Raw genomic sequence first — 120,407 nt, forward strand, 5'->3', positions numbered from 1 at the left:
AACGTTGTCTACAGGATTCCACTTTCGTGCGGAAAGTCATACGTGGGACAAACAGGGCTCTGTGTGAACGACCGGCTGCGGGAGCATTGGCTAAACTGCAGGAGTGGGTGGCTAGCGGAACACTGCAGGGTGTGTGGGTGTGAACCTGTGGTAACCCAGTGTGTATTCATCGGAAGGAATCCAGACAAAACAGCTAGAGAAATTATAGAGGCCCAAACAATTAAGGATTTGGGTCAGGCCTGTATCAGTGTTCCTCCCATTGCTTTATCTGATAGGGAGCTGACGTACCTCGACACGTGTAAAAGTAGAAAGAACCGGCAGGTGGCCAGGAGCGTTTAAGCAGCTGATACGACAAGTTTCATTGAAGTGTTGGAAGTTAGCGCATGAGGTGTGTTCCTTCTTAAGGCCTCGTCTTTATAGCGCTCAGCAGCAATATGGTTTCAAGACCGAGCCGTGATTTTAAAACACGCGTGAGTCGCGTGAATCATTTTAGCAGTAACTTTGCCCGAAGGCAAAAGTTTTTCTGTGCCATTTCGACATAGTCAGCAATAATTGCTCTCGGCTGGGACACACGAATGATGACAGTGTTACAAATTGATCAGAAAAATTACTTTCTTGCACGTGTTAAAGTACCAGCCGGACATCGAGAACACTGTGCATGCCATCTCCTTTTTCTATTCTTGCTTCTAAAACGACGGCCTTCAGGCGATTATTCGTAGCATACTGTCCAGATTTTCTGACAGTGACTCTGGTCCAGGAAACCGGTTCGTCCCCGTCCACGGGAGGAGGCGACTTATATTATATTCAGCGTAGCTCCCAGAACTCCGGTGGCCCATGTTGGTCAAAGTGAAATAGGAGGACGGTTTTAGCGCCAGTCTTCTTCAGAGGTTTGTGCACATGTCGTGGTCGTGCCGAGACGAACACTGGCTATCACGGAACGCGCTTGACTAACCTTGGGCCTTGCAATATGGACCAGGTCCACCTGATTACCGTAAGCATTTTCTTTTTGACTGTTACCAGCTACATTTCATTGTGAACTATAGGGCTGTGATATGTGATTGTTGCTTTCTATACAGGCCCGTTTACTCATATTCATCGTGATGGCGGTAACCAATACCTCACAGATGGCTTCACCTTTCTACGAGGTTAGTTAAAGCCTTCTATCGAAGATTTCACGTTTTGTAGTGTTTGGGGGCCAATGCATTATACCAGCTCGTGTCACAATGCATGGCCAACTGACAAACTACCACGGCAAATGCAAATATAATGCTGATACAGTTTCATGGTTTGACAGTAGGTAACTAATTATCGACGTTTCAAACTCTTATGCAGGGCTTGTTACACCCCCGGTTCATGGGCACTACAATGAACAAAAACACAGCCCCACTTCAAGGATGTGGCGGTCATTTTCGAGTGATTGCGGAGGCCATTGCTCTGGTACGTAAAAATTCCTGGTCACTTCATGTGATTGTGTCGTGGTCCCATTGGTTCGCTTCATCCATCCACTTTTTCTACTTTCTCACTCTGTTTTGGGCAGCAAGACTTCAGCTATCCCAACATAACAAGAAACATTCATTCATAAAAAAATTCTATAAAACGCCACCTTTCTTAATAAATTCGAGATTGCACTAAAGTGGTCCCTGTCTAATCCTAGGCGCCAGCCAGCCTTTCTCACCGCCTAAACAACTTGGATATTCACCGTACGCAGCAGTAATGCCCGCACAAGGTAGGGGCAATTTTAGAAAATGAGGGGTAGAAAATGTACTACCACATTTGCTATTCGCGTGTGATAATCGACTCCTGCTGGCCATATAGTACAACGACGGCAACTTCACATCACTGTTAAGCTGACTCTTATCTCTCCCGCTAGTTGGTCCACTACCCACAACGAATCACGAAGGCAATGCAGGTCACACAGTTTAAACTACTATTGAAGCTCAAGTATCAGTTGCAGGTATGCGTCAGTCAGCGATTATAATTTATGCTCATTGTTGTCTTGAAAAACGTTTACATGCTTTCAGTTATCAGACGCTATACCGCGAGATACATGTAGTACATGTTACGCAGTCGTCGATTAATAGTTTTCGGAACGTACGAAACAAATACGACCTGTGCAATGATAGTTAACGTAGTGTTTGACCTTCCCCATTTGTCATTCAGACCATTGGTCAACCATTAGTAAGCCATTTGGTCAACTCCTGGGACTGTTGCAGATCTACGTGATTAGGGACCAGCCCTCTCCAAAATCATATATGAAACCTTGCTTATGTTAGTTGCTGAAGAAGCTAAAGGCGCTGTAATCCAATAAAATGTTCTGCGCAACAAATGTCTATGTTTCTGTGACTTCCACGTTTGCATATATACAATCGGCAATGCATGTTCACTGCACGGGTATACCGAAAACCCGGCAAAAGTACGTAACCTATAATTATGGCATAATCGTACCCTATATATTCAGGATACCCCTCGTACCTAATATCTAGCGAACCTTTTCAGCAGAGTACATCATAAGAGGCGTACCTGATATTCTGCGCACCTGATACAACGCGTACCTGATATTTCACATACCTTCTAAGACATGTACCTGATATTCGCTGTACCTTTTAAACTACGTACCTCATAAAAGGGACACCTTATATATATAGTACCTTCTGAATTGTGAACATTGTAGCCTGATGTACCTTATAAAATCCCCCTCCTATTGTCTAAGCTAAACGGGGGGGGGGGATATGTTTATTAAGAAAAAAAGAAAGGAAGGAAGGAAAGAAGCGGCAAAACGGCTTATGGGACAACGCAGCGCGTACCGTATAAAATATAGGGTACATTATTGCAAAAATGTACCTTACAAACCCGGATTTTAGAAGGTACAGAGTTTAGAGTGTACGTCTATTTCTTTTGCAGTTTTATCGTGCAAATTAGCCGCTGGACGTTTGAACGCTCGAAAAGACATGCTTTCAACGAAATTGTTCACTGAGGCGTCATGGTAGCAACGTGTCAGAACTTGCAGTGTTTCTGTAGGTGCTGTGACTTTTCCGATTTGCATTTCTTTTTGCTGTGTGTGGTGGTCGATACTGGACACTTCGATACTAACGGCAAAGCCGGCTTGAATTCGAATTTGGCCGTATGTAGTATTTAACTCTTTGTACCTGTTTCGTGTATCTATGGCTAATAAATGTTGTGGGGGGACGTTATCGCCGGCACGTGGATGTGACAACCGCTGTGGGACTTATCTCGCTTGTCTTGTTTACGTGTGGTGGCAAGGTGCGCCACCGGTTCCTATTGGAGGTGTGGCCTCCGGTGAACTTAATAAAAGCGGAGGGATCCATTTGGCCGGGGCTGTTTTGCCGTGGGGGCTCAGGCTGAGCGGTTCGTCTGGCAGTCGGTAAGATGTAATAAACCTTGCTGTCTTCTGGTAAGCTGGGCTTTGTTGAGGGTCTCCCTCGTACACTGGACATCTGTCCCACAATTGGCGCCCAACCGGCTCGGCTGTCTGGTTGCGAGGAAGACCCAGTAGGTTTCCAAAAAGTTTAAAAAGGTATTTCTGGTGGTCTCATTTGATTTTTGGATTGGCATGACGGGGTGGTTGGATAGCGGCAGCGCTGCGGAATTCCAGCTCGCTTCCTTTCCCCTTTTCGCAAATTGCTGCATGTTAATAAGGTATAAAAAAGGGTGGTCGTACCTTCGTCCTGTTCTTATTTTGAATGTTGTTTACGCTGATTGGATGGGCGCGGAGGGTTGGTGTTTGGTAGCAGTTATACCGCGGGTTTCCGGTGTGCTCCCTTTTTTTCCCTCATCCGTTCGTTCCTTGCGTGTTTTGCGTCTAATAGCGGGCCTTGAGAGCGTGACCGTGGGTAGGTTTTCTTCTTTGACGCTTTCATTTTCTGCTAAATTCGGTTGCGGTCCTTTTTGTATTCTAGTTCCCGCCACGGATCTAATCACCCGCTTCAGCCCCCAACCTCCGCCCCCCAGGGTAGAGGAGATACACCGCTTAGCGTGTAGTTCACGTGGTGCAGCGCCGTTGACGCCCAGCAGGTGCACGGTTCAGACCCGTGAAAAGTAGAGCTGACTGCGCACTTGCAGTGCCGCGATCTGCTACCACCGTACGACAGAGCGCTTGTCAAGTGTGGCGTCGTCGGGGGGAAAGTGCCTTGACGTAGGTTTGGCATCGCCACCGCAAACGCAGGCGCCACTGCGACATTACGTGCATGTGCCTTTGCAAGTACTTTGTACGAATGGATCGCAGCCTTGCATGATCAGCAGCCTGCCTTATCAGGCGACAACGGAAATATCAGACGAGATTGAAATCAGGTGCGCCGTGCCGGTGCCTTCGTTTGATTTCGCTAGTTGCGTGCTTCCGCTATATCATGCAGATTTGCACCAGTTCCAATTTCGAACCAGGTTGCATACGCTGTAGCTCACGCCCTTGCAGACGTAGCTCAGTGGCATTGACTATCTCGGTCTTTAGTGCATACTGCATACGACTTAGTCTTTTCCGTGCGTTTCCCGTCTTCACGGTTACTCACGATGCATTCGGGGTTTAGTCAGACCCTAGCCGCCAGGAGATTCCTTCTGACCATTTGTACTGTTTCACTGTTTTATTGTTTTTAAAAGGAATGACACCGAGGCACCAAGCAGTGGGGCGCAGCTCCTCCCACCGCCAACTTCATGGAAGGCGTAATCAGTTTTCTGCTCCTGATGTCAACACGGTTGCCCGACGAGCATCGCATTCCGTGGCCACGTGGACTGTCGTCGAAAGCGGCCGCCCTGTGTCGTGGGCGTCGAGATCCCGTTGGAGTTCCCAACCTAGACCGTTGAGGGGAATGGACCCGAACCAGATCCCGCATCCCTTCCGAGGCCTGACCCTGGAGGTTCGTCACTCCGCCGACCCTCTTCTGCCCATGACGGACGAGGAAAGGCGTATCCTATGCCCTTTGTGTGGCGCCCCTGAGCTTCACCGTACCGCCCACCGTCGGGGAAATCTTCACCATGCTCGCACGGAGGCCCAGAGGTCCGCTTCGAGTTCAGTGGAGTCAAACATTGCTGCTGCCCTGGCTCTGCTCCGACGTCATTGCCCGGACCTCCTGAGAGGACCTGTCCCGCCTACACTCGACCGACCTGGTGCAGCTCCAGTTCTGGTTCCCGAAGACCCGGAAGATATCATGCTGGACGCAGATGATCTCCTCCTGTGAGATTGAGGAGGGGGGAGTGTGGGGGGACGTTATCGCCGGCACGTGGATGTGACACCCGCTGTGGGACTTATCTCGCTTATCTTGTTTACGTGTGGTGGCAAGGTGCGCCACCGGTTCCTATTGGAGGTGTGGCCTCCGGTGAACTTAATAAAAGCGGAGGGATCCATTTGGCCGGGGCTGTTTTGCCGTGGGGGCTCAGGCTGAGCGGTTGGTCTGGCAGTCGGTAAGATGTAATAAACCTTGCTGTCTTCTGGTAAGCTGGGCTTTGTTGAGTGTCTCCCTCGTACACTGGACAGACGGACTACGACCCCGAGTGATGGGATGGCGAGCATTGATCCCACAATGTGTGTAACAGTTCACATCCGTACTTATGTGGTGCCAAACTGAGGTGTTGCACTTCTCTCGTTCGGTATTTCACTCCTCGTTTGGTATATCATGTGGGCTACAAAACTCCATCGAAGGAGTATATCTGCTACAGCCCAGAAGGAGTACATGCTTACTCCTTCTAGAAGTGGTAAAAAAAAAGTCCTCTATAGGGATCCGCTATGGGACTAGCCGTTCACTCCTCTTCTGGAGTTAATGTCTACCTTTTTGGATAACAGTGTAGTAATATGGTATTTTTTATTTGTTGTGCCGAATCGCTACACTTTCAAAGACATAAGTTGCTGAAAAACTTCAATTAAATTCACATCTAAATAACTGCACATTTTTCTTTCTTTTTTTTTGTGCTGCATTTGCTCACATCTGATATGCTTTCAGTTTCAGCAATTCACCCTTCTCTTCATGATCACTTCTTCTCTGAGTCGTGCTTTTAATGAAATGCTCATTTCCAGATGCGTTCAAGGTCAACATCGAAAAGTCCTACCTAGAGTCACTAAATAAGCTACTGTTACATATAGCTACGCACTAAATAAGCGTAGCTTATTTAGTGACTCTAGTCCTACCCTGACTGACCCGAAAACTGGAAGAAACGCCTCGCGCTTGTCCATTTCTCTGTATTCCGTCGTCCACAAACTCAAGGAAATGCTATCATCAACAATGAATAAGCACCTGGCCTCACAACCTCAAGGGCATCAAAGTAATGCATGAGGACGAGTCAAGTCCGAGCCTGCCACTGAACACTGAAAATTTGTGGTTTTGCTTCTAGGGGTATTTTTTTTATTATAATATTCATGTGATCATGACACATCCTACTCCAAGAGTGCAAATTGCATTTGAGTGGTGAATTGGGTGTTGATTGGTCCTGGAGGTCAAGACTGTGATCCAGGAAAGCTTTATGTGCAATAGAATTAAGGAGTCTCAAGACAGAATTATATATGACTTGTTAATTAATTGCTACTGGTAACAAAAACTGTGATACATCGATACGTTTCCTAGTGATAAAGAAATATCGTGAGTATTTTATTCAAAGCACTTGTGTGTGGTGTAGTTATCTCGCGAAGAACTTGCATGCACAAGCGTACAATGTGCATATATGCACGCGTGTACACGTACCTGAGTGTAGTATACGCAAGCCTACGGATATATTCACACATATCTGCATATGCGCGTACGTATATACGCATCTGCGCACAATATACGCGAGCTTATCGATATATACATACATATGCATGCATATGCATGTATACGCACCTGCGTACAGTACACGCATGCATATGCGTACGTATGTGATTAGAGGCTCGTATGCCATAATTGCCTATCATCATATAACGCATATGATTTTTTTAAAAATAGGGTAGTGACTCAAAAATTATTGACTTATCGATATGCAAGCTTTTTGGACGCATGGTGAAAGCATAAATATGCTAAGGGTACATCATCATAGTCCGAAACGCCATTAGTTATTGACGTCTGTATATTTACAGTCGAGCTAGGCACGCTACCATCTTCTCGAGCTAGACACTGACACTAAATGAAGGAGCGATCTAGAGAAGGTAAGAAAAACATCCAGTGGGCCTCTTTGGGCACTGAACCAACTCAAAAAGATGATACTGAAATGCTATTTGTAACCGGCCGTCGGCATTTGTCTTATCAGGGCCCCTAGAAAGCAGGTTACACCAGCTTTGCGACTGGATAAAAACATCAAGTCATTGGTCGAACATTGCGACTTCTTCCATTCTACGGGCAACAGTACAATTATTACCCTATACACTCTAAAGTCCGTACCTTATAACGTACCTTCTATACCACTGTACCCTGTAAGTATAGGGTACAACACCTCTCTACTTATAAGGTACGCTTTCATACAATGGTTACGCCTTCTTTTTTGAAAGGCACGCAGTGTTTTATACGATACGCTGCTATTTCATAAGGTACAGGAAGGGTTCCGACACGCGTACCTTATGGTATGTACCTTATAAACAACCTCACCATTGTCCGTCACAAGGATAAACTCGGAGGGTCCTTCTCTCACATGCCATAGCTCTCATTGTGCAGAGTTTTGCGATATGCCGACGTGAAGGCCAGCTGTTATCTATGTGTGATATGAATACCTGTCTTACTTAGTGTAACTTACCACGCTAAGAAATTGGCATGAGGGGTACGTGTATCCATGTTTGCCATATTGAAAAGCCTCATAAGCTTTCCGTCGGGCGTGTATTTTAATGAACCAAACATAGCCATAGTCGTCATAATAATAATAATAATTAGAAAAAAGAAAACGTGAACATGGCAATAGAACAGAAAAGTGCAGACTGACGGACAACACGGTGCAAAGCAGGGCTGGGCACTATTATAATACTTTGTGTTATAATAGTATTACTGTCATACATTTTTGTATTAGTATTACGTATTAAAATATAAATTTTAAAAATATATTTGTATTAGTATTATAATACGCAGAAACGCGTATTACAAGTATTATAATACCCCAGTAATACTTCTCGGATTTCGATGTGTTCGTTCACCCCGAATGCGCTATCAGCATGGTGACAATCCGGTCAGTTGGGTCAGCACACCACACGTTTTTGGTCGTCATCTCTTTGAACATGTATTCTTTCGGGGATTAGTCAGTGTACATTCTCTGGTCATAAAATCCCCCAGGAAGAAAGGAACAATCGGAAGTGTTTCTAGTTCTGTGTCCAAGGTTAATGTACGCACTAGGGCAGGCTTCTACTTCTGGTACAAGGGAAATCTTCGCCCCCCCCCCCTCCCAGCGTGGGAGGCGGGGGGCGGCAGCTCAGGAGGGAGAGTTGCCCTCAACCCTGGCTAGGCTGAGAAGGGATATGTCTTAGACGTCTTGTGGCATATTCAATATGCCACAAGACGTTCTTTTCTTCGACCATACATCAGGAAAGCACTCGAAGCGGGGGCGGATCCAGACTCTCGGTTTGAGGAGGGGGTGGGGTTCTTTGTCGTGGCGCGTAGTAGGGGAGGGGAGAGAGGGAAATCCAATGTGTAAACTGAGTGTTTTCCCCCAACCCAGGATCCACCACTGACTCAAAGATTGAATTTTTGAGAAAATGTTATTAAAGCCAAATAATCAGTAATGCATCTATTGTTTCATACAACAGGCACTGTAAATCGTGTAATAAATGTTGTGTACGCCCTGGGCTTTTCAAAAAGTTATGTATTCCTTTATTACCATAATGTATTATAATGCAGTATTAGTATTATGTATTATAATACACATTCTTTAAAAGTATTTGTATTAGTATTAGAATGCGTGTTTTCGTGGTGTATTACGTATTAGTATTATAATACGAAAAGATAGTATTACTGCCCACCCTTGGTGCAAAGAGTACAAAATATACTCAGTCATGACGGGTGGCGGTGAGGTAATCAACGATGTGTGGGCTGCTGCACTGAGAACCAATGCCAATCTTCTCTCTCCTTTTATATTCCACCATTTCGCTGTTTATTTGCATCCCTTATCGCTGAACATAAAAGGAGTAGCGGTGCCTAAAATAGAAAAAAAAGAAAAAAAGAAAACACACACGCGCGCGCAAAAAAATAAAAAAAGAAAAGAAAGATGGGTGGGTGGCATCAGAGACGCCACCGACAGTGATTTTCGCGAGGCTTCTTTTCCCGGCTGGTGAGAATAGCCCCGGATTCGATGGCGCGCGCGGACAGTTGGGCCCCATCTCGCTACCCAGGGTCACGACTGATGGGCTGAATGACCCATCTACCTGCATTGGGGCTGCACCCGACTCGGCAGGCTCAATTCGCGGCCGCAACGACCGGCTTGATCCCACAGTAATCGTGTGCGGCTGCCAGCGCTGCTTATTTCCACCATAACTCTTCAGGGAACAGAAGTTTCTGTTCTTCTTTGGCACGTGTATAGGCATCGACGTGTTGTACCGAGCGCCACCACTCCCGACAGGAGCAGTGCGCGCAGAAACAGCACCGAATTTTCTATTTTTAGCCCAAACTACAACGTGTGTCACGCGGCACTGGTGCCGTCGAACTGCATGAATCATACGTCCTTGAGTAATGACTTATTTGCTCTACACAGCGATATCAAAATTAATCGTGCATGACACGCACTTACAGAGCTATGAGCGTTAGAAGGGCGACATGTTTTCGTTGCATGCGGTTTTAGAATGTGTACCCCCATACCCAAATCAAAGACGTTTCACGTAAAAAAAACAACAAAAAAACAGTGCGTCAAGTCATTGCCTTATCCCTGTCTGTTGCTCACCACTATTTCTGAAACTGTGACACACAGCACCTGTGTTGTCGCAATGCGTGATTCTCATCCACTCTCCACGACATAGCATATGATATTAATCGTACTGCTCCCTTTCCTCCGACGCATGCGTCTAGCTGAACTGGCTACCGTTCTCCGGTCGTGAAAAGTTTTTTTTTTTTTTTTTCGGCCAACCAGAAGGGCGGGAAGGGTTTGCGAAGACTGCAAAGCGGTATTATGTCCTGGCTTAGCTCTGACCTGGACAAAACATAAAAACACAAAAAGAAAAGAAAAAGAAAGCAGGTAGCAAGGGTCATCAACATTCGTCCGTGTTGTCAAAGTCTTCTTTAACACCATTTTTGAAGACAACATGTACTAATGCAATATTAGCACATTGACAATAGATAGCATTTGCCAGTGGGACATGAGTTGTGGCTAGGATAGCCCCAGTAGTGATTCAGTTACTGCATAAGTGGTTTTATTCGCGAGGAAAATATTTTCGCGTTTTCAAGGATTCCTGTGTTCGCTGACACTTAAATTCGCGAAGACAGGGTTAAAGCTGCTCTTTGCGCATAGTGAACTGACAGTTTTGCGGGAACTTCAATTCGCGAGCTGCTTTGGAAACGCGAAAAATCGTTCCACGTAAAAAAAAAAATAATAATAATAACTTATACAGTATTCAGACCGGCGAAGGTGGAGACGCCACAACAGCCTTGCGACGCGTGGTGTTTGGAGCCGTTAACTCCCGAATGGATGCCCCTCGCGAACAAGACCAAACGGAGTAGTTAGATAGTTGTGAATTCACGTTCGCCAAACAAGATCATGAGCGTCGCCGCTGTGATCGGTCTATGGATTCTTTTCGGCTAACTGAGCGTGCTTTTTCGGCAAATTGCTGCGTGTGGAAAATGCCACGCAGAGGACACGTATAGTGACGCAAATTGCCTTGATAATTTTTTGCTAGTCTGGTATTTCACTGACGGTAAACTCAATTTGGACTGACTATCTTTAAAGGTAGGTTTCAACTCCACTGGCAAGCATTGAAGATGTCGACCGCATAAGCCAGCGACGCCCCATAGTAAACATTAAAATACCGTAGTCAGCGGTTTTACCTTGGACAAATCCTCACCTCATCGTCATTCATTTATCGTAGAAGTAGTCGTTACCTTGGGCGGAATAATCCACGTCATCGACATATTCACAAACGCATTTCTTATTTCGGATCGTAGGGGAAGAATTTACTTCGAGTGGAATGTCTCTTCACGTACGGTTTCCCTCACGCACTTTCCCACTTTGACAAAATAACCTACGGGATAAATCCGACCAGTGTGGGTTAGAGCAATGCACAAGCCGTGGCGTCCCTGAGAGTCAAAGCCCGCCCCGTGTTGCAGGGTGGAGTCTTGTTATTGTTGGAAGCGCGGTCAGCCTGCAGTGCTGCGGCCTGTGGCATCTGGATGGGTACAGTGTTTTGATGTGGCAAAAGCAACGCATATGCAACCTGTTCTGTTATTGCTGTGAAGAATATTCCACGAAGTGTACAACATTAACTGCAAAAGTGCGCTATGCAACTATATTTTCTATTCCGCCATTCCGTTGGGCTGCAGCCGACGGAGACGGGGCTCTTTCCCAGCGATGCACTGCACCTAAGGGCCGTTTTTTCTGGAACCATGCGAGGAGCGCACGAGAGGAACGGTTCTCGGCGGGCACTGCCCTGACTAAGAGGGTTCGAATCGCAACTGAGGACATAAATTTGGCTCGTGTAGTGCCCTATGTGCCCACGCAATTACCTTTTTACTTTTCCAAATCGAATTTTCGCACTATTCACATCCGGGCGGTCTACACAGAGGTCGCTCACTCTCAAGCCTTGGTGCGACGCATTCCAACCTAAAGTTGGAAGGTTTGATTTAAATAACATATCACGAATCTAACAAAAAATAATGGTCCAATCCTCTATGGCCTTCAAGAGTAGTTCAAGTAATCATGAGCCGTGACGACTATGCCGTGTGCAGTTTGTGTGGCTCATTTCCGCAGTGCCTATGTCCGGCTATATTTAACATATGCTATCGGTGCCCTGCCGACATAGATTTTTTTTCTCAGATAATTTGGAAACGCTCAGGATAATAGCATGCACCAAACTATCCAAGAGCGAAAAAGTTTGTCTCGCAGGTTTGAGCCAGTCGTCGAGAACATTGTCTTCTCTTTCTTTCTTTTTTTCTTTTTCGGTGCCATTCAACCACTGGCCTTTGTCATAAGCAGAACGACCTTCAGGACACACATGTGGCATCTGTCTAGTTCGGACAGTTGCCTTGTTACAAAGAACCGGTTCGTCCCCCATTCACTGGGGTTAGCGACTTGCATTCAGTGAAGTTCCCAGAAATCCCCGGGACCCATGTGGGTCAAAGTATAACAGGAGGACAGTTTTAGCTGCAGTCTTCTCCAGTAGCTTCTGCACGGCACGTGTCGCAGATGTGCTGAGGCCTCTGCAATTACTACGAAAAAACGTTGTAATTACCCGGGGCCTAGCAGTATGGACGAGGATCCGCGTGATTACCGTGAGTATTCCCCTTGTGACTGTCACCACGAGAATGAGGTTTCATTATCAGGTACTTGATTGTGAATCGTTATTCTTTATTTGTTACAGGTGCCTTTCCCGCTACCCATCGTTCCGACGGTGAGAATTGCCAGACAGGAAGCATCACATCTCCTCCAGGTTGTTACAGTTTTCTGTGGAAGGCTATCTTTTCTAGTGTATCGGTATAATGTACTAGCTCGTGTTACAGCGGATGGCTAACTGCCACGACCGTAAGCAGATTTAACATACCTCGGAAGGCTGGGACTGCAGACACGGAAATCAGCAAGAACTCTTTCGTGTCTTCTGTTCCAGCTTTTAATACACAATGTGCCACCCTGTCTATGCACTTTCCCTTCCGTCGTACAGGGACGTCCATGACCAACCCAAACACAAGCCTGATGCAGTTTCTTCTCATAGCTTGATGTCACGAAACTAATTGGCCATGTTCCAAATTGTTACGTAGGATTTCGTTCTACCCCCGTCCATCGGCACTATGTTGAACCGCGACACAGCAACCCACCAGGGATGTGGCAGCCATATTTTACGGATTACGATGGCCATTATGCTGGTAGGTAACCCGTTGTAGCTTGTTACTGCGCCACGGCCACCATTAAGGCTTCTGTTACCGCAACAGTGATGGATGAATATCTGCAGGGGCAGAGAATATACTAAAGTGTACCCTGTCTAATTCTAGGCACCAATCGACCTTACCCTCCACCTTATAAACATGTGTCTGCACCATAGAGAACAGAAGCGCCCGCACGAGGTGAGATGTTGATCGAATTCCTACAAAATGAGAAGCCCTCACGCATGCATGTTAGATATTACCGTCGTAGCTGTTGAGGCGGTAGATATAGACTCAAATGGTTCCTACGTAATCCTATAGGTACCACTCAGCCTTGTGCACCACCCCACCAACCTCGTTATGTGCTATACGGACCAGCATCAGCCGCACAAGGTGAGATGTTATCTAAATCTTTACAACGTGGCGATAGTAACTGTGCCGCTAGAATAAATATTCATTCTACACTACTATTTTGCAACATAACGTAGCAACGATACAAGGCATTTCTAACTCCTATGCCCTACAACATGTGATCTCACTACAGATCTTGGAGAAGGCGGAGGTCACATGCTTGAAAGTCATGCCGAAGACCCAGTGCAAGTCGCAGGTATGTGTCTTTCATCAATGAGACACTATAGTTTACTGCCCTTATTCTCTTGCACACCACTTATGCGCCTTACATTAATAGATTAAGGATCAGTACGGTGCAGACTGCTTGCTATAGTGCCATTTTATTTCGCGCCCCCTTACCACACTAGAAAAATGAACGAGACATCTCCTCTCCCCCATTTTTCGCCAATTGACGACACCACGTATATTTGTGCCCCCTATTTTTCGCAAATTTGACTTGAATACCACGCAACTGTCATTTATTGTGAAATTTTTCGTGCCCTTTATATTGCCAAAAATTAGGCGCAGGCCATAGTAAAATGTTTTACAATATATTGTTAGTAGCCGACTTGGTAGTCAGCATGTCGGCTTTCCAGTGTCAAGGTCGCGGGTTAGATCCCGGCCGAGAAGGCTAGCTATTCGGTGGCGGGTACGGATTGCTTACGCACGCCGTCCCTGGAAGGGACGTTAAAGGTACTGTAAAGCAGTAGACAAGCATGATATTCCGGTGATGTGACTAGAGACTTTGTTGCTTCTAAATACCATATGCGGAACCATACGACCGACAACGCGCTATAAATATTTTGAATTTGCCATGAAAAATGCGGCGTAGTGGAGCGGTGCGACGCTTGGTGTCAAACACCCAATGTACAGCGGGCAACACTGAAATTTGGTATTACATACTATTACATCAGAAATTCGTTATTTTAGTAACCATATTATTAGTTTCCCTGTTTGCCTATGCATTCTGAAATCCTGTTAATAGTGTTTTTTGCGAAGTAACCCAGCGCTGGCCGCTGTTCGATGGAGGCTCTCCCTACTTCTCTCTACTGCGCGTGCGGGCTCCTTCTGTTCGCGGCCTCTTTCGAACGAACAAACTCTCTGTGAACCTCTGTGAACAAACAAGTCTCGACGCTGTCTGGCTTGTTGAACGTCTGACATATTGTTTTCAACGGCTCACCAATTCACTTCAGTTCGCTTATCTGTTTATCCTCAGATGTGGATCGTTGTGCGGATTGCAGGGGCGGATTTTATGGTGGATTGTGGTGGATTGTTATGTGGGGCCCAGTATTATACGCATACAATGTGGTTGCCGCCGTATGTGGCAGGAGTACGGATTCATTTTGAATATACAGTGTTGCCCGTAATCTTTAATTGTAATTTTCCAATTAATTGCACCGTCAATTGGAATGAAACCTGCGCAGGTTTTCTCCTCGTGGCTTGGACTATCGAATAGCCCAACTAAATGACATTTGGTCGGTGCTGCTTTACAGTATCTTTAAGCCGCGTGCCCATGTGTGAGAGATTTCACGCACTTAGAGGACCCTCATGTGGGCAAAATTAATCCACAGACCGACCACAGTTGCGTCGCACATGATCGTAGTTGTCTCGCGACGTAAATCCCGAATTATTATATTGTTAGTGACCGGAGGTATGCGGCGGTCCGTTAGGTTGGGAGCAAATGTGGTTGGTCACAAACCTGCGCAGTGACCAGAAAAGAAAAAACACTGTGTGACATTCGTATTTCTATTTCAGACACTTCGCTCGAAGTACAGGCACCCAGCAACGTCGCCCTAAGAGGACGACAGCCTACGGAAATACGATTCCGTGCCACTACGTCCACCGTGCTCTTACATCCAAAAACGAGTCGTTACATCCACCGTGCTCTTACATGCAAACGACCGTTACATCCAACGAGACTTTACGTCAATTTCTGGCCGATACCATCCATAGTCAGTAGATACCATCCATAGTCAGTAGATACAAAGAGCCGTTACATCCAACAGAAAACCATACACAACGAGCTGTTACGTCCATTGCGCCATTACATCCACAGACGTAGGAAAGTGTGGGACAGTGGTTCCAATGCCAGCGCAGAGAACGCAGGTGTCGCTGAATATAGACGCCTGTGCTAACATAGATGCCAACGCGGTACCTCACGGGTACTTCTTTGAATAGGAAAAAAATAACTAAATAAAAAGAAGTGATCTGTAATACGGATTGACATTGATTGGTTCATAGACAGCTGCTATATTGGTACAACCACAAAACCAAGGTCGTTAGGTTATGAGGCATGTTACTGAGTTCCCTATTTCTCCCTATTATTTTTCTCGTCAACATCAACATCAATGGAGTTCTAAGCGATGCGCATGTGTGGAGCAACACGCATATTAATAAAATGTTAGGTGTACAGCAGGTGTTTTTTTTTTGTATTGTCGAAAGACAGCACTTTGAAAATAGAAAAAATCGCAATGCTGCGTCTGCATTCCGGGAAGTTATCTTTGTCGCTGCTTTGTTGTCACTTTTATCATTGGTTGCCTTCGCGCCATTCGTTGTCGTAAAGCCGTGTTGGTGCTTTCTTACTTATGCCCAGTCCGGCCGTGCTGCCAGGACGCTTTGCGTGGGTTTTCCCCGACGATCACATGCTGGTACGGTTTCCTTGGAAGTCGGCCTAGGACGCGCGCTGTTGCGTTGGTCGTGACGAGTGGCCCGGCCTCAGCGAGGCCAACTACGTACGGCAAGCAGAATATGACACACACGACCAGCAGCTTTTTTACCTAATGCGCTTTTACCTTTTTTACCGAATACTATATTATTTCGTGAATATTTTGAGATTTGGGGATTTCAACTTGTGGACCAACCTCGTAATTTAGAACCTGACCTAATTTATTCTCTCACGACAGCAACTCTGTCCGTAACTTGTGAACATATCAAATCATAAAACATCGTAAGTTGACGGACTCTCACGAAAACCAAAATCATCATCTCTGTTTTTCATCATCTCATCATGTGTTTGTGTAAGAGTACTGGGGTAGCCAGTTCGACGTCGTCGAAACTCACATCTCCATTTTTTTTCTTTATCACATCACATAACATCATGAAAACAAACAAACAAAAACATTCCGAGGATACGCCGCGAAATATGTGTTATGGAGTGGCTGATTCCAAAATTACATCGATGCCATATTAGTTCACGACCGACATATCCTGAAGCCGCTTATCTATCGAGCATTTACATCCAAAAGATCACCAAGTCAACCGTGCGGTTACATCCATCGTGTCGGTACATCCATACCTTGCCGTTACAGCCAACGAGCCGTTGCATCCAATGCGCCGTTACGTCCACCGATGGATGTAACGGCGCGTTTGATGTAACGTCTCGTTGGACGTAGCGTCCCCAGACCCTGAAATATCAAGAGAGATGGTAGGACTACACTATTGTCCTCAGTGCAGCTTTGGCACGAAAAGGTTCTGTGCGTTTTCTGACCACATGAGGCGGTATCACCCATATCACAGATGTTATTCATGCAGCAGATGTGGTATGAGATTCACATATGTAAGCGGGTATCGGACGCACTATCGTACGTGTTCCGGATTCCCGTCAGATGACGAGCAGACCACATTCTCTTCGATAGTTGAAGAGTCATCTCCCGATAACCCGTCCATTTCCGTAGAGGACAGCGGCAACGAGTTGAAGGCCTATATGGAACAGTTATGTCGCGACCTAGACGGCAGGCACAGAGTGACAAAGACAGCAATTGATTCTGTGGTTCAGTCTCTAACTGTCATGCTTGAAAGCCAAGGAGTCCCAACAGATTTCGCTGCATTTAAAAGCAATGCGTCTCGCCTAAACTCCTATAAGGACAGCGGTCTTTACCTCGAGCCAACGAAAGTTAAAATTGGTCACGAGAGTGAGGCCTATGCTATTTCATTGAAGGGAGTATTATCACATCTAATGATGCATCCGGACTTCTACGAGGCATTTTCAAGTGAGACTCACTTGTCTAGCCCCGGCATCCTCTCAGATTTTCAAGATGGGATTCGTGCGCGTAAGCACCAGTCAAAGTCACTCTCTCAAAAGAACGTAGTGCGCATGCTGCTCTACTGTGATGATATAGAGCTGGCAAACGCACTGGGAGTGAAACGAGGGAAGAAGGGGAAACTGAGTGTCTTTTACGTTTCCTTTTTGAGCCTGCCATTGAGACATCGTTCACATTTGCGCAACATATTTCTCCTCGGTGTGGGCCATGCGTGCGCGTTGAAGAGCGTTGGTGCAAAAAAGGCTTTGCTCAGGGAAGCCTTCACAACTATCAATACCCTTTCGACATCTGGCATGCAGTTTTCCACCAAGTGTGGTACCGAGAGGTTTCACGGCTATTTAGTTGACTTCGCAAGTGACGCGTTAGCCTGCCACAACGTGCTCGGCTTCCAGGAGTGCTTTAGTCCCTTAACTAGACGGCCGTGTGCTGTTTGTTTTGAGGAGCAGAGCAATTTTCCTTTCCTCTTCTTCCATGGCGAGTGTGCCCTAAGAACTGATCAGCAAATTGCAGAACATGCACAAGCAGTGAATGCCGCGGTAACCGCAGCAGAAAAGCGAAAAGCGAAAGCTGTCTTCCACAACTGGCATAAAATGCGAGTCGCTCTTCACCGACGTCCTACACTTTTCTGTTACAAAAGACGTCTTGCTTGACCCCATGCATATTTTACTTGAGGGAATCGTCCCGCGGGAAATCAAGCTTTTCCTAAAACATGCCATACACGAAGAACATTGGTTCACACGTGAACAACTGAATGCTTCCATTGCCTCCTTCCAGTTCCACGCCAATATTAGCAGCAGTGACTACCCCCGGCATTTTGAGCAAGATTTAAATGTGGTAACGTCAGCTAGCTCTTCATGGATACTCGTTTTGCACCTCCCTTTGATCCTCAAGGAGCATCTACCAGAAGAAGCGCCTGTTGTGCGTTGCTTGATAAAGTTGATAACACTGTGCCAGGTTATTTTGTCCCCTGTCCTGACAGTCGAGTCGCTCGCGCGTCTGGAGGAAATTATTGCTGAGCACCAACGCCCCTTCTGCTCATGTTATGGAGAGGAGTCATTCTTTCCGAAGCTCCACATGTTAATACATATTGTTGAGCAGATTAAGCAGCACGGGCCATCGAGGCACCACTGGGTAATGCGTTTCGAAGGCAAGAATGCAGTCCCAAAATCAAAAAAGTTTTTCAACTTCCGGAATGTACCTCGCGCAGTGTCTGAGTACATGCAACTTCAGACATCTTTCTTCATGTGGAACTCGACTAATGACCCAAAACGTTTCCACAATTGTGAAGTAAACTTCAAGCCGAAGTGCGTTGGGAGCGTGACGTTGACATCTGCCTATGTTAGTGCTGGAGTGCAAGTGCATGAGGTCGGAAGCCCGTCGCACATCATGTCATGCGGCAAGGTTGCGTAGTTAAACCAGGTGCGATTTTAGTATTCGGACGGGCAATCGATCCTCTACGATTTGTGATGATAAAAATAATTGTTGATGATCGAGAAGTTACTTACATTGAGTGCACACCAATGAACGTCATTCGCTACGAGAAAGCTATGAACAGCTTCGTTGTGAAAGATAGCGTGCACACGGTTGTACTTGTTGAGAGCGATGTATTGTTACCGTGGCCCGTGTTTTCATATGAATTTCCAGACGGACTCATGTGCGTACCAAAATGCATTCATGTTATTGCCGACTGATGAAATCTCACCTCAGCACTTGATGTCCTCCGCGCAGCCTCGTGTTTAACTATTATTCATAAATGATCAGAAACTGAACAGTATTTGTTCTCGTATTTCAACTGGCAGGATCCCTGTATTTATGTATATATATGTATGATGGTACATAGTCAATAAATGAGCGGGTGCGACAGTAGCTCGGTTTCATATGTTTCTCGGACGTTCGTCACTCACTGCATAACGGTATTACTTCTGTTAGAGAATATATGGCTGATACACCACGACTGCAAGGAATGTTTCGGCCTCACATCGCGTAGACATGCAAGCATGTAAGGCATTGCCGCTAGGGGCGCAGCGAGGGGGGGGGGGCTTTGGGGCTTCAAACCCCCTTCTCCGAAATCGTACCTTTGGTAGTGCATTTGGGAAAGGGAAGAGAGCGGGAAATCCTCCTCTCCCATATAATCCTTAACGTTAATAAACGTTAATAACTAAAATAAACTTAGTTAATTTAAAGGGACCCCTTGGGTTAGATAACACATTGCACCGACTTGGATGGTGCTGACTGTTGGGAAGTCAGGAACAGGCCACGTGTGATTATTAATTTAGACAGCCGCCATGCCACCTGCGGGCACAATATGACAGTTGTGATCGGAGCTGCTTATACATGCCTATTATGCCTGTCATGCATGTAGTGTCGCCGACAGTCTATCGATTTATCTGAAGTTAACTGTGTTTACACTGCTGCAGTGTCACAGCTCCTGCGGAATAATAGTACACGTTTTGTTTTTTCCTACAGGGGTCAAAACGGAAATGCGTCTGGACGTGGGGTCTCCCTGAGTTCGCCACTTCCTTTCGCCCCCTTCTGGAGGGGCTCCCCATGGAACCAAATGAGGAGTTGAAGCTCAGGCGGTTGCTGCAAGACGATATTATTAGATACCTCGAGTGAGTAGCAATCTTAAAAAGAGCTGCTACACCCCAGGCTAGGTGGTAAACCGGTGTTAAGAGAGGCAACAAACGCAGAAACCCTGTGCTTCGTGTTGTAGGCAGTTAGTTTGACCAGTTGGTGCCACATTACTGAGGAAGAGGCCATGGGACTAAAGGAGACACACGGTGACTGATAATTTGCGACGTTCGTTCTGGTCTTCCTTTGTCTCATGGTTGTTTCCTCAGCTTTTATCTGTGTTTTTCTTCATAAATGTGGCTCATATGGCGGTGCCAATCTGCAAATTTCAGCACAAACGATTTGATAAATGTGGGGACAACGGCCAAACGGAGGTGGTTGTACAACGCCTTTGGTGAGGCCCTCGCGGAAGAGTACCCAGACATACCGTTTCCGGAAGGAACACCGGGTACGAAGATTGCTGAATTGTCCAAGTACCCGTGGGTAAGACGTAACTGAGGAACATGCTTTCCTAGAACTTTTTTTTTGTGCTAGAGCTGTGTTTACTTTTCACACGATGCATTGTACACTGTATATACTTTTCAGGGTGTCTTCATGCATCGCCTGGCACGCAAATTGAGAAGGCTGCGCACCAGAAAGAGGGCGGAGAGGCGGGAGGCTCCAGCTCCTGTGGAACATGCCACGTCGCCTGTCTGTGACGTCGGCGGATCTGTGGCACTTGAAGAAGCACAAAGCGAACTTCAGGTAGATAGTTTTGTCGCAAATGCTGACACGCCTTGTTACCAAACATTTGCTTTGTATTTCGAGTGCCGTTGACGACACTCTTAACGTATCTATTCTTAGATGCTGGACACGACTCCAGGGCTCGACATTGACACCGGGAGGCTGCGAGCGCTTTTGGCGGCAACAGTAAATGCGAGACAAGCCGGCGTGCAAAAAATGCCGGCATATCTGTCCCAGGGAGCATATGTAAGTCACAGCGGGTCGACCTCGTGTCAGCTTTGTGTTTTCACGCTTGTATGGTTCTTCACGTTCATTTTTGTTCCCACAGCTTGAAGTTGAGTTCGAGGTAAGGTGTGGCATCACGTTTCAGGAGGGACTCGACCGTATGCGAAGGATCCTGAGCGTATTTCAAAGCATGTCCCTCGAGCCCGACCTGACCTTTGATGACCTGGATAAGTTTCTGCGTCCGCGGAACTCGAAATACGAGCTGGTATCTATGGTGAGCACAATGCTTTATTTCCCTTCCTACTGCTTTGTTCACCTCGCAAATGAAAATGCAGTATTCGTTTTTCGCTTAGTGTGATTTTCATCCAGGAAGCCGCACTTCCCGATCTCGTGTATCGCTGTCCACGTGTTGCTGTTCGTCTCCCGCTGTGTGTGTTGTTACACACGCGTTTCGGAGACAAAAATACTATTATTATCCTATTTCTCCTCCAGGACGTGCCGGAAGCAATGGTTTCCCCTGGCCCAAAAGTGTTTCTCGGCGTCGAGCGCCAGTTGTGGTGCGGAAACGGCCCCAGACAACAAAACGTCATCCCACAAACGGCCCAGGGATATTCCTTTATGGATATTCAATATCCCCCCTGCATTCCAGAAATGTCCGTGGGTTGGCATATGCATGTCCCAGTGGTAGCCCTTTGGACATTCCCAGGAATATCCCACGAATGTGTCATGTGGGTGTTAATGGCCCTTAATGTACCTACCGTTATTTGATGTGTCCGCACTACCAGACAGTGCTCCAAAACTTTACATATATACTGTACGGTGCACAAGTCCCAGGCGTTTCGTACATTTCGCTGCATTTCTCGATCGCCACGCAGACTTGCACACACATGAGGACAAATGATGAGTGTAATAAAAAAGTGCCAGCCGAATCGAGTCAGTGTGTAGTGCTCTGGCAAATTTTATTTACTACGTCCAACTTTCAGTTACACTCAGTTTGCGTGCCGGAGGTATGAGTGGATGACACTCTCTACCTCGAAAGCGTTTACTTCTCACAGCCTTCTGTTTCCCCTCACCGCATCTGAGATATGAAAAGAAAAAAAAATTAAAGCATGTAAATTAACACAGGCATTAAAGCGACGCTTAAATGCTTGTGCGCTCCAAGCTGGAGCATTCATTCTTTGGACTCAGTTGTGTTCAGAGAGCTATCACTCTTGTGTTTTGCTACCAAGTAGTCTAATAAACCGTTCGCTGTTTATTCGACGACTCGCCGACCCATTTCGCTTCGTGACAATATCTTTGTGGATCCTACCGGAAATGCCGTCTTCGGCAATCTTCAAACATTCTTTGGATATATCTTTGCGAGCCTTCACATGGAATGCCGGCTTGGGCAATCTCTGGATATTGTTTGGACATATAAATTTTGTCGTGGTTGTCTGGGGCGACACCGTTCCATTGGAAGAGGAAGTGACCACAGAGACGGCGCTGATATATTGCCTCACAGTGTATTATGTGAAGCAGCTGACGTATCCTGCCGCATTTGGCCAGCTTCTGGGCCTGCTCCAACTATACGTAGTTAGGGACCAGTCGTTTCCAAAATCGTACATGAAGCCTCGTTTGTGTGACCTGCTAAAGAAGCTGAAAGTGTTATAATTCAATAAAGTATTCTACACAGCACGCACTGTTTGCTTTTGTAAATTTCTCGTCTGCATGTATGACTAGCAATATTGATTCAACGTGCAGGCGCACAGAAAAACACCGAAATTGTGCGACCTATAACTATGGTGGAATCGTACCCTATATTCACGATTGCCCTGGTACCTGATGCACTACGTACCAGATAGGTAGTGAACCCTTTAAGTACCGTACCTGATATTCTACATACCTTATACACTGTTAAAAAAGACCGTAAATTTACGGAACGCCGCCCACGGAACCAGAGCTTCTCTTTTTCATTGCTGCTCCAATTCCGTAGCGGCACATGAACCGTTGCTATCCCGTCGTCTTTTCCAGGAATGAGTAGAGCAATATCGCTGAAAATGAAATATTTTGTTCAGACCACGTCACGATTATACTAGCAGAAATATGGAAGACGATACATGTCTTCAGCGAAGCACATATTTGCCGTTTTTAAACGATCCAACAGTGATATCGCAATATTCGGGCCTAACTTTTTGCTCGGACGAATGTGGCAGGCTCAAGGACGCCGGCGTCTCGCCGTCAGCGAGTGCGCAGCGCGGAGCAATACAGCATTGTCACCTGAGCCGCTAACTGGAAGCCCGCGAAATTCTTTCCTCGTAAGCGCATGAGACGCTCCGTGAAGTTTTAAGTGTTTGGAAGTGCATCTAGTGTTTGGTCTTTGGCCGACTGTACCCCCGCAAAGCAAAGGTGAGTTCAAAACCTGTTTCGTTGTTCCACCACTATACCAAGTCAAATACGAGCACCAGTTGTAAGCATGGTTGCAAAAATTGTTTCGTGCATACGCGTCTCAGCAACGGTGTGCAACAGCAGGAAAGCAGTGTCTGTGTGTGTCACTGTATGTAGATCATGAGCAGAAACGTAAAGAGTTGCCCAACGTTCAGTCGTGCAGGGGGAGGCTACTGCAATAATTTGTGTTTTGCTGTGACCTCGCACAAAAAATTGGTAAATGTTGTGACTCTATTTCCCCCCCTTGGGGCTGGAGTAAACGGAATTCCTCTGTTGTGGAATGTTCACCTGAAAGTGTACCAATCTCCAAAGTGGATACATCATTCCGATATTGCCTGTTATACTTTCCATTGAAATCTGTTGCAGATATTGCACGCTGAAAACATCACCTCATCACAGATGCATCGTGCACTGTGAGTTGACAGTCCCTTCTTGTGTGCTTCGACAATCACTATTCTTGGCACTCAACATACAACAGGACACTATCTTGTGGTATCCAGAGACGAGTACAACCTGCGCTATGGGAAACCGGTACACATCTTTGTGGAAACTGGCCCTGAGGTGATGCCAATTTTTCTTTTTCGCATAACACCATCAAGCTTTCTACCAGACCTCAGGCTATACCATCTTGAAACTCAGAGACAAGTGTATATTGTTGTGTGCGACCCTCAGAGTTAATGGACAGTCATCCATATTCAGCTTATGAAGTAATAAACTCTGTTGTTGTCTCCCTCAGAATATCGCTGCTCAGCCATGATTATGGAGGTATATACAGTCTGTTTAACCAAATCTTTGCAAAATATATACGCTACTTCCGGTTTTGCTTAATAACTTCGTTTTCTGACACAGAAAGTTCCATATGAGAGGTACATATCTTTCCCTGTGCATGCTACAGTTGTTGCTATAAATGTGTGGTTTTCAGAGCTTGCTCAATGCTGCTTCTTTTTCTCTTTCTTTCTTGTTTACTAGACGTTTCTGAAGATCAGGAGTAGAGATCACAAAACGAAAAACTTTGTGTCAGTAACATGTCTTGAGGAGCTAATCAGAGTTGCTGTGGGTCATGGAATTTGTCAGGAGGGCAACATTCAGGTATGCCACTTTTGTTACAACGTTTATAACGCCCGTATGAGCTTCAATTGCACCAGTTATTTCTTTCTAGGTGTATTTAATGGATGAGTTATCACTTCGCTCTATGGTTGCTGGTGCTGAGAAATGCCTCTATGACATTTTCATTGTTAAAAATGGACTATGGAAACAAGGTATAGTGCATACATCTCCAGATGCCACTTTGCCCTCTTGCTTGGGGCCATTTTTTGTTTTGCTTTCCTGTTTAGATCAGTCAACATGTGTGAGTGCACCTTCACCAATCCCACAAATGCCTCTGCCCTCACGAATTTATTACCCTTGGGAGAGCCTCAGCAAGACAGTACTTGATGCATTGGAAGCAGACAATGTTCTGCTTCCCTCTCAACGACAGGAAGTGGCACACATGGAAGCGTCATGACCCTGCATATCCATTGAAGGTGGGAGGCACTCCTGATATTTTTTCACAGATATATTTATCTGTTTGCATGCCTTACCTGGATAGAGTACAGCAGATATAAAAAAAATGTTGTGACATGCATTGAAATGTTGTAGGAGAGCATATCACATACTGGTAAAATATAGCATTTTGAAACTCACGTGATGTAGTAGAGCAACAAAAAACTGGTTTGGAAGTTTAGATGGTGCTCTAGCTTAGATTTTCTGCAAGAACCCTCCTTATATTATACTACATATTTACTCGGCTGGTACGGTACATATTGCAGTAAATACAGCAGGCGATGTAACACATACGTATTGCAGAGGCCATATCAACTGCTAACCTTTCAGAGACATTCATATGCTTCACATATGGTGGTGTCCGTGCCATGCTGAACTATGCTCATAAGCATGTTTCACGGATGAAAAAAAAAAAATCCTATCTATGTGCTCAGAAATTTGTTGTGCCACTTGCAGTGGTGGACGTGTAGTGTTCTTCATAAACTTATTTGGAATAGTTGGTAGAGAAATGAAGTGATTGTCCTGATCATTACACCATGTGAAACTAAGAATATTTCATGCAATTATTTTAAATACTCATAAGGAAATTTTATTAATTGGTTGTGATTTTAGGCACCTGGTTGGTATCATTGAGAACGAAGGGAGCCAGCAGGCATAAAAAAATCAAGAGGGCTACATACATAAATGCGTGAGGCAATGAGGGCCGCAGAAGCAAGAAGTGGGAACATGTAAGTTTTAAATGCTTCCTACGAGCATATTACATTTCTTTATTCATCAAATAATTAAATTTGTTGTGGAAGTATTATGACTAAGGAGGCTCAGTAATACTTTCTTTTCTTTTCAGCTCATGTGATACATAGCGGTCAAATGTTCCACCACCAAAGTCATGCACAAGTTATTTGTAGTCTTTTCAGTAATTTCCAAAATAAAGGGTTATTATTGAAAAGCTATCCTCTCTGGACACACAAAACATGCGAATTGAACAATTAACAATGAAACAAAATCACTGGACATCTCGCATTGATCATAAGGACTGTAAAGGAAAACAACAGGAAACCAGCTAGCATCATGGTCGACAGCATATATCCCTGTTTTAAAGCGGAATCATCGTTTCATTACTGCACAGGGCCCCGTCATTATAATTAGTGAATTGCTGCCGTAATGAAGAGGCACATCACGAGTACAGTTTCCTATACTTACTGATATATAGCAGTACCTTGCCCAAACGGCACTTCAGCCGTGATGATGTACTATTTACTGAGTGGTAGCCGTTGGCAGTTCACAACAGACTCAACACCGTTTTTCTCAGTTACGGGTGCATTCCTGTACATTCGCCGTCTACCATCAGAGCCGTAACGGAAGACTACGGGGACTTGGCTGGCATCAACGGATAGCAGCATTCGGTCCAGTTTTGAAACGGAATATTTTCTTACAGTGTACGACGCGTACCTTATAAAACGCATACCTGATAGGAGTCGTAACGGATATACTGCGTACCTGATCAGACGTGTACGCGATATTTACCGTACCTTATGTTTGGCGTACCTTATGAAACGCATACCTGATAGGAGTCGTAACGGATATTCTGCGTACCTGATAAGACGTGTACCTGATATTTACCGTACCTTGTGTTTGGCGTACCTTCTACGGCGCATACCTGATAGAAGTCGTAACGGATATTCTGCGTACCTGATAAGACGTAAACCTGATATTTACCGTACCTTATGTTTGCCGTACCGCATGTAACATATACCTTATACTCGCCATACCTTATAAACTGCGTACCTGGTGCATGTCATACCTTATATATTCAGTACCCTCTGTAGAATGTACCTTATGAGATCATTGTGTATGATGAATGGCTTATGAGACAATACAGCTCGTACCCTATAAAATATAGGGTACATTTTTGCAAAAATGTACCTTATAAATCGGGATTTTAGAAGGTACAGTGTTAAGAGTGTATGTTACCTAATGAACTGTGACATGAAGTTTTGGACGACAGTTAGGAGCGATTTCGGAGGGTTTGGAGGCCGATAAATGTGTACGTCTTAATTTTACACCATATTTTTCAGACGAGAAGTGTGTGGATAGCCGATCTGCAATATAAACAAATTCTTGTACTGGGTGTAGAAGGGTAGATAAAGAAATGTGAAAGGGAAGTGACGAGAGCCGCCGGGCGTTTTCCGGGTGTTCTCACAGTCAGCGGCGAACCTTGCTACAGCGCACTGATATTCTTTTCTTTGTTCAGCTACGGAAGGAAACCTGTTGCTTGTCGAGAAGCCGCATCGCCTCTGGCAGCTATCACCAACGCGGGTTACGGCGTATCAGAAGCACACGGAGCGGCGATACAGCAACAGACACCGCCCCCTAACAGTTTAAAAGCCAAGACAGCGAGGGCAACAACTGCAGTCAGCGGCGAACCTTGCTACAGCGCACTCATATTGTTTTCTTTGTTCAGGTGAGATGCTGTAATTATATCTCGTAGAGCGATCTTTGCCGCTGACTGCCCACTGTAATCAAACCGCATTGTCAATTCACACCGTTATTACACTGCTATGTGTTAAATTCCTGTTGTTATGTAATGTGCCTTCGACCTGGATACACACTCTAGTTGTAAAATGGCAACTAGTGGAAACGAAAATATTTGCCTAGCTTGCTATAAGCAACTACCGAATAATAATCTGAGCATACAGTGTATAGAATGTGGACAGACGTGTCATCTAGGAGGTTGTTCCGGCGTTTCGGAATCCGCCTTTCAGAAAGCCTCTATCAAGAATGTGTGGAAGTGTCTAACGTGTAGGACTGTAACAAGACGGACAAAATCAGGTCCAACAAGTAATGACAAGTCAAAGGAAGACGGAGATCAATGTGTACAGGACCAACTAGCGTCTATTCCCCAGATGCTCTCCAACTTAATGCCCATCAAAGAACAAGTTGAGGGTTTACTGAGCATGAAGGAGACAGTCTCCAACATTGAATTGTCAATTGAATTGATGTCTGAGAAGTACGACGTCCTACTTTGTAGATAGATGAACAGAAGAAAGAAATCAAAAGCTTAATATCAAGAGTATCGCATATTGAGGAGAAAAACACAGCTGGGGGTGTTCAGAAGTTAAGATCTGAACTCAATCGCCTGGAACAGTACACAAGACGTAATAACATTGAGTTACATGGGGTGCTACAAACTGAAAATAAAAATATCATGGAAAAGGTTAACGAGATAGCTCAGAAGGTTAATGTTAAACGTCTGACGGCCGATAGCATAGAAGCCATACATCGAGTGCCCTCAAGAGTAGGGTTCGCAGCACCTGTGATTGTAAGGTTTATTAACAGAAAGGATGCTGAAGAATGGCTAAAAATGAAACGCAGACTGAGAGAAGTAGAAACGGATACTGAGCGGATATATGTTCAAGAAAACATGACTGAAGCCAACAGGAAATTCTTCAGTCTGACCAGAATCAAGGCAAAGGCTTTGAAGTGTGTGTGGCACCGTAATGGTATGGCATATGTTCGTAAGAAAGAAAATGAAAGGGCCCTAAAAGTAGATAGTGAATCTGATCTGGATAAGTTGACTGTGAATGAGTAAATTCCCAATGGGTGCTCCAGAAGATACCCGTTTCTTCACAGTTGACACTTGGAAGAAAAGCTTAGTGTCATGTGGCTTGGTTTTAAAACTGCTGCATGTGAACATCCGTAGTGTACCGAAGCATTGGGACACCTTACTTGTATGCTTAGGGAATATGGCTAACATGGATGTGCTATGTTTAACAGTAGCTAATACCCCTACCAATGTATGTAATATTCCCATGTTTCAAAGGTTGACAATGTCTAGAGCAAACAGAAAGGGTGGAGGACGTATGTGCTTTGTATGTGGACTGGCTAACAGAGGAGGTCCCTTGTATGTTTACCAGCCCTGAAGTAATGATTTTTCGATGTTCAAAACAGTCGATTACGGTATACGTTGTAGCGGTATATAGGCCCCCCAACACAAGCATTCCCCTGTTTTTAGTTGAAATGGGTAATGACCTTCGTAATTTTAATAGCGATAACAATGTCATTATGCTGGGAGATGTCAACCTAGATTTGTTATGTCCAAATAAGCACGGTGTTGCGGATTACTCCACAATGTTATCTACATATGGTTTGGAACAAGTCATTAAAGACTTCACTGGAGAGGAATTTTTATCTGGTAGATTAACTCAATCGTGTATTGACCATATAAACGTTAGAATGAGTAGCTACAATATAAAGGAGCTGTGATCCAACAGAAGTCGCAGATCACTATTTTGTACGTCTGGTGGTACTGAATGATAATGTAAGTGGAAGCCCACTAGAGGATGTCAGAAGAACTCTTGATAATAAAAAGGTGGATGAGTTGATTAAAGCTTTCGACTGGAAGAGCTTACTTGATGGTAGAGACCACGTTATGCTATACCAGTGGTTTGTGTGTCACTTGAATGAAATATATACACAGTAAAAAAACGCGTTACAGTTAGAAGGAAGAAGGCGAATACTCCATGGGTCAATTCTACAATCATATGGCATTTGAAACAAAATGATGCCCTATGGCAAAAATGTAGAAAATATAAAAATAATACGGACTTGAAGGAAAAGTATAAAATCATGATAAGGAAGGTAACTACTATGATTAGACAGGCTAAAAGGAAATATTTTCTAGAGCGGTTTGATAGAGCAAAGGCTAATAAGGAGAGTTGGAACCTCATCAATCAACGTTTAATGCGATCTCCACCACAAAGTATAGACAGGACAATAGAAGCGAACTTTGGTAAACCCGCTAATTCCAATCTTGCTGAACAGTTCAATGTTTCATTTGGTGCCACATGCAGCAACCTAGTTGCACGTGATACTGGGAGATTTGACTACTTTGGTAAATATAGCTGTGAATCTGCGTATTTACCAGAGATGAGCGAAATTGATCTCTATGACATTGTCAAAAAAAAAAAAAAAAAAACAGATTGCTATACGTCAGCAGGTTTCGATGGTGTCAGACCCAGAGACATTGTGTGTCACATCGATATTTTGAAATCTGTCATACTTGCAATTTGTAATGGTTGTCTGGGCAGCGGGATAATGCCAAAAGAATTAAAAACTGCAATAGTTAGACCGCTGTACAAAAAGGGAAAAAAGAATGTTTGTACCAATTACAGTTCTATATCGATACTGTCTGTACTTGCAAAGATTATAGACAAATATGTTGCACGGATTGCAATGCAGTTCCTTTTGACACACAGTTTGTTTGCTCCGACACAGTATGGTTTTATGGAAGGTATAAGCACCATAAATGCACTACAGGATTTTAATGATATAGTTTCATCTGCTCTTGATGATGGCAAGATTGCCACTGCGTTGTGTTTAGATTTGACGAAGGCGTTTGATACAGTTAATTATTCAATACTGTTATATAAATTGGAAAAACTAGGCTTTAGAGGACCTTTTCTCTCATTTTTTTTTCAAATTATTTATCAGATAGGCAACAGCTGGCGTCTGTGTGTGGCTTTCAAAGTACATTGACTCGGGTTAACACTGGTGTTCCGCAGGGTTCAATACTTGGGCCTTTGATTTTTAATGTATATGTGAATGATATTAGTCGGATCGGTTTGCATAGCAAGATCTTCCAGTACGCAGATGATACGGCCCTTATAATCGTAAGCGAGACGTTTGAGGAGGCGGCGCGTGATATTCAATCAGACATTATTAAGATTATGAAATGGTATAGAGGCAACAAAATTTTCGTAAACGAAAGCAAGACCAATCTAGTGTGTTTTGGAAGCCCACACAAGAAGGGAGATGTATTTCCAATATTTATGCATGATGAGAGTTGCAACCAATGTGTTTGTAAACCGTTAATGTTTTCGCCAAGTATGAAGTACCTGGGTATGTTTTTTGACCAACATCATAACTGGTCTACACATGTCCTTTACATGCGTAAAAAGGTTCTGCTTATGTCATTGTATTTGTTTAGAATGAGAAGTTGTTCTTCTCCGTATATTAGGAAAATGGTGTACATGACATTAGGTGAAAGTATTTTGATGTATGGCATTACACTCTATGGAAGTGCCCCTAGAACGTGGGTAGCAAATATCGACAAGATTCTTAAAGGCATCTCTCAAAACATTGTTTACGGTACGTCCGGTGTAAATGCCAATTTCACTATTCTTTCGCTTCGTAATCTCTTTCGGTATACTGTAATAACCAGGCATTTCTATAGTACGGATTATTAAAAAGTAATTGTTCGGAAAAGGTCGCAAAGAAGTTTATTGCCTATATATCAAGAGCCCCGTGTTCGAACCAATTATGGGAGATGTCACAGGATGTTTTATATTCCCAATGCCATACCTAACCAATTTTTGGTTGCATCATCCAGACGTAAGGCCTTTAAACAGATAAAGCGATTGCTGTTGACATCTTTATAATTTCGGTTACTAAGTGATGTGACTATTTTTAGATTTTCTTTCTTGTTATGTTTGTATAACATTGAGTTTCGCTGCTGACTGACTGGTGTGACCCACAAGCCTTAGAGGCTTAGGTCACCCACGTTATAAAACTGTACCTACAACTTGAATAAATACATGTTAAATGTTTCTGGAATGTCCCCCAGCTGCAGGTGGCCCTATCGGAAAGCTTTCATTTTAGTGATCATCCCTGAAATATCGGACAAGAACTGAGCAGTGAGCGGCTTATTTGCATACGCTCGTCAAATAAATGAAACTCCTAACTTTTACTTCGGACGCTTTCGGAACCTCTGTTTTACCGTTCGGAACACTCCCAGGGAAAAATATGCCAGGAAAATGGTCGCGTCGACACTTAGTGATTCATCGATACTTATCCCAAGTAACACGAAATGTTGCATCAGCGTTGGACTGACGTTGTCTTTTCCACTCTTCAATGTTGGAGTAACGAGGGATTCCAACATTGGAACAGTGTGGGAATGTCGCCTCCTTTAATGGTGCATCTACATTGGTAAGCAATGTTTCTTCTGACGTAACAACCACATCCTTACAACGTATGCGGCTCGACGCTGGAATTATGACAATATTTTAGGTTTCCAACGTTGGTCCCACGTCTGCCCTAACATTGTTCCGACTGTGGGCAACATCTGCCCCTATAATGCCCCCAATTTTGCGCTGACACTGCTCCGACGTTACAGCAACATCTGTTCCAACAATGTCCCAACGTTAGTACGATGTATGCCCACACAGTGTTCCAATATTATCTGCCCAGCAGTGTTCAGATATTTGAGCAACAGTGTTCCAACGTTAGTGCAGTGTACGCCCAAACACTGTTCAGATATGATCTGCCCAGCAGTATCCCGACATTTGAGCAACATCTGCCCCGATATGCTGGTCCCACGTTTGCGCTGACACTGCTCCGACGTTAGATCACACCTGCTCCAACAATGTCCCAACGTTAGTACGATGTATGCCCACACAGTGTTCCAATATTATCTGCCCAGCAGTGTTCAGATATTTGAGCAACGTCCGCTCCTATATGTTGGTCCCATGTTTGCACTGACACTGCTCCGACGTTACAGCAACATCTGATCCCACAATGTTCCAACGTTAGTGCAATGTATGCCCACACATTGTTCCAATATAATGTGGCCAGCAGTGTTCCGACATTTGAGCAACATTCGCCCCTATGCTGTTCCTACGCCTGTTCTAACGTTGTTCTGGTGTTACACCAACGTCTTCCCCCTGGCATTCCGACGTTGCAACGACATGTCTGCTTGAGCATAGCTAAGTATGCAGCATGCAAGCAAATGAAATGTTGTGAATATAATGGTTTATTCACATATGAGGATGTTCATGCCTTCTGTGTGTTGCCTACTGATGTTCAGGCCTGAAAAAGACAAAAGGTATAATTTTCTTCTTGCTCATGTGCAGTCAAATTTCAATATTTCAATGTGGACATCATAGCACTGGTGGAGACATCACAGTGACTTCAATGTTCAATGGCATCACATCAAAATAAGGGGACTGAAGATGGCAAACATATAAAGGCGGAGAGGACTTCTGTTGATTGATTCATTGATTTGTTTTTTTTTTTTTTACGGCTCAAGGGAAACTGAAGCTACGCTGCGCCCTCAAAGCATTTATGAGGAAAGCATTTATGAGCAAAGCATTTATGCTCAAAAGTGCAACAATTACAGCTTACTGACAACGTTTATTTAACGTACCGGGAAGATACTAATTAAACGCAACTACATTTTTAATTGTTATTAAATATGTGTTGCTTCTGCTGTTTTTCTTGCACAAATAAGAATAATTCCCTCAAAATATTCATAAATAAGGACACAAGAACATAACTGCCGAAAAAATTGACACGCCTAAGACTTCTTTAGTATACTGTTGGATTTTTCCATGCTCCCTATCGTGAACAACGGGGAAAATTAACTGACCGTCCTATTTGTTGAAAGGCATTCCAACCTTGCAGGAAGCCGCGTCGTTCCGACGTCCATTTTGTCTCTTTTCTTTGCGACTACGCGTGCATAAAAGTGAACAAACGCAAAAGATAAATTCGAAGAGATAATTATGAAAGAAAAGAAGCGTAAATATAGTGTGTACAGGCTGGACCTTTGCTCAACATCTGTCTTCCATTCATGTATCACACTCGGTGCTGAAATACAAATGACAACACTAGCCCCACGAACACATTTAAAACTGCCAACAACGCTGAATAACAATTTGGAAGCACACCATGAATCAATGTTCTATTTGCATACTCTACAAATGTAATTGTAAAGATGGACTCAAGTTCAACGTGTACATACCTGCTGTTTCTACAAATCATTCCTAAACCGCACACGATGGACTTGCGAGCAGCGCCGGTAATCTCCGTCCTAACAACCTCCTATATATCCCAGCAGTGTGAGGAAGACCTGTGCTTAGCGATATCACAGACGTTATCCTACCAGCACAACTCGATTCAATTCCAAACCAAGCCAAGAAAAAGCAAAATTAACTTCAACTGACGATTATAATCTGAGGAGAATGCGGAGAATGTCGTCCGATTTGGCCGGCGGTCCCCTACGGCTTCCCCGATACCCGCTCCATGGTTACTAGATGCGAGACCCTGATCCCGCCAAAGTGGGAGAAAAAGTAGCCCGAAATACCCAAATAGCCAAATAATATTTCGCGGTGGAAAAGGAGATTTATTGCTTTGTTCATGTGTACTTTTTTATTTAGTGCATTACTCCTTCATACTGCCGTTTTTAAACTTTTCAAAATGTATACCTAGGGGCACCAAATCTGTGGAACATATCTGTGCAACCCTTTGTAAACATCCGAATTTACCTGCAACCTGTTTTTTGAGTGTGTCATGGAACATCCTGTTCCAAAGACCTGTCTTGCTCGGAGCTGATAAATCAGGTGTCTCATTCACGCGTAAGACACTCTACTGTATGAGAGAGGCCGCAACGGCAGAACAGGCAAGCGAATGTACAAGTATACAAGTAAAGTTAACCACGGCAACAATGTTATGCCAGAGTGAATCTTGCTCTATTCTCAAATCAGCTGGCCTTCTGCGATGTTACCAGAGAGTCCTCGATGCATTCTTTCCCCTTGTGAAAATGTGTCGTTGCTGGTCTTCTGGTAGGAAACTAGGAATTCGGAATCCTCTCTGTGCGTGGCAGAATGATAATGACCTGGAGGAAATGACTGTGGCTCGTTTGTTGTTTTGTGAACATCTAAAGTGTCCCATAGGCTGAGAAGCACGTCAGGACAGGTACAGGGGAATCGGAAACGGCATGTTGATCTCCATATGTTGTAGGCCGTTGGCTACACTGGAACTTTGTTGAACTTTCTTTGAGTTTTCATCGGGGCACTGTTCGTGATCGACATTTAGTTTCACTCATAGAAATCACGCTAAAGCAACTGTGAAAAACTCAGTTTTTTTACGTGTAGTAAATCACCGCGATTTCTGTGTGTACACTTTGCATATGAAATCCTGAAGAACTACTTGTGCAGAAGCAACGTTGTTCATTCTACGTTTGGAACCGCTGATTCAAGTGTATATTCTGACAATGTTGGATCGATGGCGACCACATGATATTGAAAAAAAAAAAAAAAAAAGAAGCGCCGGAGCTACGTTGCAAAATTTCACTCCTCAACGTTTTCCCGACATTTCTCCAGTGCTGTGAATTCCACGTCGACGCAGCTATTTCGTATCCATATTCTGGAACATAGGTTGCATGTTACCTCTGCATCACTGCGAAAAGGGCACCGTACCAATGCTGGAGGACGTTGCTAATTTTATGTAGACTCTCCAACGTTCCTGTGAAACACATATATCGGTACTGCTGTTTCGTACCCACATTCTGACAGCGTTGGGCCGGTCGTGACTGCCCCACGTTGCAAAAACGGCACCGTACCAATGCCAGAACAACGTTACAAATTTTATGAAGACCCCTCAACGTTTCTCCGACATTGTTCCAATGCTGTGAACGCGACGTGGATACAGCTATTTCGTATCCATATTCTGACAACGTGAGACCGGTGGCGACTGTCGCACATTGGAAAAACGGCACCGTACCAATGCCGGAACAACGTTATAAATTTGATGTATACCCCTCAACGTTTCCCCGACATTGTTCCAACGCTGTGAACGCCAAGTCTATACAGGTATTTCGTATCCACATTCTGACAGTGTTGGACCGGCAGCGACTGCCCCACATTGGAAGAAAAGCACCATAGCAATGCTGGAAGGATGCTACAAATTTGATCTAGACCCCTCAACGTTTTTCCGACATTGGTCCAGTGCTATGAACGCCACGTCGGTACAGCTATGTCGTATCCATATTCTCACAACGTTGGATCAGTGGCGACTGCCCCACATTGGAGAGAAAACATTGTACCAGTGCCGGAGCAATGTTACAGATTTTATGGATAACTTCTAGCGTTTCACCGACATTGTTCCAGTGCTGGGAATTTCACGTTGGGATAACATCATAAAGTGCCTATTCCAGCAACATTTCCAAAGTTTATATTCGTAATCAAATGTTGCATAAATATTGCGGCAATGGCTGTGAATTAACGTTGGTATTCCAATATGAATGGAACGTCGCAGCGACATTGCCAACATTGGCCAACGTAACCAACGTTGCACACTACATGCATTCCTACACTTTGTGTTGCTTGGGTAATGAGCGGCGTACCGACGCGCTTTTTCGCTCATCTATATACGTCTGCCAATTACGTGTTCATCCGCCTGGTTTACAGATGGGGGTGACGGAAGATAAGGAACGGACGGAAGAGACCGCTTCGATATGCGTTCTCTTTCTCTACCCGTCTAGTATACAGCGCTCGCGGTGCATTCATCATCACCATCATGCACTGAAAGGGATCACAGAGGTGGACAACGTCATGACTAACGGACTTGGGGGAATGTGGTCCTGGGCCGACTTCTAAGGCAACCATGCCGACATATGTGTGAAAACGTCTGAGGAAAACCCAGGAAAAACCCCAGACCCCGGGACCCTAGAGCCGACACCGGGATTCGAACCCGGGTACTTCCCAGTCTCGACGTGACATGGCCAGCACGCTACCCACTGAGCCACGCAAGCTAGTTGTTAAGAAGGCATACCAGCTCTCCGTCCCAATGTATTTCCCAATGTATGGAACATACGAGGGGCGTTCAAGTCAAACCGGGACTTTTCATTTTTCGCAAAAGTAAAATGAACTTAGAGGCGAGAAATTAGTTTTATTTTTCAACGTAATCTCCAGCTCCACTAATGCACTTTTTCCAACGTTTCACGAGGGCTTGGATGCCAGCAGCGTAGAAATCGTTACCGGCGCGTAGCAGCCATGATCGGACCGCATTCTTGACCTCGTCGTCGCAGCAGAAGTGGCAGCCCCCAAGCAACGCCTTCGGTGGACCGAAGAGATGGAAATGGCTGGGGGCGAGGTCTGGACCGTAATGGCTGTGGTAATGGATGTGGCAGCAACTCCCAGCCAAGTTCCTGTAAGGTGCCTGTCGTGAGATGTGCATTATGCGGGCGTGCATTGTCCTGTATTAGGAGGACTCCTTTGGTGCTGAGGCACGGCTTTCCGAAACTGGAGGTGTGCATGAATGGTAGTGTTCAACGATTCCACAGAAAGGTCCGTCTTTCGAGTCAGTTCGAGACATGCTATCCGTCGGTTCTTGAGGATCGGGCGTTCCACAAGTTGCATGTTCTCAGGAACTCTGACACTGGGCTCTGAGCCGTCCCGGCCGCGATCGTCCTCCACTGATGTACGGCCGTCTCGGAACCTGTTGCACCACTCAAACGCTTTGCTGCGGTTAAGTGTATCGTGGCCATACTGAGGCTGAGGTCTTCTGTAAATTTCAGATGACTTTACGCCTTCATTCACGAGAAACTTCATGACAATTCCCTGTTCGATGTGCGCGCTCACCTCGTTGTCGGCCATCTTGTACAGCACGTGTCTTCTGTTTTGCACAAACTTTGGACCACCATGTGGTGAACGCGGAGGCCTGTCGCGTGTGAAAATGACGAAAAAAGTAGCGCGAGCCATTTGTACACTCAGGAGACACAAAGTCCCGGTTTGACTTGAACACCCCTCGTATTTTATGCTTTTTCTCGGTAACCACCGCGCAGATTTTAACGCGGGTGGTTTCACTATAAAGAGGAAGACGAGATGAATCGGATAACTTTTATACATTTCTGATGCATGTCGTATGTACTTTACGGCGACGTCACGAATGTGGAAAAAATGCACAATTTTTCTTCTCCCTCTTTGAACAGGTTTTTATTAAACTTCTATAGCCATTGCAACAAAAAACTTCGCATTTACTTTCTCTCGAAATATTTCAGGAATCGATAGACACCAAATTTATAAGTCTACCACTTTTCGTTTTTATGAAAAAAGCATGAAACATGAGTACACATACACACCGACTGAAAGCATGTCACTCTGTGGCGCCATCTGGTGACGCAAAGGAGAAGCCGCGTGGACTGTATCTATCCGCCGAGCAAGCGGTGCGCATGCGCAGCAATGTTCCTGCATCCTCTTTCTCTCTCTCTCTTCTCATTGCTTTCATGGCCCACTGACTTAGGGCATGGCCTTGGAGGCCAGTACAAAAGGTTGCTTAGCTGCTCCTAAAGGGATTATCCTCTGAGCCTGCATAGTCGTGGCCTGTGTAATGTAAAGAGAAAGCACACCGAGACCAACAACCCTCTTCTTTCCTCTCTCTCTGCGCATGGTGCGCGTATAGAAGAGTGAGACGAGTTTATTATTTTAGTTTAGTTTATTATTATTTTATTATTTATTATTAGGTTCGAGTTTGTGCGGACTCAGTTAACTGTTTGAACTGTCTCATAAGGCTAACGAGAATATCTCGTATTTCCGGTTAGTGCAAGCCGGGCTTTACAGTCATTCTTTACAGTAACTTTCAACAGGACTGTGCTGTAATGTTCGTAATGCTGAAAAAATGCTGGAATTCTACTGTCGACTCCCATAATAATAATTCACCGTTTCCTTTTCTTTTCGCTAAGAGTGCACGCCTCAGTCAGTTCCAAACTTCTGAAGTTTTCGGGAGGACCTCGATATTCCCGGTTGCGAAATCCACAATCTCGAAATTCGCTGGGTATAAGAAAAAAATGGTCCCTGGTTGTGTGGACGGAAAAAAATGGTCCCGCAAGCAACTGCGCTGCTAAAAATACAGGGGCGTAGTTGCAGATAGCCGATGGAGCACATCACAGCCGACCAAGTGTTATCATTCGTTCTCCTGATTTGAAATTCAATTCAATGGGTAATATAAAATCGATATAATTCTTTGCACTAGTTCGCTAGTGATATCGTCCTCTGGATGCTAGTATTTTTCTACAGTTGGCCAGACAGGGGTTTTGCAGTTGTCCCCTGCATCTTTTCTCTGTCGATGTTTATGTACAGTGAAAGCTGAACACCCATTTATTCATTGTTTCATGGCCCGTACAACTCCGCTTCTGCTGAAGACACGGGCCATGGACATCAAAAGTATGCGATAACAAAGTATGCGATAATAAAGTATGAGATAACAACTGCGAAGTCTGTGTCTGACCTAGAGTAGGAAAATACCATACAGGAGATACGATATTCGATATAGGATCACCACCCAGTGAGCGTCATCCAAAGATGTCATTTATTCATTTGACTGATCTATTTGTCAAAAACGTTTATTATTTGACATCAATTATTACTTGAAAAAGGGTTGGGGATTACGGATGAAAGACACGTATGTATGTAGAGCCACAGTTTTGGCGGCTTAGGCTTAGCGGGGCGGACGCGACGGAACAGCACGGTGGTTAGTTTATTATTAGGTTAGTAAAAGTTCGGTGTTTGCATTTTCATGTTTAGGTTAGCCTAAGTGCGCTTTGGCAGTTTCCCACGCATAACTGTGCATTTTATAGCCAGATAACATTTATTTACAGTAGTTTATTTTTCAACGGGGATTTCGATCACATTATTTTGAGGTACGCCCAATTTTTCGATACCGGTTCCCTGGATTTTCAATCTTTCGACACTCCTTGCTGCTTGCGCATGGGATGACCCAAAACCTGTATCCGTCTGTTTTTGCACCGCGAACAAAGGAAGGCCTACTGACGAAGATAAGGAAAAGCTCCGGGTCACTGGAGATTCTCCGCTGAACTAGTGACTCTACGCTGAACGAAAGGTCTGGTGTAATGTGAAGTACCTTGTGAAAACCAAGGAGTCTCTAAAAAATATAGTACTGAAGTTTCCGGGTGATAATCAGCGCATTATGAGACGGAATTGTGCTCCGAGACCTTCTCATGCGTCAAGTTCCTTTCATTTTATCTTCTTTATTTACACATAAAGACGGAGTTCAAGAAGTTTTAGGAGCTTCCATCTTCTCCTTTTTTTCTTTTTTTGAATAGCTGTTGCTAAATGCAATGCATTTATTTAGACTGATTGAGTGTAAGTATTGAGCCTATCAAAAGGCTGAAAATCATAACGCCGAACTATCAGAAGGCCTAAAGCCAAAAGGCCGAAAACTCATAACGCCGAACTATCAGAAGGCCGAAAGCCAAAAAACCGAAAAATCATAACGCCGAACTGTCAGAAGGCTGAAAATGGAAAGGCCAAAGAGACATAGGGTGGACACCCCAGTGAATGACCTCTGAATGGAATGGTGCAGATTATGAAAAAGTTTTGTGGCTCAAATAACTGGAATGCGTAGCATTTGGTGCTCGGGAATAGACTAGCCAGAGAAGATAAAAAAAAAAAGAAACAATAATCTGCATCATGTCTACTACAAAAAGAAAGTGAGTGGTGGGTAAAGTGCGGATAATTGTGCACTAAGACTATAAGAAGCACTATAAGAATAAGAATGCACTATAAGAAGAAAGAAACAAAATAAGAATATCTCAGCCATGTGCGCACGTTGTATCAACAAACGTGACAATTGATTGCAGTGTATTCTCTACGCGAAATCGTAAGTGGAAGTGGCCCAAGCTTTCCAAGCAAAAACACTTACTAAGTGGTTAGGTATTTTAGTATTTATTTTGAGTCCGAGGACTTCAAGGCCGGCAATATCGCAACCGGGGATTTCGCAACAATTCTACGCGTACCAAAAGTGGATGTTTCTCAGGGGACATTTCTTCCGGGAAATTTTTTTTCGGGGACATTTTTTCCGGTTCCCACCCACAGCTGGGCACGCCCGCTACGCTACGCTTTAGCGCCGTTTGACGAAAACTACCTTTCATGATACTCTTCTTGCGGAGACGATTTCTCCAGGGGACATTTTTTCCTGGGGACGGTTCTTCCTGGGGATATTTTTTCCGGAGACGAAAATCCGGCCTCTCGGGCGAGTATTGATTATATGAAATTACTTCTCCGTGATAATTTCTTCAGTTGGCAACTAGCGCTCAGATTCATCTCTGGAAACCCCCATTTTGTAATTTCATCTGTGTCTGTGTTGACCTACAAGAATCGTGATTTGCCTAAAATGCGCATAAATTTGGCTCGCATGGTGTCCCGTTGTTCAGCTTTTTCCACGACGGAATTCCACATTTTCAAGTTTCGATTTAATTAACTGAGACCTCAGCATCCAACACGATGTCGCTTTGCACAGCATTTCCCAGCACGCCCTGCCAGGGCGCGCTGCTCCCTGGAACTTTTTCAAATGGCCTATTTGCACTTCAGAAGTTCTTCTTAAAAAAGAAAAAAAGCATACATTTTCTTGTCCCATATGATAAGGAGGTCGAAGTGCACTTTTTGCTACACTCAAACAAGAACCTCTTATGTTGTCATGTGACCATTCTTATTATTTTTTTAGTCTGTGTCCTTTTATTTTTTGTCGAATCGTTTTTCTTGGCGTCCAGGAAAACAAAAGAGACCGTCTCTGTTACGAATATCGCGACTCCTGGAGTCCCGCTGCCAGGCCTCGCGGCTCGACCTTTCCGTATCTTCCTTGGTTGGTTTCTTGTGTGTCGACCCGAAGCCTTTATCACCCTTCACCTCTTGGCTAGTTTGGCAAACTAGCACACCAAGCCTAAACAAAAGGAAGTCCCCTGTCACTGGGGTTGTCGACTGACATCATTTTTCTGGGCTGGTGTAATGTGAAAGAAAAAGAAGAGAAAACAGGGGTGAAAGGAGTCTTTCAAATGTGTTACTGAAGTTTCCGGGTAATAATACGCAGTCTATTTTGCGACGGAAATTTTGAAAAGTATTTTGCAACAACGCCTTGAAAATGAATTCAGATATTTGATAATACTTACTTACCAGAAATATACATACCAAAATGTCAGTTTGCATGAATAATAGAGGTATTATCAAGGTAAATTGCGTGTAAGCGAGTGCAGAAAAAAAAAGGAATACTGTTTCGAGCACTACATTTTCCAGACTGGCATTGTAAGCGCTGTGTGCATGCAATGTTTATAGCCTCATTTACAGCCGCTGGTACATCCAGTTGAGAGCCTCCGAGATACCGGGATCTCGGGCGAGCTTTGATTGCATATGAAGTAACCTTTCCGTGACAATTTCCTGATTTCTTAATTGGCAATCGACTAGTGCTCAGACTCAGTGTTGGCAACATTCGTTTATAATACCATCTGTGTGTGTGTATTGCCCATATTACCATCCGTACTATCCGATCACACTTGTACGTCGGCATACAGTAAGTATGCACTATAATCAGTTAGTACGGACGCCATTGACTTGTGAAATCAATAATTATAGCATAACTATATAAAAAAATAACAAAGTACTCATATAGCAATAGGAGACAAGCAAAAAGACGTGAATGTCTCAAATCGAACTGCGGACCTTTTGTATCAAAGTCCGACACTTTACCTCTCGACAAACAGCGCAGGGGAGCGTTCCGCCTTAAACTTGCGACCGCAACCGTGCACAATGGGGGGGGGGGGGGGGATTATTTCGGAGTCGGAGGCGAACGGCGTGATAAGGCACGGCGAGCGTGGCGCTATCTAGAATCTGGAAAATCGTGAATCGGAGTTGCTCCCCGACTGGTATGGCCTCTTAAGGGCACGGAAAAGCAGTCAGAGGCGCTCGCTCCTATTTCCTCTCCTTCTGCACCCGATTGGTAGACAGCGCTCGCTGTGCTGTCATTCTGTTGGTGAGGTAGCCTGGAGCGCCTCTGACGGCTTTTCCTTATCTTCTGTGACCCCCTGTACGAACGCGCTGAAGCACTAAAATTCACTATTGTCCCTGAACGTGGTGCCTGGTGGAGTTTTGGGTTTGAAGTGTACGTGAAGCATACCATGTTCGCAAGGCACAAGGTAAACGGCATGAGCCTCTCTTCAAGGGCTATGCCTTGTATGTTCTGTACTGTATCTTGGTGCCCGTAATATACGGCTTGGTGCCCGTAATATAACTCTGCGCTCAAAATAGGTACTGTTTGAACCAAAGTGACTCCTCCAGACTGACCGGGGTCGATTCTTATTGTCAGTACTAAAAGCGGAAGAAAAATAAACATTGCACAAAGGTAAGAATAAAGTGAATTTCTCTTTAGCGTACAAACTACAGGGTGTCCCACCGAAAAAGGGCCAGAGGCTAAAAAAAAACGGAGTGTTCTACACAAATGGAACCGACTGCACGTGCTTGGCAGTTGTGTGGTCTATCCGAAAATATTTTTCATCGCTCCTTGTCAATTAATTAGCGGTAATTAATTTTCTAACTTTTTAATTATCGGTTTTAGCTCTCAGATGTCAATGAGGAAGTTGTAGTACATGTCGAAAAAGACACAACTGAAGTGGTTCGAGGTCGCTATGGCTTGTGGTTTCGTTTTTTCCCGGGTTTAAAAGTTGGTTTCAGATGCCGGGCGGACCGCAGATCGCTGCCCACAATCTGGCACCCGCGCGCGATGATTCCAGCGCCCTCCGGCGTACATTGACCTTGAGATGAGCGCTTGGAGACCATCCTTGGGCCACGTCACACAAGAGGGAGATATTTCACCTGTTTCACGGCACACCTATCAGAGTGCACTGCAATCGTCACGCGCGGACGCCGGATTGTGGGCAGCGATCTGCGGTCCGCCCGGCATCTGAAACCAACTTTTAAACCCGGGAAAAAACGAAACCACAAGCCATAGCGACCTCGAACCAGTGCGTCCTTAGTTGCGTCTTTTTCGACATGTACTACAACTTCCTCATTGACACCTGAGAGCTAAAACCGATAATTAAAAGGTTCGAAAATTAATTACCGCTAATTAATTGACAAGCGGTGATGAAAAAATATTTTTGGATAGACCACACAACTGCCAAGCACGTACAGTTGGTTCGATTTGTGTAGAGCACTCCGTTTCTTCTTTAGCCCCTGGCCCTTTTTCGGTGGGACACCCTGCATATTTCGACTTTATTGAATGCACATCAGGCTAGGAAGAGCCCTACTACGGACAGCAGCACTGTCTCAAGGGCACGGGATATCCAATCAGTTCCGCATCACACTGATATTGACATTACATTATTTGTTAAACATTGTAATGATTTTCGCAGTATTTGATTGTGTTGCGGTGCGGGATATTATATTGTCAGCAGCGGATGTTCTCTACATTCACGACATTCTCCTTGTTACACATGACTTCCGGTGGCATTCGTCAGACGTGCAAGGCTTTCTCGCGAAGAGCATTCTGTCGGAAACACATCCTTGTGAACCTTTCAAAATTACGTAAGACTGTCATCATCAGATATCATCATGTCATCATCTCCAGATTATCACTAGCTTGCTCGCACCTTACTTTCATAGGTATACACACGGGACCGGCGTGTCCGGACGTTAAATGAAGGTGGTCGCGGCATCAGGATTCAGGGACTAGCACTGTAGGAACCCGGGACTGCGTGGGTTCAGAGCTTCAACAACAATCCTCAAGTTCCAAGCAGACGGCACTCAATCGGGAGGCCTTTAGTCTATCAGCCGCAAGATTTGTCAAACATTCGCAGGTGGTCGGAGTAACTGAATTGTTGTTTTTCGGACGGTGTTGTGACCCTGGACGCCACCCTTTCAAGTGGTCTTAACACAGGAAATGACACCATGTCACACCACGGGGAGAAGTTAAGCCAGCTTTACATAATGACCTGCACATCACGGCAAGCCACTCACGGCTTCAGTTAGTGAGCAGCAGGACGAGAGTATCCGGGCCCCGGAACGACGAGAGGGACGGTCAACACCACTGATCTCTATAGTAATAGGTTGGGTAGCGGATTGAGGGTACAACCGTACGGTCACCGCCCCCCCCCCCCCCCCCATCTTGCGAAGCTCAAAACGTTTGCCGTCCGCGACTCAGCTGCATATTCTGCATGCGCCTTTGCGTAGCATTTTTGTGGTGTCATACCTGCCTGCAGGCGTTGAAGTGCGCTTGTCAGGTGTGGGATCTACGGCTCAGTTTGTTGGTCACGGTATCGATGATTGCTTGCTTGGATCAGCCTTGTCATTCCTGCCGTAACTGATGGCATGAATTGTTCAATGCGGTTCCCTCACAGCCACCCACAACATTTAAAAAAGTGTGTGGTGAATGTCACGCGAAAGGACTGGACGCCGTCGAGGACATCGCTGGTCTGCAGCAAACATTTTAAAGACAGGTGCTTCGACAGAACAGGGCAAACCGTTCGACTGAGGCCTGACGCTGTGCCCAACAAGTTCGACTTCCCAGAACACCCAAAAGAAAGTAATAATGCATACGTCATATGTAGAGGCCGGATTTATATGCACTAAAAGCTGGTTGAACACACATGCATGAAAAATTCATTCATATGCACCTCTAGAAATTCACTTGCATGCATTTAAAACACGCAACAAATTCACTGGGGCAAAAGTGTATTACTTTATGCAGTGTACAAAAAGCATGCAGAGTTGAAAGCATAGATCGAGAAGTTACCAGTCAAAAGGAACCGTGTGAAAAATGTAACTGAGGTAATAACGAAGTTATTCAGCCCGAAACGTAACTCGCAGTTACGGAGTTACTGAAAAAAAAGAACGAGTTACTCCCAAGTTACTTCGGACACAAAATAGCACTACACAGGTACAGCGCGTGTGAGCAGTTGAGTTCGACCCTGAGTTGCCTGCATTGAGTTTTCGTTTATGTCCAACAATGCGAACGCTTTGCATCTTATTCCGTGTGGGCCACTATGGTTCAGCTTCATTTAAATAGCAGCGGTTCTTACTTCCTGAACAGAATACTGTCATTGACTGAACATCACGTATTATGACATAAAATGCCATGGAAGAACCGGAGAGAAAGCAAGAAAACAAGTGGATGTGAGTGAAAAGCAAATTAATAAATAGTTACTTTGGCAAAGTTACCTGAAAAATAATTGAGTTCCTCTGAAAGTTACCACAGCGCAAAAGTAGAGAGTTAAGTTATAAGTTACCAAAAAAAAAAAAAAGGAACTTAGTTACAGTAATGAGTTGCCTCGAACTCTGGTTGAAAGTGTGTATTTTCATGAAAGTCTAGCCTCTATGAATCATGTTCCCTAGTTAAGAGTTTCAAGCAGTGGTTGATGATTGGAATCAGTACTGCACGAAGGGCACCTTAAAGCTGCAACTAGTCCAATATATGAAAACACTCCTGAATTATGCATTCATATGCAGTTAAAAGCCACTCCATATTGGATAGGACAGTACTAAGATGGGCAAAAGCATATAAAGAAAAAGTATTGCATGAAAATTTTGCCTAACGTACAAACTCGTATTAGTGGGACATACAAACACACCAGCCACATGTCTCTTTGGTGCGTTCCAGCATATTTACTTTACTTAGAGACAATAAATAATTTTTCAACTTCGAATGTCTGCTCTTTATTCTCCCTGCTTACGTTTGCGACAATATATGTTTGAATGCAGCCCGAATGAAAACAATGTGATCAAAGAAGTTTTCCAGTGCTACAGCAGTATCGGACTGTACCACCTTGCCAAGGAATATACAGAGAAGGTGACAGCCAGGCCTCATCTGCGAAAGAAGTCGTCAATGTTGATCATATTCAACAACCAGTAATGCACTCTGCCCACTTACCTGGTTGACTGCTTCAAACTTGCTGTTGCAACTGGACTTATGATACTTTGATGTTGGAGCTTTCACCACAAGACCTTGCTACTTAGCCTTTTTATGACTTATTCACTCTACCTCTAGTTATTTTGAACTGTCTTTACCACCATTTACTTCCCCAGTGCACATATTTCTAGTCGATATGTTTTTACCGTCATATAGCCTTTATATCACATATCATTCTAGTCCTTTGGAAGTGCTTTAGTGCCGTTCGGCATTTCGTGTCATAACTAGTCATATCTAAACTTCCTGTGCAAAGCATAATGTTTATACCTAAACATATTAAGGTGGTTACATAAACAAACGTGCCCAACATTCCCTAGCATTCCACACCCCGAGCAGAAAGGAAATGGGAGAAACACGAGAAGCAACACGCTGCACACGCTGACAGATGACAAAGGAAACGTAACACAACAAATACACCACCACGCAAAACGAGCAAATCACATAATCGAAGTTCAAAGTACAAAATTGTAACGACACGACCTCACACGAGTACAAAATAGACAGAAAATAACATGTATGTGACGAGATTTCACACAAAAAACGTAGGGAATCCAATCACGAGGGATTTCTGCAGCAATCCGTGGCAAAATTTTAGCCAAGCAGCAAGGGAAGCGCTCACAAACAGCAAAACTTGTCACAGCTTACATGCATTCCAATGGGCTGTAATGGCTCTTTTGAGCACCGCAATATGGCGGCCGGTTGGCGTACCCTTTCCCGCGCTACCCTCACCCATCCGCTATCCAGCCTTTATACATAGAGATCAGTGGTCAACACAAAGCTTGTATGCTGCGTTTTGATTCTCAGGGATCTGAGAATTGATAGCTATATATTTCAGCCAGCGACTAAAATAACCTTCTTCAGAGGTGAGAAATTGAAAGCGGCGCTCTTCGGACTAGTGTGGGAAACGCTGGCATAAGTGACATTCCGGTGTTCGTTGCTATCGTTTCCTTGTCGAGCGGTTCAACTTCTGATATGACACCGTGCCCGCCTGGAGTAATCATGCGTCTTCGGCCGACTCCACAGGGAGCTGCACCGACACTCGCCTGAAATATTGTCTCGGTAAACATACGGAAGACACATAGACAGCACATCTGGGGGCCTGGATTTCAACTAGGGTGACGTGCCAGTCTCAGCGTGACTACGAAATGTTACTATTACAACATCGAATGAAGGACCATCGCGTGGAGGATGGGCTTGTACCCATTGCGTAATCGCAGATCTGACTTGTTTAGGATTCAAATGAATGATATGAAACTCCCCATTCTTTATCTTAAACAAAAAGTAGTTTTTCTTTAAGGGTGAAAAAAGGAAGTCACTGAAAAGCTGTAGGATGCGAACCTACATCTTCTGAATTACCGCTCCAGGCCTCTTAACCAATTGAGTTAAGCTAACACACCTCCCCAGCGACTTCCAAGGGTGCGTCATCTTAAGCGAAAAACCAACCAGTCTCTCACTCATCCCACTTTCACTGTTACATGTTTCCTCACTCGTACACACATTCATACGACGGGATCGACGCAAGCGGCGTCTATTGAACATGATGGGAATTGAGGCTTTGTATGTATTTGTCATTTCTATGTGTTCCAGCCTGAGAACATCAATTGCTATCATAGTTGTTCTTTGAACGAAATGAAAAGAGCCTGATCGTCTGATTGTATCTCATTACGGCCGAAGTCTCATTACGGCCGATGTCTCAATACGGCCGAAAGTCTCAATACGGCCGATAATCCTTTAATCCCCAAGTGTCTCATTACGGCCAAAGTCTCAACACGGCCGAAGGCAGTCTCATTACGGCCGAACATGTCTCATAATGGCCAAATGTGAAAATGTGTATTTGTAACCTGCATTGATATGCAATGTCGCAGCCAGGTATGGATATATATTCAGCAGGGTATAAGGCATGCACTGTGCCCTTAGGGCCCTTATCATATTTATATACACATATTGCGAGACAAACGGTATGTTATCATACCACAGCACAAGGCAACATATTGTGTAATGTGTACTCCCACAAGGTAGTGTTGATGTTGCTGTGAAGCAGGCTACTATGTGGAGTTAGCTACTTGTAGAGAGCTAGATGAATATTGGCTTTGTTGTGACGCTTATGGAGCCATCCTACAGTCACTGGCCAAGACGGAACACCTACCTCAGTTGATGTCAGTTTATTTCCATTCGCCTTACAATTGTACAATTCTTGCTTCTGGAATGAATAAACCTGCAAGAAGCGAAGAGCAACCATGAATAGGCTAGAATATAAAAAAAAAAAGCATTTGTCTCTACATGGCTGGTTTTAATGTGCGCAAGCTGCACATGTGTTGATACGTGTCTGTTATTTCATACACGGTTAACATAAACCTTCATCCAGACAAAAGAATGACAAGCCTTAAAAATGTGACTTCCAGGTAAACACAGAGCATGACCATGATATGAATATAGGTTCAGTTGTTCATTCCCTTAATGGAAACATGTGAATATCAAATAGTGATACATTACAATTCATGAAATGATGCATGCATAACTTTCCATTTCTGGTTCCTTTTTTATAAAGGTAGTGCACTACTACAAAATTTCTCACTTCACAACAGAACCTAATGATGGATCTTAACAGCTCACCTCTTCGGCCAGGACTCCCTGGGCAGCAACATCCTATTAGCCATGTTGTTTTTCTTTTTCGGAATTCTCCGTGCAGCCACATACCATGCCTGGAATGGAAAACCAGCTATAAATAACAATGTATTTGAATGACTTCCTCTTGAAGTATTTATTCTGATCAGATATGCTTTCGTGCCTAGTATGGTGCGCGAAGGCACATAAGTACAACATTTGCAGACGTTCGACGTAAGCAGTTCAAGGAGATCAATTCAAGTACGCCGACTTGCGCTTTTATTTTTGAAGAAATACGACGACAAATTTTAACAAATTAAATATGGCTCACAATGATACGAGTAAATGCTGCTGTACGGTGATGCACTGTCGGTATCTTATCGCCTTCGAATAAATTTGTTGTTCCTAAGCGCGCAACCAACTAGAAACAACGCAAACCTACGAACAGATACCGAGTTATATCTATTACAAGCACTTAGGCTGTTTTGATTCATTTAAATTACTCGTATGAGAATCCAACTATGTGTGGACAGCACACTACTAATCCAGACAATCTACGAAAGCATTACTCACCAGAATTCCTGCTGGACTTGGTCAACACTGCGCGATATACGTTGGCTGTGGCGATTCATTCAACTCGATTTTTACCGGAACAACAGGCGCTGCTCGAAAGACAACAACGGAAAATAGAGAGCCGCTATAAAGTCCGCTAATTTGCACATGACAGCACTACAAATCGATATATGAACACGTCGTAAACAGTAACCACTCGCTCACACAAGAAACGAGGCACCCAACGTTGCTAGACACCATCCGAACTCCAAAGTGAGAGTAGCAAAACAACAAGATATCAAAACACGAAAGGAAGAGTATTGATCCCCCCTCCCTCCTATAGCATGCAAAACGTGATTTGCGCTGAGATGAACATATATCTTCATGACGCGAGTAATTTTCACTTTTCACTGATCCAAAGGAGGTCAGGTGGGATTGCTTGACGGTTGCGAAATTAACAGCAATGAAAATGGCGAAACGAAACTTGTGAATCGTGCATTTGCTCCTCATGGTAGCTGCCAGAAAATCGAATCAAACTTATGGGACACTGGATTACAGGTATGTTGGCATCTTTTTCATTCCTGCATATCATTTCACATTACACTATACGTGAATACATGGTGTCATGCCTCACGATGCTGGGGAAGTAGTTGCATGGGGAAGTGTGCATGGTTGTAGACTTTTAATTTTTGATCGCGTAATCGAAATATCGGCACCTTTCGCATTGTGGCTTGCATGTGACCAACCAAGTGCTGTTCCCTTATTAGCGCTTCCTGCAAACGACAAAACGAAACATGTGGGAATGTATATTTTTGATTACTCATATGTATAACAAGAAAATGTATCGTTTGCAGCAGGGTGTCGAACCGCAAAAAATACGGGTTCGGTTCGGGTTCGGGTTCGCGTTGTTTTGATTTCGTTCCGGTTCAGTTCCGGTTCGGCCAGGCCAGAAATCGAACCGGTTCGCAAACCGGTTCGCAGCCCCGAACCGGTTCGCGAACCGGTTCAACGCTTCCGTTATATATGTTCCATAAAACTGCTTTTATCAGGAAATGCGTGGCTAATAGCTTACTGCTGTTGTCTGCATTGACGTCTCTAGCGGTGAGGTAGCCCTTTAGTGAGAGAAATGAGAAATGGATGAACACTTATTGCAACTAGAGTTCACGCTGTTGAAGCAGTGTAGTCCTGCTACTTTCTGTTCCCAAAATATCTTTTTTCACACGCACAGTGCCAGCAAGATACACTTAAAGGAAGCCTAATAAGATGGACAGCGTAACATAGACGACAGTACTTGCCGGCAAACTACCTTCGCAGCGTGAATCGATCTGAAACCGTACTGAAGCATGTCGAAAATAAGCCTGCAAGCCTTACTCTGTCCGAGCTCACAGCAGTGTACTTGTTAATCCACAACACAACGGCAATGTGTCACGACGACACAACTGCGCTACCAATAAGCAGAACCACATTTACTTTTCAAAGCACGACCAATCAAACAGGCACCGTTCTGCGTACGCTCCTTCTCCACTTCTCATGTTTCTGACTTGTTTAATTTGTGCTGCTCACGTGTAAAGGGAAATCTTGGGCGCTTATTTGATCACATATTCGTCCTGTAGAGCTATATAACTGGCCTACTCCATTCGTGTTTCATTCGTCCGCGTGGCACCTGGTCTCTGAAGAGTTGACGCCGCACCGCGTGCGTGGGGCGCTAGCCGCGGCACTCACAAGGACAACTGCGCTTCAACATGTTAAAAAGACGCTGAAAGTATACTTACTATACGTCGTCGTCTGACTGCTAGGTGAACATTTCTGAAATTTATGATATAGGCGCGTGATGATGATACCAATGTGTCTTCGTTCGGGGATAGAGAGGAACTCTTATGCTGACTTCTTTTATGTCCGAACCGTTTTGTTGCGAACCGGTTACCGCTATTATTTTTTCCGGTTCTGCTCCGGTTCGGGTTCAACAGTGTCATGAAAATTTCGGTTCGGGTTCGGGTTCGGTTCCGGCAAAAATAACGGTTCGGGTACGGTTTTCGGTTCGGGTTCGGGTTCGGTTCGACACCCTGGTTTGCAGGTTGCTGCCACTACTCCATGTGCCCGCAATTGACTTGCGTGTATGATTACACTAACGACGTCGCCCACCACGGCGGAAGTGTTTTGCGTACACGCGTTTCAGCATGAAGCCTGCAGGTAACATCTGATGCTTACCCTTCGGGTATTCTGAATTAAAAGCGATAAAACCCCGGTGCAGGGGACACAAAGAGACAACACAGACGACCCCCTGCACCGGGGTTTTATCGCTTTTAGATGTACCACCAAACAGCCCGGTTTTTATCGCTTTTTATTCTGAATTTACATATTGTAGTTTAGAGGAGTTCCGAATCCCCAGAGTGACACACACTTATAACATTGTGACATCAGTGCAGTGGCATAAGCCCTAATGTAGTGCCCCACGAAAATGAACGAGGGGCAGTGGTTTATCCAGAATCCCAAGCACGAGAGGGGTGTTGGAAAAAATTGTGGGGGGAGGTCATCATTGTGGGGGGAGGGGAAGGCTTAACATATCATTACAGACGTATCTGAAGCTGAAATCACAAGGGCACCCCCTGTAGGGGGTGCAGAGGCAAAAAAGTTAGGGGGGTGTAGGGGGGTCTGGGTAAAGCACTGACGAGGGGGACTCCTCCACCCCATGTCAAGCCTCATAAAGCACCTCCTGAAATATTTTCTTGGCTATGCAGCTGCATCATTATGACGTAATTGTCATTGTTCTCCATAATTCTTGAATATGTTTTGAATATATGGAAAAAAAGTCTGCTTGACAGCATATGTCTCATGGTCATCATCAAACAAAAGCATACGTCATTTTGTTCTGTGCCTTATGTACTTTTTTTTAAATTTCAGGAGGACGTAAATTGTAGAAGGCAGCTAGTGGGGGAGAAGATCATGGTCATAGATCATGTGGCTCCTGGAGCTCCCAGTGGGCTCCCTTGTGGAGTACTTTTCAGAACACGCACACAGTTCGCTCACAGAACCAACGAGTAGGATGTTGCTTGAATACCGAGAGAAATTGGCGTAACACATACAAATATCGTGTGACACATATGACAATAAAAACATTTTTCACGAGGGATGCACGAAACACTGTCGCAATATTGTGTGCATGAACCATTGTGTGTGACACAAGCCGTGGGGGCACACCGCCTCGGACACATTTTGGGAAGCATAAAACACAGTATATACACAGCTAATATGGTGGATGCTTCTTTTTCTTTTTGGCCGTTATGAGACATCCTCGGCCGTAATGAGACTACCTTCGGCCGTATTGAGACTTTGGCCGTAACGAGACACTTGGGGATTAAAGGATTTTCGGCCGTAATGAGACTTTCGGCCGTAATTAGACTTGGGCCGTAATGAGACTTTGGCCGTCATGAGATGTTACCGATCGGCCGTATTGAGACTTTGGCCGTAACGAGACACTTGGGGATTAAAGGATTTTCGGCCGTAATGAGACTTTCGGCCGTAATTAGACTTGGGCCGTAATGAGACTTTGGCCGTAATGAGATGTTACCGATCGTCTAGGGTTCCTCCATGAACCATGCTTGCGTTTTGGGGATTTTCGGGGCCAGCCTTGCGGCTATTCCACACCATTGTGTGGAATATCCATTCATAGGGGAATGTACATTCTGCCGCGTGCCAGCTCCAGGTTCAATCCCTGCCGAGGGCGGTAGCAATGTGGGGGAGGTAAACATTCCAGCAACGTGTGTCGGGAATTTCCCGCGCACGTAGAAAGAACCTCGGGTGGTCGAAATTATCAGCAGTCCTACCCTGCAGCACGTGCAGCATGTAGCCACACACATATATGGGCGGACTCACATTACGTGTAAATCGACCCCGTGTAGATTTATGCGTAACCTACCTATATTTATATTTACCTCTTTTCTTACGTTACACACTATTCCACCTATTATTTTTATATTCACCTACCTAATATTATTAGCTGCACTATGGGAAATATCACGCGTGTTCTCTTGACAGAGGAAGTGAAAGATGCGGAGATACATCTGCACGTGACATGTCGTTGTTTACCGCCACACGTTTTCTGGTTCTTCTACAACGTGAAGTATACGTGTGTAATACAACTTGAGGAAGTCAGGTAGGAAGCACCGTTCCTTCATTTGCTCGTGTACAGCGGCAGTTATTCAGAAAAGTAGTATCGGCTGCACAAACTGAAATAGGGCTTCGTTGGGCACCCTACCCTGGTGTGTTGCACTAGTCCATGCTCTTCGTTGTACTTGCTGGCTTCTTTTTCGATAGACTCGACAAAAGGTCACTATTTTGGCACCTACATCTGTTAATTCAGTTTTCTGGCCAGTATAAAAGATAGCCACCACACGTACCTACTCAATGGGGCAACAAGATTATATGGTAGGTGTTTCTCGCAAGAGTGAAGTAGGAGAAGATAGCAGACCAACTAGATGTGTGCGCTGGATCTCCGCGAAGCTGATGCGAGTTACTCCAAAATTTTTATCTCTCTTTTTACAACGTAAATATTTTGGATATAGCATGAACACAGTGCGGACGCCACCGCAATGACATGAGAAGACGGATGTAAAAAGAAGGCCCAGTCCCACAATCAAGATTCCCCAAGTAGGACCCTACTAGTAGCTAATAATTCGCGGCGTATCGTCTCGAGACAAGTGTGTGATCAGTAATAATGGGCCCGTGGAGGCAGGGGTATTTTACCGTGCGGTTAAATCCTCACCACAGAGTTCGCTGGATTTAACGTCTCTCGCGGAAGACCGTGTATTGAAACAACCTGTACCGTGCCACTAAGTTGCTGGTCTCCTCGGTCCGGTTTGTATTGAGAACCCTGGGATCTGCAGCCGGACAGCCAGCTTTTACAAGCGTTTGAGCGGTATGAGACCACGGTCAATGGCTCAATCCATACGAGTCAGATGAGACAGCGTTCTCCATTCATGGACGATCGTTTTTATATGATCGAGGTGCACAAAAATCGAGGTTAAGTTTCTGGCGAGTTGTACGATTTTTTATTTATTTTATTTTTGATACCCGTCCCTTTTCCACTATGGGTACTCCAGCCTCGCTGTTCTGCGGAGACAAAATTATTCAAGTAGTGGTCTCTAATGCCTCTTTTGCTGTCAATCAAAAATGCACATCCAAAAAGAACACACGTATAACTAATATGCTAATACTCGAAAAGCATCAGAATTTTGATACTTAATACACAGATTTTGATGTGTTATAACGCGCGAGATTAATACGACGGATACGTTATATCGCTTCGACGCGAGTTATGCGGAAAGAACAATAAAAAAATACAAATACATTGATTGAGAAAAGTGAATGCGCGCGGAAGCATTTCTTCAATCGCGTCTTATATCAGGCACTTTCATTTTAAGACGTATATTGATCAATGTAATCGTTGACCCGTATTAATCGATAGAAGAACTCTGGATGCTCTAATCGATTCCGTGTACAGTCCATACTTTGCTCTTGGAGTAGCGCTTCCTTACGTTGGTACGCTCTGAAGGTCGAGAAATATCGTGCGTGGAAGGTTGCGTGAAAGTTTCCTCTGCACAGGAATGGGTGGGTTGGCTGTTTCACGCGATGAAGACCGTGTAAATTGGAAGACGCCCTTATGAACCATGACCAAATCCGTCGAGAGACCTCACCATGAAGATCCACTAACATCTCTCCAAGAAGTCGCCACATGGAAATAGGGATAGATATATTTGACGGAATTGAAGTCGCCAAATGTGTCCTCATTTTGAAGAAACTTTTGTGCAGGCTTGAGAATATCACAGATAAACTGCAGAGGAGACGGGTGGCTGAGAGCGCTCTGTAAGTATCACACGACCTGGAATTAAAATATTGCGTGTAATATTTTGATTCCTTGTATGTTCGGCAGAGCACAGAGTGAATGTTACAATACATAATAAAGAATACATAATCATCCTTGTCAGGTGTTGCTCAGGGGTCTATTTGCGGACCTCTCCTCTTCAATATGTTTATCGGTGATCCTTGCTCCCATATCATGCACATTGCATGCTGACGATCTTAAGTTTTTCCGTCGAATTCATTCTACTGCGTGTGCTTCTTCAGGATGATGCTCCCTCTCATTACAAATCGTGTAATATGAATCATATAAGAATTTACTTTAAGAAGACTGCACATAAGACACTTACACGTGGTATCGCCTGTTGTTAACAATCACTGTACTATGCCTGTACTGTAAAATCACTGTACTATAAAATGACTGCGAAATTGTGAAAGTTGAATGTACAAGTCACCGAGGCGTGCACATAGACAAATCGCTCAAATTTGATCATCTATATCTATCTATATTGCTGGTGCAAGTTACCGCACACTTGTCATCATCTGTCGCATTACCGATGGTTGTAAGGAAGGATCCACAGAGCGTCAAAAAACGTTACCTGATTTTGGACCGTACAAAACTTGAATTTGCTTCCGTTTCATGTAATTCGATTTCCGCAACCAATTTTCGAGCTATAGTACAGGAGCGTTTTATTAGGATATTATGTGGCAGGCATGCTGGTTGTATAATCTAATATGACTGTTATAGTTCACTGGATATGTGGAAATGTAGCACCCCGAGTTTTCGTACAGCATGACGAGATGCCTTTTGTTTTCATTTATAGGTGCTTGCATGAAAATATGATCGCGTTGACCTCTTAGCCATGTTCAATGCTTTCAAGATCTTGGATGTCAACATACGTTCTTACGTATGCCCGATATCGCGGACCTTGCTTTTGTACATGAAACACATTGCAACTATCGCTATTTTGAATTGAAATCTTGGCATTTACATGCATCGCTGAAGTCATAACTGTTATTAGCTAGTTGCTGTTTCCGTTCCCTTGCCACTGCCAACATACGATTTAGGACGTCATGTTATTTCGTTGCTATCGCTGTTTTTGCTCCATTTTTGCATGCACGACATCACCAAGATCTTAGACTGTTAACGTGCACTTAGAGTAATAAAATAACAAAAAGAATAACATACTGCTCATAAAGACAACGGAAAGTGTGTTACCATACAAACTATTACAATAACTGCTGATCCCTGCGCCATAGCTCGATGGATCTGGATGCGCATTGAAAGGGAACCCTCCTCCGACAACACCTTCTGAAGTTACGTACATGTACCAGTCTTCGAAAATGTGCCTTACCATGCTCAATTATTATCATTAGAGTCGTAGCAAATTATGAAGAGATCCTTGCGATCGCTTCGTACTTGAAATCCAGGACGAAATCAACAGGAGGGTGCCCAAAGCGTTCGGAAACTGTGCGTGTTCGCCTTCATCCGCTCCATTTCATTTACGCTGCTGTTTCTGCCGCAGTAGCTTGCCGTCAAAACCACCTTGTCCGACGAATCTATGCAATCTCGACTCTCATCGCAGACTATTCTCATTAGAATGCAGATTATCGGAAAGATATACAAGCACATACAAGATAGCCGCTAAAGCAGCGCACATTCCCGAGTGATGTCGTTGGGCCTGAGTCACATCCTGCTTTCCTGAGTGATTTCGGACGTTTGCCGAGTGACGTGTAGAGTGATTACAACATCACACAAACATGAAATGTCATTGGATAGCCGAGGCATTTTGTTACGAGATTGTACAGTCGCCACGGCAGCTACAGCACCCGGCGGTATTTTTTTTCTTCCCTCGTCACTCGATGTGTACCAGTGGGACGTCCATGTGGTTCCCCAATATTACGCTAAAGATCGGAAGGTGCCGGGTTCGATACCTCAATCAGCTGTTCTGCCAGAGTTTATCCCTGGGCATCCTAGGAGCTTTGCACGCGGAAGTCGGCATAGTTGCTCCTGAAGTCGCCTCGGGGAGCATTCTAGCCTCCCGTTGTCTCCCTTTCCTCTTTCCATCTGTCCTAGTCAGTACGGCTCCCGTCGTCACAGTTTCTTTGCGGTGCTAACAAGAAATATCACTTAAGGACGTGCAGTCAGCACTAACGTTGTAAAGATAGATTTTGGGTTGACTTCTGCATTTGCACTTTGCGCAGAGATGACAGACTGCCCAAAGATTACTCTGGCTGATGGCAACAAGATACCCATCCTGGGATTAGGTACCTGGAAGGTGAGCTACATACAAAATGTTTACATTTAATTTACAATTCAGTCATACAAAAATCATAAAATATTGTCCACAAATACTTTTGGGGTATTGGTTGAAGACACATTGCTGATTTGAGACAGTGTTACATGTACACTGTTACCTTAGATTGCACAATAAATATGGAAAGCTGACTGAGGTGATTCATCGCAAAGTATGGATTGATACATACTGTACGTTAACTCACCTTAGTTCCTGTGCCACAGGAGATGTCAAGGTCTTTTTAATGTAGGTGCACTTGCCTGGGGAAACTTAGCGCAGGTGTAGGCTGGAAAATAGATGAAACGTCATGTATAGGGGTTTATAAAATTTGCTATCGAAACATTGTTGGGAGACGCGATTGCAAGAATCTTTCACGACAGTTTCGGTGTCATATGAGGAGTAATAACTACCCAGCAAACGGCCAATGTCCCTGGGGCATCCCTACTGCTTATACCCCGTATACTGCTTATACCCCAGTAGGCAACAGAAGCCCCTGGTATGTCGGTGAGATATCGCACTGTGGGTGCCCATAGGAAGCAACCTGAAGACCCCCGGATATCCATGGAAGATCCAGGAGAGATTTGTTGGACATTATAGAGATGAATACCTGAATTAAAAACACAGTAGTTGATAGGAAGGAATGTTGTTCGGCATAGTTTGCGCTGATGCAGATACAAGGGAGTTGCGAAGACGCATCCTCGTCGCCGTTACGAAGGCCACACTTCCCGTAGGGAACCTGTGTGTAACAATTTGTATTTCAGTGTATGTTCCATCGAACTCGCAAGAAAATGGCTCAAGTGAGGCGGTGGGGTTCGGCACTGATGCTGGCTGGTCACAGGGTGTAGCTGTACTGTGATGAATGTTGTACTGCCACAAAGTCTAGCCATAATGTAGAGTGACAAAAGCATCTGATATCTATCTTATTAGAATTTGTGACATCCCGCTGGATAGCGTAGTGAAACATATAAACAGGCTCAGTATTTTTAGCGCTTTTTAATTCATGTACAAAATTATTCGATTTGAAATAAAGCTATGCATAACCTAGCAATGTCCCATTTATGTCCCAAATCCTACCACTGACATTGCATGGATGTTCTTGATACATCCGTTTTTGGGGTAAAAGTCCGCCGGGCGCCAAAAGAGTTGTTACACCCGGATTATGTTTCCACCACGTCCATGCGGGACATTCTTTTCGCTGGTAAGACGAACATGAAATGCTCACAATACCGAACAGTGCGAAACCAGTTCGTAAATAAGTGTGAACTGACGTTATTAATTTGAGTCATTCGTAAAGTCCCGCTTGTTCTCGAAGTGGGAATGCGAGACGTATTGACACCGTTGTTCGGACCCATTTTACAATATGCGTCATTGGTTTGATCACATAAACCAGATTTGTCGCCACTGTCATGACCCTCGGGCACCTTTTCGTCGTCTGCTCTCATCGCTGCAGAAGGACTCTAGAGCAGACGATTTCTTCATCCAATCACGAGCCTGCCACAGTGTCGACGTAGGCTATCGCTGTTGCCAACACAAATCTCGCTGGCGCAGCTTTTAACAACCTAATTCGTTTATTTAATAGCCGTGACGATTCTTGTCGAGCGAATTCACAATTTTATGTTTTCAGCAATGGAATGGTACGCTTTGTTGATGGGCCACGGTGTACACGAGACCGTCCATTTAAAACGTCTTACTGAACTCCTCTTATGTCAGCTCGACACTGTTAACACAGAACAACACAGCACAATAGAAAAGCAATAACAATTCTATAACATAAACTGTATTGAGCACCCGGTAATAAAAATTATATTGAGCATTGACTGACCAATACCGTATGCGCAATATATATGCGCAACAGTATGCGCAATGAGCAGTTCGCATTGACATTCACTTGAGTTTCTGTTGACCCAAGGTGGGGTCAACAAGACGCTCACAGAAAGCCAGAACTCCTTTTAATAAGGGGTAGGGGTTTCCTGTTGCTCGGCGCCGCCGCTGCTGTTACTGTGCTGCTCTGCTCATATTGAGTCCATGGTACCTCGGCCTAGTTTGCTGAACGTCCGCGTCAATTTCTATTTTTCTGCGACAGAGCCAAACGAAATTCAAGAACAAGGCTTGGACCATTCCACGCCAAGTGATCCAGAAGTACCGCTCGATCCCCCCTATAATTTTATGTACGTTTCTTTTTTGTGTGTGTGCGTTGTTCATTATGACTCCGAAAGCAACAGAGCGTTGGTCTTTTCTAACGAAATTGAAATATATGGGCTGCAGAGACCCTCAAAGAAGCATTGCTTAATGAAAACCTTCGTCGTTTTGAGCAGGCATTACTGCCCACGTAAGGCACGGAGCATGTTAGAGTGTTATTTGATAGGGGAGAGTTCATCTTACCGTATGTAAGCAATTCTCACCGTCGCACTCGACGGGCTTGACGCTTGTGGCATGCACGAAATTTGCACAGTTTGTGCATGTTTACGGATTTTTTTTGCATTATGAGATTATGAATTTTTCTCTAATTTTTTTGTCGAATGGACTCCGTGTTGTGCTTTAAGCACAAGAAAATCCAGCCCCTCTGGTGCACTATAAGCAGCAGTGAAAAATCGGGAAGTTGTGAAAATTCGACAAAGTGCATATTTTTTTTTACAAAAAAAAATCGTTGTGATCAAGGTCTTCGATGCACCGTCTCCCAAGCAAGACGTAGCAAATAAATATCACAGGTACTTTTTGTTAAACTCAAATAACATTTTTGTTAATTGAAGGTAACCTCGGAAACGTGTATGCGCGCTGCTGCGCATCGTAGCGAAGCAACAACTGAGAGGGTCATTCACAAAACATTAGATAGAAAGAAAACACTAGGCAGTCGCATTATTGAAGAGAAAATAACGATTCCAAACACATGTTTCCCTCCTTCCCGACCCGACGGTTGTGCAGTGAGCGCTCATCAAGCTGGCCATCTTCTGCACAAACGAAACTTTTACGTTTTAAGCTACGTCCACGGCTACGGCACTGAACGCCGCGAAAGCCGCGAACGACGGGAATGCCGAACAATTTGTCATGTCCACACAGCAGTCCGCAAGAGCCGGGAAAGCCGCGTAGGCATCGAATAACGCGGCGCGAGAGTAGAAATTGCTTCTACTTTTGACGGGAGCGCCGGGAAAGTTGCGAGTCAGGACCCTCCACGCGAATCAGCGCGCTCCACGAGCGTGAATGCTGGGAAGGACGCGGAGCGGTGTGGACAACAAACATGGCGGACGCGTAACCTGGTTTACGAAGTTTAGAGCACTGCACGGGCCGTATTTTTAGGCCCATGCCCGGCCCGGCGCGAGCCCAGTCTCCCTTTGATTTACCCGTCAGGGCCCGGCGCGATGGCTGCATACCTAGCCCGGGGCCGGCTCAAGCCCGAGAAATTTATAGGTTACCCGGTCCGGCACAGCCCGGCCCACTGTATCAAGCTGTAAAAATTCACCGTGGCTAACTAATACAGGGGTAATATCGCCTCAAGTCCCACCTAGGCCCTATAAAATGTACTGGCCCGAGTCCGGACCGTGCCCATAATGGTCAAACCCATGCCCAGCCCGGGCCCACAAAAGAAATCTTTACCCGCCCGGGCTCGGCAGACGGGCCGGGCCGTGCTCCGGTTTTCAGGTAAGCACAAGCCCCTGCAGTGCTCTAACAAAATTCTAATCAAGGCTCTAAGACAGCGCCAAATGTTGTAGGACAGCAAATGCAACAGGAGCAGAAACGTAAATATGAAGACCGCGACACAGCAGCTGCTAATAGAAGGCGAGGAAATAAGTGTGTGTCGACTATGTGGAGACATGCGTAGATGCATGCCGTCTGCTGCTCGCAGCGGGCTCGCTTTTCAGGTCGCCGTATAAAACGCAATAAATACGTGTTCTGAAATTGTTATCTTCGTTTGTCATAGCGACATTATATGTATTACGCGTGAGCAACTTGAGTTCATTTCGAAGAATAAGGCGGATCAGTTTTTGAAGCAGAGGACGGAAGTGTCGACATTCCTGGCGTTCGGAGCACAGTGTGGACAAGAGGGTCGCGAAAGCCGTAAAAGCGGTGAATGTGTTCCCGGCTTTCGCGGCGTTCAGTGCCTTAGTGTGGACGTAGCATTAGTCAGCTCGCGGTGCTGGTAAGTGAGCGATCGGGTCCATTCCTGCTTTATGGTACCATATGGTTGATTTTTGTCCTTGTACCATCCGATATTCGTCAGTCGAAGTCATTTTTAAGGTCATGCTTGCACACTGAAGTGTCTGCACATCGCAAACAGTATAAATGTGCCTGTCCTCGTACGCTCGCCCATGTTTCTCCTTAATAACCACCACCAGCTCCCGTGGCAAAGTGATTAGGATGGTCGCTTTCCACGCAGAGACGGGGAGGTGACACGGGTTCGAATCCAGTCACCGGCTTTGCTGTCTGAGGTTTTCCCTGGGTTTTCGAAGACTTTCCAGACGTATGTCACAGTTCCCTCTGAAGTCGGCCCCGGACGCATACTAACCCCCCTGTCCCCCTCTCCTTCCTGCTGTCCTCTCTCCATCTGTCCACGTGTGCATGCCGCTCATAGCCACAGTTGCTTCGCGGCGCTAACACCGTATGAAAAAAATAACCATACCCCGTATGCAAGATGACTATCAAAGAAACGTTAGAGCTGCCCTGAACAACGCAGTATCATGCTTTGTACAGAACAAAAATGTCCAGAAAGAACTTATCCGATACAAAAATTGATAGCACCCGTGACTGACAAAATTTTTATCTTATACGTATATCTCAACTGTTGCCGCACAAAGCGGAAAGATCGTACGTCACAGCTAAGTAAGTTTTATGTACGCGCAAGAGGAGTAGACAGCTAAAAGGATCTGTTCCCAATACTGGTATGAGTTAACACACATATGCTAATAAATGAAAGGAACAATGGCAAATCCCAGGGACTTACCGGTGAAAGCATTCTCTGCTTGAGTTCGGTACAGGCAGTGCTTGATCACTATTCATGTCGTGGTTACTCTACTCATGTCAACGACTCGAGTGACGGTTGCCGGACACACGGCCAAAAATCAACCAAATGGTACCACAAAGGCTGAATGGACCCCTATCTCCATGTCTTTCCTCATCTCTCATTTACCAGCGCCGCGAGGTGGCAAAAAATTCGTTGGTGCACATGATGGCCAGCTTGATGTGAGTGAGCCAGCGCTCACTGCACAGCCGTCGTGTCTCGAAGGAGGGAAACACGTGTTTCCAATCGTTATTTGCTCGTCAATAATGCGACTGCCTCGTGTTCCCTTTGCACTTAGTGTTTTGTGAGTGACCCGGTTCGTCGTTCCTTCGCTATGATACGCCGTAGCGCGCATACATGTTTGTGAAGTTGCCTTTGATTACAACATTATTATATCAGTTTAAGGAAAGGTACCTTTGATACTTTTTGCTACGTCTTGCTAGGAAGTCGGTGCATCGAATGACACCTTGATCACGCTTCTTTCCCTACCTCCTCACAACGAATTTTTCGGTCAATCACATGTTCCCGATTTTTTACTGCGGCTTACGTGCACCCGCGGGGTTGAATTTTTTCGTGCTGCAAGTGCAACATGGGGCCTATTCGAAAAAAAAAAAAAAAATGAGGAAGAAATTTCGGGATTTTATATTGCCAAAAAAATTCGTAAACTTGCACAAACTTTGGAAATTTCGTGCATGTCACAAGCGTCGAACCCGTCAGTGCGATGGTGAAAATTGCGTACATACGGTAAAATGAACTCTCCCCTATCAAACAAGACGTTTTCTAACATGCCCCGTGCTTTACGTGAGCCGTAACGCCTGCTTAAAACAACATATAGGTTTTCGCCAAGCATTGCGTCTTTGAGGGGCTCTGCACACAATAAATTTCAATTTCGTTAGAAAAGACCAATGTTCTGTTGCTTTCGGCGTCATAAGGAACCAAAAAAAAAATCACATAAAATTCTAGGGGGGGGGGGGGGGGGTCGAGCGTAATCTCTGGATCATTTGGCGTGGAATGGCTTACTTTAAAAGGCAACAAATGGAACAATGAGGCTCTGTTGCTGAAAACCATTACCTTTGCAAAAGTTACGACGGTTCTACAGCCATAGCCAAAGACGCTCGATATCCCGTGAATTCAAGCTTAATGACGAGAACACGAAAGCGGGCGCGGTTATAAACGCAGGGCGCCAATACCGCTTTGCTGACGGCAAGAGGAGCCGCGATCTTTCGCGCGCAAGTAGGAACCAGGCTTTATTAGAGTTTTCACGAAAATAGTCACGTTCGAATGGCTATCAGTAGTTATAAAACACCGCATGACACAGTTTGAACAGAGGGTAGTCACTGAAAGTCTAGTTATGAGACATAATCATGAAATGTTATAATAACCAACATTAACCAGGGGCTGTCGCAGAAAGTCCAGTTATGAGAGCCAGCGTGAATATTGTCATTAACCCCATTACGTTTCAAGTAGCAGTGGTCATAAAAACACTAATAATGACTGGACTCGTAATATTAGAATCGTTTCTGGATCCACCCTCCCCGAGATGAAAATGCTGGGAATATCCCTGTCTTAGACTATAAAAAGAATACAAAATACTGAATTTCATTTAGCCCCAGGGAGGCTGTCTCGCTGTCGAGCAGTGGTACATTGTCCTTGATGTTCGTCACACATTCCTCAGACAGAACGGGGAAAACGGACGCGAGAGACGCACTTGGCCTTCGTGCTTTGTTGTCAGCTTTGAATAATCCATTGAACCCACAGCACTATAGGGAAACTGCGACAAGTTCAAGATGGCGGACAAGACTTTGGGATTTGGACTATGGTGAGCTGGAAGGACTGGTGTGTTGAACGGCGGTTACAAACGGGTCGTGTCGACGGGCCTGCTGACAGGTGGCTACGAAGGGCCCGGCTACAGTGAGCTAGAAATAGGGGTAGTGGAAAAAGCGGACGCCTGCGACTGAAGCATTTCCCGTAGAACCCGCGGCGCTGCGCTGCCGTCGGATTCCCGAGCGCGCGAGGAGACGGGAAGCGCCGGTGAGGGTGCAACAGATAGGCGCTTCGTCTTGTTAACACCTTCAGCGGCCCAAATTTTACAATATTGACCTCGACACACCATTATTATTGCGAGATTACACCTGACACGATTTAACATTCCTGCTTTAAGCCCTAAAAGCCTTGCACTTATCTTCATTCAGGGCAGAAAAAGAAAAAAAAGGAGAAAAAAAGAGAAAGGACGAACAAGGCAGTTTATGAGCCAAAAAATGTTTATTTTGGCATGCAGTTTCTGGGACCAATCACGAAGAGCTATATACAAGTATATACAGACAGTACAGAATATAATGGGGTAGTTTCATTTTAAATCGAACAACGTATGAAAGTCGTATTTTTTAATTCGCCCAGGAAAAATATATGTTAGAGGATAGTTCAAACGTCGCAAATCGCGCCACGTGCGATGCTCGTGCGCGTAGTAGTTTCCGCGTAGGAGAGGGGGAAAGCCGGAGGCTGCTTGGGCGCGCTTTCTTCTGGACCGACTTTGACGGGATCTAGCACCGCTGACTTTATGCCTAGGAACTGGAGGATTTTTGTGATTTTAGGCTGCACCATAGACACTGTCGACAACCACCCACAGAACTCTGAGAGCCACAGATTTTCTGTTAAAAAATGCGAAACTTGGGGTAAACATTCAAAAAGGCCATACTTTGTCACCAATTTTCTTCATGACGGAACGTCTGAGAACATCGAGCTTAGTGCTATTCGATAGGACGTTGAAAGGGCTTTCGTGCAGTATAGAATTCATTTTTCTCAGCCCAGTTGTTTCTGCATTATTAGCTTGAGAATCACACATGGTAAGCAAAAATTGCCAATGTTGCATCTCAATTTTCTCAAAAATGCCATCTTCGATTTCCTTGATTATTTTTCAAAAGGTGGCGTCATGTCTCTACTTTAGACGCCAAGTGAGACAATCTTTTATTTTTGCCTGAGAGACGCGCAACGATTTTTTTTTTGTCAGGCACGGTGCACGAGGCTGCGGCCTTGCGCGCCCCACCCACGAGCACGCGACCTTCAACCTCTTCTTTGCTACATATGTCCCGCTGACGGAGAAATCAATGACCACACTGCGTGAGCTTGTTGTAGTGTCCCCGGAGCATCATTTTACGTTTACCCAATGGTCTCTCAGTTCCGTCAGGCTCATTCAAACCGTGGGAGAGTACATGAGCTGCCTGTGCGCCCCTGACGAGAAGCCCCAGTTCGACGAACATACCGACAAAGCAGTGAGAAGAAACGAAGCGCCTCATAGAGATCTTTATCCACTGGTAACATCTTAGCTTTTGTTTCAGGTTGCCGCCAGTCCCTCAGGGAGTGTGAAAGGCACATCCTTTTCATTGGTAAAAGAACGAAAACTGAAAGTTTCGAAAAACGTAAAATGTGCCCCTTGCGAGACCCCTGCAGGTGGTGGCTGCCACCATTGGATTAGCATCATCCGATAGCTTTAGACATGACCTTTCACATGATATAAAGTGACTGGGTTCAAGCGCATTCTTTGTCTGCCTAGTATAGCAAAACCACGAGTGGTACGCGAAAATTTGGCATGTTCGATCTTGATTATTTCTGAAAAGCCAGAATATTTTTCACAATTTATTCCACAGGGGCAGAATTATGCCGATACTTTGCGCTGCTGGTAAAGTATCTTTTCTCTTTTTGATTCAGACGTAGGTCTACCTTTCCGCGGAGCGATTTTTCCACACAAAGTGGCTCTTCGTATGTTTACGAGCGCGTTTCGCTTCGTAGTCTTTGCTTTGTAATTTAATGCCCAGATGTTGCATTATGTACTTATTTTGCACTTATGGTACTTATGTTTATTTTTTCCTTTGGAGACGCAGGGCAATACTTTCGTGGGCGACTTGAACTTGCTATTACGCACTTTCATGGGAGTCGCACGCACGACGTGTGCGTATACGCACGTGCGCATATTCACTATTCTCCCGCACGTGTGCTTGAGGCAATGCACATACGCACGCTATGAGGCTGTCGTGCGAGTTAATATTAAGAAGGCAGAACTACGGCCACAGGGGACAGAAAGTTACAACATCTGAGAATACAAACTTCTGGTCGCGTGGTTGCAGTCGCCTCTTAGCTTGGGTGCAATAAGTGATAGTTCCGAAGGTGTGCATGTTCTCTTTAATTAGTTTTATGCTCCGTAGCGTTATTTCGGAACCACGACGAGTGGTACAAAACCCGTAAGACCGCTGTAATGACAGTTGCTGCCCTCAAGTATAGCACGTTCGCCCTCACCGAGATGTGTCAATGTCACCGCGGGAATCAAAGTTTCCGACAGAACAACGCACAACTAAAATCCCTCGTTTCCGGTAGCCGTAGGTACCTTAAACCCTCGGTGTGGTCTTCAGTAGTCCTTCTGGCATCCATGCGCTTGAACCCATTCACTTTATATCATGTGAAAGGACATGTGTAAAGCTATCGGATGATGATAATCCAATGGTGGCAGCCACCTGCAGGGGTCTCGCAATGGGCACATTTTACGTTTTTCGTTCCTTTGCCAATGAAAAGGATGTGACTTTCACACTGCCTGAGGGACTGGCGGCAACCTGAAACAAAAGCTAAGATGTTACCAGTGGATAAAGATCTCTATGAGGCGCTTCGTTTCTTCTCACTGCTTTGTCGGTATGTTCGTCGAACTGGGGCTTCTCGCCAAGGGCGCACAGCAACTCATGTACTCTCCCACGGTTTGAATGAGCCTGACGGAACTGGGAGGTCATTGGGTAAACGTAAAGTGATGCTCTGGGGACACTACAACAAGCTTACGCAGTGTGGTCATTGATTTCTCCGTCAGCGGGACACTTGTAACAAAGAAGAGGTTGAAGGTCGCGTGCTCGTGGGTGGGGCGCGCAAGGCCGCAGCCTCGTGCACCTTGCCTGACAAAAAAAGTCGCTGCGCGTCTCTCAGGCAAAAATAAAAAATTGTCTCACTTGGCGTCTAAAGTAGAGACATGACGCCACCTTTTGAAAAATAATCAAGGAAATCGAAGATGGCATTTTTGAGAAAACTGAGATGCAACATTGGCAATTTACGCCTACAATGTGTGATTCTCAAGCTGATAACACAGAAACAACTGGGCTGATAAAAATGAATTCTATACTGCACGAAAGCTCTTTCAATGTCCTATCGAATGGCACTAAGCTCGATGTTCTCAGAGGTTCCGTCATGAAGCAAATTGGTAACAAAGTTTGGCCTTTTTGAACGTTTACGCCAAGTTTGGCATTTTTTAACAGAAAATCCGTGGCTCTCAGAGTTCTGTGGGTGGTTGTCGACAGTGTCTATGGTGCAGCCTAAAATCACAAAAATCCTCCAGTTCCTAGGCATAAAGTCAGCGGTGCTAGATCCCGTCAAAGTCGGTCCAGAAGAAAGCGCGCCCAAGCAGCCTCCGGCTTTCCCCCTCTCCTACGCGGAAACTACTACGCGCACGAGCATCGCACGTGGCGCGATTTGCGACGTTTGAACTATCCTCTAACATATATTTTTCCTGGGCGAATTAAAAAATACGACTTTCATACGTTGTTCGATTTAAAATGAAACTACCCAATGGACACTGTGATTAGCTATGACAGATGGTAAGAAACGTTCACATGGCACACAAGTGCATTGCTCATGTACAGCGACTCAACTTGAGGTACCTTGATGTCTCTCGCTTCTTATTTCTGCTTCTATTAAGTGATTTTACGAAAAAGTGCAAGCGAGTGGTAACATAGAATGCTATGATACGGACTGTCAATGACTGAGCATGACTTGCACATCCAACCGTATCAAGGTACTTTTGTTTAATGAGAGCCACAACATCCAAAATGCTCTCATGATGCAACTCATGGGTGCTGAAACATGCTGTGAATGCATTCTCCAATGCATATATAAATCTGAAGAGGTGCCCAGAGGGGTACATCAAACCACCCTTATCTCGCAACCTGGTGTACTCAGCTGCACTTACTGCTTCAACGTTCTCCTTATCCGCTAGTAGCAAAACACAACAATCTTCACATTTTGACTTGAGAACAAATTTTCTTGCAACATAGCCACTAATATAAAAAATCAGCCTGTCGTCACTTCCTGCAGACACACATGTAACATGATCACTTGGTAGCGTAGGAGTCGGATGCTCGGCAGGGTCATCAAGTCTGTTTCCACAGTCACTCAGTATTCCCATGAGGCACTTTTTGCCCTGATTAGCACCACTGTTCATGTCTGGCTCAAGGAGGGCTGTGAGGACACCCGGCTCAGCATTGCCATTTGCCACAGACTTGGCAAGACCATAGAAACTTAAGCATGAAACTGTTACCAGGAACTGCTGCGGCGTTGGGTGCGTGTTGCCCCCATTTGACTGACGTATGATACCAAACAAATTTTCAACTGGGTCTTGACTTAGTCTAGATGTCATTATGTACTTGAAGTTCACATTTTATCAGATAGTCCACAAGGTCCACACATCAGATAGTCCAGCAAGGATAGGACACTTGAAAGGCTGACTCTTAGCCCAACTGCTGTAGACGCAGACAAGAATCCTCCTTGGCCACCAGCACGGAGCTCCCACTCAGTGAGGTATGCGAGGAAGGACACAAGCCTTTCTTCAGCCGGTGATCCGGGCCGAAGGGCTTTAGTAGGGAACCGAGATGTCATGATCTCAATCAAGTCATGAATTAATCTATTGAAGAGAAAAAATACAAGATGAAGAATACTGAGCAAATGTTTCATTGTGGTGTGCTTACCCAAAAAACATGAGAACCGGTTCTATACTTCCACCCATTTCTTCAAGTTCGGCTCGGTACAGTCGAAGCCCATTAAGAACGCTGTCTCCAAACAACTGAAATGCATAATTAACACGCATTTTCTCAAAATTGTTTGGGTTAACGTGACAGCTGGTTATCCCAGGCATGGCCTGGAGCGTAACGTTCGAGCCATCCAGTTTCAGCGCTTCACGCACTGTATGTATTGATACCTGCAACACAGAGAAAGCAAGATCAGGCACTGTACTGTATCCTAAACTGCTAAATGCAAAATGTTAGGGCATTACCATGCCTGCTGGAGTGTTGAATGGCTGCTTCAGCAATCCATTCCTCAGACATTTCAACAAGTGCGGGAAGTCCGATATGAAGTGTAGAGAACGGCTGCTGTCGACTGGGTGCTGTACTTTACATTTTGTAAACGTTGGCGTTGCATGGATGCCCATAATCGACCACATTTTTCGGTTCCATGTGGCGCCGTCACTGGTAATGAAGTCCACAAACAGTCCTGCATTCTCTGCCAAGATGACTGCTTCGATCATGATTTTAGTGAGGAGGCTTCCCTCAACGTTCCCGTGTGTTGCAAATACAGCAAGAACCTGGGTCCATTTACCCACAAATGGCACAAAAGCAATCACCATCCCGTGGTCGCACACAACATGCTTGTCACCGTGAGGGGTAAAAGGGCCCAAGTCCACGAAACCCTCAACACAAGCACCAGACGTCACAGACAAGTTCTCCGAAAGTTTCATCTCGTCCACTAACAATCCGCCATGCCGCCTGAAGATATCCATTGAGTGAGTTCTGTCTTTGAGTATGCTGAGCACCTTCGTACTGAAGCCAAATCCCGTCCTGTACGACTTCAGGTACTTGCGCAGCGTGGCTTTAGATGGCAAGGCCAGAATCTGTTGCTTGCGCATGTGTTCATAGAGTTTTGGGCCCTTCATCTTCATCAGTATGCATTCGAGAATCCAGTTCCATGAGTACGGCATTCCTTGCATACCTTTGCGCTTTGCTGCCGCAAATATATGTAACGCTGCTTCCTTTTGCTTTTGCGACAATGTTTCAATCTTGACATTGAATGCGTCCTCACTTATCCGGGTGTTCTCATCTTGCATCCTTTGGAGTTCTTGTTGAAGTGTGTGCAGGCGAGAAGCCAGTCGACGTGTCTTTTGCCGGGAAAGCTTCAAATGGAGCGAAAGATTCCTCCTCACTGGATGACGACGTGGCTTTAGTCGTGATTTTCTTGTCTGCAGCCCTTTCCTCAAATACCGGCATGACACACAAGCAGCACCTAAAGTGAATGAATAAAAGACGCAGATAAGCAACAGTCGTGATACACACAGGATAATTTTGACTCTGTACTTAATCCTTAAGTTGCGATAAGAGAAGATACTCACCCTCCTCATGCACAGCTCCCAAACATGATCTGTTGAACACAGCTCATTGTGCAATACGGATGGTGTCCCTGAGGTGGCCTGTAAGGTGCTCACGGTAGCTGCTTTCATATTCTCCTTCGCTCATTGCACCCCTACAAAGAGCGGAAGCATCCGCACTCCTAAGAATCTCGGCTGCTGCCTCCAGTGAATTCACGGGGATCACTTTTGCCTCCTTCCCACGGAAGTAGACGTGCGCAACGACATCATTTGTGTCCTTCGCGGTAAAGAGAAGTACTCTCTCATGGGAGACGAGAAAGGGACTCTTATTGACGCTAGTTGTGGCGTACACGATCCCATCGAAATCTGGCACGTCAAGTCTTGTCCACCTCCTCGGAACCGTTAGGTAGCTCACGATGGACTGAAGATCAGCGGGTTCGCTGGGTACAGTCACATTCGGGTTGGCGACGCAGTCGTCTTCGTCCATGTCCTGTGACAAGTCCAGACGCGACAAGCACACTTTTTTCGTGGGCACCGTTGAGCAAGCAGCAACTCGTTTCCTTTCTGGTCTTTTCTGGCGGACTTGCTTCGATAAGTAAGACGGAAGGTCAGGCAGGAGGGTCGGCAAAGCATCGTCAGTCAACGCAGGCTTCCCGCGAGGAATTCGGACTTGCTCTCCATTGACGATATGTACGAAGTCTCGCAAGATGAAGTGCGACATAAAGTGTCTCTCACATACGACTGACGTTTCCAAGAGGGGCTTATCTTCTCGGTGCAGGTTCCTTTCCCACTGCTTCCGCCGAGCTTCGTCCTTTGGCACTCCGAAAAGCGACAACGTACGTCCGTCTACTTCTCGAAATCCTGGGTATCCAGTCTTACACCCGGGCGCATAGCAGTGCGTCTCTTTCTTCTTTTTCTTCGTACTCATGGCTTGTCTTCTAATGCAGGCGTTGATGAAGTTTCTCTAGCAAAACACGACCGCAAATACGACTTGAAACGGTGATCTTCGACGCAAGTAACAGGTGGCAGTCCTGTAAACTTAGCCAAGCACTAAAATAAACAAAACACACGCCGCGCACGCTTCCTCGGGACTGCGATAGTAGCGCCACGACGGCGGTCTACGCCTCTGGCTTCAGGCTGCTTATGCGGATCGGCTGGCGCTTTTTCCACTACCCCTATTTCTAGCTCACTGTAGCCCGGCTTGGCTCGCTCTCGCTGCGCCCGCCCTCGTGGTCACGTGGCCCTATGTGCAAAGAGCAACGCGGAGAACCCCAGAGTACCGCCGATAGGCGAAATTGAAGCCGTAAATTCGAGGGAAAGGAAGATGTGCACGTGCTGGCGTGCTGGTGCGTCGCGCTGGTAAACTCGATAAACTGCTGACACGCTGAGGCGAGCTTGAAGTCGGTGGAGGGTTCTACCTAAGAATTGGCAGTAATGCTTTTGTTTTTAATTGATGGTATAGGTAGCGCCTTAATGTTCGAAGAAAATGTCACTCGGTGATTCTCCTGTTTTGGCACATTGAAAGATGGTGGCGAAATCTTCGCTACAGCATTTTGAGTTAGTTTTCGTTACGCTTGGATTTCGTTATACACCCCGTTCCACACTGCTTGTCGTGAGTGAACGCAGCTTGTGTGCGAAACGTTAAGGCGTCCTTGGAATTATTTGGTGGGAATAAGTTTCGCACATAGAGACACACTGAGATTTAATATGGTATATGCTCTGGAAATCAACTGATATCGTTCCCGCTGAGATCAGCTATTTTCCATTTTCGAAGACATAGCGATACATGTTAATACATTCAGAGTGTTTGAAATTGTCCAGGTTCTAATACCTGAACCAACTCGTGTGATCCAATTACGGAAAGTTAAGAATGCCAGGATCATCAGAAATATATGTTCGTATGAACAGAAGGTGTCTGAATTGAGACCAACAAAATACAGAAAATATTCATTTAATGCCTTAGTGAATAAGGAATGTGGCACACTTTGTTTCCTGACCACCTCTAGAGGGGTTGTCATTACAAGTGTAGCTTAGACGTGTAGCAACAGCGCTGCCTGCACCACTACTCTAAGACACGCAACGAAACGCATCGACACAACCTTATTTTTAAAGGGGCCGTAAACAGGTACAAAAGGTGCACATTTCTTTGTGTTATATTATTGAAACTTAGGTAGTGAAAACTCCTTGCAATTACTAACGCTCCAAAACAACAGGCGCTTGCATACGGATGAAATATGCACTGCACTCGTTCGCATTTTAGCTCCGCCCCGCGCTCTAACTTTACGTCATTTTGACGTAGCGCTTTCCTCACCAATTACGATCGAGTGTTCCACGTACGATTTTATTTCAAATGTGGAATTGGACTAGAGGAACGTGAATCCTCTTCTATTCATAATCTAAACAGTTAGAGCCTCAAACTGAAAAAGAAATGCGTTTAATTTAGGTATCATACGAGCACTACGTTTTCTGGGCAGTAGCACGCAGCACACCAGAAGCGCGAATGAATATCCAGGACTACTGCAGATGTTGGGACGCGGAAGACAAGGACTGAAGGAAGCACACAAACACAAGCGTCACTCGCAACTAATATGTATTGCAGGCAAAAGAATGCTTTTAAAACACAACCGGTAGGCGACACGTGCCGGGTTATAAGCCTCAAACCGTGCTGATAGACGCACGGCAGCCAGTAGATAGTAAGGACGGAATTAGGTACTTAGGAAGGCAAGTTCTTTATCAGAAAGTGTTAGAGATGGTTGACTGACACACTTGCCTTCCCCCGCCAAAAGTATGTGATGCGCTTCTATTATCTCCCGGGTAATTTGAGATCTGGCCCTCACCAGGACAGTGGTACCCCGAAAATCCGGAACGCAACCACATCTATCGCAATGGTATGCCAGATTGCCCGAAGGCACATTTCTGAGGCTGCAGGAATGCTCACGTAGTCTAGTATTTAGGCACCTGCCCGTCTGGCCAATGTAAACTCTATTACACGAGAGAGGGATTTTGTATATAACACCAGAAGAACAGGGCACGAATTGCTGGGAATGAGCAATATCACACACAACCCCACGTTCAACTTTTTTGACCATGCCACAGAGGCCACCAACCTTGTGAGGGGCCGAAAGGACCGTAGGGACCTGGTACCTATTGGCTACTTTCTTGATACTGTGGGATAGTCGATGGACATATGGCAAAATGACCGGTCTACCAGGTGGCCTTTGCCTCACCGTATCCCGTTTTGACAGTACCGAAGCCATCAGTCTCTCAGCAATGCTCGTGATGATATGATCAGGATACCCCGCGTCAACTAACCGTAGGTACTGACCCTCTGAGGCTGCTCTAACTGTGTGGTTACATGAACGCTCGAGTGCTGATCGAATTGCGGCCGTTCCGATAGCTCTTTGGACCACTTTCGAGTGGGATGAATCATATGGAAGGAGTTGCTTGACCGATCTAGGGAGAAAGGTCCAACAAACGTGATGGATAGTGCTTTTCAGCTTCAGTTCAAGGTACTGCAGGACGTTATCTTTTGGGAGCTCATATGTAAAGCTAAGACCACCACCATGCTCATGGAACACATCAAGCACCCGTGACACCAACTCACCCTCATCAATCCCATGTGCATGCTTGTAAAATACTAGAAAATCATCAACATACCTAAATACTTTTGTGACACCCATACATTCAAGAACAGGCGAAATGTTTGTGTCCAAATCTGACAAAAAAAGGTCACACAATATTGGTGCTACGGACGACCCAATACCAGACCTTACCTTCAAGGTAAGGTACCTTCAAGGTTCTGGCAAGCAGCGATGCTGCAGCATGAACGCGCCCACAGAGATACATGTGTTTGTTTCGTCATCGCCAAACAGCGATGTGCCATGTGCCAGCAGCGATGCTGCAGCATAAATGTACCCTTAGGTAGGTGCGCGATGGAACATCTTCGTCATCTTCGAATGGTTCCGACAACTGGGCTGCCGTACTTTGGTTTGAGCCACGCGGCATCGCGTCACCAGCTCGCGTGGTACAGTGGATAGCGTGATTGCCATATCACGTCGTGGCTGGGAGGAACCCGGGTTCGAATCGCGTCGTGTGATAGCTGCCCAACTGTTGACGTTTGCACCAGCCGGAGATGTTCAAGATGTCATGACGTTGAATTTCGGAACCACGGAGCGCAAAACGTCGTTTCGCACAAACAAACTGAGCGCTCTGACTCACAGCTGATAACGAAGTATGTTTATTGGCTGGTAATTTGAAACGTCATGTGCGCAGCTCGGCCCCCCGATTGGACGGCAAAACGCTACGTAGCCATGTGACGTATGCGTGGTGGAGAGAGGCTCACTTGGGTACTCATCTTTGGAAGCAGTTATATGGGTCAATGAGCTGGCGCGAGCCGAATGAAATGTATATTCGGGTATTATGATATGCGTTCTTTCATGGGGCGTCATTATTTCAGAAATGTTTGGTGGCCTGTTTACGGCCCCTTTAAAATGAGGAATGTGTGTAAAATTGTACGAAAACAAGCAAGAAGACGACGAAGGAGTGAGAGCACGGGGCCGCGTGCTTTGTTTTGTTGGGGCTTTATATTTTATTATTCTCGCATTCACCTTTAACGTGTCGAAACGTGGCATTAAAACCAAGGGTTCTTGGTACCTGTCTGGTCTCATCTCCGCAACTCAATGGGCTTTGGTGGGCATAATCGACAACCTCCCTAGATCGTAACGAACTGATCAGGATTTTCTTCAAACGAAACATTTGGTGCCGAAACCCGGGAAGGAAGGAACGCCGAAGTTATTCTGCGTCACAGATTCGAACGTTTTGGTCATGCCTACTGTCGTCGTGGATAGGCTTAAGGCCAAACGTGGTGCACGAAGGGCACAAGCTACCAGTATTATCAACGATGCCACTGCTGCTATGGGAGATGCCGATGGGAGATGGGAGAACTGTACCGTGGAAACCGTCAACGTTCTCCTGGAAAAGTTGGTGAACTGCAGCAAGGAACTTGGTTGTCCGGATGGCGTAGTTGAAGAGGTAACCACGGCAGAGAACTTTGAAGCGGAATACGAATGGGTGCTGCGATACGAAGAGAAGGCAACCGAGGCTATGGCAAATTTCCGCCTAAAATTAGGGCGACTTCAAGCGACAGCATGTACGTCTCGCCTGTCAGTTGCATCTACAACGTCTGGTCAACAATCTGGCGTTAAGCTACAACGACTTCAGCTGGTGAAATTCTCTGGGAACCTCCCTGGGAACAGTACAAGGCCAACGTTCACGACAACGTAGCCCTCAGCAAGTCAGACAAGTTTCATTATCTACGCTCGCTTCTGTTAGGAACTGCGTCTACTGCCGTAGCAGTGTTACAAGCAACGGAGGCTACTTACAACGATGCCGTTGCTATTCTTACCCAACGATTCGGTGACAGAGGAAAGCTGGAGAAAGGATACATGGAGAAACTACGGAATCTCGCTTCAGTGAAGAAGTCAGCAGATACTGTCGGTCTACGTAAACTGTACGACCACGTTCAAAGAAATATCTGCGGCCTACGGTTCCCGGGTACGTCAACGGCGACATATTCAGCGATGATGACTCAAATCCTGCTGTCCTCCATTCCGGGTGACATCGTCCTCGAGTATCACAGATCCAGCTCTCGGAACTCTGCGACTGGAATTGAAACGTCGACCCCAGTCACACCAGACCCAAACGTTAACTCTGGGGCCGAGACGACCCCTGTTGCTGGAAGCTCTGGGTCAGAAGAACTTAACAAAGTATTGGAATTCCTCAAGACGGAGGTCGAAAGCAGAGAGAAGAGCGGGATATTCGACAACGCTGCACGAAACTACGGCACTCCACATAGGACCGCTAAAGCTCAAGCCATCAACGCTACTGCCTTTGCACTACTTAGCCGGACAGCGGCTGCTCAAGCCTGCCTCTTCTGCAACAGCAAACAACATCGTACTGAAACGTGCAACGCGGTTATTTCTATGGAGGACAAGAAGAAGGTACTGGCCAAGCAGCGACACTGTTTCCGGTGCACAAGACGGTCGCACACTTCGAGAGAATGCCGCTTCAAAGGAAAATGCCCAAAGTGCTCAGGACGACATGTAGACATGTAGAATCAATGTGCGACCCTAACTGGTCCTCCAGAAAGGAAGGTAACCTGCAGGAACGCATGCCACGGCTACAGAAGACGCACCAGCTCTTGTGACCCATACGTCTTCGTCGAGCGCTGTCCTTCTGCAGACGTTCGGAGCATGGGCCACATCAGGAACGAAGTGCGAATACATCAGGGGAATATTCAACAGTGGGAGTTCCCGTACCTTCATTCATGAAGATTTAGCGCAAATGCTGCACTTGAAGGAGGTAGCAAAAGTTGTGATCAGCATCAACACGTTTTCATCGACAGCACAGTCCCGACCTACTGAGAGAACCGTCGTGGAAGTCACCGTGAGGAGTCAGTACGGACATCACGATGTCACACTAAACGCCATCGTTATGCCGGGGCTCTGCAGAGACATTACGGAATCGGCCGTTGACGACGAACATGTGCTGGAGCTTCAGGACCGCGGCGAACAAGTAGCCGACATGGTTGCGTTTCCTGGACTGCGACAAGTGAGCGGGATCAGCCTGCTCGTAGGCTGCGATCAAGTTTGGAAGCTCATTTCCGGAGACGTCCGTCGTTGTGGGCGACACCAACAGCTCGTCGCCATGAAGTCTATATTTGGGTGGACCTTTCAAGGGCCGAGCACCGTAAAAGACTTGCAAGCACGACAAGTCAACAGGCTCATCTGTGTGCTCAAAACTAGTGTGAGCGACATCACCATAGAGGATGATGAGGTGATCAGAAGAATGTGGGAAGTGGAAGGTACTGGAATCTGCGAAAAGATCGCGCCCGTTCCTACAGAAGACAATGTAATGGCGGAGTTATGTCGGACCGTTAAAATGAGAAACGGGCGGTACGAGGTACGGCTTCCGTGGAAGGACCTGGACGTCCCACTTCACGATAACAAAGCAGTAGCTACAAGCAGACTTTCTAGGCTGGTGAACCGACTCGTCGGCAACAGACAGCTGCGACATGAATATGACAGGAACATCCGCGAGTATCTGGTCCAGGGGCACGCTGAAGCAGTTCCAGCAGTGGATCCTAAGACGGCTGATCGAACCTACTACATGCCTCATCGTGAAGTTCTTAGGCCCGGCTCTACTTCAACGAAAATGCGCATCGTGTTCGGCGCGTCATCGCACTTCGACAAAGACACGTCCTTGAACGACCACCTTGAGAAGGGCCCAAAAGTACAACCGGATCTGCTGGACATTGTACTGCGTTTTAGGACACATCCGATCGGAATTGTAGCGGATATTGGAAAAGCATTTCTTCAAATCAGCGTTCACGAAAAAGAGAGAGATGCACTCCGTTTTTTATGGTTTGAAGAAGGGCCATCACGAATGGACAGTCAAGGTGCCAGAATGGTTGAATGGCGCATGACACGTGTGTCGTTCGGAACGACGGCCAGTTCCTTTTTACTGACAGCTACGCTTCACCACCACTTTATGACTATAGATGGGGAACTAAGAAGTGCCGCGAACACACTTTCGACATCGTTCTATGTCGACGACTTGTTAACGGGCGCTGCTACCTTTGAGTCTGCGTTGAAGCTCTATGAAGACTTAAACGTCATCATGGACCGAGCTATGATGTGCCTACGGAAGTGGTCATCCAACTTTTGTGAGCTTCAAGAAATATTTTCTACGGATAAACGAGGTGCAGCGAGCGAAAAGGATCGCCTCACTACATAGGTGCTAGGCATCATATGGAATACGAAAGACGACCAGCTCGCCTGCAGCTTGGATGGAGCAATTAGTTCCTTGGCACATTCACCTCGATCTAAACGTAACGTCCTGCAGACACCGGCTAGAATCTACGATCCTCTTGGCCTCCTGAACATGTTTACTGTTCCGGCAAAGATGCTGTTTCAGTCACTATGGGTTGAACAGATCGGTTGGGACGAGGAGATGCCGCACGACAAGCAGCGACTCTGGCAAGACTGGTGTGAAGAGGTTCCCGAGCTGATCAAAGTCACTGTAGACCGTTGCTTACTCCCGTGTGCCGCCGAGGACCTGCAAGTCCATATCTTCTGCGACGCTAGCCCGAAGTGCTATGGTGCCGTGGCATAATTGCGGGCTGAAAAGAGCGGATCCGTGACGTCCACGCCCATCTTCTCGAAGTCCCGTGTGGCTCCACTCAAGCAGATGACACTACCGCGTTTAGAACTTATGGGTGCGCTGATTGGGTTCAGGATGTTAAGCTACCTAGAGTGGATCTGGTCTGGTCTTGCATTTGAATACTACTTGTGGACAGACTCGACGATCGTCCTGTGGGGGATCCGGAAGCCCCCTAGCGAATGGAAGCACTTCGTCAGTTGTGTTCAGAAAGTTCAGCAGAATACGGACACAAAACGGTGGAACCATTGCCCAGGAGCGACTAACCCTGCAGACTGTCTCACAAGAGGGATGCCAGCACGAACACTCTCCGAAAGTTTCACATGGTGGTGCGAACCACATTGGCTAATCGACGATCCTACGACCTGGTCAGCGAACGATATTGAATGGGACGTGAAGGCAGACGAACAACGAAGCTTGAAAGCAACAGTCTTGCAGATTTCATCAAGCCCATCACCTCTTCTTAACGTGGAGAGTTTCAGTACTTGTAGGCGGCTGCTAAGAGTCACGGCATGGGTTCTCCGGTTTGTCGGTAACACACGAAGGTCAACGAGACTGAGCTTCTCCTGGCTGAACGCCGAAGAGCTACGAAGAGCCGAGCTCTACTGGGAGAAGCAGGCACAAAGTGAGAGTTACGCAGAGGAGCTATCCCGGCTGAATTGAACGACAGCCGGTCTCACTTCAATCAAAAATCGCCTCACTGCGACCCTACCTCGACGACGAAGGCGTCATACGCCTAAAGACTAGGCTTCAGTTTGGGCCTGAGGCAGACACTGTGAAGTGTCCAGTACTACTACCCCGTGAACATCGCTTCACGAAGCTGGTTGGAGATTCAGCCCATACACGGTCACTACATGGTGGGCTGGAAGCCACGTTGAATGAAATACGGGAAAAGTGGTGGGTTCCGCAAGGCCGTCGGCTGGCAAAAAAGGTCATTTTCAAATGCCGTGTCTGTGCCCGCTTCCGTCTGAAGGCTGCCTCTGCACCGACCGCTCCGCTACCCGTTGACCTAGTCACGCCCAGTGCACCCTTTGAAACAGTAGGAGTGGACTTCGCCGGACCATGGATGGTGCGGGATGGTAGAGAACTTGTGAAGGCGTATATCGCGTTGTTCACGTGCGCGGTAACGCGGGCAGTGCATTTGGAATTGGTCTCCGACCTCACCGCCAGATCGTTTCTCATGGCATTCCGGCGATTCGCAGCGCGTAGAGGACTGCCAAAGACTGTGTACTCGGATAACGCGCAGACCTTCAAAAAAGCATCGAGGGATATTGAAGAGCTACACAAGAACATCTCACGTCGTGACGTACAAGATTTCGGCACCGCCCACCGTGTCAAATGGAAATTTATAGTTGAGAAAGCCGCATGGTGGGGCGGCTGGTGGGAACGTCTCGTACACACATTAAAGGATTCCCTACGAAGAGTTCTAGGAAGACAGTTCTTGACGTTCGAGGAACTGATGACCGTACTCCACGATGCTGAAGCCTGTATAAATTCGCGTCCATTGACTTACTTGCACGCATCACCGGATGAACCGGCGGCACTGACGCCGGCCCATCTACTAATAGGACGACGGCTGACGGCTGTTCCAAGCAGCCAGGATGAAGGACCGCCAACATCACCGCCAGCAGACCTGACTCGCCGCTGGCAGCACCCTCAAAGAATCGCAGACCATTTCTGGAAGAGATGGCGGACCGAGTACTTACTCCAGTTAAGGTCAGCTCATATGTCCAGTCCCACTGCGTACCACGCTTTGAAGCCGGGAGGACTTGGTCCTACTTCATGACGATAAGACCGGACGCCACCTCTGGAAGACCGTACGAATTTTGACTCTTCACAATGGCCGTGACAATAAAATTCGGTCCTGCACTATCAAGCTTCCGTCAGGCAACGAGACGAGGCGTCCGGTACAGCTGTTATATCCTCTCGAGGCATCGACGGAATGAGCTACCACTCATTCGGCGGGGGAGGATGTGTAACATTGTACGAAAACAAGCAAGAAGAACGAAGGACTGAGAGCACGGGGCCGCGTGCTTTGTTTTGTTGGGGCTTTATATTTTATTATTCTCGCATTCACCTTTAACGCGTCAAGACGTGGCATTAAAATCAAGGGTTCTTGGTACCTGTCTGGTCTCATCTCCGCAACTCGATGGGCTTCGGTGGGCATAATCGACAACCTCCCTACATCGTAACGAACTGATCAGAATTTTCTTCAAACGAAACAGAATGGAGAGTGTTAGAAGGCATTGAAAGCTGCCAGGATGCGTTTGTATTCATAATGTTACGTTGCAAGCATCATGCAGAAAGCGTCAGACAGTGAAAGCAAACGAAAACGAAGTTAAGCAGCGCGAGAGCTCGTGACGCCGCGATAGGCCATCCACCGAAGCTGTTTGGTTTCTTAAGGGCGCCTCACACTAGACGAACAAAACACGAAGCAGCAGCAAAGCACGAGCAAAACACGAAAGCAAAACTGCTGGCGAACAATGTTTCCAGAGCACGTTCGTCGAACATCCTCGCACACTGCAGAAGTAGATAAAAACATCGGAGGACAGCAAATGTTTTGCCAGTGTGATTGAAATCGCGAACAAAAACATGCACGCAGAACATGTGCGCCGAACAAAAAACTGTGTTTCGGACATTGCTCGATTGATTTTCGAGATGGACAACACGGCTGTCCACACTACAGCGTTGCGAGCCCTAGGGAATTTTCTTAATATCTATAGAATTTGAAGTTGCATCAACAAAAAAAAATAGTAATAAAATAAAATTCTTGCTCAAAATCTAGGGAGTTATATATCGTCGAATATACATCTGTAGGAGCTATGACATTTTTTTAAGCCGAAAAGAACGTAACTTACTAAAATTAGTACCCGCCATCCCATTTGCTCGTCCAACTGTTTCACTCTCCCTTCCGCTCTCCCAGAGAGTGCAGTTGGAGTAGTCACCAGGCGCTTCCGAAAAAAAAAAGTCAAGTTGGAAGTAGAGATTTAAATTTACACGTAAGGTGAGTCCTCCCACATTTGTGTGGCGACATACTGCACGTGCCGCAGGGTAGGACCTCGGGTAGGACTTCCGCAAGAAGTATGTTTTCAGCGAACTTTGTGGACAGCCTTGTTAATAACCCTTTTTCGTTTAATTTGTGGGTTGAGCTCGGAGAGAAATTAAATATGGCAGATCTATTGCCACTGTCGTCTCCAGGAGAAAACTTCGGTCATGTGGTATGTGGTGTATGTGCATGTTCAACGGAGTCACTCTCTCAGAAGAGCTGTTTCAGACAATTTATTTGCACCTGTTTTTGTAGCTGCAGCTTGTAACTTGTCTTGCAGCAAAGCCTCGACCACTCACTACATCCTCATTGAAGAAATATGCCTTGAATGTGTCTCAAACTGCGGTTGCATCAGATGAACATTTGCAACTAACTTTGATAAGTGGCCAGAGAGCCTCCTGTGCCATCTCAGTTTCGTGCGATGTCCTCTGGTCTGTTTCACCTTAGTATGAAGATTGTACATGGGTAACATGAAGCATTTCGCCTAGCAAAGTAGTTGTACTCGACCTACCTGTAGCGAGGTACCTGAACGTGATGGGCAGCCTTTCTCTGGGTTCAGTCACGAGACGGAAGGGCGTGACCTGCTTTAACAGTATCACGGAATGGAGAAGCTCCTCACATGTGTGCCCAAGTTCATCGCTAATAGTTATCATGGTCTTCTCGAGTTTCTCACAGCATCCCTGCACCACACGGCAATCATGACCTCACCCATCATCTTCGTTGTCGTTGTTTCTCGTCGTTGCCGTCCCTGGTTTCTGATTTGTACATCGCAACTGCTGCCAAAATGTCACCATCGTCGTTGCCCATGATCAGCCAGACAGCACAGCAGTATCGCCGCATCGCAAAAGCGTCGTCCATGATGGATTGTTTTCCTACCGCGTTTTCACGAGAGCTCGTGCAGTGTGTGTGCATTGCGAAGCACGGACAGAACATGAAATGTTTTGCAAAGCAATGTTCGCCAGCACTGTTGCTGCTCTCTGTTTTTTGTTTTCCCAGTGTGATAAGGCCCCGAACAAATGCAAAACATCTGCGAGCACGTGCTTTTCATCGCGTGTTCTGGTGTGAGTAGGCTATTAGGGTGAGTTTTCTTATTCAACCCGAGTAGCCAGGAGTTGGGTAACGACGTCAGAGCCTTTATCATCACGTGACACCAGAGTAGCCACCTTTGACCGTAATTTTCGAACGGCCAGAGTTACTCTGCGCTCAAAATGGCGGACTGGCCTTGGCGACCTGACGGGCGAGACGATGTGGAAGTGCTAGCAGACACTCTGTTTAACAACTTAACGCAGATGCGTGCACTCCAGCAGATTTTGAAAATGCTGGACAGTTTTTACCCAGTCCTACATTTCGAAATAGAACACCACCCATATTGTCTGTCAACAAGACGGTTGGTAGCAGACGACGCGTCGTCGTCTGCTAACTTGTGTGTGACGTCAGAACGACGGCTACCCTTCTTCAGAGCAGAGTAGAGTAGAGTTGTCACTCCCTGGCTACTCTGGCTAATTTTCCCCGGCTGAGAGTAACTCGGAGTTGCCAGAGTTGAATAAGAAAACGCACCCTTAGTCGGCACGCTGCAAGGTTCCGCGTTTCACGGGAAGGCACGTGACTTCAAGCAGAAGAGCATCTCGAAGCGCTACAAAAATCGTTCCGCAAGGCGCGCAGCGAGCGTCAGCTCATCCATGTAAACAATCTTACGTCACCGGGTGCCATTTCCCCGACCAAGCGCTCCCATGCATTCGTTAGGCCGGTAAACACACCAGTCCTTCTAGCTCACCATATTTAGACCAAGCTAAGACGTGAATTTTCACGTGAGCAACCTTGTTAACTTCACCACCGTACAATCACCGTACTTCGTTTCTGTTTCTGTGGAGTGCCTTGATTGGGCGCCGACTGGAGTGGGCAGCGGTCATTTTTGTCCCATAAAACCCCCGGCCGGGTTCGTGTCCAACCAACAGTAAGCCTTGTATATTACCATACCATATTAAACCTTGTTGCTGTTTTTGTGCCATCTACCTCGTCACACGTCTTTTTTGGAAACTACTCCCGATTTCAAGGAACATATCTCGCACATCGTGGAGAGGGAGAAATGACTTTTAACTGAGGGTCCGATGATTCAGTGGCAGTCTTTCATGCTCATGTTCCCTCAGTGTGTGATGACGGCAAGTAGAGTGCTTGAAACGGTCCGTTTAGCTCTGATTTACCCTCTGTCGACTAGGGAGACGCAGGGGCCGATGCTCAATACCATGAAATGTACGTTGTTTAGGCATTGCAGATTGTTCCTGGGTGATGTTGCTCTGCTTTGCTGAACGCAAATTGAACCAATATTTGACACTCTCAGAGTGATAGTTCCGACGATGTATTATAAATTTAGTGTTATTTTCAGTGCGATTTCGACACGTATATCTGACGCAAAACGAATGATATCTCTCTCGTTCCATAGACATTTATAAAACCGGTTGAGCTTTTTAACGGCGCACTTGTCATGGCGACAGACATGTATGGAAATGGAACAGCGCACTTATTCTGCAGCATTGTTTCTTTCTGTTGAAAATATATGGCTCGCTTTTTCAAGTTACTCGATACGTAAGCCAGTAAAGGTATCACAGCGCATGCGTAACCAACTGTCATTTTGCTTTGATACGTAGTCTGCACCATCCCAAGTGTACGAAGCCGTGTGCGAGGCGCTCGCGCTGGGTTACCGCCATGTTGACTGTGCATTGGTTTACCTGAACGAGACTGAAATTGGAAGAGCTATTGCTCACAGCATTAAGAATGATGTCCTCAAGAGAGAAGAGCTCTTCGTCACCAGCAAGGTATGTAGAGCCAAGTAGAATCAATATTGCGATCCGCAGTCGAACAGTTTATGTGTGTTTACGATATGTGGCACAGAATATGATTGCTGGAATTGCTTGATAAAGAAGCCTGCCTTGTGTATTTGCCTGATGGCTAATACCAGCAGTCACATCTTACAATCTTACATGAAACGTACAATTAGCTGAGCTGGTTGGCAGATACTGGTTTCAGAATTTAGCCATGAAGAAGACCACGTAGCAAGACACGTAGTGTGTAGTGTCCCCCGTCGAGCTATGTATTAGTTCAACACCTACCGGATCATGTCTCTTTGACAGACAAGTGAACTTAGAGCCGCATCTTTGCGAGTAGCAACATTACTTGACGCCGGTAACAAATCATCGCTAGTGAACATTCTCTGAGGCTTGCCTGAGTTGACCAATACTTTCGAGTTGTTGGTGATGATAATGATTAGAGATGGGACGAATTTAAAATTTATCGAATCCGAGTCCGAATCCGAATTCAAGAAAGGTTCAACGAATCTTCAGAATCTCGAATCTTTCGAATCCTTTATTTAAAAGGAGTTTAAAAAGCCAGGAAAAAAACACACTGGTAGTGAAAAGTGTTTTGAAGCTGAATATGATGGGTTTGTTAATGAAACACAAATTAAATAATGATTCAGTTTCAGGAGAAGATGTACTCATATACTTCTTCTTGAACGTAATTTATTTAACATGTTGTTCATCGACTGCAAGAAGTGCATAAATTCTCGAGTCTGAATGATTTCCATAAAACTAAGCAACAATCAAAAGCGAAACCAGATTACTTTTAAACTTGTAATGTAACAGTTCCTGCCTGAACCCTTTCAGTCCAGAGCTCCGTGAACAAACAAACCAGAAAACACCTGTCGGCCAATGAGGCTTTCGGCGGACTCCGGACGCGCCAATTTGAAAAAGAAACAAACTATCGTGGTTGGTGGATTCGAAAGATTCGTTTCGCCGTTTGGGGCACTGAGATTCGGATTCGCGAATCTCGAATCCCTGGCCAGGATTCGAGGATTCGTGCATTCGGTTGGCACATCCCTAATAATGATGATGGTTAGGGTTTTTATAGCACAGGAGCCTTTTGAGTCGTACCCGTGCGCAATGTCTGTCTTTCCTACGGTGATGTGACTGTTGGCTTGATTAAGCAAAAATCACACTCCCACGCGAGGAAAAAGCGGAAAGTCTGCGGTGGTCGAGATACGTTAGTTATTGCAGCTAATCGATTTCACATTTTTCACAACGTATCTTGCGTCACCGATACCATATAATAAGTTGTGCACTCTCAGATGCCGTATTCTACCTCTCATGTGTACAGGACTTGCGCGTTGGCAAGTCCAAGGTTAAGCCACTATATCCTCACTGCAACCCCATGAACGGCACGAGAAGTGTTCGTAATATTGTGTAGAGGATAAAATATTACGTATGTATAAGTAGGCGAAGCGAGTTAAACGATTTCGTTGTTGTTTGATTTGGTGATTTGGACTAAATATTTTACTTACACCATAGTTTAGACCATATTCTGCAAGTCGACTTAGGGGCATTTGGCACGCCCAATTTCTTCGAATTTATTGTTAGTCTCGAGGTGAAGGTGTTGCGTTTGCTCAAGTTCTGACGGTGCTGTTGATGCATGCAGTGCTGGAACTCCTTTCACAGCAAGCATGCTGTCGTGGAATGCTGTAAAAGAAGCCTGAACTGCCTGGGACTCGACTATATCGACCTCTACCTTGTGCACTGGCCTATGTCGTTCAAGGTACAAGATTCAAGTTCTACAACTTTCATGTTATATGTCCCTCTCATCCCTCCACACGGTTTGTGTCAGCTGGTGCATTGCGTATTTAGAATATAAATTCAGCATTTGTAACAAGTGCTTCTGGTGTGTATTTTTCTATGTCTGGGCGCATGTCACAGCTCAGCGAAGAATACGCCTGCAGAGGACATAACGTGTCAATTTCACGCAAATGTCGTTTTGACATTTATCAAACTCTAATATCGCTTAATACTTTTGTATCCTACTTTGTCACGATATAGTGCAGAATGTATGTTGTGCGCAAAAGCTGTGGTGTTTCCTAGATCAGCATTGCAGATACCATTCAAAGAGCTGCGAACCATTGCGTGTTGCATCACATGGCACGAAATGTAAACAGACGTGAAGGCGAAGAACCACGTGACCATGTACTGTGTGAGACACGATTGGCTGGAATCTCCAGCCTGTGGAGGTGCGGTCCTCTATCAGCACACGAAGGACTGTACCAACACTGTCACTGAGGGGAGGCCGCCCTCATTCGGGCGTACAACACCACAGTATCCATCGATAATCTCTCGAGACTGGTGGCGCACTGTTGGGCACGGTCTCCGCTTGGGGAAGGGATTGGTATACTTCCTTCGTGCGCGACACCACCGATAGAGGGCCCCATAGAGGACACCGATATAGGGAGCCTGCATGCGCGTTCTCCTCCTCCGTCGTCGTTGACAGGGTGGGGACTTCCTAGTGACGGGTACACGCCGGCGCCTCTGGGCATCCGCCATTTTAGGTCATACGTTCCGTCTTTCGTTCGTTTTGTTCATGCCAGTGTACAGTTCTTTTCCTCATGACTTCTCCTGGCTTTCGGGATATTTTTGCAACAAAATAGGGCGCTGCTGACAGTTGCGACGCAGTAAACAAAGGACGAGACAGACGATGTCGCACACTTTCAACCACTGTACTATGAATCAAAGAACAAACATGAAGATTCCGGAACGAGACTGCACCCCCCAGGTTGCCTCCTCTCCCCCCTCTATCATCCAAACCACATGCCTTTATCAGGTCTTCTTGTTTTTGTTTGTTTTTTGTTATTACCGCGGTAGGGGAGCTCACACATTTATCTTTTTCTTTCTTTCCCAAGCAGCACAATGTACTGAAAGTCAAGTGCAATAGGGGTGGACGGTACGTTTCTTATCAATGTTTGTTAGTTTCACAAGTCTGTTCAAGGCTTTCAACCTACCCGTCCACCCCCATTTGCACTCGACTTTCAGTACATTGTGCTGCTTGGATTATGTTCCAGCTTTCAACGCCCTGCCTGATATACCTATCATGAGATCGATAAATTACCTGAGTGGCCTTGAACTGTGGGTCGCACCCGCACGTCAAAGCGTGATCCTCCAACTGCGAACTCTGTCTATCTTTGGACCTAACCTTGTTTCCATGTTCTTGCAATCTTTGATTTAAACACCCGCCTGTCTCTCCAAGATATCGTTTGCCACAACTTAAGGGAATAGAGTACACTACCCCAACTTTACAGTCCACGCTCGGGTTTCTATGTTTTATTTTACACGCATTACGTGACGCTTTGTTTGCGACATACCCCGGTAAGAACGAGAGCCTCTTCTTCACAGACGGGACCAGCGGCATGGCCGAGTGGGCTAAGGCGTCCGCTCGTTGGTGGTAACCAAGGTCGTGCTGTAGACTGGGAGATGGTGGGTTCGAATCCTACCGCCGGCTGTGCTGTCTGAGGTTTTCCCTGGGTTTTCCGAAGACTTTCCAGACGAATGTCGGTACAGTTCCCCCTGAAGTCGGCCCAGGACGCATACTAATCCCCCTGTCCCCCACTCCTTCCTGCTGTCCTCTCTCCGTCTGTCCACATCTGTACGCCGCTCATAGCCACAGTTGCTTCGCGGTGCTAACACGCAATCAAAAAAAAATTCACAGAGGGGACAACTTTTACGTTGACCTTACCACCTAATTTCATGAGCCTATGGGTGGCCCCATGTATATATGGGACCACTGCCGTGGGTTGGTCTCTCGAGTCGGTCTCTTCCCCTTGGATGACCACCTTACGTTCCAGGAACCTTCGAATCCTCGCCCTCACGAAGTCATCTGGGTATCCTGAATGTCCCAACCTTTTAATCTGCTGAAAAAAAAAAAGCGTGCTCCATGGCATGGTCGCACGACTTCTCTCCCGCGCCCCCTATCAGGATAGTTACCACCCCATTATTTACACCTTTTGAATGAGTGGACGTGAAGGGAAGTACAGACTTCTCTAATTTTTGTGAATAACGCCAACATATGTGGCCATCAGTAACCCCTTTACTTTGTAGGCAACTGTCCAGAAATTGAAGATTGCCTTCTTTCGGAAATTCGCTCGTGAAAGCAAACCCGTACGGATTGTTCTGAAACACCTCAACCACTGACCACTGACATCCAGCAAATTCCTGTTCTGCCTAGCAACAAGAGGTCGTCAACGTAGCGAAATTTTTTTACATTAACCCCCATCTGGTTCAGTCCCTTATGCGCCCATTCATCTACAGCGGCCATATATATATTACTTAATACTCGCGCTATCATTCAACCTATACAAACACCTCTTTGTTGTACAAACACCCTCTGTTGGAATTCTACCGACGTAGAACATATATACCCCCCTACCACACCTAGGAATTGTTGAGGAGTGCAACCTATTGTGCTCATTAATTTCACCTGGTCCAGGTTTGCTACTTTCTTTTCAACCAAGTCCAGCAGAATTGGAACATCTATGTTCAAAGTACATATCTGTCACATCGAAAGACATGAATTCTTGCTCTTGACCTTGCACCATTTTTAGATGTTCCACCACTTCCTTAGAGTTCGTGATTTGGGAGGGTTCCTCGACGATAACCATGTCCAGACTTTTGCGGAGGAACCGAGATATCTTTATCTGCCACGTCTGTTTTCCTGAGACTATAGGTCGAAATGGCATACCAAGTTTATGCGTTTTTGCCGCGAAGAAAAGGTCCAGATGTTTTCGTGTGATCTTCTTTATATTCGAAGCCAAATCAGTGTGTCCCGTTTTCTCAACAGTGGCTATACTACCTCTCGTATCCTTCTTGTAGCGTCCCCTACTGAGATCTCTACGAAGTTTTTCTCCACCACCTGCAACGCTTTTGCATTATATTCACCTGTACACAACACCACAAACCTGCTTTCCTTGTCTGCTTGCAATAGCGCACAGCCTTTCCCTGACAACCCCTCTTTTACACTTTTGAAGTTATGGACTGGTTTCCTTCTGTTGGGTTTTGATGCCACTGTGACTGCGTCGATGCATCGGTCCGCTACAACAATCTGCATTTCTGTTGAGTCTTCAATGCTATCTTCCTGGAGTATGCCACAATGTCTTCATGTGTTTTTTTTTTCCCTTGGGCTCAACTTGGGACCTAGGGCAGGGACGGCGCTGGTACTCTGGCTGACCACTACACCCAGGCCCAGAACCGGGCCATTGGATGTATTCGGCATTCTCTTTCTTCTCCTCTGCGACATCTCTCTTAGCGCTTGCCCCCATCTGTTGTCTATATCAGGCTGTGCGAGCGCACGTAGAATCTTGTACTCCTCACTTTGTCTGTATCTCACTCATATTTCTCTCTCTCCAACTGTTATGAACAATTGGTTTAGGGCTCGGACTTGGTACAATGCTGCCGATCTGACAAGCCCCATAACCCTGCGGCCAATTGTTACAGAATAGGGCGCAACAACAATTGAAAACGGTGGTGTGAATACGCACATACAGTGACAGGAATTCATGCTTGAAACACAAAGGAAAGGAAGGTTGACAGGTACACGAAAGCAAAAGTATGTTTTTTTCTTCTAGAATGACTTTGGATCCTCAATATCTTTCAAGCTTTTTTCCGTAGAACAGCACCGTATGCTGTCACAGCTTCCGTACAGAAGGAAATGGCCATATTTCCTTATGAGCAACCATATCCCGCAACAAAAGGTGTCGGTACCTGAAGGGTCCGAACTAAGAGGTTTGACATATGGCGGGGTGTATGAAGATTTATTAACGAAAAAAGGAAATGTCAGTTGACAGAGGCCGGCTCGCTATTCCAAAAGAAAAAGTGCCGAAAGAAAGGAAAAGGAAAATATAAATTGAAAAATGACGCACACGGTCACACGAGCGCGACATGGGTGGGGATATATTTATTAGAACAAAGGAAAAGAAGGGGGGAAAGGTGCACGACATGGGTTGGCTGCGGAGTAACCTTAGTACAGCGAGCTTTTGGTGCACGAAGCGGCAGGCTGGCACATAAATTGCAGCCAGACGGCACTAAATTGTAAATGGGGGCACAGCTCACACGAGCATAAAAGAAAATAAAAGATGCCGCACATACTACTACATTACATGAATATGACTCTGAAGGATCACGCGAAGCACACCTACCCTTTACGTCTAATCGATAATCGCACATGCTTGTTGGTTATGTACGTCAAGTTGATTGCCTTGTCCCAGAAATGTTTAATAACGAGATGAATAGAAACAAGACCACTGAGGTGCTTTTTCGTGAAGATACCTCGCGCAGAAAAAAAGGGGAAGGCTGATGGAAATTCATAGGTGGACTATCGTAACGATCGCAACACGCTGCTACCAGCGCTGGTTACGACCGAAAATAGTGGGGCGTCCGCCGCTGTCCCCACACTGTCAACGACGACGGAGAAGGGGAACGCGCATGCAGGCTCCCTACATCGAGAGAGAACGCCATGAGCTGAATATTTCAGAAAATAGCGTCCAACATGCTGTCATGCGGTCAACATGCTTGATATATGGCAGTACAAAACAGAGAAAAAATGGTAACGTGGAGCCAGTGGCGTCACTAGGGTATGCGTAAGGTTCTGGGTTTTCGGATTTATCTGAAAAAATCCGAAAAACGTACTCCGGTAAAATTTTTAGCAATTCGGATTAATCCGAAAAACCCCGCTTGGCAAATTTTTCCCTGATAACCGGGCTATTGTTATTGGCCTCCTTTTGTGTCCTGGGTTACTTCTGACCACGGATACCGGCCCCACGGCAACATGACCTATCGTTTTCTTCGGCGGTCATCTCGACCACCTGAGGATTCACCGCCCGGGTTTTCGCCCAGTCTGTTGTACGATTCCTTTGTTCGACACGTGACCTAAGCACTAAAATAAGCATCGAACCGAGGTCATACGGAGTGGTCTCTTTGAAAAGGCAACTAGTTGCAGTGCTGACGACAAGATGGGACGCAAGCGAAAGCTGCCCTGCGACTACGTCAAGGAGTACCTTGATTTCGAGGAGTTCACATCGTCCCGCTATCGCAATGCAGAGGTTGTCATATGTAAGTACTGTCTCATAACAGTGAGCACTGCACACGGAAAGGGTGCATTTGGAATTGCGGAACACCTCAGTGTACGTCACACGAAATGTATTGTTAAGCTTGTGTCTCTTTAGTGTTGAAGCAATAAATGTGAGTACGTTTTCGCTGCTCAACTGTGCGTGCGTCATCAAATTTTCTCAGAATTTCGGATATTAACTGAGCTGTAAACCATACACTCCGATAAACTCCGCTTTTTGAAAAAAAACAATAAACTCCGAAAAACATTATCCGGTAACGCCCAGAAATAAACTCCGAAAACCCGGAACCCTAGGTATGCGTCACCGGGTGCGGGAGCTGCGTCCCCCCCCCCCCCCTTCCCCACCTCGCAATAATGTGTCCCTCTCCATCCGAGGCGATGCACGATAAATAACAGTATCATATCGTACGCAGAAAAAACACACATGCTCGCCGAGGGCTTCTTATGTTGTTTTTAGCGTCACCTCGCTACAGAAAAAGAGAGGAGGAGGCGGCCCCTTCTGTCGCATCACCCGGTGCAGACCGCCGCACTCACCTAGTGACGCCACTGCGTGGAGCTCAGTGCAATCGTGTGAACAGTACGACAGGCCATTACAGTGTAACCTATACTACGGCAGTTTTCTTCAGAAATTCATTCAAAATCACATAATCGCACAGCCCATTACATCACATCATCATCACAACCAATCAACATGATGGTCCATCATTCCACGTCGATATCACGGCCCATCAACTTCAAAGGCCATCATTGGAATTCAACATCAAAGTTCGTCATTGCACATCGTGATTTGTCATCGTCACATTGTCATCGTCGTGTTCAAGTGCCAGCACTTCGGAATCTCAATTTTTTAATTTTTTTATCCTTTCTTTTCTCTGTACGCGGTGTTGAACCGTCTTCAACTCAAAGTCATGTGATTGATTTTGAAGTTAAATTCGAGTGATTGGCCTGCAAGATACCGAAATATATATAACCCATGTTTCGGTTCATCTTTCCTTCGTGTGGCTGAAGCGGTGATGTTCCACCATGATGTGCAGATCAGCACGGAATCGCTGTTGCAGGGGAGAAAGTGCGACGTCCCTATCATTCCCTGAGTCGTAAGTAGTGTGTCCTCTGCAGCCCATACCATTCGCAATGCTTAAGGACATGCGCGTTTGGAAAGAATACTGAACAATGAAGCGGACTGTGGCGGGGAGATTTATTAGCGTCATCTTATCAGGCTGTCACTATGCAGATCGTAGGTTGCTCATGTTCACGACAACAATGGCAACACGTGCGCACACCTATCTTTGCGCACACTTGAGCTGTGTACTACTATAAGTTTGAAATTGAGGAGTCTATGATACGGTATTCCTCGCTTTGTTTCTAGGAGGGAGGAGAGTTATTCCCCAAGGATGACAGGGGTCGTATGCTGTACTCGGACGTTGACATTTTGGAGACGTGGCAGGTATAAAGCTTACTCTTATTAATCTATCCTCTGTACCCTGTTGCCTGACGCACATTGAACAAAAACGAAATATACAACACACTTCTGCATGTTGACCATGAAGGTGACCATGCATGAAGGTGACCAGCAATAGTTATTTTTGTTGTTTGTGTTGTTGTTGCGACGTGTTTTGGAACACACAGAAAGAACGACGATTGCATGTGGCCTGCAGTGCGCGCGCCAGACCTCTGTTCCGCACAGCTTTAAAAAAAATACTCTACTCTTGCGAAAAGGGTGTAGGAGAACGATTGAGAGGAGGAGAGTACTGTCTTGACGCAACGTATTCCCCATGTGACGTGGGCTGGCGCATGTCAAGCGGGTATAGACAACACCACCTGGATAGTGAAAGGTTGCGCACGCGTCGACGTGACGTATAACTATATATAACGAATAGTCAGCCAATCAGGATCGTGTTTTCAAAGGCGGCAGCCAATCACGAACGTGCTTTCATCGATCGTGGCCATGAAGACGAGCCACCGTCGTCTACGAGTGGTGGTCGAACGTCCCCGCCTACTAAATGGGAAAACTTGGAAATAAAGCGCAAAACAGCCCCAATCTTTTTCAAAACTAATTTTCTGGAAAGCGTGTTGCACTTTTTGTCTAAAGATTCAGGTCTGCAGGTTCCAAGTAAGCTGCAATCATTTGCGGGTTCTTGCAGTAGCAGACGAATTCTGACTATATACAGGGTGTCCCAGCTAACTGCGAACATATTCAAAAAATATATGTCTGACACTGTTTCCAAGATGAAATCAATTTCAATATAGCATATGCTGAAGGGCACTCCTTAGGAGGGCATTAGCAAAGTCCAAAGGCAATGTCTTAATTAACTTTCATTAATTAACTTTTTAATTATAAAAGCTACGAAGTTGTCCCAATGAGAACATCTGTTCCTTTCAGTCACCTGATATCGTAGCCGTTTTCAGAACAAAAATACGTTCGATAGATCACCCGCAAAAAATTCGTGAAGGAACGCCATTTTCTCTTTATTTTGTTCATTGCGCATCTTCGGAGACGCGTATTTCCTTCATCCTCAACGTGAGAGGGTGAAGGAGCACAGTGCCGCCTCATGCGTCGAAGATGAGCTTTAACTTGCGGAAACAAAACAAAAACAAATGTATCGGGTGACTCTATCGGAACTGGCCTTATCTTCGGTTGCATTTTCTGTCGCCTTTTAATTTTTTTCCAGGACGCGAGAGGCAATAGCGTGCTCTTTGTGCCTCTCACATTGGGGGTGAAGAAAAGTCGCGTCTTCTAAGAAGCCCAATGTACAAAGAAAAATGGTTTTCCTTTACGATTTTTTTGCGGGCGATCTATGAAACGGATTTTTGTGCTGAAAACGGCTACAATATCAGGTGACCGAAAGGAACAGATGCTCATGTTGGGACAACTTTGTAGCTTTTATAATTAAAAATATAATTAATGAAAGTTAATTAAGACGTTGCATTTGGACTTTGCTAATTCGCTCCTAAGGAGTGCCCTTTAGCATATGCTACATTGCAATTGAATTCATCTCGGAAAAAGTGTTATATATACATATTTTTTTTTTTAAATATGTTTGCACTTAGCTGGGATACCCTGTATGTCCACGTAGCGAAGGAGGAAAGGAGGCAATAAGCAGGCCTTCTGTATCTAGGTGGTGTTGGTATAGAGGACCCCCTGTTTACCCTCTGTGATGTCACGAGGAGACAGGTTCGAGGTTCTATTTTCCTGTGGTGGGAAAGAAGCGGAAAGAGCGCGTCGGCTGATATATGACCACCAGCATGTCTTGCGCGGCCGCGTTACGTAATCGATTACGTAGGGGCCAGGTCATCTATAAGAAGCACGTAAGCTGAGAAGAAGGAAGCCACAGGGACAAAGCGACGTCAGACGAAGGGATTGTGGCGCCGCTGCGGTGTGTTCTGTGAATTCAATTGCGCAGTAACAATACGTCGCAGGGCGAAAATATTTTGCACGGCATCTCCCGATGGACAGGCTGACGAGTGAAACAGAGTTTCGCGCCATCTAAGATGTCAGTTCATTGCTCCATTGAGATGCTGTAAGTTAGATGCTAAATTTGGCAACTGTATTGTCATGGCTTCCGTAAAACTTTGCAGTTTCTGCTCTTTGTAGAGTTGCGCTACTTCGTTTGTTATCAGTTTTGTTACATGCGCTCGGGACAATCGGTACTATGACGACAACGACGACTCATGCCACGCGCATTCTCATTAAACGATTGCCATGATCACGCTGTGCTGTCCGTAACATTTCCATCATTGTAACGTTGCATATTACGTAGCCAATTTGCAGAACTTGACTGGTACCCAAATAATAAACGCGGTCATCAGGACGTCCCCACAGTGTCATCGTGTCCTCGTCCTTCGGGGTTATCCTCAGGACGTCCTGAGGATAACACTCTCGGACTGTCCGTGAAGAGTCATTCAGCCCGCACCTGTGGGTAGGTAGCGGGACGAGAAATATTACTTCGTTTAGTTTACCTGTTCAGACTTTCTAAACACATTTGTTTTCTTCTTGGGCCGATCCTGGGACCTGATTGACATTTTTCTGAAACAAAGGGTGGTTCAGGGTAAAATTCTCTGCATCTAAAAAGGATGACTGTCTATGATAAATGGAGCGCATTACTCGTGGAATGGAGAGAAACGCGCGATTCTTTCGCACTGCTTTTGACTTTCAAAGCTCGAAAGAAACATGGATAGCTCACCCTTCGTTTTGTGCCACAGGCGAGCAGGACTCTCGAATGTACGGAGGATCGCGTTATGAGCAATAAACAGTGTCTGTTTTGGCTTCGGAAGAGAATTCTAGTACCTTTCGGAGTGGACTTCGTGCCCCTGACGAGAATTTTTTTGCGTCTTTTATATTTCTCTCTGCTTTCTCTTTAAACCACTGCGCTCGTTGTCCGTTATGAATTGTACTAGAAACAAACAGCGAGATTGTATTGCGGTAGTTAATCAAGATGTATGGAAAAACAGAAGTTATCAGCACTGCGTCTGGTTTCGTATAAATTATCCGCAGAAAAATGAGGTACAGGTGGGTGCAGGTGAAGTCGTCCTCACAAGGTCCTGCGAGTGTTCCAGGTTGACACCCTGAGGATGTGCAGGTGATATGACCGGAAGTCCCACTCTAACACGGAGGTAACACTAGGAGGACCAGTTGATAACTTCTTGAGGATGTCATCGTCGTCCGGGGTTGACATCCTGGGGACAATCGCAGGACGTTTCTGTGTTGTTGGGGTAATATTTCAGAAAGTAACCACGCGTGCGTTATTTATTTATTTATTTTTACTTATGTAAATACCTCAAATCACCCTAATGGGGCATTACATGAGGGAGGGAGTTACAAAAGAACAACAAGAACAAGATAAACAAGAAGCAAGATAAACGTGCACATATATACAGCTGGACACACTCATGAATAAGAAACAAGACGAACGCGTATACATTACACTGCTAGACAGACTGATAAACAAGAAAGCGGGAAATTCTGGTGTTCCGCAAAGAAAAAAGGAAAGGAAAAGGAAAGGCTGCACCAAATTTTTGAAACGATATACACTACGATATAATATACGTCGTTGACGCGGCCAAACACGAACGTTATGTCATGTAACGTACGGTGCTTCCAAAGTCCACGTAATAACCCCGGCCAGGTCTCCATTCTACGGACATCACAGAACCGTCATAGATGTTAAATAGGCGTTCTCGTTCTGTTTGGTTTCCTGTCTAGGCTTTCTGTTCGTGTATTTCCGTACATTCCGCGAACTTGCTACCACATACAGCACAAAAATTTAGGAAGTACACTGTATCAAGGTGTTCACCAAACGGATAATCTACATACTTGCATTAAAATAGATCTGGGGCATCCCGGCGACACTGTCCTGGGGCCTGAGGCTCCACTCCGTATCAGCAGATGCGACCTGGATTGCAGCAACGGTATATCAGAGTCTAGGAGAGTGTGGGACTGGGTTGAGCGAGTGCATTCAAAAATACTTTTTGGCGCAGTATCTCGATGCTGGGGCCTTCAGCTACCTGTATGTAGAGCACCAATTCCTGCGAACATTCTTCGGGGACGCATAGTGTACATGTCAAAGTATCTAAGTCGTTACTTGTTATCTGTACCTGGCCTGGATCGAGAGCCCGAAAAGCTTTCACGAACTCAATGCTTGGCTGCTTCGGGCATTTATATTTTTATTTATTTATTTGAAGCGCACTCAAGGTCCGCAAGAGGGCCATTACAGAGTGGTTGGGAATCTCAAAAGTAAGGTAAAGTTGACTTCAGGAACTTCAGCAGCATTTTAGTAATTGGCAAGAGTGCAATAAAAAAAAAACGTCCCTAAGTACCTATGTACAACAATCCAAGTATAATTAGTAACAATTCCTCTGTAGCGAGTAGCATCTTGACCATGTATGATGATGGCTGGTAGGTAACTCCAACTAGAGCCCGGCACGGGCACGAGCCACCAACCCGGCACGCGGGCCGGGCCGGGCTCCTTACTGGCTGTGTGCTCAGGGCCAGGCCGACAAACATGTTTCCGAGAGTCTGGCTTTGGCCCGGTCACGCAGCTAATCCCACACAACGGTGGACTATTGCTTCATATCATCACGCGCTTGAGTCTTTGCTGTACACATATTTGCAAAAACAAGCAAAGAACAGTGAACTTTGCGTATGATTCGAACCTCTAGAACCTTCTCAAAGCCACTTCACATTGCTCCTGATTCCTCACATATTTCACAATCACGTTCACAAAGCTTGGTGAGAAGGGTAGGGATTAGGAGAAGGAGTTGGGCGACAACGGGAACCGGTCCACTCGTCACAATTCCACTCGTCACCGGAAGACTCGTCACAGGATAATTGGTCACACCGGCCCCCTGGTACGAGGTCCTTTTGTCACCGGAACACTTGTCATGGCGGGCAGTTCGTCACCGGAACACTGGTTGCAAGGTTGACCCCGTTCCAAAGGGAATGCGTTTCACCGTGCTTTACCAAAGGGATTAGTCCAGTGCCCGGCCCGCACTTCCGCGAACCCGGATTCCGAAGGCCGCTGACCGTACAAATTTCACATCTTTGCTAAGGGCACGAAGAGCATGGAAGTGACGAAAACTCAGCGTGGGGCTTCGTTGCTGGGGCGCGGACAAAAGTTGAGAGACTGACCAAGGTTAGGTCAGGAGAGCCTTTTACTATTTCACACGTTGGGGAGTGGGTCCGTTCATGTGGAATATGCACCCGTGGAGACTGACAAAGGTTAGGTCAGGAGAGCCTTTCACGTATTTCACACGTTGGGGAGTACAGTGCGGTGAGCAAGTGGCACGTTCACTGTGACGATTATTCCGGCGTGACGGCAGTTCCTCGTACGAGATGCCCTGTGACGAGTTGGCCTCCTTGACGAGTTCACCTATGACCAGTTGGCCTATGACGACCGGGCTTGTGACGAGTTCTCCTAAACCCGTCGACAACATCCTCCACATCCACGAAAACTTGTAGTGTAACGATAACGCGCTTGTCCGAATGCGTTCGAGATTTGATTTGGTCTCCGTGCTGTAGCGGTGTTAAAACGCCAGTTCTCGTACATTTGTGGCCTTGTCTTCTCTTATGAATTTACTTATAAATTTGTTCGAGAAGCGCCAGAAACGTGTAAGTCGCGGCTGAAAACGGGAGGCCGGGCTCTGTTCGCTGAGTCACCTGGCCGGGCCGGGCTCTACTGACTGGGCCACCGAACGGGGCTGCATAAAAACAGGAAGGCCCGGGCCGGGTTGGGCCATTTTTCGATGCGGCCGGGCCGGGTGGGGTCGGGAAAAAGTTGGAATTAGAGCCCCTGCGGAGCTTTAATTCCAGTCTCTGATGGTGGAAGGTAGAAATGAGTCGCGGTGAGTTACTATTTCTCATATTGGAGTTTCTATTGTATACCGATGGTCAATGCGTAAATATGTGCAGTTTAGCGGTAGTAGGTGTAAGAATGTAAGCTGGGGATTAGTGTGATGTATTTCATAGAGGAGGCGTGGGCGTGATATCTTATGACGATGTGAGAGTTCTTGCAAGGGTAGGGAAACTTTCAATGAATGTGCTCATGCTAGAGAAACGCAAGTAGTTTGAAGTAATGAAGCGGATTACATGGTTCTGGAAGGAGACTGAAGCTCTAATGAGGATGGTCCGATGTGAATTCTATACGCGTGTATCGTATTCTAATGAAGGCCGCAACAGTGTAGTGCATAGAGCATCTTTTAATGTTAGCGTGGACTTGTCGGTAGTTCCTTCTGATGTACACAGTTTACGGCTTGCGGAGCGTAGCACGCTCTTGATGTGCGTCAGTTCATGACATATACGTTTGGTGTATGCCACTATATTTATAACACTGGGTCTGCTTTAGATAGTATATTGAAATACCTGACTCATTAATGAATTATTCATGGAGCTTCAGCACCCAAGCCTTAGCTGCTGCTGCTCCAAAGCTGTGAGTCTTCGAGGATGACAGGCATAGAAGACTCCCATTAATTTATCATTTTATCTTGAACCATCACGAGGCCTGCATAGTTCTCTTTGGGGTTTTTGAGATTAGGAATGTCGTCTTCTAATAACACGCTGAGCTCTTGCAGGTGCGATGTATCACCTTCCCCACCTCAGTCTATTTTTACCAACTCCCTGTACCATACGAAGTGCTCTGTATGGTACATGACCGTTTTGAATCACGTGTTCCGTTTTGTCACTAACGGTTCGGAAAGTGTCGACGTGGACTTTCATTATCGATCATTGAGGAACCTCAAAACTCGATCTTTGTGCTTTCGAGAGAACAGCTTTCGCTTTCTTTAAGAATACGAGACGATTTACAAAATTTGGCCCGCCGATAATTGCGAGCTGAAGCAACCATGCGTGCATGGCACTATACATGTATATATTTTGTCCATAACTTACTGCGAGTATCACTCCAAGCCTTGTTCACTTTGCTTGCACTGTCTGAAAGAAACGCTAGAAGCGATCGAATTCATTGAACGCGCTCAGACAGGCGGTAACGCGTTGGGTCACTGCTGAGTAGTCTACCATAGCTATGTAGACTGTCTGTACAAGTTTACAAGTCGCCGACGACTTTCCATCCGGAGGAGGCACTGTTTTTAGGACATAGAGGAGTATATTGCGAACGGGCCTATTGTGGACATCTGTAGTTTCGTCCACTATGAAGACGATGAAAGCTTGTTTGACTTCGCTGAAGAGTCTGTTTCGTTCTGCTTCAAACAGCTCCGGAAGGTAACTTGCAAATAGCTCATCTGACAATCCTCTTTAATGGATGTGAGTACGATGTCACAGGTCACATTCTCACAATATGCTTTAGCGACGACTTGCTGTTGCGCCATTACTGTTAACCATAGTTGCCCAACCTTAGAAGAGGTCCTGCTTGACCGCTGCTTTCAAATGACTTTCGGTGTCATCTTTGCATTGCGCTGTTCAAATGCTCCACTACTCCGTTCTGACGATCGTAGTCGACAGCTCAATTGCACACGGTGCAAATTAACACATTGTACCCTTCGTGGAACTTGCCCGTACCGAATTCCAGTACTCGCTACGTAGCTGTAACTTCGACAGTTTTCGGCATAACGAGGATGGCGCACAACGTACGGCGCGACGTTGAGCAGCGTCCGTCTGCTTAAGCCGGATGCTTCTGCACTGTCGCTATACGTGACTGCTCCAAAGGCAGCAAGCGACCATCGCTATGAGCATAGAACATACGGTTCCGTTTGCTTCAATGTGTGTAACCGACCTTTCTCCATACCTTGGCCGGCATCTTTCTGTTTTGCTGACTTGAATACCGAAGGTGCTTTTGAAGCCGTTGTCAGTGTGCTTCGGCATTCCCTAATAAAGGTCCTTGTGCTTTTCTGAAGGCCGCCATATATATGAATGTTCATACTGCGTTAAGACCTTTTTCTTCTAGTGTTAGTACATTACGACCACCTGATCCGATTCCTAGGGTACCTGGAATAACCGGGGCTCACGACGGGAAAAAAATCACGCTTTTCAGCAATACATAAGAGGTTTGCGACTACTCATTATTTACGGGCTATTTACGAGTGATAAACCCGTATTTTTCCCCGAGAAGTATCGAAACCGCCCTTTGACCGTGCCCAAAATCAAAATTATCGTTTTCCCGTGACCACGGTATCTTAAGCTCCCTGCTGTTCAAGTACGAGTTGCCCAATGGGGTCTTCAACTCCTGCAATGCTTCACAAGTGCTTGAGCCCTCTTCGTCTTGTTCAACAGAGGGAAGAATTGAAATAGTTGAATAGCCAAGTAGGGAAGAAAGAAACGTGATCTCCTGACGCGCGCCCGTGTCCTGCAGCAGAGCCATGTTCCAGACGAAGCCAGACAGAAGTGTAGCTCGACCCTTTTAGGGTTTTCCGGAAAACAAAAAGTAGCATTCCCTTAGGCGTATGTACGCAGTATACAGGTACAAACATCTCCCCCCTCCAAATTATTATCCTGTACACTGGGGGCGCTGCGAACTTATCTCACACATGAGAAAGTGCTGTCCGTTGCGTGGGCGTCATTGCGCCATATACAGATGAAGCTTCTGCGCTGTCAAAGGCTGGTGTTAAATAGCTACCTTCCTTTCCTTGGCTATATACCCTCCGCTCCCAAGGGAACGCGTAATTTTTTTACAGAAAACCTACGCAGGTCGACCTACTACCATGAGTGGTTTCAGCTGGAACGGCTCAGCAACGATTATTTTGCTACATTCCATCGGGAACTCTTCGAGCACGTCGCCTGCTGTCTGAACTGGTGTATGCACTCCGTGAGCTCCACTTGTACATTGTTTTGAAGGTCGCAGTGGATGAGAAGTATTTTACCCGCTGCTCGTGAGTTTGAACTCTGCTCGTCAATTAGTGCAAGAGTCCACCAAAGTTAGCGCAAACTGGACGAAAGAAAAAGTGCAAATTTGCAATTTTCCTTTTCCTTAGACATTACGGAATACACATTTGGGATTATACATTAGACATATCTTTTTTTTTACAAACCAACATAAGATGGAGAGAAAGGCAAACACTGTTAATAGTGCTTCCCTTTTTCTCCATCTTATGCCGGTATAATTTTTATTTCTTATAAATAAATTTCTTAACTAAATTATAAATAAATAAATTATTTATCAGTTGATAATTCTTGTGACGACCATAATTTTGTGTCCGTTCGAGATTGAAGAAATGTAGCTTAAGTCGATATTTACAGCACATTCACAGACTGTTTGCCCACAGGGAATGGAGGTTTGCCACAGGAACGGCTGGGTGCGCTCCATTGGCTTGTCTAACTTCAACTCGGAGCAAGTGACGAGGATTTTGAATTCAGCCACGGTCAAACCTGTAATGAACCAAGTGAGGCCCTTCATAAGACACGCACTGTGTCTTTTCAAGAGCTATGTGAGGGGGCTATGTTGGAATAAGGAGGAAGTACACATGATATTATTGTTCTTTTATTTATTTTTTTATGCCACCGATCTGTTGCCGTACCGACCGTAATACTTGTAACTAGCACGTAGACTGCAACCTCAAGTTTCGCTTTTCCGTCATCGTTCAATTTCTGCACACAATCACTATGACAGATGTTACACATGTCATTACGTTCACATTACAGTCTGTTATTGCTCCAATGGTTGGGTATTGAAATGTGTATCCCCCGGAGCACACTTTCAGATATAGAAGTGCGACATGCACTGGATCTGTAGCCCCGCGGTAAGGCACTGGGATTAGAAATCAAAGGATCCCAGGTCATCGCCCGCTACGCACTTGTTTTTTTTTTTTTTTAGATTTTTAGCGGGAGAAATGGGGGAAACGTTCGGGAAGTCTGGAAACCCGCACTAGAAAACTTCTGAGCTTCCGCTTTAGAGTTCCGCCCTTTCAGGGCAGTGAGAGTACATTCTGCGTTAAACAGGTTCATGTTCCCGTACTTTAGGAATAACACACAGATACAGGTCCCGACAAATGTTTACGGAACACCGGAGTGGTGTATATGGTTATCGCAGCGATACTGTTGCTGCAAACAGGAGCAGATAGACTTACAAACAGTTAACAGTGTACTCCATGCATCTCTCACTAGGTGTGTCCACTCCCGTTCACTGCTAGGGTGTCACTCCGATCAAGAATACATCACTGTAGTGTTCCGTAAACTTTTGTCGGGATCTGTACATCATATGAAACTTCATTTACGTCGAATGACAAAGATTTTGTTTCGCGTTGCTTCCAGATTGAGAGCCACCCGTACCTGACGCAAAAGAATCTGATAGAATTTTGCCGGAACCGGAAACTAGCCATCACAGCCTACAGTCCCCTGGGATCTCCAGACAGGCCATGGTTCGTGTATTTGACTAACGTGAGCTGCCTGAACTGCCCTGCACATGTGATGTCTTCTGTCCCACTCGTTCGTCTGGACTTTTACTTTTCTGCTCGCCTTCCTTTAAATTTCAAAAATTACTCCTCTGCTGCCAAAAATAAATGCTGCAATTAGCGTTAGCGTATAGGTACTCCTGCCGAATCATCACGAAGTTACACCGTCAGTCTTCCACTTACCAATTGCGCCGCTTTATGATCGGTGCCCTCCGGGACAAGACATATGTCCTTTCTCATTCCAGCTCGATATATGAACGATTTTCGAGGAACGTTCACCTTTCATAAACTGAGACATGACTGTATTCAAGATGTGGTATTGAACATTGCCATGTTGAAAATCGCGACCGATAAACGCTTCACTTCCCGGACTTCCTCAAAACGGCCTTCGTGTGCCGTCGTGTAACTTATGAAGCATCCCAATGTGAAGTGTACGCAGTTTAGGAATCGGGTACCCAAGTGTTTTGAGCCCCGATCAAGTCAGTACTCGTCACTGCGCATTCCACAAAACACAGTATGGGTTCAGCGAGTGTGCATTGAGATCCTTTATTGCGTTGCTTTCTGTGTTTTTTTTTTTTGTTTTTGTCCCAAGCGCCACGGTACCCTATCGCTCAGTTCCAATATGGCGCCTCAAGTGTGAGTTCAAGATTGATTTCCGGCGGCGCGAAAGAGCGCGCGCATTGTGCGTTTACGACGGAGCCTTTTTTTCGTCCGATGTGTTAGCAATCGACGACATCATGCGGCGCAAAATCATCGGTCGACGGAAGGCTGGCCAAGTCCACATGGGGGTGTCTCCGGAACTGAGTGTCACTCAATGATTGGTTTCCGGACGTGCGTGGTCAACAGCATAGAAATGTCTCTATTGACACGGACATGTCAGCTGCCACAGAGACCGCATTTTACGGTCGAGAGCGTACTGCTTAGAAGCACCTAGCGCAGCTTGGCTATGCGCAGCAACGCTGAGCATAGCCTCTATGCGCACAGACGTGAACATGCGATCGTGACGTTAAGTAGAGCCCATCGAGTAGCCCGTGCAACCTGAAGCAGGAAAAGTACTGTTTCAACAATCGACCTGTGGGCCTGTGCGCTCCTTCGTGACAAATCTAGATTTAGTCCACATGCCGATACACACCGTCGCTTCATCCAAGACCACCAGACACATGATATTATGCCTCCAGTATCCCCGAATAGCGTTGTCTTGGTGGTGGAGAAGGTATTCTAATATTCAGTGACCTAACATATAGGTTTCACGTACATGTCTTATTGTGTTCGAACGGTGACTTGATTACGGACACTGCGATGTCATTTTACAACCATGCGTCCGGCTATCTAGGGGTAGAGTAAGACTTGAATTGCCGGTTTTACTTTTCCTTTTCAATTTTTTTTTAATATTATAAAAATTTGTACAAAGAAACAGGATTGAAATGGCTGCCCTGTCGAACAGTCCAAAGACACAAACGTATATACACTTGACACTACATAAGTCTCGTAAAGGATGTCAAAATACAGATGAAAGAGAAATACCTGGAGGATCTAGCAGGGAAGTACTAAACAGGAACAGAGGACACCTACGCACCAGTGGGGAAATGTGCCTTAACGGCTTTTTAAAAGTGAGGTAGGGTTGGGGTTAGAGGGTATGTGCAAAGATATGAGGCTTCATCTCTGACCTCCGAAAGAAAAAAACAAAAAACAAAACAGAGTGGTAACCAAAGTTAGTGCGAGAAGTCGGATACTGGAATGGTGGTCGCCGAATGCCTTAACGAATAAGGGGTTATGTACGTCTGCAGTGGAATCTGAAGCCTGTGCGGCGGTGTATAGAAGAAAGTGTGCATGATACAGGCCACTTTGTAGCTGAAAAATGTAGTGAACATTAAGAACCGCAACAGGAGGAGAGCAAATGACACAGACTCACTGCCGACCTAACAAAAAAAATTAACCGCAGTGCCCCCTTCTGAAGCATGAGTAGGGAATGCAGGTTACCGTGATATCTGGGTCCAAACACCACTAAAGCATAAGCAACATGTGAGCGGATGAAGGCATGGTACACATTGCGTAATGTGTTGCGAGCAAAATTGCGTCTTATTTGGTTGATGGCGTAAAGGCCAGAAGTAATTTTACTTCTAACATAATTGATATGTGGCTGCCAGCAAAGATTTTCTTGTATCCACAGTTCATTCACACTCTAAGAAAAAAAAGGAGTCAACCTGAACCCTTTGAGGGTTTTTGCGGCTTGTCCGTAGGGGGCACCTATTGGGGGTGCTAACTTGAACCCATTAAAGGACCCCTTAAAAGGTTCACGTTTGAACCTTTTAAAGTGTCCTTCATTAAGCCATTTAGTAGTTCACAACAGAACCCATAAAGGGTTAGTGTTTTAGGTTGTAGCCATGTGCAGCCTGGAACCCACAGAAGGTGCTCTCTACGGACAAACTCAAAGAACCCTGAAATGGTTACACACAGAACTATCTCGGATTTGACTCCTTGATGGTTAAGTCATGCTGAACGAGTTCAAAATATATATTTGCTGTTTCCGAATATTTATTGTACTGATGATTAGGAGCTGACAATACACTGGCACATGAAAAGAAGCATGATAGATAACTGTTATACAGGGTGTCCCAGAAAACGTGTCATTGGATTATAATAAAAAAAACTACACCACCTAGAGTCATGCCGTCAATGGCATTTGTTCTTACTGGGTTTTTGCCACCTCCTCATGTGAATGTCGTGTAACGTAAGTATAATTATGTAAATTTTTGCGAACTTAAGTCGGAAATTTGCCTAGTAAAGGTCACTTTTTTACCCCACCAATGTGAAGAGCGTGTCTAATTTAGTCAAATTAATGATAATTGACAGGGATATTCAGGAGCTATCCCATCGGAAAAAATAGCCGAACATCATGCTCTACGGAGGTCGCACAGAATAGCGCACGATGAATTTTTCTGCGCAGTCTTTGGCAGTCCGACGAAAGGAGGTTGGAATCCCAGCCCTCCCCGACATCGCAGAAAGAGATAAAACAGGCACGGCTTATCACGTCCGACCTTCGCTGGGATAATGCTTTCCCTCTCCCAATTTTAGGAACTGTTACTTTTTCTACTATCACTCTGTGGGCTGGCTTCGGAACCTCCTGTCGTCGCACTGAGAGCGATTGCGCTCAAAAAGTCATCGCGCGCTATGGTCCGGTGCTCCGAAAAGCATGATATTCGGCTATTTTTTCCGATGGGATAGCTCGTGAATATCACTGTGAATTATCATGAATTTGAGTGAATTCGGCACGCTCTTCATATTGGTGGGGTAAAAAAGTGACCATTACTTAACAAATTTCCGAGTTCAGTTCGCAAATACTTAGATAATTAAACTTGGAGTGCATGACATTCACATTAGGAGGTGGCAAAAACCTAATAAGAACAAATGCTGTTGACAGCATGAATCTAGGTGGCGTAGTTTTCTTATTATAATTCAATGACACGTTTTCTGGGACACCCTGTATACCAAACGATTTGAATGTTTCAAAGTAATGAAGTAGCCAATGTTGATAAAGAAACAAGAAAGCGCTTAATCGCCAACAATTCTGCGGAAGGATATATTTATTAGAGGAAAGAAAAAAGAAATGAAAGGGGAGAAGTCAGCAAAACGGAATATGGGATTGCATTCCGGAAGTAAATACTCAGCGAATAAATGAAAAAAATAAAAATAAATACGTAAGGATTAAAGAGATGAACGGTTGAGATAATGTGTATGAGGGTCGGGATATACACTCACGAATGATATGATACAGGCCTTGAGGTCATAAGCTGCATCACATGTATGGAAAACTGACTGCAAACACAACACAATGTACAAACACAAAAACGGCATAACACCAATGTAGATGAAACAAGGTGCTATAATTTTGCAGTGTACAAATAATGACAAAATAATGACTTAACACATGTATTAGGCTAGAAGATGCACACATATATGTCAAAGTACTGCCAAGTAGCATACCAGTCACCGAGAACAGTGGCCAAAAGTAATTTAAACTGTAGCGACAAAGATAATAGCAATGCACTCATGGAAACACAAACAAACTGAAGTCAGTGCTGAATATGTTGTGGCATAAATTTCCTATGACAGAAGCACACTGCAATGCAAGAAGTTTGTATGGGTTTGGATATGGACGGCATCAAAAACATGATGTAATGTATGCCCTATCGAAAATGTGTCTAAGAGACCTCTCAAAATTTCCTGAGAGGTCTGAGAGGACCTTTCAAGAAATCTTGAAAGGTCTGGTAGGACCTTTCAGCCAGCACAGAGGGGTCTGAGAGGACCTTTTAGAGAAAATCTGGAAGACGTTGTAGAATCATTCATGTCGCCCTGAGGGGTGTGGGGGGACCTCTCAGGCAGCTTTGCGACAGTGCGTCGTGCAACACCTCCCAGAGCAAGTTGCTACATGTTTTCCGCGCCACGGGACATGCTACCTCGCCCGCTTTGGAAAATGGTTCGCAAGATTTCACATGTTTGTGCATTATTCCTCTAAGGAACACGTGCCGTGATAACCTTGTATTCCCGTTCCCCCTTGAAGCTATTCTTCTTGCAATCCGTGCGTTACTGCACTGCACGTAAGTGGAAGCGTTTCGGCCAGTCGCCAGCGGTTCAATCAGTCTGTTTTTAAACGTTGAAGTGTGAGGACGTCTGCCGTGGATCTCAAGTAATTTGCGTTTTGTCTTTGGGATTCGAACTGTTTTTGAGGTATGTAGACGATGTGTCAAATATGCTTTTGTGAGTGACATGCATTCCTGTTCATTTTAGGCTTTTACCACTGTTCGCAGACACACATTATGACCGCCGATGGGAAGATTACCAACCACGTTAGGTTACCAACGGCGCTTTGTGCCAAACGGTATGTTATATATTTCGATGTCTACATACTGACTTACACTGACATTTTGAAATTGCATTTCTTACAGATCAATCTCGTACGAAGCGACAGTTGGTGAGAACCCAATCTCGCCAGTTAGTTGGCGTCTTACGCAAGCAAGGGAAACTAGACGGTGCATCGCGAGTCCCCAAGTATACGTAACACAGACGAAGTTGATCACCGAGAAGCAGAGTTCCTCAATAATGTTTTTCATCGCCGCTGTACGGACATTGCGAATATGTGTCCCATGAATTCACGCTTTGTCGAATACGACAGTATGTGTTGATGATGACTGTATGCTTTCGTAGACATGTAAGTACTAAATCTAGTTTCTGTTGCTGCTATTTACCATTTCGTGTAGTTTCCTGTGAGCGATCCTTCAACAAATATTAGATATTCACAATTCTGCAAGACATTTGAAACAACCCAGACAACCATCAACGTCCCGAGGACATCCATGTTTTGTCATAACGTCCAGATCCATGATGGATGTCCAGCTGACATTCCATGGATATCAAAAAATATCCATAAATTTCCTACATTCATCCAAGGGTGACGTTGCAAGAGGGACGTCCCCTGGATGTCCTGTAGATATATATTTCGGACGTGTCGTGACATTGACAACGAGGCTCACAATTTTAAGGTGTGGTGCATTCTGGTCACAGCTAATATTAACTACATGCCTGAAATTGCATAATGTAACTTTTTGTTGCCCAATATTAGCAGCTATGTTCAGTTTGGATTGGCGTCGTGCGAGAAATATTACTCCAGCTTCATCTATTCAATACCTCCATAAATTAATGTGCATATAACTGCGACAGTATCAAATCCGAATACACGCTAAGTTCGCTGGAATCAAAGAGCAAGAAATGTTGCCTGCTGTCCACTGCTGAGCGTCGTCTGCTAGACTAACTGCACCGCCGCGACCAAGGCGGAAAGCGCCATGGATATCGACAATAGCGCCCACATTCATCATCATCATCATCCGCTCGCCTGTGCCGGCGTGCTTTCTCCAGTGGCTCTTTCCGTTGTGCTGTTCCAAGTTTGAAGGTGGGCTTATTAAATGTGCACGAAGTTGCCGTGATGCCGAAAGTTAAGGGTAAAAGGTGTGTGTACATGAAGGCACTATACGGGCTGAAAAAAAAAGGCTCCATGCGATTTCGGCTGACGCCCTGAATACGCTACGCGAGCAACACGAGTGTCGTGCGTCTTGTTCACGGGATCAAGATCAAGACCTTTGTGTACATGTTGATTGAAAGTGATGAGAATTGTGTTCTCAGCAGTCCCTCCAGTCAGCCACCCGTCGCCGAGGAGATTGAGGAAACTTATTCGTCGACGTCAGAGAGTGCTGAACAACAACTTGATTGTGAGATGATGAATGCCGTCCGAACAGTTTGCTGTTCAACAGTTTGAAGCACAAAGTACTCAATGTGATTTCCAAGGCAGAAGAGAATCGAGCCCGGCTGTACATGGTACGTTCCGCCAAATGTAAATGAAAAACCGCATATTTTGACTTCTTTGAGGAAGTGGGCCGTTGAGTGTATAGCACATATGCTTTACATTAAGCATATGCTATCAGTGCCATATCAACCGGAATGATATCGTTCTCGCTCGTGACTTGGTGGAAACGGGAGGCGTACGCCTTTTTTGTACCACTTATCAATTGCATAATTGATACAAAAAAGGCCAAGCCTCCGGTTTTCAACAAATCAGGGGCGGGAACGCTGTCATTCGGGATTAGCAGGCTATGAGGTAAAGTTCGTTTTTAAGAGTGTGCTGGTAACAATCTTGTGTCAGATTTACTTCATTCTGCTCAAGGCAAATTATTGTTGATATAATATTGTAGTCATATTTTGAGCTGATATTCTGTGAATAGTGGATTGAAATTTTTGACAAAATTCAGTTGGAGCCTGTCTAGGCAAGGGAGCGTGCTATAAAGCGAAGTTTGTACCGTAAAAGTTGATTTGAAAAATTCCTTTGTTACACTCTAAAGACAGAACTTCATCACATAACACGCTCTGCGCCAACCATGGCCACGAACGATAGGGCTAGCCTCTAATTCCAAGAGAGAGGAGAGCGTACGCCTTTTTGTGTCAGTTATCATATATCCAAATTGACACAAAAAGGCGTACGTACCGCTCTGTCCTCGAATCAGAAGCGACAACCCTATCATTCGTAGCAATGGTTGGCGCAGAGCGTGCTACGCGGGGAAGAGATGTTTTTCGAGAGCGGAAGGGAATATGTCTACAAAGACGTGGGTAAACATAAAATGAAACTCAACAGTGTCCACCCTGTGTTCCTTTCTACTGTGCTTTTTTGTGTGAAATTTTTGATTTGGAGTATTGTTACACGTACCAATAAAAGAGAGAATGCTATCTAAGACTGTAGAGTTTTAGAGAAGCAAATGACGTAGGGTACCGTCATGGGGTGGTGATTTTCCTACACTCTTAGCAATGAACTTCACCGCATAGCACGCTACTAGCCAACCATCATCTCGAACGATATCGTTATCTGCCCTGATTTGTGGAAAACGGGAAGCGTACGCCTTTTCTGTGACAATTATGAACATCATAAGTGTCACAAAAAAGGCGTACGCCTCCTGTTTTCAACAAATCAGGGCAGATAACGATATCATGTGAGAATATGGCTGGCTAGGAGCGTGCTATGCGGCGAAGATCCTTTTTAAGAGTGTATATCTGTAAACGTGTTCTTATATGCTCACATAATTTCAACTTCTTTTTTTGTTCTAGCGAGCTGTGATAAACAAGCTACAGTTCATTCTGCACTATGTTACAGTTACTTCATTGAAGTGCTCCTTATGATTACAATCTCTAAGAACTTTATTTATTTATTCATGTAAGCACAAGCTGTGATATTTACTCACTTCCATGAAGTTTATAGAAGTATGTCACAAGGCTATAGTGACATTCCTAGGCATGTGATGTCATGTATTTGCTGAATAAATTTGACCACATTCGTTAAAGACTTTTGGTGTGTCTTGTACTACCAGTTATATTGCGAAACATTTATTGCACACATTACAACATTATACACAGAAACATGATTGTCTGGGAGTATTCCGATCGGCAATTGTGCATTGTTTCAGGATAAGTGAGCTCGTGTATAAGGAGTGTAATACTAGAGCATACTTCCTCGAATAACCTACACTCTTAAAAATGAACTTCACTGCATAGCACGCTCCTAGCCAACCAATATCTCGAATGATATCGTTATCTGCCCTGATTTGTTGAAAACGGGAGGCGTACGCCTTTTTTGTGACACTTATGCTGTTCATAATTGTCACAAAAAAGGCGTACGCCCCCGTTTTCAACAAATCAAGGCAGGTAACGATATCATTCGAGATGTTGGTTGGCTAGGAACGTGCTACGCGGTGAAGTTCATTTTTAAGAGTGTAGGTGTAGTTCAGTGGAGCCAGCATGTAATTCGGCAACATACATAGCTTGATAGTCACTGTAAATCACATTTGTGAGGGTGGGCTAGGATGACCGTACAACATCCTTGAAGCGTCAGTAAGGACATCCACTGGACTGACCTGGGACATCTATGGATGCAACTTTGGCAGTAAATTTGACGTCCACGAGACGTCATAGGGATTTTTGTGGACATCCCGAGGATGTCCAGATGTCCCAAAACGAACGTCCACAGGATGTTCCTGGAACGTTGGTGGTTGTCTGGGAACTGTTAGATAATCTGATAGCAGTGTGTATGCCTTGAGTGTATCTGTATAATCGAAGGAACTCAATATATGTGGAGTTTTGTGACATGTAGTTGTCTGTATCTATCTCTGGCGTATCATAGCACTGTATGATTGTACCGCTCCGACAACAGGTGCAGCGCAGACGGCGAAATTGAACATTGATGTTCCGATGTCAGATCTGGGCATTAGCTTCTGAGAGGTCCTGAGAGGTCCACCACCCTGAGAGGACCCCTCAGTCCCATGCACGGGCATGCACGGCAAGACGTCTTCCACGACCTTCACATTTACAGCACCGAGAATGAGGAACAAAAGACGGGACACGTAAAGAAATCTTCCTCATTCTCAGGAGTATGGGTATAGTCACAACAAGACCGCCTGCTTTATCGATGTTCTGTATCCACGGCCCCATTGCCTGGTAGAACTCTCCTAGAGCTCGACGATTAATCACCTGTATTCTTCACGTGGTATCCACAGGTTATTTGCTCCGGCAAGCTGATTTCTGCATTCCCTTTTCCTTTTCTTCCTTTATATCGAGTCGATTATAAACCTTTCCGCATTATTGTTCACTTTAATACAGTAGTACACAACATTTTCTTTGCAACCGAAACTGTGGAACAGTCGAATCCTGCGAAACCCTTAATTTTTCAGCAAGTATATACGAGGTCTCATTTCACGTCACTGCTTTCAGTGTACTCATGTGATTCCTACGTGTGATGGTGCCACAGATGGCAAAGATTAAACGAGCGTCATACATATTCTTTCAAAATTTTGCAGGGCTCCCAGGAACGAGAGGCCGCTCATGGAAGATCCCATCGTTTGTGAAATCGCAGAAAAATTGAACGTCACCCCTGCCCAAGTAAGCACACACTGTTGAAATAAAACAGCGTCCCTGAGTGAGTACACTACCACTTGGATGTTACGCATGTCCTCTTTAGTGGGTGAAGAGTGATGAGTAGCACAAAAAGCGGCTTAGTAGGAGATACGGCCAAACCACGGTAAGGTAATTGAAATAGATTTACACTTAAGGTGTGCCAGGCTTATTTGTGTGGCAACATTCTGGACGGCGGGCGCAGGGTAGGACTACGGCGTGCAAGAAAGACTGGTGCGCCGTTCTCCGGTTGTCGTATAGGTACACGCCGATGTTCTTTCGGACTGGTGGCGCCATGCGTACCTCGGCGCTATGCGATCTGATCGCCTCTAGCGGCTTATTTCTGTGCTACTCGTCACTTGCTACACGGTTCTGTTTATTCATCCATGCTCCGTATGCATGGGTACGCATTGGTGACACTCGGGGTACACCATGCATGCGGAGCATGCATGCATGGTGTACCCCGATGTACCCGGATGTACCCCAATGTACCCATGATGTACCTATGTATGGTGTACCCCGGTGTACCCGGTGGTACCTACGTATGGTGTACCATAAAAAGGGTGTACCCCGAGTGTCACCTAGAGTAGTAAACGTGTGGCGCACCTATATATCAGCTGTGATATGCGTCAGGTTACTACATTACTTAATGTGGCATCGTGAACACTCGTGTTAATCCTAGCAGGCTGTAAGACGTGTCATTTCACCGTGCTTAACCTAAGTCTCAACAGGTCAAGACGTAACTGCGTAATATAGAGGGTGTTTTTAGCCTTCATACAATTTTTATAAGCAGCTGTGAGAGCAGCATACACCAGCTCCCGTGGCATAGTGGATAGGGTGGTCGCTTTTCACGACGAGACTGGGAGGTGATGTGGGTTCGATTGCCCATACCAGCTGTGCTGTCTAGGGTTTTCCGGCAGACTTTCCAGACAAATGTCGGTACAGTTCTTCCTGAAGTCGGCGCAGGACGCATACTAACCCGTCTGTCCCACATAGTCGTGCCTGCTGTCCTCTCTCCATCTGTGCTCATCTGTACACCACTGATTGTCACACTTTATTCGCAGCGCTAACATGATTTTTTATTTTTCAAAGAGCGCAGCATGGCGTTTTTGCAGTTGAGTTCTACGGCCACGCGGGCATCCTCTCGAAGAAGGTGTGCAACTACAAGATGCCTAGTTCCCTAAAATTCAATAATTAACTTTTCAATTTGGGTATTTCGGGCAAAAGTGAGAGAACAGATTGAGAGACTATCCCAGTTGCAAGACATTTCACGCTTAAGAAGTCCTGAAACACGCACGTGCGTTAAAATATTGATCCCGAATTTTGATATGCAAATTAGCCGAAACCGCGGCGACCAAGAACGCAGGGCGTACAGCGCTAATTTCACGTCAGAGGGCCGCGCGATTTGGAGCGCTGGAGATGATTGTAGTAGGTGTCGCTCAGCTGGCAAGATAAACCGCTTTCCGGCCGAGATAAGCCTCCGTCGGCAAGGGTGATGCGCTCCTCGGTTTCAGCGCGATTCAGCCATGGACATATTATGGCGCGCGCTCGTTTCTTGATTTTTAAAAGGTAGAATCGATTTCAAGGAGGGTTGTCTTCCGTTCTGTTATCTTGCTTTTGGCAGAAGTTCCCTAATTAAAGATTTAATTAATGAATTTCAGGTAATTAGTCGTCTTGTAGTTACATACTCTCTTCCAGAGAACGTCACCCTGTTCGCAGAACTTCTTTGTTGATTCGTCTTCTCTTTTGAACCTAGTCAGCTCAAACGATTCTCCCAGCAGTTTGTACTAGGGCGAAGGACTTGAACATATCATATGAAGATATTGGCGATATATCGTATTGAAGCCGGATATATCGCATTTTATATATAGCCTTTTCTATACTTCTAATCAGGTACCGCTTTTCCTTCCATGCAGGTTCTTATTCGTTACCCGATTGAACGTGGTCTCGTGACAATTCCCAAGACCGTACACAAGAAAAGACTCGAGGAAAATTATCGGGTACGAAGTGAATACACGCTGAATGAAAGATGGTACAATATGTTTCACGTTATGAGTGCAACAAAGAATGCGACATGACTGAGGCATGACTGAGGCACATGACTGAGGCTTCTGTCCTGAGGCAAATCGCTTCCTTTTCAAAGCGAGTGTGTTTGTTGTATGCTGGAACAAGCCAAAGTCCAAGGCGTCAACGATCCAGTCAAGAGAGCTTTCGGGAGCCTGTGGAGAACGCTTAGTACGATCGGTTGTGAGGGGCGAGCATGCGCTTTACCTAGTACGGATTAGCCTTCCAGCGAGGAGTTCCCCATGACCGCCTCGGGTCGATTATCGGTTCACGTCTGATTGTTCTCCTCCGGGTGATCCCGTACGATGCTGCACCTTAGGCGACGTGAAGGAATTGCATTCAATCCACAGTAGCTAAGAGTTCCGCGGATGCCGCAATTGTGCTTCGTAAGCTTTCTTGAAATTCACGCTGAGTATATAAGTTTTCAATTCATCGTCGTCCGGATGACGGATCGTATCAACCTCGCAAGCTCCCGGAGACGCCCTATCAGCCAGTTTTAGTAGATTGTAAGGTACCCATGATAACGATCCCGAAAGCGTGATAAGCCAATCGCCCTCTTTCTTTGAAGCGTGCGGCATCACGTTGCTAAGCTTGGATTTGATAACTTCCCTTATCGTATATCGTTTTCGTAGAGTTCTTCCAATCTACTAAAAGTCGCTATTATCAAAAGAGGGTGCCTTTCCAACCGATAGCAAAAATGACTGCACCGCGCAGTGGACTGTGGATATACACCTATACACAACCTACTTGTCAACGTCATTGATGACGTAACGCCGCTGCGCAAAGCATGCTGGTGGGCACTATCAGCCTACCAGCTGACGCGTTTTTCCCGCTTCTTGCCCACCACAGCAAAGTATAACCTCGAACCGGTCTTCTCGTGACGTCACATATTTGTAAATAGGGTCGTCTTCAGGCACCTATCCCTGCTCAGGGCCACCGGGCCTATACTGCAGTACTCATTAGCTGACAGAGCTGTGATAGCTAGGCGCCCCAATTGATGGTCTCACGGGATTCAGAAATCGTTTAACAGTTTGCACCCGCTATGTACCGATCTGTTGATCAGATCTATGCGATGTCACACCCATGCGCATTGATGCCCCAGAAAATCATAGATACTCACCACGGCGGCAGTGTCGTTGGTCGTTGGAGTGTGCTGGTTACGGTGGGGAAGCGTCCAAAGCTAATTCAAACACAGGCTTGTTGATTCGATCCTGCTGCAGGTACTGAACATCAAACTTTCGGACAGCGACGTGAAGGCCTTGGATGCTTTGAACCAGGGTTTTCGATCCGTTTCGTTTGAAGAGTAAGTGTATGACCTCTAGAATAGGTATACCTTGCAGGCTTGACTAACAGAAACAAAGAAAGTTGTCATAAGAAAGAACAGATGTTCTGAGGCTGGAACAACATAGAAGGGACAAATACATACAAAGCCTCAATTTGCCTAAGAAATTAACGATGAAAGATGAAAGTCACTGAAAAGGTTAGCCACCTGTAGGACTCGAACCCACATCTTCTGAATAGTGCTACAGCTGGCTAACCTTTTCAGTGACTTTCATCTTTCATCGTTAATTTCTTAGGTAAATTGAGGCATTTGTCCCTTCTATGTTGTTCCAGCCTCAGAACATCAGTTCTTTCTTGTTCATCAGTTGCCGCCTACGTCGATCCCGTCGTATGAATGCGTGTATGAGTGTGCAAAAATGTAAGAGTGAAAAGAGGATGAGTGAGAGAGAGTGGCTGGTTTGTCCCTTCGGATGACGCACCCTGGAAGTCACTGAGAAGGCGTGTTAGCTTAGCTCAATTGGCAGAGCCCTGGACCGGCAATCCAGAAGATGTGGGTTCGAGTCCTACAGCTGGCTAACCTTTTCAGTGACTTTCATCTTTCATCCTTTCAAAGTTGTCATCTTGCATTTGAAATGTCGCATTCCTTAACCCAGTCTAATTTTGCTATTGTTACTTTTGCAGGGCCAAAACAAGCAAACTCTACCCGTTCAACATCCCTTTTTGACCGGTTACAACATTACATTTTGACCAGTTCATTTTGTACTTTCCACGTTAAATGACAGTGTGCAACAAAATGTGTTTGAACAACTGATAAAAACACTGATGAAACATTACGAATTCAGTAAATGCCGCTGGGGAAGTCGACAGTTCCAAGTATAGTATAGTGGACAGTTGTAGACGAGCAGGTGTATGTGATTAGCTTCCCTATTTGAATCAGCAAGAGCGTGCTTGCGCCCGACATCTATGTTCAACTGGCTTTGTACAGATGTTCCTAGTATAATTGCTTAGTGGATAATTCCTGACTAACTCCTCATCACTCCTTAAGACACATAAGAATAGGCGGCATCAGGTGTTTGATATACATTAATGCCATTGGACAGCAAGCACGCTCGAAGGATTATTTGTAAATTATATTATTGAAGATTCTACAGATCCTTCCACAACGACATTGCCTTGGTCGAAATACAGCGACAGCTGTGTGCGGTGGTCGACCAATTGATCATCCAAAAATTATTGTTGCTTTCACGTCTTTCTCTCGCGCAACCCCGGTCTGAGGTCCATTGCTGGCAAAGTCATCACAATGCAGCTTTGTAACGCCATTCCTAGACGTCAATACAGCCGTTCATTGTTTCACTTCCACGCATCACGGCTTTCAGCGTACACGTTCATAGCTACGGAACATTTGCCTAAACGCAAAATGCAATGAACTGCCATATCTGGCACGCCGCTTCTCATAGGTCATGAAACTTGGAGGGTTCGTGGGAAATGATTCTGTCTCCCACATATGCGACTGACATCCATCGCCTATTGGTAGCCATTGGCTCTATGACATCCACTGGGTCTTTCACGTCCCGAGCTACACAACCACGGAACCACGGTAATAATCGCAAGTGACACACAATTTATTGATCTTCCAGTTGTCAAGAGTTCACGCTTTTTCCTGGCACCACGCGAGAGAGAGAGAGAGAGAGAGAAAAAAAGGAAAACATCTACGCGAGTCGCGCGCTTTCTCGGCTCGGAAGAACATCGCATATGTCGCTAATAAATAACAGTTTAGCACTTCTAGCTGCCAACTCTGCGAGACGTGCTATAAAAACATTGTTCTAAGAAATGCCATTGGGGACTCACCATTGAAAAATTCAACGTGTTGCAACTGAGAAATCCCCGAGTCGGTCTTCGTCCATCATGTCGCGGTCACACACTACAACACCAAGCCACCATTCCCACAAAAGTCATCACTACCATTTAACCAACAGAGAGGATAGCGCTGCTGTATTGTAAATATAAATACATTTTAAGGTATACATTTATATTTTTATATGCTAGCGCCGCGGAGCAAGTGTGGCTATGAGCGGCGTCTACAGACATCTACATATGAAGACAGCACAGCAGGAAGGAGCGGATGATAGGGGACTAGTAGACGTCCTGGGGCAACTCCAGGGGAATTGTGGTAACGTTCGTCTGGCATGTCAGCCGGAAAACACAGGGAAAACCTTGGGGAGCACAGGCAGTAGTAAGATTCGCCACCTCATTCTTCAGCGCCTTGGCCATCACCAACGAGTGAACGCATTTACCCACGCGGCTACGGACTTGTGATATATAGGTTTACTCATGCTGCTCTTGAAATGTACATTTTTGTTCTATGCTTTTCGGAACCCTCAGTACCGGTCTTCAGGAAACAAAAAGCACCTCATTGATGGAACCTACGTTTCCTCACACTAATGAAGCTAATTCAACAAATTTGGCCGAGCCAATCCAGCTTATTTGCGTAATGAAGCTTATCGAGTTAAGTGAGGCAACAGGCTTTTTGAGATACGACTTTGATTAAGCGTATCAAATTACTTTAGCTAATTACGTTAGCTGGTTACGCTAACAAACACCAAAACCCTACACTCTGAAGTTATAATGAATGCGTTAAGACGTAGTGCAGCACGGAAACATTGCAGACCGTAGATACTTTTGAAACTGCTGCATGTAAATGGCGCTTTCGCGCCAATTATTTGCGATTATTAAACGAAGGAAATTGTTCAGTTCGCACATTCTTTGCGATAGTGTCAAATACACAGCGCGGAGCTCCACCCGGAAAGCGATACCGCCGAAGCACGCGAGATTTTTTTCACATTCACATTCACATGAGCCATCGATAGCGAAAAATGCGCAGAACTATTGTCAAGCAGTGCCATGTATGCGACGACACCACAGCAAAATGGCGACAAATCTGAGACTTCGCCGTTTCGTGACGACGACCTCTCTGCATCGAGGAGAAAGCGACGTGGCCAGCAACGGTGCCTGCAAATATGACTGCGTTACTATAACAGCACGGGCACCTTCAGCGCCGCGGCGAAAGGGGCCAGGGGCCTATTGCCGGCGTACCCCGCGTCTCGCCATTCGCCGTTGTTGCTGTATTAGCGGGGCTGCAACATGACCTCTTTCATCACCTCTCCTTGAGACGCCGTTGCTGGCCACATCCCTTTCGCCTGGGTGCACTGAGCCGCCACTAAAGACCAGGCTGACCGCACCTTCCCCCTACATCACCCCACCCACTACCACCATCCCTTTCACCACGGCTCTGAAAGGAGCTTGTCACAAAAAGAGGAAGGGCGCCCTCTTGTCACAGCAACGCAGTCCTTTTCGCAGACACAGTTGCTGGCTACGTATGTACCACATATGTACTGAAGCTGCGGCATGGAGGCAGGGCAGGCGTTGGGGACTGTCACCAGGGCGGTTTATCAATGACGATTGAACACAAGTCTACCATACCAGGTACAGTGTCAAGAAATCTGGAGCGCTTGTCCTCCGGTGTTCGTTGTCCGCGTTCAGACAATGTTCAGACAATATGTTGTGACCACATGTTTATTTGTATAGATAAAGGGAACGCACGATGTATATTTCGGTGACGAAGCTATATGCGCAGTGATGTGCCAACAGGACGAAAATAATACGAGACTCAAAAACAAGATGTCACAAGTGGCTGGAACCAGAGA

At 45.6% G+C, this 120,407-nt stretch overlaps 1 protein-coding gene and 3 long non-coding RNA genes across 5 annotated transcripts; 2 read left to right on the forward strand and 2 right to left on the reverse strand.

Moving 5' to 3' along the window:
- Positions 1-24,499: 24,499 nt before the first annotated feature.
- On the forward strand, positions 24,500-25,581 carry LOC135383022 (uncharacterized). The gene is made up of 3 exons (XR_010419618.1): positions 24,500-24,582; positions 24,658-24,846; positions 25,478-25,581. It is a non-coding gene; the product is annotated as an uncharacterized LOC135383022 (long non-coding RNA).
- A 7,073-nt stretch (positions 25,582-32,654) lies between these two features.
- Positions 32,655-33,905, reverse strand: LOC135383023 (uncharacterized). Its single transcript, XR_010419619.1, has 2 exons — positions 33,660-33,905; positions 32,655-32,728 (listed from the first exon to the last, which is right to left on the reverse strand). It is a non-coding gene; the product is annotated as an uncharacterized LOC135383023 (long non-coding RNA).
- Positions 33,906-48,558: 14,653 nt separating this feature from the next.
- LOC135383024 (uncharacterized) lies at positions 48,559-49,617 on the reverse strand. The gene is made up of 3 exons (XR_010419620.1): positions 49,565-49,617; positions 49,001-49,089; positions 48,559-48,602 (listed from the first exon to the last, which is right to left on the reverse strand). It is a non-coding gene; the product is annotated as an uncharacterized LOC135383024 (long non-coding RNA).
- Positions 49,618-53,591: 3,974 nt separating this feature from the next.
- On the forward strand, positions 53,592-117,536 carry LOC135385158 (aldo-keto reductase family 1 member B1-like). Of its 2 annotated transcripts, XM_064614336.1 has the most exons (11): positions 53,592-53,696; positions 57,605-57,678; positions 84,759-84,926; positions 86,581-86,697; positions 93,410-93,487; positions 102,751-102,867; positions 103,736-103,842; positions 113,265-113,346; positions 115,275-115,358; positions 116,643-116,725; positions 117,385-117,536. In XM_064614336.1, the coding sequence occupies exons 2-11, from the start codon at positions 57,607-57,609 to the stop codon at positions 117,425-117,427; spliced, it is 951 nt and encodes a 316-aa protein (XP_064470406.1). In that variant the 5' UTR covers positions 53,592-53,696; positions 57,605-57,606; the 3' UTR covers positions 117,428-117,536. The 2 variants fall into 2 exon arrangements, with proteins under 2 accessions (XP_064470406.1, XP_064470407.1); XM_064614337.1 differs by lacking the exon at positions 102,751-102,867.
- Positions 117,537-120,407: the final 2,871 nt, after the last annotated feature.

Source organism: Ornithodoros turicata, chromosome 2 (genome assembly GCF_037126465.1).
Source record: "Ornithodoros turicata isolate Travis chromosome 2, ASM3712646v1, whole genome shotgun sequence".
NCBI classification, from domain to species: domain Eukaryota; kingdom Metazoa; phylum Arthropoda; class Arachnida; order Ixodida; family Argasidae; genus Ornithodoros; species Ornithodoros turicata.

Excerpts from the sequence above, each read along its gene's own strand:
- LOC135385158 (XM_064614336.1), top strand. The coding sequence starts at position 57,607 with ATGACAGACTGCCCAAAGATTACTCTGGCTGATGGCAACAAGATACCC. Across the intron at positions 93,488-102,750 it reads ACATTTTGGAGACGTGGCAG|GGAATGGAGGTTTGCCACAG; the intron begins GTATAAAGCTTA and ends GTTTGCCCACAG. Across the intron at positions 102,868-103,735 it reads TCAAACCTGTAATGAACCAA|ATTGAGAGCCACCCGTACCT; the intron begins GTGAGGCCCTTC and ends CGTTGCTTCCAG.